General features: G+C 58.2%; 7 protein-coding genes across 19 annotated transcripts; 2 read left to right on the top strand and 5 right to left on the bottom strand.

The window, feature by feature from the left end:
- Window positions 1-1,246: 1,246 nt before the first annotated feature.
- Window positions 1,247-28,051, top strand: BAIAP2 (BAR/IMD domain containing adaptor protein 2). Of its 8 annotated transcripts, none has more exons than XM_042893104.1 (14): window positions 1,252-1,387; window positions 2,847-2,933; window positions 8,978-9,039; window positions 9,357-9,428; window positions 9,582-9,719; window positions 16,688-16,840; window positions 18,646-18,873; window positions 19,600-19,795; window positions 20,354-20,555; window positions 20,654-20,722; window positions 21,199-21,361; window positions 22,539-22,573; window positions 24,694-24,742; window positions 26,342-28,051. In XM_042893104.1, the coding sequence occupies exons 1-13, from the start codon at window positions 1,318-1,320 to the stop codon at window positions 24,719-24,721; spliced, it is 1,503 nt and encodes a 500-aa protein (XP_042749038.1). In that variant the 5' UTR covers window positions 1,252-1,317; the 3' UTR covers window positions 24,722-24,742; window positions 26,342-28,051. The 8 variants fall into 8 exon arrangements, with proteins under 8 accessions (XP_042749040.1, XP_042749036.1, XP_042749039.1 ...); XM_042893110.1 differs by lacking the exon at window positions 24,694-24,742 and adding an exon at window positions 21,594-21,692 and having other exon boundaries at window positions 1,267-1,387; XM_042893106.1 differs by lacking the exon at window positions 24,694-24,742 and having other exon boundaries at window positions 1,247-1,387; window positions 19,714-19,795.
- A 126-nt stretch (window positions 28,052-28,177) lies between these two features.
- Window positions 28,178-46,824, bottom strand: AATK (apoptosis associated tyrosine kinase). Its single transcript, XM_042893101.1, is given in 15 exon segments — window positions 28,178-29,857; window positions 29,991-30,212; window positions 30,297-30,453; window positions 30,545-32,380; window positions 32,382-33,567; window positions 33,661-33,810; window positions 33,912-34,033; window positions 34,396-34,480; window positions 35,145-35,278; window positions 35,422-35,509; window positions 35,873-35,991; window positions 36,184-36,263; window positions 37,183-37,324; window positions 38,037-38,170; window positions 46,734-46,824. Coding segments are annotated over 15 exon segments (4,566 nt in total). The 5' UTR covers window positions 46,816-46,824; the 3' UTR covers window positions 28,178-29,828.
- Window positions 46,825-47,628: 804 nt separating this feature from the next.
- On the bottom strand, window positions 47,629-51,821 carry LOC122192543 (alpha-N-acetylgalactosaminide alpha-2,6-sialyltransferase 2-like). Its single transcript, XM_042893100.1, has 9 exons — window positions 51,392-51,821; window positions 50,893-51,028; window positions 50,617-50,782; window positions 50,316-50,481; window positions 50,104-50,242; window positions 49,914-50,017; window positions 49,749-49,832; window positions 49,568-49,667; window positions 47,629-49,371 (listed from the first exon to the last, which is right to left on the bottom strand). Exons 1-9 carry the CDS (start codon window positions 51,547-51,549, stop codon window positions 49,192-49,194), a joined length of 1,233 nt encoding a protein of 410 aa, XP_042749034.1. The 5' UTR covers window positions 51,550-51,821; the 3' UTR covers window positions 47,629-49,191.
- A 1,380-nt stretch (window positions 51,822-53,201) lies between these two features.
- Window positions 53,202-65,092, bottom strand: CEP131 (centrosomal protein 131). Of its 3 annotated transcripts, none has more exons than XM_042893111.1 (25): window positions 64,896-65,092; window positions 64,114-64,199; window positions 63,376-63,490; window positions 62,913-63,031; window positions 62,374-62,487; window positions 62,122-62,271; window positions 61,694-61,811; window positions 60,976-61,089; window positions 59,873-60,041; window positions 59,643-59,743; window positions 59,330-59,512; window positions 58,841-59,032; window positions 58,592-58,729; window positions 57,949-58,074; window positions 57,736-57,852; window positions 56,375-56,477; window positions 56,028-56,229; window positions 55,702-55,809; window positions 55,500-55,617; window positions 55,212-55,286; window positions 54,986-55,128; window positions 54,675-54,852; window positions 54,398-54,594; window positions 53,527-53,587; window positions 53,202-53,451 (listed from the first exon to the last, which is right to left on the bottom strand). In XM_042893111.1, the coding sequence occupies exons 1-25, from the start codon at window positions 65,061-65,063 to the stop codon at window positions 53,377-53,379; spliced, it is 3,270 nt and encodes a 1,089-aa protein (XP_042749045.1). In that variant the 5' UTR covers window positions 65,064-65,092; the 3' UTR covers window positions 53,202-53,376. The 3 variants fall into 3 exon arrangements, with proteins under 3 accessions (XP_042749045.1, XP_042749046.1, XP_042749047.1); XM_042893112.1 differs by having other exon boundaries at window positions 59,643-59,722; XM_042893113.1 differs by lacking the exons at window positions 64,114-64,199; window positions 64,896-65,092 and adding an exon at window positions 63,740-63,872.
- Window positions 65,093-65,484: 392 nt separating this feature from the next.
- On the bottom strand, window positions 65,485-69,658 carry TEPSIN (TEPSIN adaptor related protein complex 4 accessory protein). 3 transcript variants are annotated; one of them, XM_042893096.1, is made up of 13 exons: window positions 69,585-69,658; window positions 69,213-69,285; window positions 69,048-69,139; window positions 68,868-68,961; window positions 68,659-68,726; window positions 68,463-68,541; window positions 68,076-68,147; window positions 67,764-67,970; window positions 67,490-67,664; window positions 67,127-67,240; window positions 66,897-66,975; window positions 66,625-66,759; window positions 65,485-66,327 (listed from the first exon to the last, which is right to left on the bottom strand). In XM_042893096.1, the coding sequence occupies exons 1-13, from the start codon at window positions 69,624-69,626 to the stop codon at window positions 65,836-65,838; spliced, it is 1,722 nt and encodes a 573-aa protein (XP_042749030.1). In that variant the 5' UTR covers window positions 69,627-69,658; the 3' UTR covers window positions 65,485-65,835. The 3 variants fall into 3 exon arrangements, with proteins under 3 accessions (XP_042749030.1, XP_042749031.1, XP_042749033.1); XM_042893097.1 differs by lacking the exon at window positions 67,127-67,240; XM_042893099.1 differs by lacking the exon at window positions 69,585-69,658 and having other exon boundaries at window positions 68,868-69,137; window positions 69,213-69,538.
- A 352-nt stretch (window positions 69,659-70,010) lies between these two features.
- Window positions 70,011-70,603, top strand: NDUFAF8 (NADH:ubiquinone oxidoreductase complex assembly factor 8). Its single transcript, XM_042893095.1, has 3 exons — window positions 70,011-70,144; window positions 70,230-70,340; window positions 70,424-70,603. The coding sequence occupies exons 1-3, from the start codon at window positions 70,064-70,066 to the stop codon at window positions 70,439-70,441; spliced, it is 210 nt and encodes a 69-aa protein (XP_042749029.1). The 5' UTR covers window positions 70,011-70,063; the 3' UTR covers window positions 70,442-70,603.
- A 1,798-nt stretch (window positions 70,604-72,401) lies between these two features.
- Window positions 72,402-101,440, bottom strand: SLC38A10 (solute carrier family 38 member 10). Of its 2 annotated transcripts, none has more exons than XM_042893093.1 (16): window positions 101,322-101,440; window positions 100,302-100,419; window positions 96,864-96,909; window positions 95,221-95,314; window positions 94,240-94,383; window positions 92,490-92,614; window positions 89,880-89,982; window positions 89,369-89,551; window positions 87,373-87,484; window positions 87,105-87,211; window positions 82,443-82,596; window positions 77,277-77,447; window positions 76,578-77,036; window positions 75,898-76,020; window positions 74,148-74,327; window positions 72,402-73,815 (listed from the first exon to the last, which is right to left on the bottom strand). In XM_042893093.1, the coding sequence occupies exons 1-16, from the start codon at window positions 101,418-101,420 to the stop codon at window positions 72,647-72,649; spliced, it is 3,387 nt and encodes a 1,128-aa protein (XP_042749027.1). In that variant the 5' UTR covers window positions 101,421-101,440; the 3' UTR covers window positions 72,402-72,646. The 2 variants fall into 2 exon arrangements, with proteins under 2 accessions (XP_042749027.1, XP_042749028.1); XM_042893094.1 differs by having other exon boundaries at window positions 72,402-73,812.
- Between the last annotated feature and the right edge of the window lie 7,075 nt (window positions 101,441-108,515).

Here is a 108,515-nt window from a genome sequence, read left to right as displayed (position 1 = left end):
CTTTGGGTGAGGTGACAGAGCAGCAAACCAAGAGCCTTTCTGCAACGCTTCTGCTCTTGGTTTGCTGCTGCCAAACAGCTGTGCCATACCCCGAGGTGCTGCTGTACCTCTCAGCTGCCCCAGGTTTGGGGAAGGAGCAGCAGGGATATGTCAGTGTGAAGTGGGAAGGGCAGAGCAGCCCTCCCCAGTGCCAATTAACCCCCATGCAGTCTTCTCCCACAATTACAGAGAACACCTCACTGCACGGCTTGCTGCTGCAGGTCCTTTTCTCCTTCCAAGCTGAGCATGTTCCCAGTGCTGCCCCGGCCTCAATTAGCCCTGCAGCTCTCATTAGCTGGGTGCTCACTGTGCTGTCTCCGGGCTGGAGCATCCCAAGGCAGGATGGAACCCAGCTGTCTTGAGCTCAGCTATGCACAGCCTGCCCTGCACCCACAGAAGGAAATGAAACCATCGCAGCCTGCAAAGGGCGAGCAGCAGAGCTGGGGCCGAGGATGCCTGGGGCGGAAAATGAGCTCTGTGTGTTTGGCCAGCTTTGGGTGAGGTGACAGATGCTTAATCAGCTTATTGGACAGAAGTGTCTGTCTGTCTCCCTCTCAGTGTGGGATGCTGCCAGCAGTGGGGTGGGTGCTGAGCCCCTTCCCCGTGGTGCTGTGGCTGGCTGTCCACATCCCCTGCTTTGGGTGCAGGCTGCTCTGGGGGTGCAGTGGGCACAGAGCTGCTGTTCCCTCCCCAGCTCAGCTGGGGTTGGTGTCTGGTTTGAGAGATGCTATCAGTGCTGGGGATTGAGCAGCTTTGGCAACTCCTGACAAACACACAGAGAGCCGTTCTTGGGCACGGTCTGATTAGTCCTCCTCTCCCCTTGTTTGGAAATAAGAACCTCGGGGAGGAGGAGGGGCTGTGCTGGTGAGCTGTGGTGTGCTGCTGCTCCAACACTGGTGGCTGCATTGCTGGGGATGCGGGTGCAGTTCCCCGTGTGCAGCTCCAGTATGACACTGGTTGCAGGCCATGGTGGGACTGGATGATGCCCACGCTGCTGCACTGAGCTGTTCCTGGCTGTGTCCAATCATTTGTGCCATGCTTGGCTTAGTGTCCTGCTCTCACCCTTAGAGCTGCCCAAAAGGAGCAGAACCTTTGCCCGGTGGGAGTGCTGCCATTGAGCAGCATGGGTTGAAATGTGGCCACATCACTGCATAACCACCCTTGTGATGCTGGAGGTGTGGGTGAGTCCTTCACCCCATTCCTGCCTTTAAAGACACACTGAGCTGCCCTGCTGCCACCTCCACTAACACCCGCTGTCCTCCTTTCTTCCAGACGATCATGGAGCAGTTCAACCCCAGCCTCAGGAACTTCATTTCTATGGGGAAGACCTATGAAAAAGCCTTAGCAAGTAAGTGATGCTGTGCTGCTGGCACATTGCTAGAGGACTGTGAGCCCGTGTGGGGCTGCACGGTGCTCTTAAATAATTAAAATTAAGTTGAAGCTCTATTTAAAAGTATTGTTTACATGTTCAAGTTGCAGAGGAAAATAAATCCCCCCCCCCCTTCACACACAGTTGTTGGCGGCAGCTCCTTGCTGAGCCTATCGGTTCCCACTGGGGGCTGTTAGAGGAGCATGGAATTAATTGGGCGAACCGTGGATTGATGGAAACCAAAACCAAACAGTTGTGACGTGGTGACTCTGTGCTGCCCAGGTCCTGTCCAGCCCTGTTCTGTCAGAGCTTCGTGCAGAGGACATTTGCTTCACTTCAGAAGCTGCGCTGCACGTCGCCTGGATTTTATTTTTTTAATTGGATTGCTGGAGATGCCTTTAAGGGTGGAGGCTGTCATGATCTTAAGTCAGTAGAAAGAAAAAGATTTCAGTCTCATAGTCTTAAATGGTGGTGTTTGAAGTGCGACCTCTGGGAAGGATCTGCACATTCCTGCTCTGTGCATTCCTGCTCTGCGTGTGCCTGGAGCACTCCTTATCTCCCCCAGGCAGGGCTGCTGCATGCCTGTGAGGGGTCCACATCCCTCCCCGCTGCTTCCCAGAGGGTGTTAATGGTATGGGAGGTGCCCATGGCACAGGGTGAGGACCTGGGGTGCTCACAGACCCTCACGTGCAGCACCATTGAGGATGAGAGGTGATGTCCTCCATGTACCAGAGAGTCAGGCTGGGTTTTAGGAACAATTTCTTCTCCAAAGTAGCCCTCAGTGGCACAGGCTGCCCAGGGAATGAGGGAGTAACCATCCCAGGAGGTGTTCCAGAGATGTAGCACTTGAGGACTTCCATTTTTCTCACACCTCTGCTCCAAGATCTTCCTGCAAGCTTGACAGCTGTCTTCAGTCATTGTTTGGGATCCCAGAGCTGGTGGGGCACCCGAAGGCAAAACGTCGCTCAGTGGATGCTCTTTGTAAGAGGCTTCGTTGCTGAGCGCAGTGGTGCTGAGCTGTACAGCGTGTTCCGTGATGAGAGGAAACCCCCTGCTTATCTGATTAAAGCCGAGCGGGGAGCTGGAATGTCAACAAACAGCACTGAGCTATAATGAAAGTCTGTGATATTCAATTATTCTGCAGCGCTTTTGCTGAGCTCCGGTGGTTACGCTGGAATGAAAACCACCGAGGTGCTGCACGTACCTTGCTTTCCCCTCCTGAGCAGCTCTGTAATCTTGCTGCTCCAGCTTTCTTCTTTCCCGGTGTGTTCCTTGCTCCTCTTGCTTGTTTGTTGTCTCGTCCCTCCCTGTGGGGCTGAGCTCTTTGAAGTCAGAGCTGTTTTTCTGTTAGCGTCTAGCGCCTGTTCGGTGCTGCAGGATTTATAATAGCTGCCAGCCAAGTCTATAACCTGCTTTTTTTTTTTATTAATGCTTTTAGGTATGACATATGCAGCAAAAGGATACTTCGATGCTCTGGTGAAGATGGGGGAGTTGGCCAGTGAGAGCCAAGGATCCAAGGAGCTGGGTAAGTCACTGATTCATGGCTCAATGGAGACCCGGCCCAGAGCAGAGATGAGACCAAATCTGTGCTGTTGCTGGGGATGAGGAGCTGGGCATGGAGCTGACCCTGCCTGATGTGAATAGCCCATGTGCCTCTCTATTTGCTGCTAATGTAGCTTCTAAAAGAAAAGAGAAATCCTGCTAATCTCAGTTTGAGGATTTGAGGATGTTGTCAGCAGGTGGTGTTTGCTAAGAGGAAGTGTTTGCACAGAGCTGCTCTCATGGCACTTTTCTTGCTTTAGAAATGAGGAAGGCATCGCTGCCCTGGGAGCTGGGGCAGTGCTGCTAGGCTGCAGCCCTTGGCAAGATGGGGGGGTGTGCAAGGCTCAGTGCAAGTCAGTGCCCTGCCTGTGTCCCACTGTGATGCTGTTGTCTGGGCTCAGGTCAGAGCTACACTGTGAGTCCTGATGTTCTGCACCTGCATTCCCTCTTCCAGTTACTCTTCAGGGAGCTGCTTTCCCCGTGCTCGTGCTTCCCCTCCCTGCATGAGCTCTGTGCTCCCAGCTCGATCTGCAGCTCTGTGGTCACACTGGAAGTGGAAATGTGGGGGGGGACTGTGGGCTGTGCAGGTGGGAGCTGGGCCACAAACCCTCTGCCCATAGGAGGGCTGTGCAGGACTGTTCCCTGCGTGCAGCGCTGGGGTTTGGCACGGGGCAGCTCCTGTTTGCCCTGCAGCAGCTCTCAGCCATCCTGCTGTGCTGATCTTTGCTGGTGTTTATGGTGGCAGCTGCTCCACGAGGAAGAAAATGGAGATAACATTTGTGGAGTTGATAACAGGACACCACCCTGTCCCAATGGGCTGCAAAATGCCTCAGATGGGGCTGTGCTGCCTGCAGCAGCAGAGGTACTGCTCTTTCTGGGCACACCTTGAGCTAATCAGTGAAGGCTGATAGTGCTGGAAAGGAGCTGGGTCTGGGTTGTGTCCCACAGCTGCAGCAGGTGGGGGTGCTGCTGGGGCTGCAGCTTCTGGCCTCCAAGGACAAGGATCTGAGGCTTATTCCCCTTTTCTCTCCTGTGCTTATTTTTTGGTGCTATTTCTGAGCCAAGTCATCAATTGAACATAAAAACAGTGCAGATCCTGTGCCTAAAAATGGTGGGAAAAGTCCACCTATGTCCCAAACCCACCCCGGCTCCGCACTCAGTTCCATGCCTCAATAGCACATGCAGCTCAGAGGAGCTTAGCTCCTAATCTGGGTGCTGGGAAACCACTCGGTGATCCCTGTCTGCAGACATGCTGAGTGTCTGGTGCAGGGTCCTGCTGCCTCGTGCTGCATGGTGCTGGCTGTATTTGCACGTTCCTTGGGCTGCAGCGATGCTGCACGCTCACCTTGCTGCAAGCATTCAGCCTCTGCCCACCAGACTGCTGCCCCCAGCTTAGCTCTGCGCTCCCCGCCTGCTTAGTGCTTCACATAGCTCACAAATTCTCCACCAGATTTTAGCAGCTGTGCTGAGACAGGATAATCTGGTGCAGCAACGGGAAACCCAGCAGTAATGAAGCACCTGAGCTGTAATCGGCTCTGTGCTGGGTGCAGGCGTCGGGTGGGGTGGGCACAGCCCTGCCAGCCCCACCACTGAGGTTTGGGGTGTTCAGAGTCTGATTTTCCTGTTTGCACCCAAGGTGGTGGTGCAAGTTGCAGCTCCCGGCGTGCCGTGCCTCGCTCTGCCCTGGATTTTGCACCTCGAGGAGCTGAGCCTGTTGGATGGTCAGGGCCAGACTGTTCTTGGCATTGCCATCAGCTGAGTCGCTGGGATGGATGTGACCCACCTGTCTGGCTCTGGTCCCATCCAGCTCTGGGACTTGGAGGGTTAGATCCAAGCCTGCAGTTCCTCTTGGGTGTGCACAGCTTGGCTGAGAGGTGGTTTTTGGGAGGGTGAGAAGATGGAGTGAGTTAATGCTGTGCCTGATCAGGCAAGATTTGCTCTGGGCTCAATCTGGGATCTTTCCAGGAGCTGGGTACTGCTCCAAATGCAGCTTCTGTGGGTGGTGCTGAGTTGTGCTGGGGGCTGAATGTACCTGCAGCAAGCTCCTCCAGAGCCAGGGAAGGACTGTTTTGGGGGCTGGTTTTTACCAAGGTCCCCTCAGCTGGTGCCCAAGGCAGCTTGGTGTCAATGGGGCACAGCTGCAAAGGAGCTCTATGTGGCTTTCAAAGTGTGTGTTGGTGCTGGTCCACTGTCTTCTGGGTATGCCCTGCCTGAGGAGGGACTCTGAGCTCAGGGCAGAGCCCAGCTCTGTCCCAAAGGCCCGAGCACTTTTGGGACTCAGTGCTGCGGTCCCACCTGACTCCTGGTGGCCTTGGCGTGGTTAGGAGGCTTTGTGCTGCGCTGAATCCTCAGGGGAGATGCATTAATCCACTAATTGGATTTGCAGCCGTTTTGGGTAGGAGTTTCCTGCAGCAGCAGAGATGCAGATAGAGATCCTGCAAACGCCAAAGGTCACCATCATGCCAGCAGAGGTCCTGTTGGTGGGCACTGTACCCCCATGCTGCACGCGGCTGGAAACGTGCCTGTGCTCAGTGCCCTGTGCTCAGCCAGGCGAGCTGGGGAAGCAATGGCTTTTTTTTTTTTCCTCTCCTTACTTTGTCTCAATAAAAAAAAAAAAAGTGGAAAGCTTTGCCAAGCTGGGCTGGAACAGAGGCTGGGAACAGAACTGATCATTGTAATGCTGATGAGCTGCTGATATAACATCAACAAATCCTGCATGATCCTTTCGGCTGTGATAAATAAATGGAACCTTTTTGAAGAGGAAATGCAGAGCTGATTGTTTCCCTGTACCCGTGTTGTTTCCCCCCCTCCCCCCCTCCCAAGTGCTTGCGTGAATCTCCTCCCTCCATGTTGCTTTGCAGTTTCACATCTGAGCTGATAGGAAGTTGCATCCAGGACCCTTTGTGTCTGAATGAGGGCTCAGCCATGAAGTGCTTTTCTCAGGAACTCGAGGGCTCGTTTGGGATTGTGCCACGTGAGCTTGAATCCCGATCTGTTGGTTTCAGGGGGGAAATAGGATTGCAGAAGTCCTCAGCGGTGCGCTTCTGTCCTAAATGTGGCTGAGCCAAACCCTGAGCGGTGCCATCTGATCGCAGCCAGGCTGTGCTGGGCTGTGCATCGCAGGGCAGGTCAGGACGCAGCGCGTGGGGAGCAGATGGGACTTCACCCTGCGCACAAATTGGTGCTTTTCCCCCCAGAAAATAACTGTTGGAGCTTTCCTGTCCACTGCACAGCTTAGGAGGCAGCTGCCCAAACAACCTGCCTTGTGCTGCCTGCTGCTTTTTCTCGTTATGAGCTAATGCTCTTCCTCACCTGCTTGGTTGCTTCGCTTCTCGATCCTGTTGCTTCTGTTCCCCTCCGCAAAGCAGAGGGTGAAGCTGGGTGCAGTGGGGAAGAACAGCAAAGCTTGGCACTGTGCTCTTTGGCTTTGAGCTCTTTGTGCTCGGTGCTGGTGTGGAGCGGGGCCGTGTGCTTTGTGGAGCAAGGAAGTGATGCCCGGCACCGGTGCTCCTATGCAACTTTGCATTATTTGATATTTCCTTAAAGCTGGCCCTTCTCTAGCTCGAGGGTTCAGAGCCGCGGGCTCAGGAGCAGCCGGTTCCTGCAGCTCTGCCTTCTGCCGGGCAGCTGGCTCTGCGCATGGTGCCCAATTGCAATCTCAGTGATGTGGAACAACCTGTTTCGCCGTTGCTCGCTGGGTGCGGTTGGGGAAGGGCCCACAATGGTCCCTATATTCTCCCAGCATGATACTGTGAGTCACACCGACGCAAATAGCAGCTCCCAGCCTGTGTGTGTGCCTCCCTGCAGAGCAGGCACGGCCCTGGCGCTGCCCTCCTGCCCACCCCGTGGGTCTTTGTTTCTGACCTCAGCTTTCGCGCTTTGCTTTGCTTTCTTGGCTTAGAGCATGTGTGTTCTGGCACAGGGCAAAGATGGTGCTCGCCCTCTATCTAATTCCCAATGTGACCCGCACTGTTTGCAGCAGGGATCGTTGAGTGTGTTGGTTCCAAGCAGCCCCAGCACAGTGCCAGCAGTGTGGGAGGGAGCTGGGGGGAGCCCCCCGTGAGTGCTGTGCACCTCCCCGTGCTGCTGATCCTACCATCAGCCAGGGCGTGCAATATTTTGGCTTCACAAGGGCTGTGATATCTCTGAGTCACATTTTAACTTCTCCCCTTGCTGCTGAGCTGTGTCAGTCCAGGTGGTTTCAGGGTGAGATGTTAATGCCTAACGAGGTCTGCAGCCTTTTCACAGTACGTAGTGTGGGGCTGTCGGGGTGTTGGAGGTGTGTGACATTATAGCTGCAATTTGGAGACTTCAGCTTCAATCCACCACCCTGTGTGGGCTCCCAGCTCTGGAGGCTGCAATGGGAAACCCAGAGTGAAATTTCTTAAGGCTCCCAGTGCGGGAGGAACCTCAGAGGAAGTCAGTGTGACCTGATGCTGGGCGGGCAGCCTGCAGCCTTCCTGTGCTCTGTGCTCCCCACGCAGACATTCCAGGGCTGCTCCTCGGTGTCCCTGCAGTGTCACGCTCAGCACTGTGATGGAGGAGCTGCGCGGGCTCAGGATGCTCCCACCCGCTCACCCAGCACCCAAGCTGGAAAAGCAGCAACACTGACCCCATTGGAGCACGTGCACGTAGGGCAGTCAGACATGCAGCGCAAGGGATGGCTCTGCCCTGCCCATTTGATGTGGAATGGCATCCAGCTGGGGCTGAAACTCCCCACATTCAGCTGTGATAACAGCCAGAGGGGATGGTGGAGGAGAAAGTATCAGCAGAGATGGCTATCGGTGTCCTGGGAGGTGCTCCTCCACCTCGCTGCTGCTGGGAGCTGGGTGGGGAGCACAGGGGTAGAGCTGCATGGTGCTGATGTGGGGCTGTGTGTATTATTTCTGAGCATCTCATCCCTTCCCTGCATGTGTTCCATGCACAGCATTGCTGGCAGAGCCCTGGCCTGGCTGCTTCTGCTGCTGGATTTGGTCTGATGGGATTGAGAGAGAGCACAGTGTGAGCTTTGGGAATATAGGGAAGCCACCTTTGTGCCCATATACTCTTGGAGAAAAAGGAATCTCAGCCGAGCTACAGCATTACGTCACTTTTCTTGCCCTCCTGGTAGTGGGAATTTGTGCATTTCCTAGGATTGAGCAGTCGCAGCCCAACCGGAGAGCAATTTCCTGTACTCTTGTCGGGGTAACCTTTGGCCCAGGCCTTCCCATTCATGCGTGGAGCTTTTCAGTGCCGATGTGTGGAGCTACTGCGGCCGCTGCGCCTCGGCACTGCTTTGCTTTGCTTTGCTCAGCATCTTGCAAAGCAGCCATAAAAGTTAACGGCGTGTCTCCAGCTGCAGAGAGCTGGGCTGGTGTGGGAGCAGAGCTGCTGGCCAACCTCACTTTGTGCACCGCTGCTCTGCTCCCTGCCCTGTGCCACCCTGTGCCTGTCCCAGTGCCCTCAGCCCTTTGAGATTTTCCCCCTTTCAAAGCACAGGGGCTGGCAATTGCCCAGAACAAAGGGGTCAGATTTTAATGTTTGCAGAGTTTTGAGACGTGCTGTGCGGGTGCAAAGTACAAATTGCTTCAGCCGTGGGCTAAAGCACGTTGGACCAGAGTGTTCCTAATTGCTCACTATTGGAGCGCAGGCCATTTGCGTGGTCCCATGGGGATGGGAGCAGGGTGACATGGTGTGGGCTGGGGCTGATGGTGCCGTGGGTCTGAGGCTGGCACAGCTCCTGCAGAGCGGCTCTGTGGGGCTGCCTGGCTCCGTCTATGGCGGGGCTTTGGGGCAGGATGTGGCTCTTCCTGTCTGGGGAAAGCTGAGTGGGAACAAGACTTGAAGGCCTTGTATTGGAAAAGAAGAATTGAAGGAAGAGTGGAAGCAGAGCTGGGATCCCTCTGCTGGGACAGCCCTTCCCCTGCAGCATGGCTGCCCCGTTCCATGGTGTGCTCACGGCCACCAAAGCTGGACGGATCCCTCCCTGCTGTCTGAGAGCCCCCAGCTCCATGCCTGAAGCCCTCTCCTCTTGCCTTGTCTTTCCAGGAGACGTGCTCTTCCAGATGGCTGAAGTCCACAGGCAGATCCAGAACCAGCTGGAGGAAATGGTGAGCTCATGTTGGTGTTGTCGTGCTCAGCCTGGGCAGAAAGAACCCCTCTGAGCCCTCAGATCAGATCTCTGGAGTTGGTGAGGGCTCGGCCAGGGCACCCAGCCCCTCACAAGCTGCTGGTGTTGCGACCAGGTCTGTCTCTGAGCACCTGTCCATCCTGTGCTGCTGGCAGCATCCCCTTTACCTGCTCAGCCCCACTGCCCTCCTGGCGTCAGCTCTGTGCAGCCCTGGTTCCCATCACAGGGATTCTGGGCAGTGCTCGGTGATGCTCTGGGTGACAGATGTCAGAAACTGTGTTTGCTCTCTTCTTGCAGCTGAAGTCCTTCCACAACGAGCTTCTGACACAGCTGGAGCAGAAGGTGGAGCTGGACTCGCGCTACCTGAGCGTAAGTGTCCCAATTCAGCCCCTGGCCATGTCCCTGGGCCATCAGATGTGTCACCATTTGGAATGTGGTCTCCCAACCCCTGTTTGCTCCCAGGGCTGGGGGTTCCACATCACCCCCCTCGGGCTGCTCTGAGCCTCCCCCTCTCACCCCCAGGCTGCGCTGAAGAAATACCAAACAGAGCAAAGGAACAAGGGCGACTCGCTCGACAAGTGCCAGGCTGAGCTGAAGAAGCTGCGGAAGAAGAGCCAAGGAAGCAAAAACCCCCAGAAGTACTCAGACAAGGAGCTGCAGGTAGGAGCAGGGCTGGGGGAGGGCAGTGCCCATCACCCTTCCAGCTGTGTGCTGGGGCTGTAGGAGCAGCCAGGGAGGCACTGGGATGACATGGGGATGTGGCCGTGCCCAAGCTCAGCTTCTGCTGGTGACTAACGCTGCTGGATCCACCACAGCTGGTGGTTCGTTGGGTTATTGGTTTTTTTGTTGCTTTTTTTTTTTTTCTTCCCCTCCTCCTTAATGAATGAACCCGAAAAGATCATTAGTTTCTGTTGTGCCAGATCCATCTCCCTCTGGATGGTGTTTTGCTTAAATATTTTCAGTGCCTTCTGACGGGCAGCCCTTCCCCCAGCCCGCCCGGTGGCGAGCGCGTGCGGGAGGAGGCTGGCAAGTGAATCATGGCTGCGTGACTGCGGCGTGGGCTGCTGTGTGCTGATGGGGCTGTGCCTGTGCTGCTCAGGGCTGGGGACTCAGAGCCCTTTGCACAGCTTTGGCTGCTGGCAGGCTGAAGAGCGGGGCAGCTGAGCATCCATGGATGCATCCCGTGGCATGGTGAGGGGCTGCGGTGCGGTGTTGTGATGCACCCCTGGCACGGATCAGTCTGTGGGCTTTGATTTGAGTTGGTCTTCGGAGCTGTCTCAGCGTGGCAGGCTTTAACAAGAGGTTGGTGCATCTCTCTGCAGAGCTGCTCTGGCTGCAAGCGCTGCAGCACAGCACTGTCATCGTTGAGGAAAAGAGGAAGTTTAACCCCAAAGCTGGAAATCGCGTGCTGCTGTCTAAGAGAATAGTTGTTATGTTGGGGACCAGATTTTGTTGCAACTGGTAGCTGATGGGCTGATAGCACAGCCCTGCCAAAGGGAATCTAAGCACCGCTGGGGCTATGCACAGGAATGCAGTAAATAACACAGATAGCTCGGAAAGTGATGCTGTTAATTGCACTAAAATCTGGGAGATTGGTTGTTCCCTCAGTAGCATGAATCAGGATAATCACAGAAGGAGAAAAAAGCAGTTCAGCCATCCAGGCTGAGCGCAGCCCCTGTGCTGAGCTGAAGTGCTCTGAGCTGAGCTCATTTCATTTGCAGCCTCCCAGCTCCTGTGTCTGTACTGAGCTGCTTGTGCACAGTTAATTGGAGCATCTTCAGGAGGTGTTGCTGCAGTGTGACTGAGGTGTCCCGCGTGCAGGCTGGCACTTCCCTGAAAGCTGAGCAGCTGAAACCACTTTGGAGTACTGGTGTCTCTGCAATCTGTTGCTCCTGATCTCTGCTGAGAGCAGACCTGTGGAGCAGCAAGGCGGCTCTGTGGGAGGAAATGCATGGCATCAGCACCTGGAGAGGGGTCCCCTCCCCTACAAGAGCTACTGGTAGGGATGGGCAGTGCTGCTGGGGCCTCCTGACTCCTGCAGGGTCCCCAGGGCTGCTGGGTTGCTGGCATTCCTACCACCTATTGGAGAAAGGAAGGAACCCACTGCAGCTAGGAGGAGCAGCGATGGTTTGGTGCTCCCACCACGAAGCAGCATCATTAGGGGTAGTTCTGATAGCACATCATCTGTGGGCAAAGAGGAAAACAGGATCAGGCTTTCATTCCTTTAATCTTTCAGCAGTAAGTATTTAGGAAGTGCTTATCTCGGCAAAAAAGCCTTATGATGGCTTTTAAGCTTAAAGAGCAATGAAACTGCTCAACTGCTGGCTTTGTTCCCCAGTCTCAGATCAGAGTCCTCCCTCGATGCTGGAGGAGCAGCTCGTGTCTCAGTGGGATTCTTGCTCCGTAAAACCTTTCTCTGGGCAGTGAGGGTGGGTTGGAGGCAGGGTGATGGTTTGGTTCTGTCATGGGAAAGCTGCTGTTGGCAGATGCATCCCAGTGCCGACATAACTCATCCCATTCAATAAAGCAATAAAATCATACTCTTTCTTTGAAGACTCATCCACTTAAAGCACTGTAGCACTCAGCAGCCAGGAATCTGATGCTCTGTCATCATCTCTGTGCTTAATGCTGTGGGAAGCAAATTGCTCCTATCTGCCTCCTCCATGCTCACAGGGTGACCACAGTTCATACCACAGCATGGGATTGGTCTGAGCCTGCTGGGACAGCCTGGGTTGTCTTCCCTGTGTCTGTTCAGTGCAGGTTTCCCCACGTGTAAGGCAGAAGTAAGGGTGGGTGTTGCACACCTGTTGTTTTGGGGTAGCAGAGCTGGGGGTTGCTTGGTGCTGCTGCATGCACAGCAGTGCACAGTGAGAGCTTGGATGCTGTGGGGTCTGGTGGGTGAGGAGGGGCTTTGCAGGATGAAAGCACAGTGTGGCTTTCCATAAAGACTGATTACTTATAGCAGCTCAGAGCACGGTTTGGCTGCTGCGGGGTTTGTCAGCAGAGGTGCAGTGGTTAAGAGCTGTGCTGCTGAAGGTGGCAATAACGCCAGTGTTTGATTTCTGATGAATTAGTCCAGAGCTGTTGCACAGGGGAAGGGAAATTTGGGCTGCGGTGCTGCCTCAATCTGCCTTCTCTGTTCAGTGGTTGCTGAGGTTTTAGGGTTTCAGACCTCGACTGAATGAGGCAGCAGCAGTGTGGGCTCAAGCTGTCCATCCATTGGTGCCGTGGGCAGTGGGACTTTCCTGTGGGGCTGAGTTGGAGGTGGCTGTGGTCAGTGCAGGAACAGTCCCTGCTGCTGTCCCCGTGTGCTCCCGTGGGAGCGGTGTAAGCATTAAACACTGCTGTGCCAAATAGCCCGGGGGTTTTTTAGAAACTTTGGTAATTGAAACCTCATTTTCTCTTCCCACTGGGGAGAAGTAATTTTAGCGATGGGTCAAGAAGCACGGGCTGATGGGGAATGTGCACAAACCAGGTTACGAGGGCTGATGTGAAAGTCAAACGGGGAGGAATTATGTAAAAGCATACAAAAGGCTGCAGATGCCTTACCCCTTTTCCTTGTGCTTTGAGCCCTGGTGGTGCTGTGTCCAAATGCGGTGTCACAGCCATGGGCTGGGGCTGTGCTCCATGCTGGGCTGTCACATCCATCCCTGCTGCCTGAGTGCTGCTTCCTGGGGCTGTTCTTGTAACTCCCACAGCAGCTGCTGCAAATAAGCTCAACCGAGTGGATTGATTTTGATAAAGAAATGAAGCCTAAAGCCTCTCTTTCTGTGGCCAGGGTGCCTCGTGGCCCTTTTGGAAGGCAGGACTCAGCCCATGTAATGCACATCTCCGCACCAGATCCCAGTATGGAGTGGCTGCCCTGAGCTGTCCCCGGGTTGAGGGGACATTTGCGTGGCTGAGGGCTGGCTGCAGGAAGCACTGTGCTGCAGGAGCGAGTTCCTGCGTGGAGCTGTGTACGTGGTGTTACATAAAGCATGCAGGAATAGGATGAAGCACTGCCCTGCAGAGCAGATGTGAGATGGCGGAGTAAGGGGGGAAGGCAGCGTGTTTCAGTGATGGGGAGCGGGCAGCTGTTGGGCTCTGGTGGCAGGACCTGCTGGGTACAGCTCACCTGGGGTGACCACGATGGGATGGAGATGGGGAGGAGATACACCAGGTGCCTGCGTGCTTGGGGGGGCTGTTTCTTGCAGGGCTCTGTGGAGGAGATGTGGGGGCTTTGGGATGTGGCTCAGGCACTGGCTCTTCTAGAGTTGGATGCAGGATGTATCCCTTGGCAAGGCTTGTTCTCAAAACCTGCTAAAGGGGTAAAAAATTCAGCATAAAACCCGAGGCAAGGAGTGTAACCTCCATGCAAGGAGCAGCTTCTGGAGATGAGAAGACCTTTTCCTGAGAGCCAGGGAGCTGCTGGTCTCACCTCTGACCCTGTGCTGTAGGCTTGGAGCTGCTCTTCCTTGAGACTATTTGACAGCTTAGAAGCTCTTTCCTGGTTAATCAGCCTAGCTTCTGTCTTATTTTATCCCATTACTTTCTAATTATTGTCCCTTGTGGTTCCTTAAATAGATCCCCTCTCCTCACAGCGGTCACTCCTTCCATGCAGTGCCTCCTGCCCCGTCAGCCCAGCACGCCAGCTTCCTCACCCCCATCTCCCACTGCTGAGTGCTGCCAGTTCCATCTCACCTCATCCCAGACAGGAGCTCTGTTTTGGGAGCAGCACAGGGTCACAGTCCCCTCCCTGCTCTGCATCTGACTCAAGTTTGTGGCTGTGCCTCCGGTGGTCTTCTGGTGACGTGCAGAGTGCTCCTCGTGTTTGCTCCCCTCTTGTCTGCACAGGTCCCCCTCTCAGCCCATTCTGCTGTGCTGGCAGATGCACCCGATTGCTGACAAGGACCTGTCACGGTGATTTCTGCAGCAGAGCTCAGTGCCGTGGTGATTAGCATTGTCCTTGGCTTACATCCCTAACTAGTTCTTGTGTTCTTGGGTAGAACGGTTTGAACTGATTTCTTTTTTTTTTTCAGTGCACCTGTGTTGTTATTAAGGACTTGGGTGAAGTTCAGTAATGATAGCGCTGCTCCACCTGTGCTAGCTGGCTGCTCTGGAGTGATTCAGAGAGGCTTTCTGAACGGATCATCCCCAGCTATGCTGAATGGTGCCGTGCCCTGCTGTGCATCCCTGAGCTGTGCCACCACGGGGCTCCTTGTGCCCCCAAGCAGCAGCCGTGCCCCCACCCCGCAGTGCTGCTCCCCTTGGGGAGCACCCTGAGATGGGCTCCAGCCCCACCATGTGCCGCTGTGCTAATTGGGTCAGCAGCTCCGGTGACAGCGAGGTGATGCACTCAGGAGCGGGGGAAGGGGGGGTTATCTGAGGTTTCTCCAACCTAGAAACCCAGAAAAGCTTCTTGGAGCTGCCAGAGGCGCCTGCACTGAGCTCCATACCGCCAGCACCGCCTGGTTGGGTGCCCCCATGGAGTGGGGGGGGGGGGCTTTCCCCTGTGAGGTGAGATTTCTGTTCAGATGATGCTTAAAATGAGAATTCGAAGCTCTGTCCGTGAGGTGATGGCACCCAGTGGTGCCCGTGTGCAGCACAGGTGTCACCCCCATTGGGACACAGCACTGCCATTGGAGTGAATCCCGAAATGAGAGCTGGCCGGTGTGTGAGGCAGTGCTCACCATTTTGTGGGGTAATCCCTTGTACAAAGCGCTGCTCAGAACAAACCCATGGCACGCTGTGCTCATCTCCACGCAGTGCACAAAGCACTAAATTTAGTGCACAGACTGCTTGCAAATGGACGTGTTCTAACTGGTCGCAGCCATTAAGGCAAGCCCTTCGTTAGCGAAGTAATTAAGAGTATAGCTGCAAAGCAAGATTGGAATCGGGGATGTAAATAAGGCTTTGCATGTTGTAGTCATTAAAACTGGAAGTCTCCCATTGCTGGGAGAAGCTTACCTGGCTGGCTGGCAGCACACTGCATGGCCCTCCTGTGTTCCTTCCTAAGCCCATGTATTAAACTGCTGAGCTGAAGGTGCCAAGCTCTGTCCTGCTGCTGCACCCCTGGGCTGGAGCATCCCTGCTGCCATGTGCACACCTCTGGGCTCTGCACCCCAGGCTGGCACTGGTGGGGGTGGAGGGCACAGTGCTCAGCACACCTCTGCCCACACGGGAGCTGCTGTTCCTGCTCTGCCTGTGCTACCCCCAGGCTGTGCCCGCCTCCACGTCCCCAGTCCAGCTCTCCCTGAAGCTTCACTTGGGGGATGCGCAAGCACCTGTGGTACTGCAATTCTTATGTCTAGATATTCTGAGCTGGGAGGAAGAAATTTGTCCTAGGAGTGATGCTTGTGGCTAGAGGTGGGATCTTTACCCATCCTTCAGCCCTGTTGGTGCTGCGGGGCTGCCCCACAGCAGCCAGGTGCCAGCCTCCTCCTGCAGGATCCCCCCTTGTTGGGGTGCTGCGTGGGGCGGTGGGGACTCCAGTTCTGCCCTGAGCCCTCTTTGATGTCTGGGACATCGCTTAATCTCGCTGCTTTGTTGAGGTTTGCTCCATTTTGTGTGTCTGCTAATAAATACTGTAGCACGCTAAAAATAACCAATAAACATGAAGAAAGCAGCGAAGCTGCTTTGGGCCCTGAATTTCCAGTTCAGTTCCTGTCTCAGGGAGGATCCTGGAGCAGGTTCAGCAGTGCCCAGGCTGCTTAGAGCTTTCTGGTGTTGGTGTCCTGGGAAGAGGCAACGGCAGCAATGTGTCCCCACTTGGTGCAGGACGTGTCCTGATGCTGGGGCTGTGCAATGCTCCTCATGGGGTTTGGTGCTGGCTGCTTCTTGCAGAGGAGCTGGGGGCAGAGCGAGGGGAGGGGAGGAGGAAGGGGCTGTTTAGGAGATGGGAGCTTCTCATGTGCACTGGTGGATGCGGTCGCTGTGCTGTTCTGAAGCTCTGTGCCACACTTGCACCGCATGGGTCTGCTCCATGTGCTGTTTTCTGCTCCACACCAAACATGCCCCACTCCTGCTGGCAGAGTGTGTGCGGGCACAGCCAAGCAGTCAAGCTGGCAGAAGCCATGTAGGTGGAGCAGGAGCTGTGCCAGCAGCAGAGCCTCCTTTTGCTGCGTCTGCAGCATCCCAGCCTGGTGCTGGCAGGGGCCCTGCTGGGGCCGGCATCGAGGAATGGCTGCTTGCAGCAAAAAGCTCAGTGCTGGGCGTGGGGGGGGGATGCTGTGTGCACACTCCTATGGGCTATGGCACCCAGCAGCACTGCCCCAGCCCCACATGTTCTATGTGCATTGCTGTCCCGGGGGTGCAGGAGAGGAGATGAGCGGGGGCTGCTGCCAGCATTGTGGTGGGGGAGGGCCCGGACAGCCTCCAGTGCCCGTTTGGTGAGAGGGCGGCTGCACAGTACGGCTCAGCCCGCGCGCTGAGTCAGCAGCTCTGCGTGGGGTTCTGATGAATGCAGGTGGGTTGGAGGGGACGTGCAGGCACATGTGTATGTGTCCTGTGCTGAGGAGCCCCCGTGGGCATCCCCCAAGCTGGCTCTGCTGCTACTCCCACCCACAAGCATCTCCCCTGCTAACGGTTGCGGGTGCTTGTGGGGCACAGCGGGCATCACGGTCACCTGTCTGCTCCTTCTTCCCCTCCAGTACATCGAGGCCATCAGCAACAAGCAAGGTGAGCTGGAGAATTACGTCTCCGATGGCTATAAGACAGCTCTGACCGAGGAGAGGCGGCGGTTCTGTTTTCTGGTGGAGAAGCAATGTGCTGTGGCCAAGAGTGCAATCACCTACCATGCTAAGGTGAGAAGGGGCTGCTGGGTGCCTGGAGAGCTTGCAGCAGCAGGGAGCAGACTGAGTGCAAGCTGTGGGTTGTGCAGAGCCCAGCAGTTGGGAGCTGCAGGTGCTGGGAGGGCAGTGATGCAGTGGTGCTGCAGGAAGGCGTGCTGGAGGCTGCCATGGGCAGCTCTTGGCCAGGAGGGTTTTGGGGCACAATCACCCTAATGGATGTGCTGTTGCTGTCTGCCTTCTCCTGATGCAGTTTCACTTGCGCAGGTGAGAGGTAGTGGTGAGTGTGCAGAGCTGTATTCACCTGCATGCATTATGTTCACTATGTGCCTGGTCATTGTGGTTTGGGGGCTCCTCCAGATGTTCATTCATCAGCTCCTCCTGGTTTGTAAAGGTAGAAGAAATGCAAAGCAGGTGATGTTCTTGCTCTGATCAAAGTTCCTGCAGAGCTGCCAGAGGGCCCCTTCCCACCCGAATCAGCCCTTGTCCATAGCAAAGGAAGGAATCAAACCTAATAGCATCTGCTCCAGCCTACTGTCCACTTCCGAGCCTGGTTACAGGGGCTGGGGGCCACCCCCTGGGCTGCACAGGGCTGGAGCAGAGCCCATAGGCAGGCTATGTGCACACAGCTCCCAGCAGCCTCGTGCTCCCCTCCTGCGTGTTCCCTGCCACCCCCCAGCACTTGTGGCATCCATCTGTCACTGCCGCGCTTGGCACCGGGGTGCAACGGGAGAAATTGGGCTTAGTCAGCACCATCCTCGTGCTGTGCTGTGGGGCTGAATCAGTCACCAGCATATGCTTACTTCAAAGGAGAAAAATCCCCCCCCCCAAGACGGGTGGTGTCACCTGCAGTGCAGCTGTGGCCATGGCATGGTGCTACTCCTGCTCTTGCTGCAGTTTGCAGAGAGAGGGGCTGAGCGGGTGGGTGGTGGTGCAATGTCAGCACTGAGTGCTGTGCATGGGCTGCAAACACTGTGCATGGGCACAGTGGCTGGTGGTGGGTGATGAGGTGTGTGGTAGGTGGGCAATAGAAACCTTTGGGGCATCTGTGCAGGGTGTGGGAGGGTTGGTTTTTTTTGGGTTGTGTTCCCATGAGAGCACCTGCAGGAGTGCAGTGCCACTGCACCTCAGCTCTGCTCCGAGTGTGCTGTATGTGGGGCTGAACACTGTGTTTGGCTGAGGAGTGACCTGGAGGGGTGGGATTGGGACATCTGCTCCTGTGGGGCTGTGTGATGGGATGCTCTCAGTTGCCATGGCTGCATTAGCTGGCTGAGTTCAGCTCTGTCCTCTTGCCGCAGCCAGGAGCAGCGTGCTGGCTGTGGGTGGTGGAGGCTGCTGGGGTCAAGCAGCCCCAAACAGAAGCTCATCCCTGAGCCTGTGTCACAGTGCACAGCACGAGTGTGATCCTCCTGTCTCTGTGTGCAGTGAAGGTGTCGCAGGCATCTGTCACATGAACGTGCCTCCGCTGCGGTCACTGCAGCTTGTGACGTTGGAGTGTCACTGGGAATCCTGACCTGCAGTTTTATGGTGATTTTACTGGGAGGGGGAGAGTGGTGCATCTCTGCAGCCTGCGTGAGCCATGTGTCAGGAGTGGGGCTGTGAGAGATGTTCCCTTTCTCTTCCCTCTTTTGTCGCTCTTCCTGGCTTTGCTGCTAGCAGAGCCTGGAAGCAGTGGGTCCCCAGGTCTTCCTTTGCTCGTGCCGTATGTAAAGGAGCCCATCCAGTGTGCTGTGCCCACATATGGTCCTTTGTTGCTGAAACTCCTGCAGGCTTGTGTGCTGCCCATCCCTGTGCCCTCATGCTGCATTCCCTCCTTGCAGGGGAAGGAGATGCTGACACAGAAGCTCCCACTGTGGCAGCAGTCATGCTCTGATCCCAACAAGATCCCGGACCGTGCCATCCAGCTGATGCAGCAGATGGCTGCTAGCAGCAATGGCACCATCATGCCTAGCCCTCTGTCTACATCCAAGTCCAACCTCATCATCTCTGACCCCATTCCTGGTGCCAAACCTCTCCCTGTTCCCCCGGAGCTGGCACCTTTTGTTGGAGTAAGTATCTTGGTGGTGGAAGTTGTCCTGCCCTTCTGAGCAAAGCTGGAGGGATGAGCCCAGGCCAGCGTCACCGTTGTCCTCAGCAAGTTGCCTTTGTCACATGTGGGCGCATGGGGTTGGACACCCCAGGGTTGTGGCTCTGGGGGGCTTGGGTGGGGTGGTGGGCAGCTGGGGCTTGCACTCACCTGGCCTTGGGGCTGGCATTGGTAAGGTGGGACCAAGGCACCCCATGAAAGTGCATGGAGGAACCTTGCGTGATGGAAGTGCCCTTAGGGAAGAATCTCTTGCCTGGCGCTGAAGGCAGATGCACCCTGCAGAAGTGCACAGAGCAATCTTGCATGGTGGAATTGCTCTTAAATGTGGGTGTCCTGGCCAGTGCTGGGGGCTGAGGCGCCCTGCAGAAGTGCACAGAGCAATTGTGTGATGGAATTGCTCTCAGGAAAGGGTCTCCTGCCCAATGCCGGAGGCCAAGGTGTGTTGCAAAGGTGCATGGAGCAACCTTGCATGGTAGAAGTACCTATAGTAAAGGATCTCCTGTCCGATGCCGGGGGTGACAACTGAGCAGTAGAGCTCAGGAGGGGTTTGGTGGGTGTAAGGCAGCTTGCAGCAGTGTGTCAGGAGGAAGCTGAACCCCGCAGGCGCTGCGTGCCCATCCCCAGAGCTCGCTAGGTGCCCTAATGGAGCCGTCCCCATCTTCCCCTCCCTCCCCTCCTCTCTCCATAGCGCATGCAGGAGGCCATGCCGGCGGTGAATGGAGTCTCGGGCCCAGACAGTGACGATTACAACCACTGGTCTGAGGTGAAGCCAGCACAGCCCAAATCTTTATCTCCTCCCCAGCCTCAGAAGCAGCTGAGCGACTCTTACTCGAACACGCTTCCCGTTCGCAAAAACGTGACCCCGAAAAACAGCTACGCCTCAGGTGAGGTTTCCTGGTGCCTGGTGGCAGAGTGGTGCCATCCACACTGCCAGAGATGGTGTTAGGGAATGAGTAGAACCAATTTCTGGGCCCACAGATAGGATTTCCAGGAGGAAAATGTTGAGGAATAGGAAGGAGGATGCGCAGCGTGGCTGCTCCTTTGTGGCTGTTGGGTGATGCCAAGAACAGGGGCTGCATTCTGCCTGGGCTTCCGTGTGTCTGCACAGTGCTGAAGGATGAGGGTGCTGCTGCCTCATGCAGTGGGATTGGGGCAAAACCTTCCAGAGTGGGAGAAGAAGAGGGGATATTTGGGAAAGAGTCAACACGTGAGACTGCAAGATAGTGTAGGACACTTGGATGCCAAAGGTGAAGGTGGGCACAGGGGATGCTGCAGGGTGGTGAGTGATGTGCATAGTTCCTGGGGAGTGAACGGCTGCTGTGCAGAGGCATCAGGGGGGTGAACCAGACACAAGGGCTTTAGGGGGGCAGAATAAAGGAGCTGGAGTTCTGGGTTCTGAAGAGGTGAAGGACTGAGCCATTGCTGTCATTGTCTCCTGCCAGCTGAAAACAAGACACTGCCACGCTCCAGCTCCATGGCTGCAGGGCTCGAGAGGAACGGCAGGACGAGGGTGCAGGCCATTTTCTCTCATGCTGCCGGGGATAACAGCACCCTCCTGAGCTTCAAGGAGGGAGACCTCATCACACTGCTGGTGCCGGAGGCCAGGGATGGGTGGCACTACGGAGAGAGCGAGAAAACAAAACTGTGAGTGCTGCTGCCCTCGGGGCTGGCTCCAGGGAGCTCGGTTCAGCCTTCTCCTTCATCAGTACCCCATCAGCTGATGCCCTGCCTTTGTCTTGCAGGAGGGGCTGGTTTCCTTTCTCCTACACACGTGTCCTTGACAATGATGGCAGTGAGCGGGTCCATGCGAGGTAGGAGCACCGAGTGTTGGCACATCTTGGGGCTTTGCAGGGTGGGGACCCTGTGTTTCTCCCAAGAGTAGGGTTGCTGCCTTGGGATGGGAGCTTTCTGCTTTCCGCTAGACAAGAGACATGGAAAAGAATGGAGTTGGTAGCAACCCTTTGTGAAGTCCCTGTGGGACAGTGTGCATAAATGCCAAGGAACGTCCTCTTTGGTTGGGACACCAAAGAATGTCCTTTGGTGCGGCGGGGAGCAGCATTTGGTGCTAGTGACACCTGTGCTGCAGCTCCATGCTCCCTGGGGCGTTGTAGAGCTCAACTGCTTCCAGTGCCTTGTTTGGGGTGGTGGGGATGGAGATGTTGGATACGGATGGGGACAGAAGACACCACAGGAGGGACGCTCTGGGGAGGGCTCTATGCATCTTGCCCCTCTTCCTGGTGCTGTGCGGTGCTGGCTACTGCTGACAGCCCTGCTATCCCCTCCCCAGCCTGCAACAGGGGAAGAGCAGCAGCACGGGCAACCTGCTCGACAAAGATGACATTGCCATCCCACCGCCCGACTACGGCATGTCCTCACAAGCCTTCCCATCTCAGAACATCAACACCTTCAAGCAGAGGCCGTACAGCGTGGCTGTGCCTGCCTTCTCCCAGGTGAGCCGTGCTGCCATGATCACTGATGGGGCTTTGCTGAACTAGGGGATGTTTTAAAATGGGAGGTCCTTGAATGAGTCTCAGAGCTTTGGTCTCTCCTGGAGCAGTGTCCCATCTGTGTTTTTAAAGCAGAAAGAAACGTGTTGAAGTGTGCTCTTGGTGTGAGCGTGGTGCAAACCACGTGCCAGTGGCCGGGAGCTCCTCTCCAACAGGGTGTGTTCATTGTTTATAGGACTACCTTATGCCCTATGGTTGTGCAATTAAAGACTATTCCAGTGGCCTCTGCCAACCACCACCCGCCCACTACAAGCCTTACGCTAGGTCGACAGCTGTAAGTCCGAGCGCACGCAATGTTGCCATTGGGACCTGCAGTTGCCTGGTTTTGTCTGGCTGCCCTCATGCCTGGCCCAGTCTCAGCCCCTTCCGAGCATCTCTCCTGACAGAGAAAGGGTCAGGGAAGAGGGGAAAAGCAGTGGGAGAGAAGGGGATGAAGGGGGGAAGGTCAGCTTGGCTTTCCTGGGTGCAGTGGGCAAGGCACGAGGGGCCATGGCACAAAGCGGCACTGTGAGCCCCCAATGGGCAACACTTGCTGACTCCATGGCAGTCTCCCACCAGAAATGAGCTGCTCACAGGGAACGTTTTCTCTTGGCTGTGTGGTTCCAGGGACACAGGTGCTGCTGGACACCAGTGGCTGTCCCTAGAATGCTGGGGGCTGTGAGGGACTCTGGGACATTGACCAGTTCCAGTGCTGCCCTGCAAGCCACCACTGAGCGCTGAAGGAGAAAATGGTCCCACAGAAACCACATGGTTTCTGGTGGGAGTTGATGCAGCACAAACCCCTTCCACAGAGCATTTCACTGATGTACCTCAGACTTCTGACCCCTTTCCAAGTGTCTCGCATCTCAAAAGTCTGGAGCTGGGCAGAGCAAGCCAGGTTCAGCTCTTGCTTCCCCTTATCCAGACCAAGTTCTGTTCCAAAGAGAATGTGCAACTCTACCCCTGCTGTCTGAATCCTGTTGAAACCATCTCCATCCCCTCCCTTCCATCTCCAAATGCATCGGTTCTTGCCCAAGCATTCCCTGGTGCCGATGCTCTTTGGTCAGTCCTTGTGATGCTCCAGAGCCCTCGGAAGGGGCGCAGCCCATGTCTCACTGTGCTTCCTCTCCTCCTCCTGTAGGGTCTCGATGACTATGGGACGAGGTCTGTGAGCAGGTAAGCCTTCACCTTCCCGTCGCCTAACACAAAAGCGAGTTGTCGGTGCGCGCTCTGGGTGAAGCTGTGGTGTGGGGTCCCTGGGGAGGGGAGCTGTGCCTGTTGGCCTGGGATTTGGCCACGTGGAGATCTTGGAGCAGAATGGGACCCAGTGTGTCTCACAGAAGGCAGGTCCCAGGGCCAGCCCCAGCTGCACCCAGCCTCACACCCCATGGGGTCAGTGCCTCTCCAAGGAGCCCCATGTCTCTGCAGCCACCTCTTGGGCTGAGCTCTTGGGGTTCCCCTGCTCCCTTCTCCCCCCGCAGAAGCCCCATCCCCAGGTGCTGGGGACCCCTGTCCCTGGTCAGGGCCGTGCACGGGATAAACACGCGGGCAATGAGTGAAGCAGCACTGGGGCAGCCTCCTCTGCTTTGTTCCACAGCGGCAGCAGCAGTCTGGTATCAACGGTGTGAGGACACCAGGCTCACGGCGGCACTGTGCTGCTCAGAAGAGCGCTCTGCTTCTCTCTCCTCCTCCTTTTTTTTTTTCTTTTCTTTTTTTTTTTCCCCTTCCCTTTTTCTCTTTCTCCACTTTCGGATTTTAAATTCTCTCGTGATCTTCAAGGAAACCATGGTGCTTCTCCACCCCTCCCCGGTGTTCACAGTGCCCTTGTTTCTGACGCCTTTTCAGAGCAGAAACTGCCGATCGGTCCGTGCTCGCTTTGAAGCAGCCTTGGATGCAGTTTACACTTTTAGTGGGACCCAGTTTTTTGTACTACTTTGTGAATGTTAGAGATGCACTATCCCTCCTCTGGGGCTTTACACGAGCCGCGGACGCGGGCAGGATGCCCCAGGATGGACCCAATATGCATGGCCTGGTGTACGTACTGTTACCGAGCGCCCGCTGGGCTGCGGGGCGGCGGGGGTCCCGCACCCCAAATCCACTTCCACCCAGCTATAGCGTGAAGTGGATGGGGCTGAGCTCCTGGCACCGGAGCGGCTGCTGCTCCGCTGGGCTCAAGGGCGGCCCCGCAGGTCCCTCCTCGTTGTTTTATAAATATATATATATTTTTTGTAGCAAGGTATCGTTACCTCACCTTCGTGCTGGGGGCCGAGGGGCTGGGCACGGTCCGTCCCGGCACCACGGAGCTGGCCACGCTTCCTTTCTTTTTTTCGGATGTGATTTTTAAGGCCTCTCACGTGCCCGTTTGTTAGGAGATGGCTGGCAGAGCGCGCAGCCACGCGGACCAGGTTTTGTTTTATACACTATGAGCAGACAGTGATGAGACCCTCCTGCAACGATAGCACGATTTTGCTAAAGGTTTTTAACCCAGGGTATGTCGCACTGAATGACTGGAGGTAGAGGGGAGACGACCACCCTAGCAGAACTTGGATGGAGACTGTAAAGTGCTGAAACCTTTTTTCTTTAAAAAAACAAAAAACAAACAAAAAAAAAACCAACCACAAAAGCCAGAGAGAACCGTGCCCTGTATCGAGTTATTGTTTGAATAAAAGTTTTATTTATTGCATTGAGCTGGGCCTCGGTGTCTTTTTCGGCTGCCGTGCTGTGCGCTGCCATCACCGCCCGCATTGCCATGCCCTTTTGTTTTTTGTTGTTGCCATTCTCCATCCCTCCATGCCAAGGGCCATTCCCATCCCATCAGTGCCCAGTGCCTGCGCTCAGCTTGGACCGGTTTGTGTTGAAGCAGCTTTGCTAAGGGGTTAAAGCTGTTTAACCCTGTTCTCTGCTCTGTGCTGCATCTCTGCTCCCTTCGGTGCTGCATGCCAGTGGGGGTGCCCCGTGCCCACTGCCTGGCTCCCAGCGAGGCTGTGGGGGCTGCATTGGTCTGGGGGCATTGGGAAGGAAGCAGGCCCCCCTTCCCCTCCTCTCCTGCCCTCTCCTCCCCGCAGGTCTCCCACTCGCAGCCACGTGCCTCCTTCTCCTCCTCGCAGGGTGTGCTGCTGGACTCACCACTCAATCAGTCCCACTTTTCCTCCTCTCTCTTTTATTTTTACTTTATTTTTCCCTCCTGCTTCCTCTACCCGCAGCTGCCTCCACCCGGTTCCTCTCGTTAACCACCACCATTTGTTCCCATCAAGGCATGCCGGTGTCCTCCAACCTGCCTTCTCTTTCCCTTGCAGCCCCGATGTTGAAGTGGCCAGGTTTTGAGATGCCCCCTGCCCATAGTTAGTAAGTTGACGGTCTCTCCGCGTGCCCCTCTCTGTGCTGGGCGCTGACGCTGGGCAGACGGTGCCTCCGCTCTCCTTCCTGCACCCGTGCTGTGTGAGCCCTCGGTCACTGCTTGTCCCCATCCCGGTGGTGGGACCCTGCACACCCAGCCCTGCTGCTCAGCTCTGCACATCGCTGCTGTGCTGTGGACGCTGCTGCTGTTGAGCTTCTGCAGAGGGGTCCCAGCTTCTCGCCCGCTGCTGCTGCTGCTGCCCACCCTGCTCTGACCCCATAACCAACCTTTGGTTGTAGGCCACCAGTGGCACCTGGAACCCTGCAGAGCTGTCCCTGGGGCAGAGCCAACATGTGGTCGCTAATGACATTTTTTGAGCAGCTTCTCTTGCTTGTAGACACGGGTGCCAACCCCCACCTGGCTCCGGGGCTGTGTCTTGGAGCTGCCCCCCCCCATCTCGGGATGGAGCTCTGTGTGCCCCGTGCTGTTTCTGCTGTGGTGCAGAGCTGTGGGTTCCCATCCCAATGGCTCTTCCCTGCCAGAACTAAAACAGTTAAAGAATAGCCCCTGGTGAATCATCAAAGCCTCCTTTTCTACTCTTTCAGTCTCAAGAACCTATTTTGGCATCCTAAGGGGAAAACTGATCTAAGCATCTGCATTAATTAGGTGGGAAATTAATTACCCTATTTTTAAGCATAAAGCCATTTATCTTTTGAGGGAAGGAAAAACAAGCATCCAAAGGTGAGGGATGGTGAGGGGCAGCACCTGGTGGACTGCAGCCCCACCCCCTGGCCCCACTACTGATGGATGCAGTGGGTGCTGCTGTGGGTGGAGACAGCTGATAGCACAGCTGATAGCGTGGCTGCTCCTAACGCCTATTACCCCATGTCTGTGCTCATGGTTTGCTCCTGGGCAGTACCAGCCATAGGAACGGGCAGAGGACCCCAGGAGGGTGCCACAACTACATGCAGGTGCCATAGCACAAAGGTGAGGGGTTGTGCAGCTGCTGGGGAGGGCTGGGGGCTGCCAGCAGAGCCAGGCTGTTTGCATTCAGGAGGTGGTTTGACGTGGTGGCAGATGCTGTGTGCAGCAATCCGCCTGCCAGGGAAAATGCTCTGCGAGTGTGGGCGGCTGCAGGATGGTGCTGGGCACGTAGTAGGAGCCCGTCCTCTCCCTGTTTTCTGCCTCTTGGACGTTTTGCTGCTTCCATGCAGCTTGGCACGGAGCTGTGCTCTCTGCTCTTGTCCCAGCACGTCCCATGGCAGCGGGTGCAGGGAGCGATGCCTTGTGCACAGCGCAGCCGCCCCTGCAGCACCGGCTGACCTCGGGACTCTCCCCGTGGGAGGTGCCAGAGCAGCTTTTGCACCCCGCACCCACCCCTAATTTTTTTCCCTTTGGAAGAGCTCAGCTTTAGGCCTGCTGAAAAGCGAGGTAGGAGAAAGCTCCACGTGGACCGCAGCTTGTACTCAGGGGTGTGCTGGGCCGCCTGCAGCCATCGGAGCATCCCTGCAGCCAGAGCTGGCGGGGTCTCGCCGTGTCGTCGTCCCATCGCCCCACACCTGCACTCCCGAGCCTCTGCTAAACTCTGCCCTCCTCTCTCCCTGCAGAAACCCCTTTGCCAACGTCCAGCTGAAACCGACCGTGACGAACGACCGCTCGGCGCCGCTCATCAGCTGATGCCGGGAGCGCTGCCGCCGCGTGGCACTGCCGCCTCCTCGTCGCCCGGCGCATGGCTGCCTCCCAGAGCCGCCTTTTTAGGCAGAGTTTATTTAATCCTGCTGCTTTGAAAAGCCAAAGGCTAAAGCTTTAGTGCCCCGATTTCCTCTCTTCTCTAGATCCAGCTCGCTGATTGCAGTGGTGGGGGTCAGATGGCTGCCAAACAGCCTGATGCCCCCCCCGGGTCAGACACCCCATGCTCCTAGCTCGTGCCCCATAGCCAGGTTTGCTTCTCAGAGTGGCAGCAGCTTGCAGGGGAGGGAGGAAGGCACGGGGGACACCCTGCTCATGGGATGCAGCGACAACGGGCGGGCAGGGGAGCCCCAGTCTCCCCTTAAGCAAAGGAGTTGCTGGTGCCAGTGCTGCAGCCCTGGGTCAGGGCTGGACTCTGCTCCCTGGGGCTGCTGCAGTGCCTCGGCCGTGTACATAGGGGGGGTGTTACGGTACTACTGTAGGATATAAGCTAAGAAATACACAAGGAGCAGAGGGCTCCGAGGATATGTGCCACGGGATAGCCAGCACTGCTGTGCTCCTTCCCAGGCTCAGCCCCAGAGCCCTCCTGCTTTGCTGCTTCTCTTCCATTATTCCTAGGGCTGCATGAGACTGAAATATATACACCTATATACTCGCACCCCCAGCCCTGCCAAAGGGGAAGGGGTTTTTGAAGCAGGAGCTGCATCTTTGCTGCATGATGCAGCTGGCACCAGTGAGGCACAGCTGGGAGCAGTGCTCAGAAGTTCTGCCTTTCCCATTGTGTTGCACTTTTTAAATTGTTTGAGCACAGAGGACCGCTCGGGTTGCTGTGACTGTAGGTTTAGCCCAGGTGGCAGAGAGCTGACTGCGTTGGTCACCGCTGGTGGGGTTCTGCTGTGGAGTGGCTTTCCAGTTAGAGCCAGCTGCTGGCACTGCTGTGCCCCCTTGCATGGCTCGTGAAAGTGCCCTGCAGGAGAGCATCCCCACCCAGGGCCAAAGTGATGCTGGCTGCACCTGGGGTGCATTTTGCTCCCGGACACATTGCTGCTGTTTCTGTGGGGCTGGAGCAGCACTGTGACCCCCAGCATTCTGCCCACCACAGCCCACCTCCAGGTGCTGTCCTCCGGCACCCTTGCATCACGCATGGGAAGCCACCACCTTGTCCCTAACTCTGCCCATCCCAACAGCACCCCAAAATGCAGTGCAGGGCTTGCACCCTGCCCAATGTGCCCCAAGGATGGTTGCAGCTGTGCCAACCCCAGGTCTCACCGTGTGGTGCCAACTCTTCTGCCACGCTCTGAGAGCCACTGTGTTGTGCCTCAGGGCAACAAGGGGCAGGGGAAGGCTCCGCTGCATCTCGGGGCCTTCAGGAGGGCTGGGGGGCTCACAGCCGGGGTAGGGGGTGTGAGGATGGGGTGTGCCTTGTCACCAGCCCCGTGTCGTCCTCTTCCAGCCCCGTAGGAGAGGCTGCTGAGCCTGAGGTTTCACTGCACCTCCTGCCTTGATGGGCACCTGCAAGATGTAACCTGAAATTGTTTTGTTTTGTTTTTTAATGAGAGGACAAAAAAAAAAAGAAGTAATTTATGAGCAATAAAATTTACCTCCCCACCACTGGGCACCCCGCGTTTTCCTTTGGGTTGGTGGAGCCCCCGCAGCGGCGATGGAGCACAGCTCTCCCATGCAACTCTGGTCCCAAATCAGAGCAGCCCCACAGCCACGGCTGTGCCAGGGAATGATGCGGGCAGGAAACGGAGTACGATATTTTAAAAACTTTATTATCGGCCCGATGATGTCTGACACACATGCTGGGAGCTGTATGGAAATCAGCACTGATAAAAAATACAGCAGTAATGACCCGTATCGAGAAAATATACAATGTCAGAGGAGCTCTCCTATTTAAATAAAAAAAAAAAATCATCATCATATCTGGGGGACGCAGCTGTGCTCTCGTGCTGCCCTCCAGAGGCGGCTGCCTCTGCCATAGACCAAACCCTGGGCTGGGGGGCTCCGGCAGCCCCTGCAGGGGTAGGGGTCAGGGGGCCCCCGCTGCAATGCAAAGCGCCTGTGCTGGGGGTGGAGCTGAAATCATACACTTGGATCAAGCAGGAATTGGGCTCGCTATGTCGGGAAGGGTGTGGGGTGCGCAGTGGGGAGGCACAGCCCCCCCCCCCCCCCCCCCCCTCCTGCCCTGGTTTGTGGGGCTGAGGCTGGGGGAACCTCTTGTTCCCTTTAAGGGGGTGGTACCCCTCCTGCAGCCTTCTCCTAAAACGCCACGGCCCAGCTGCAGGCTGGATGGATGCAGTGGGAGCCAGAGAACACCCTCGCATCCTCCAGCAGCAGCCCCATCCCATGGGCACGCAGCCCCAAGGCTGTACACATGTGTGTGTGTGTGTGTGTGTGTGTGTGTGTGTGTGCCCCGGCCCCCCCGGGAGCCAGCCCGGGCTGCAGGACACGGGGCTGTGGTGGTGGGTGGGGGGCATTCCTCACCTCAGGGTTTGGTCTATCAGCCCCCAAGGACACAGCCCTGATCTCAAGGTTCCCATAGGCTCCGCTTAGTCCCACAGCCTCCTGGGAGCTGGAATTGCACAATTATCCTAAGCCTTAAATGAATTTAAAAAAACAAAAACAAAAACAACAAAACAACAACAACAGAAAAAATAACAAACCAACCACGACCCCCCAACCCCCCCCGAATGCCTCCACAAACTCTTTACATCTCTTTGGCAACAATAACTTAAAACCGCGGCAACGTGAGTTCTGTCAACAGCGAGTTTTGGTTTTGTGGGTTTTTTTTTTTTGTGTGTGTGTGTGTGTTTTTTTTTCTTTAAATACAAAAATAGTCAGGTCAGCCCCCCTCTCCCCCCCAAAAAGCCTCAGGGAGGTGGGGAACCCCCCAAGCTTCGGGGTTCCCTGCAGGGCTGGGACTGGTCCCCGAAGGGCCTGGCTAAAAGCAGGGGGCAGCCCCCCAACCGAGCCCCCCCCAGCGGCTGAAAGGCTTTGCCAGCCCTGGATGGGGGGGGAGATACAGGGGGGCATCAAGGTGCAGGTGGGGACAAAGAACCGGCTTGGGGAGCACACGTGGGGAGAAAGCCAATGTGGGGTGGGGGGGCCCCCATCAATGAGGGGGGACTGAGCAAATGTTAGCAAGGTCAGGGCACTACCCTTTAAATGCTATAATTTTATATATATATATATGTCTATATATATATATATATGTCTATTTACACACACGCAGCCATCCACGCACACACGCACCGCTGGCACACACCGCCTCACCCTGGGCTGTGCCCGGCTCCAGCCAGCAGCACCCAAACTCCTTCTAACCCCATCTGTCTAAAAAACAGAGCACGGTGCCCGGAGCCAGTGCCGGTGCTGAGGGCGCAGGCAGGCGAGGCGCACGCTGGCTTATTCCCGATCACCATCTTCGCTGCTGCCTGGAAGGGAGCAGAGAGGTGGTGTGAGCAGGGGACCAAGAGGGACAAAATCACCTGGGGGTGGTGGTGCCTGTGGGGGGCACTGGGGCAGAGCTGTGCGGGGGGGGGCAGGGGGGTCCGCTTGAGGTCTCACCTCCTACGGAGTCCATGTCTGAGTCGGAGACGTGGGTGATGGAGAACCGGGACACCGGGGCAGGAGAGACTGTGAAGCGGGAGAACTGGAGGGGCAGCACCTGTTTCGGGGTTGGCACCAGCGTGGGCACGGCTGGGTCAGGCTCTGCCGGCGTCAGCGAGGACATCAGGGATGGCTTCACCGGCATGAGCGGAAAGTCATCGTCCCACTCAAAGCCTCCACCTGCAACACAGAGCGAAGGGCTGGGGGCTGAGCCCGTCATTAGGGTCAGCCCACTGCCACCCCCTGACCACACAGCCCCCTTACTCTCTTCTGAGGCGTTGCCATCCGAGGAGTCATCCGATGTGCTCAGCCTCTCCGTGGGGCTGGCAGGGCTGGTGGGGCTGCTGCTGGCTGGGGGCTGAGCTGAGGGCTCGGGGACATCTGGGAAGCTCTGCTCGCCCAGCTCCCGTGTGGGGCTTTCCTACACAAAGGAGACACCATGGGAGATAATGCCATTATTGGATACTATGCCCACCGCTGCGTGCCCACCTCGCCTTGCTGGGGCCGCTCACCTGGTCAAAGAGGTAGATGGTGACATCGTCATAGAAGGACACGGCCTTCTTCTTGCGCTCCAGGTCCTCACAGAAGGCCTCAGAGAGCAGGCTGGGCATCTTGAGCAGGCTGCGCAGGTTCCTGCCACTGTGGCTCTCAGCCACCACAATGGGGACGGCGGCCGGCTCCTCCTCACTCTCCTCGCTCTGCTCCTGGATGTTGTAGCAGCGCAGCTCCTCATCCGACTCATCACTGTCCTCTGTGTCCTCCTCCTCCTCCTCGGGCTCCTCTCGGCGCTCAGGGGTGGATGGGAGCAGGGAGATACCCATCGATGTCTCATCCCCTGATGGCAGCGTGCTGGGACCCCCGGGCGCATCCCCTCCAGGCGTGATGCCCACCCTGGTGCCCTCTGGGGGCAGCCCCGCTGTCCCAAGCCCTGGCACAGGGGGCATAGTCTGTTCACCCCCAGCCACATGTTCTCCCAGTCCAGGGATGCTCTCAGCCTCATGGGTCTCTTCGCCCAGCACTGGCTCCTCACCGTCTGGTACCGGAGACAAGGAGAAAGTCTTGGTTGGCACAGAGCCCCCCAGCACATCACCATCAGGGCATGGGGAGCTGCTTGGTGCTGGGAGCTCAGTGCCATGCTCCTGCACCGTGGGACAACCAGTCTCTGCTCCCCGCCAGTCCCCCACAGAGACCCCCATGTCCAGTGCTTCGGCTGCCAGCACTGTGCTGGGGGCTGCCGGGGGGCTGCCAGGTGCTCCTGGGGGGTGCAGTGTGTCCTCCCCCAGCTCGGGGGCTTGCACCATGTCCTGCATGTAGGGCTGGGGTCCCTCCTTCTCTGCCTCCGGGGTCTCGGAGCCATCGCTGTCCTCCTCATCCTTGGGGCCACGCTCAGCCTCGGTGTCGTAGTCGGAGAAGTAGGCAGAGTCACGGTAGGGGTTCTTCTCGGAGAGGCTGTGCAGCTCAGTACCGAAGGATGCTGAGGGCCGCGTTTCGGGGGCTGGGCTGTCCCCGTCCCCTCCTGGCAGCCCCGGGGGTGGCTTCCCCATCTGGCCAAAGGCCTCGGGCTCACGGGGCTCATGGGGCTCCTTGAGGACAAACTCAGGAGACTCGTTATTCTCTGTGTCGTAGCCACTGTCCACAGCCTTGGGCTGCCCGGCAGACGTGAAGGCGGTGGGGCTGAACACCTCGCAGGAGCTGGCAGTAGAGGGGATGTCCAGCGACTCCAGGGAGTCCGGTGTCCCCACCTGCTTCTGCAAGGACTTGAATGCCGGTGCCACGTCTGCCCGCTCCATGTAGTCCCCGGAGAAGTCGGTGAAGACTCCCGAAGTCAGCTCTGCCGTGTCCTCATCGCTGCCATCGTCGCCACCAGGGAAGCTGCTGCTGGAGAAGGTTTTGTCTGGGGTGCGTTCTGCGTCGCTGGTGAGGCACGCGCTGCTCTCGGCAGCCGCCTCTGCAGACACCAATGTCTCAGGGCCCTCCAGCGCAGACTGGCCACCGTCTATGCCAGGCTCCCTGGTAGGAGCAGGGCTTGGCACTGTGATGCTGGCCATAAGGGTGGCGTCCCCAGGGCCCGTCCCAGCTGTGCCGTGGGGCGCGGGGCTGCAAGGAGGGCTGCTCCGCTCCATGCCCTCAGCCAGGTGGGCATCCTGTGGGCAAGGCTGCGCTCTGGCTTCCAGGGTCGCGTCGGGGCTGCCAGCCAGCGCTGCTGCCTGCGAGCGGCCGGAGGCTGATGAGTCACGGCTCTGCCAGGCCTGGCTCTGCGGGGAGGGCGAGCGGCACTGGGAGGAGCCGGGGGGCTGGGGCTGCTCCTGCCGTGGGCGGCGGAAATCGATGCCCGGCGGGGACCCCCCCGAGCTGGGGCTGGGTGCGCGGTGGCACAGTGCCCAGAGGCTTGGCCATCAGCCCGCGGAAGGTGATCATGCGGCGGTAGCACCAGCTGTCGGCGGGCTCGCGGGTGGCCGGGCTGCCACTGCCAATGTTGTTGTTGGAGGAGCTGTTGGAGGCCCAGGGTTGCTGCTGGGGGGCTGCTGGGATGGGAGCCCCAAGGGGGCTGTCATCCCCCAGCTCCAGCGTCACGCAGTCCGGATGGGTTTCACCCCGTGCTGGAGGCTGCCTGTAGCGCTGGGGGCTGTAGGCACAGTTCAGTGAGGGCGAGACGCCCAGTGGGTCAGCAAAGACACTGTGCTGGAAGCTGGGAACGGACCAGTCCTTGTCACTGGGCTCAGCATGCTCCTCGTCCAGCAGGAACCGCTCAGGGCCAGGGGATGGCACATAGCCATGCTGCTCCTGCCCCGCATAGGGGTAGTACTCGGCGCACTCCCACGAGCCCTCACCTGCCGGTGCACGGCCCAGCAGCGGCTCCATGCTCAGCGATGCAGTGGGGCTGCTGTCCGAGTCATCCCGCGCGCCCTGGGTTCTCCAGCAGGACGTGGAGCCACGCTCACCCTCAGGGCTGTAGGAGCACATGGCGTAGTCCATCTCAGCACTGCCCTCAGCCGGGCCCTCGATGCGGATGTAGTATTCACTGCCGAGCGAGGGGCTGTGTGCGCCCAGGATGGGCACCATGCTGGGTGGCGGCAGGCTGGGGCAGCCCTGCTGCTTGCACTCATAGCAGGACGGTGAGACCCCCAGGCTCAGGTGCCCCGCAGATGCTGCTGGGTAATAGAGTTCATGGTAACGTGCGGCGCTGCTGGGGCTGAGGGAGCCCAGGGGTGCTTGGAAGTGCTCGGTCTTGGTGTGCTCCCACTTGTACTCAAAGTTGAGGCCGTGGCTGGTCTCCATCACGGTGAGGATGTCGTCCCCATCCGAGGGGAAGCCGTCGGCCGAGAAGTGCTCCAGCAGAGGGAAGGAGGAGAGCTCGGTGCCGTGGTGGCTGCCGCTGGCGCTGCCGTTGGGCTTCATGGAGTTCCAGCGCTTCTCGAACTCCTCCTCTGCCTCCGTCGCACCCTTGGCGCAGAGGTAGGAGAGCAGCAGATGCACCTCTTCAGCTGTTGGGCGTTGCTCAGGCTGCAGCCAGCAGAACTGCATCACTTCATACCTGCAGCAACAAGGAGCAGGGCTCAGCGCCGTGCCCACTCCCATGCCAGAGCCATGGCTGCGCACCCACATGGGGACAGGGAGAGCTCCTCACCAGCGCTCCGCCAGCGACAGCTTCAGCTGGGGCTTGGGCAGCTTCAGCTGCTGCTCCTTGATGGCGTAGGCAAGCACCTGCCGGTCAGAGTAGTGGTCGTAGGGCTGGCTGCCCAGCTCAAACAGCTCCCAGATGGTGACACCCAGTGACCTGCAGGAACGGCACGATGCTGGGGGCATAGGGAGACCCCCAGCCTGCCACCGGCCGGCATGCAGACACCACACACCTGCCGTGCCCCCCGCCCTGCTCACCAGACGTTGCTGGCCTTGGTCTGGTCCACAACAAGCAGGTTGCCGTGCACCTCATCGATGAGCTCAGGCGCAATCCAGCGCAGCGGCACCCACAGCTGGTCGGCCGTCACAAAGTAGTCGTCCTGCCAAGTATGCAGGGTCAGTACGAGAAGAGAACGTCAAAACGACACGTAAAGGACAGGGCACAGCACCGCCCGCTGCCAGCACTCTCCCCAGCCTCACTGCACCACCACCCCACATCCGCAGCCCCATCGTGCTGTTCCTCCAGGCTCACACCTCCCAGTACCCACTCAATGCCCCAGCAAAGCCTGTGAGGGAAGGGAAGGGAAGGGAAGGGAAGGGTACAGCGCGGTCTTCAGGGATGTGTGTGCACAGAGAGTTACAGGCAGAGCCATACGTGTGCGCAGCACATCCCTGAGCTCCCTCAGATTCGATACTGTGGGGGTCCCAAGCGCAACCCCCTCCTCACTCTAACCAGCCTTACTTTGTACTTGCAGTGTGAGAGTCCGTAGTCCCCAATCTTGACGGTCAGGTCGGCTGTGAGTAAGCAGTTCCGCAGGGCCAGGTCACTGCCAAGCAAACCCCAGTGCTGTCACCACCCCCACAGGGGGCACAGGGCACCCAGGGCCCGAGGACCGCACTTGGGCACCCCCAGCAGCACTGCTGCCAGTGCTGGGAGCAGGAGGGTTGTGCTGCAGCAGAATGCTGGGCGTGCCAATCACCAACCACCCAATGCACAGCAGGAATTCTTGCACAGCGTTCCAGCTGTGCCTCTGTCCGTCCATCCATCCGTCAAGCGCTGAGCCAAGCGGAAAGCAGGTTTCCCCAGCAACGTGAGCCCTGGCACTTCCTACCCGTGCAGCCAGGCATGGCTGGGCTCCCATAGCCCCGGAGGGGTGCACACAGATGGGATGCACATTAGGACAGTGTAGATGCATGTGGGGAGACCCTGGGTGCACCAAGGGCGGGATGCCCATGGGAAACCCCTCTCCTGCACTGCCAGACCCCACTTCCCCCCACTGCAACGCTCCCAAGCAGCCCAGCTTGGGCTGGGAAGGTCCGGTGGCCCCGATGCAGCACTCCCCTTCCTCAACAAAATCACTGATGCTGGAGTCTCTGTGTGCAACTCACTCAGCACCAGGATATTGTTGGGCAGGAGGAGCAAGGTGGGGTGGGCACAGCCTGGGGGTTGCTCGGCCCACTCCCCCCCCCCCCCCGCACTCCCAGCCTTACCTGTGGATGTAGTTGTTCCTGTGCAGGTGCAGCACGCCGCAGGCCACCTCGCATGCCATCCTCTGCAGAGTGAGAGGGTCTGGGGCCATGGAGTCAGCCCCCCGGCAGCTCCGCAGGTATCCCTTCAGGTCACCCTGCAGGATGGTGCCACTGTCACCACAGACCCCTCCCGCACCCAGCGGGTCCCAGGTCCAAAATGTGCTAGGCATGGCACAGCGGTGCCATGTGCCACCCCACAGCACCCTACAGCCCCAGCTTATAGGGCTATGGCACTCACCAGCGGGCAGAACTCCATCACCAGCAGGTAGGGGGTGACCTCGGCGCACTGGGCCAGGCACTGCAGCAGGTTGGTGTGCTGGAGGGCCCTGCGGGGCAGAGCAAGGGGCACGCTGGCACCACAGGGGGAGCATCCCTGGTGCCTCCTCCACAACGCGGGGGCAGCCGGGAGCAGCTGTGAGCGGGTACCAGCGCGTCCCAGCACCCCAGTGCACACCACAAAGGGGCATTTGTTCGGCTCTCATGGGGCATGGAGCAGTTCTGTGCCCCCCCCCTCATACTCATGACCTCACTGCAGGCAGGGCCAGACACCAGCAGCATCCTGCAGCCAGTGAGCCCCAGGACAGAGCTGAGCTGTGGCCCAGAGAACTCAGCCAGAGGGGACAGCCTCCATCCACAAGCACCCCCCATACCAGCAGCTTGTCCCAATTCAGGAGCACCCCTGGCCCTACCTGTAGGGCTGTGCTTCCTCCAGGAACTGCATCTGGTCCTGCACGCTGGCACTGGCCTTCAGCTCCTTCACCACCACCTGCGTGCTGCTGATGCCTGAGTTCACCTCCCCCAGGAATACCTGGGGGCAAGAGACAGGCACGTCCCCATCTATCCATCCTCACCGCACCTTGCTCCCAGTGGGGGACACAGTGACCCCTGCAACCCACATCCCAATGGGGCACAAGAGCTGGAGCAGCCCCAGGGGGACCAGATCCTGCATGCACCCTGCCCCAGTATCCCAACACCCAACACCCCGATGCCCCGTGCTCACCTTGCCAAACCATCCATGCCCAATCTCCTTCAGGTACAGCAGGCTCTGCCTCCCAAGGTCTGCAGACTTGAGGAGCTGCACTGTAACAGAACACATCCAGCTGCCTGTGTGCTCATGTGCTCACCCGCACCCCCAACCCACCCGAGTTACCCGCCGATTCCAGCCGAGCCCTGGGGTCCTTCCTGCTGTGCCACCCCACACTGTCCTGGGATGCTCTGTCAGCAGTGGGGGGGCCATCCCCAGGCACCCCACATCCTTCCCACCGAGCATCCTGGTGTGGCCGTGCTGGTGTGGGGACATGGGGTGTCCCCAAGCAAGGCAGAGGGGAGCTGCTCTCTGCCCCTTCTCCTCCCCAGAGATGGGGAGAGCAGAATGGAGCCGAACTGGAGCTCTGGCATTTAGCCACAGTCCCGGCCCCCTCCCAGCACAAGTCCTGCCCCTCATGCACCCATGCCAAGGGGTGCAGCAATGGAGCCATTGTTGGGCTGCGTCACGCCGCCCCAGCCCTGTCACACTGCTGCTATTCTCTGAGCTGGGGAGAGCAACAATGGGAGCAAGGGGGCTGTGGCACAGTGCCCCCCCCCCCCCTCCCCCCCAGATTCCTCTCCCACTCGCTGCCTTGTTTACGCAGGGCTGGGGCTGGTGGGTGCCATGGGAAAGAAAACCCTACAGGACGGTTCAGTGGGCACGGTGGGGATGGGCTGATGGTTGATCTTAGTGCTCTCTTCCAACCTCAATGATTCTATGTCCCAGCACATGCCAGAGGGATGCACACTGCTCCCCTTGGTGCCACGCAGGGGGACAAACCATCCTTTTGCAGAGGGACGGCGCTGCTCAAGGGACCTCAGCCTCCTGTTGCCCCTTCGGAAGTTGCTTCAGCTAAGCCTGGCACAGGGCTGTGATCACCCCTCCTGGCCCCACTCCACCTCTGCCCCGGGGTGCACGGGGGTCCCACAGTGCCCAGTGCCTCCCACGCCCCCCTCCCCCCAGGCAGCTTACCTGAGCGCCCCGGCTGCTTGGCCATGGGCAGCGAGACCTCGGTGAGGGGCAGGACGTACACCTCGGGGCCATGCTGCGGGGCGGGCGAGCCCTGGGCCGAGAACTCCGTCACGTAGTCGTCCCCCTCGGCGTTCTCAAACTCCTGGGCCGGGGCGGAAGGAAGCGCACGGCAGGGGGACACACGCGGAGCAGAGACAACTGACCCTGCGGGCTCCCTGCAGCCTGCCCCGCGCCCCCCCAGCGCAGCCACCCGCACCCCATAGCGCATCACCGAGCCCCCCGGGCCGTGCCCACAGCCCCATACCTGGCAGTGATGCCCCACCAGCCCCCGGCTCCTGAAAGCCGCCTGGGCGAGCAGGTAGGTAATGGTGAGCATGGTGCTGCCCCGGCGCAGCCGCCGCTCATGGTGCTGCGCGCCGCGACCCCGCGGGCACTGCCAGAGCCAGGCTGCAGCTCCACGGCCCTATATAGCTGCCGCGGGGGCTCGAGGGGGCTCATTGTTCCCCTGCTCGAGGTGCTCCGGTGTGGGACGGTTATACAACGACCCGGCGTGTCCCCTCTGCCTGACCCCTCCCCGCCGCGGGCGCCGCGAGCCTCCACAAAAATCCCAGCAATTAGGGAAAACTGTTTCTCGGCACATTCTGTGCCTGTGAGGTCAGGGTGCCTCCCACCCCGGGGGCGTGCGGGTGGGACCGCCGCGGCCCTTAACCATGCCGTGGCCCGACACGGGGCGATGGGTAAAGCTGAGCCCCCCACCACTGAGCAACAGGCACGTCCCACAGGCAGTGACACGACACCGGGAGACCCCAGTGGGAGCTGCAGCCCCCTGCCCACGCTGGGTGCTCGGCCCTCACCTTGAAGCCGATATCTCCCTTCTTGCAGCACAGGCAGGCCAACATGAGGAAGATGAAGGTGAAGAGCCCGGAGAAGGAAACAGCCACGACAGCCAGCGAGGAGGACCAGGAGAGCTCGCTAAGGGGGGTGCCGTCTGTGGGGACATAGGGGTGCAGGGTAAGGGGAGCAGATAGGGCTGCACTGCAGGGAGCTGCCAGGGGGTTGCACGCAGGGATTTTGCTCACGTGCCCCCCCCCCACTGCTATGCCCCCACTGTGCTGTCACCACCGGGCAAACCGTATCCCCAAACCACACCCCACTGGGCTCAGGGCCAGGGATGCTGCCAGCAAGGTAACGTGCATCTCCATCCCATATCCCCTCGCCCACCGCCCCACGGGGCCATCCTGCACCACAGCCCCTCGCTGCGAGCCCCCACCACAGGCAGCAGCTGCCGCATTACTATTCTGCCCAGAGCCTCCCCAAACAACCGGCACGTGGTGGTGCAAGGAAGCAGGAAGGCCACTGTGCTGCCACGACAGGGGGTGGCGGCACAGAGACCCCTGCCCCACTGTGAGCCCCCACGCACCCATCCACAGCACGGAGCTGCACCCAGAACCGCCGCACCGCGCCTTCCCTGTTGCACCGAGGGATTGGGGCACAGTGCCATCACCCGTGCATCTCTTTCCCAAAGCCCAGCCCAGCACCACTGCCACGCACCACGCGTGCAGACACACGATGGGGGCTGCGCCATCACCAAGCCTCTCCCACCCCAGGTGCCGGTATGCAAAGCCACGCTGGGCATCTCGCTGCCAGCTCTGCCCCCGCGCTGGCGTGTCCTTGAGGAGGGCACCTGAAGGACAGGAGGGCTGGGGATCCCCGCTCGGGGGCACGGAGCACCTCGGGCCCCGCACCGCACAGAACGCGGCCGCTGCTGGCGCAGCAGCTCCAGAGCCATCTTCTGAGGCTCAGCGATGCGCAGCCGAACCGGGGAGGAGCCGGGGGTGGCATTCTTGCTGCTTGCAGCCGGTTTCCATGGTGAACACACTTTGTACAGCGAATGTCACCATTTTCCTTGGATAGTGGGACAGCAAGAGAGAAAATGACTCACTGAAAAGAGCCTTTTGAATGCCGACGGGAGCAGAGCGCGGCGACAGAAGCCGTTCCAGCAGGGACTGTCAGCTGAGCTGCCCAAGGCCGCGGTGCAGGAAATGGAGCTTTTCGGATGAACCCATTTCCAAAACAACGTGTTCTGCCTCAGTTTCCCCACCTGCACCACCGCTGGTGCAAGGAGGGGTGTCACCACCATTTGAGGGCTGGGAGCTCCATGCAGCTCTTTTGGCATCACCGTGAACCCACTGCAGCCCCCACCGTTGGATCCCCCCCCCCAGCAGCTCCGCAGTGCTTCCCCCACAACAAACTGCTCTCACCACGGGGTCACACTGAGCACGGCCAGCTCGGTGCATCCCTCAGCAGGAGCTGCTGCACCAGCCCCGGAGCCGGGGGAGCAATGATGCTCCAACACTGCCTGCAAGCCAGGAGACACCATGCTCCATTCCCATGCTGGGGGGCAGGGGTGGGATTCAGAAGAGCCCCAGGGTGGCACCTGACCCTGCAAACGAGATCAGAACGGTAAAGCAGAGAGCGCAGAGATGCTGAGCACAGCAGGGTCCACCTGCCCACACCCCATATCCTGTTGCATTGCTCACCCAGCTCAGGCACGCACCCCCTAAAATCCTTTTCCTAAAAGGCACCCGGGAAAGGCTACAACCCCACAGCCCCGCAGCGAGGATGGACTCAGCCCTTCCCGGCTCCTTTGCTGACTCACGTTTGCTGAGTGCCTGCAGCCGCTCCTCCAGCCATCCCCCGCCGCTGGGATGTGCCACGGCCGCCGCTAGCTCTGCCCGGCGGCAACGGGCAAGGAGTGGGGCTGACGTGTGCGGAAGGGGAGAGCCCGGGGCTCCCCGCAGGGCTCCGCATGGCCAAATGGATCGGCAGGAGCAGGTCCTGCCCACTTGCTCGGTCACACACCCGAGACCACCCCCGAGCCCTTTGCTGCAGGTCCTGCTGCAACCTGCCCAACTGTGCCTCAGTTTCCCCACCTTACACCCATGAATCTGGTGGGTGCAGAATCACAGACCTTCTCCCTGCAGGATGGAGGGAGTCTCACTGTGTCCAGACCCCCAATTGACCTGGGGTCCCTATGCAGCTATGTGCAGAGGAGTGGGACAAAGCGGGGAGCGCTCCCATTCTCCTGCATTGCCCCCAGTGAGGACGGCGATGGGAGGCCAGCCGGGAGAGGACGGGCTCAGGGAGGGCATGGGGCTGGGTTTGGGTATGATACAAAGCTGGGTTTGGGCACAGTGTAGGGCTGAGTCTGGACATGATGCAAAGCTGGGTCTGGGCACGGTGTGGGGCTGGGTGTGGGTTCGGGCAGGGCGCAGGGCTGGGTTTGGGAAGGGTGCCCGGTGCAGGGTTCAGAGCTGGGTGTGAGTTTGGGCAGGGTGCAGGGCCATGTTTGGGTAGAAAGAAGGTCTGGGACAGGATTGGGGCAGGATGCACACACACAGGACCCAGCACAGCATCCCACCGCAGGCTCAGCACTCTCAGCCGCTCTCCCAGCGCAAGCACAGTCCTAGTAACATTATAAATCCCCGGCGAGATGAAGGGCCTGGATCCATGGGCAGCTTCCAGGAAAGCAATTTTACACCTCAAAGGATGAGCGCGCTGCTCACCCATACGCAGCCAAGCAGCAAGAAACCATCCGCTGCCATTTAACACGAAAACACGAGGCTGCTCCACACAACTCCAGAGGGAAACTGAGGCACGGCCAGCATCACCCAGCAGCACTGCACAGAGCCCATCAGGTGCCATGGAGGGGCTCATTTCCAACGCAGTGCATGCCACGTTCATCTGCTCTCCCTGTTCACACAGGCTAATTTAACCGACACAGAAGTGTTCTGAAAGGATCGATTCTCGCCTCTTAGTTCGGGTTTTATCACCTCGGGATGAATTAGCAGTAAAAAATAATAACAATAATTTGATGGAAAATTAAAATAAATAAAAAGAAGAAGAAGAAGGAAAAAAAAAAAGAAAGATCACCCATCATTTTGTAACGTGGTGGAATGAAAACGTGGGCTGTAATAAGTGCAGCACTGTGCACACACCGAGCATCAGCCTGGTGAGAGACAAAAAGCCAAGTTCCTCCAGCACAGCCCTCCTGCTGCAGGCAGCGTGGTGGGTAGGGAGCAGCCAGACATGGACAATTTTCCCTTTGCTTTCCTGAGAAAATAATATATTAAAAAAAAAAAAAAAAAAAGCATGCAAAGCAAGGTTAAATTCATTATTTCAATTGCATTCTCTTGGTTGGAGCTTAAATTGGGTCTGAAGCCTCCCTCCATCCCACACCAGCAGGGACACGCAGTGCCATCGCAGCAAACCACAGCCACGGCTGGAGCCAAATCCCAGCAACAGAACACAGCATGGGCTCTTCGTGCCACGGGGAGGTGAATTGGTGCCTGTGTGGCTCCCAAGGAGGAGAGCATGGACTGGTGCCCTGTGCTGGGAGGGAGGGATGCTGCGGCCTTCAGGGCATGGCACTATGGCCAGTGCTATGGGCACGGCACCATGGAAACGATGGGCACGGCACCATGAACACAGCACCATGGGCACCTTGAGCATGGCACCCTGGGCACTGCGAGCACAACACCATGGAAACTATGGGCACAGCAGCTTGGACACAGCCCCACGGGCACCATGGACACAGCACCTTGAACGTGGCACCACGGGCACGGAACCCTGGGCACTACAGGCACTGCACCACGTACACAGCACCACGGGCGCTATGGGCACAGCACCGTGGCCATGGCACCGCAGAACCAGAAAACACCACTAAGATCACCAAATCCAACCATCAGCTCATCACCACCGTGTACACCAACCCACGGCACTCAGCGCCGTGAGCGCGGCACCGCCGGCACAGAGCTGTGAGCACAGCACCACGGGCACGGCCAGAACAAGGCTCCCAGCAGCCGGTGAAGCAGCATTTACGTAACGGCGGGAGAGAAGCCGCGTGGAGGGGGGCAGCCTATTTTTATCAGAAACGTTCAGCGACGTTATGAAACAAGAAGCCTCGGCTCCGAAAACAAGCGGTGAGAGAGGCGAGCACCGAGAGCAGCCACACACGCCTCAAACCGGCGCCGCACCGGGCAGCCCCGATGTCCCAGGATGCTGACAGCTGTGGCAAACAGGAGGGTCCCTGCCCACCCCCTTCCTGCCGCTCTCTGCAACTGCCTTAAAGCTCCATCGCTGCGCTGCGCCCGGCCTTGGGAGCTGCCCTTTGCCTGCCCCAATTTCAGAGAGCTGGACGGCGTGGCACCCACCACAGTCCCTTTGCACAGCCTCTGAACAGCCCCATGCCAGGCTGGACAAGGCAAGCAGAGGGGAAGAGACCCTGAGAATCGGTGGGGAGAGGATTTTAGGAAGCTGTTATGGTGCCGGCCCTGGGGCTGTCCATCCATCCCCAAGTGTGCAACACCCCCATCTCGCACCCACGCTTTGAGACCTCGGGGACTTTCTGAAGCTGCTGCCCTGAAAGCATCACCACAGCCCTCCCGAGGGACGTCACCCCCCAGGCGGCAGCTCTGTGCCTCGCGCTGCCCTGCACCGCAGCGTGGTGCCATCAGGGGTGCTCTGAGCAGGAGGATTGCCTGGCACTGACCAGGGGTGCACAGCCCACCCTTGGCAAGCACTCACCCCTGCACCCCAGAGTCCCAGGTGCCCCCCCAACAGCCCAGCCATGCTGCACCCTGCAGAGAGCTGCCCCACTTACAGCACGTGCCACGCCGGAGCTTCCCTTCGCTCCAGCATTAAAACAACAGTGGTGGCATTGGAGTCAGCAGCAATGGCCCTGCTAGAGGGGAAGGGACGGGAAGCAGGGCCTCCAGCCACCGCCGCTCGCTCCCCTCGTCCCAGGGACAGTCGCTTGCAGGAAATCCTGAACCTGCTGCTGCTTCCTCCAGTGGCCAACCCCTCCCTGCACTGCCCAGCACGGCCCCATCGTCTCAGCCAGCCCCAGCACCCCATGCCCCCAGCCCACCCCCTCCTTGGGGCTGCCCTTCAGGACAAAGCCCTCGCGGTCCCAACTTGCAGTGGGTAAGGGGCTTCACAGGGGCTGCTCAAGCCTTTAAGGCAATCATTTATACCAATCACAGGCCCAAGAAGTGGGAACAACATCGTCTGACCATGGGCAGGATCCCAGGACCAACCCCCTGGCTCCCAATGGGGTTTCTCACCCACAGGGGACCCCAGCCTGATCCAGGCTCCAGCTCCTGTCCTTCACTGGTGCTCAGCCCCCATGCTCTCCCCGGAGTGCAGAGATGGGATGGCGCATGGCTGGGACCCCCACCTAATGGCCATGGCTCCTGGGCTTGTGGCATGCTGCTGGAGCTGCATGGAGTAACACCATCATGGGATGAGCATCATCCAGTGCCCACTGTGACCCAATGCAGGAGGAACCCAACTAAGTGGGGATTTCCAACTGAGAAACACTGGAAGATGACAGCCTGTGCTCCAACAGCCCATGGGACAGGGAGGAACCCAGCACTGGGCAGCTCCTGGCCGGGCGCAGTACTGTGCCCATGGGACGGCCATGGCACTGCTCTCCAGACAGTACAGTGCAGATACCAGCACTGCCCCACGGCCCAGTGCCAGGACAGGAGCTGTGGGGCACCCCGCGTCCCACGGGCGGGCGGGCAGAACTGGGCAGGGAGCCCGTGAGTCACCACCCCACCCCTCCCGAGAGATCTGAGCCCTTTCAACCCTGGCATATTAATTTCTCCTAATTGGCTTTGACAGGGATCAGTATCGCCATCCAAAACGCAATCACCCGTGTGCACGGAGAGGGGGGGAGCAAAGAGAAGGAAGGAGGGGAGAAGGGGGGGGAGCAGGCAGGCACCCCCGGGGGAGCGATGCTGGTGCCGATCCCATCCTCCTGCAGCGGGGCCCAGCTGCCCTGCAGCACTGCAGAGCTGCGCCAACGCCATTGCCAGCAGCAGCCCAGCTGGGAGCCCCCCCACCCCCCTAGCACCACTGTGGGACCCCCACCTCCATGCCTGGACAGACAGACAGGCCCCGTGCTGACACCTTCCACGCGCCGGCAGCTCCTTGTAGGATCTGGGCGGTGAGGTGTGAGCGAGGCAGCTTCCCACACACTGCCAGGTGTTACGCTTCCCCCACTGCAGCCACCTCCATTCCACGTTCCCCACTCCCTGCCCCAAATCTGACCTTTGCGCCCACCCTGCTGCCCTTCACCCCTTGTGAGCTCTGGGGTTCCGGTCCCTGTGCCGCTGTTCCCCACGTTAACCCCTGCCAGCACTGCCCAGCAATGCAAGGCACTTGTGGCACAGGGATTGGGGCAGGGGGAAGCAGCATGTGCCAGCTGGACCCACAACCACGGTGCGGTGGAGAGGTCCCATCACTGCCCCATGGCCAGCTTCCAGGAAGGGCCACGCAGGTGGCACCGGGACACGGCCAAGGGACAGCAATGGCATGGGCAGCACCAGCAGGCATGGAGCACTGTGAGCTCAGTCCCACTGCTGCCCAAAGCTGCAGCCCCACAGCAGCACCCTGCTGCCCCCAACACGCCAAGCAAAGCCCTGCTGCCTGCAGCATCTCCATCGTCCAAAAACCATCACTGTGCTGCTCGAAAAGAAAAAGGGAAGGAGAAATATGGGTAAGGGAAGAGAGGACGTTTCTCACAAATTCAAAATGTGCTCCGCAGGCTGAGATGGGGAAATCCAGGCTGGGAGCCAGGGCAGCACTGACCCCAACCCCGGCCGGAGGAGACACAGCCTCACATCATCGTGAGCACCGCTGGCCCTAAAGCCAACAACTGTGCAGTGGGACACAGCGAGGCCTTGGAGGCAGAGGGGCTGCAGAGATGTCCTTCCTCACAGCGCAGCCTGGCTCCAGCCATGATCACCCCCAGGCCTGGAAACCCAGAGAAGAGAGGAGCGGGATCCCCCCACCCCCAGCCACCTCCGCAGGGACACGATGGCAGCAGCTCTCCACCCAGCACAGCCCGGCATGAGCACATCTCACACAAGGGCCACCAACCTCACCGAAAACACAAGCTGTGCGTGGAGCAGGGGACAGTTCCTCCACCCCCAGAGTCACCGCTGTCCCCACGCCGTCCCTGCGGTTCCTCCTGCTCCGTGTCTCCTGCAAACAGCAGGGAAATGGGGCTGGCGCGGGAGGTGCCGCGCAGACGGTGCCGCCAACCGTACGGGATCAACAAGCCCGTGAAACAGAGAATACATTTTCCCCCCTCTAATTTCTTTCCCTGACAGTAACCGTGGGTGTCAGCGGCAGCAGAGCCCGGATTGGGGAGCACGGCAGCATGGCGATCGGCAGCGACGGAAAACCTTCCTGCAGAAGGATGCTGAAAGCAACCGTGCCCTGCAAATCCCCAGGTTGACGGGATTAGCATGGCAAATTGGGCGCTCGGCGAAAACCCGGAGAGAAATTATACCGAAGGCTGAGAGTGGTAAACACGTCTCCATTCCCAGCGCTGCCGCATTTAAGATGCAAATAAAGAGGTTTCCTTCCTAACGCGGATCAATACCGAGCAGGCTGCGAACCAACAGAGCTCCGTGTGGGTAAATCCCGGCCGGTCCGCATTTACAGCCCCTCCAGAGCCGGCTCCAGCAAACGGAGCGATGTCACCGCACAGAGGAGAAGGGACACGCGATGTGACGGTGACATCCAGAGCCACGCAGCGACCGCGTCCCGCCAGGGCAGCGCTGGGTCGGCTTCCCCCGCTTCAGTGACAAAGGGACCGTGCCAACGCGCTGCCATCCCGCAAGGATGCTCTGCCGTGGGTCACCGCACCGACCCCACCATCAGCTCCCGGGGACGCGCGTGCCATCCACACACACACACACACACACAGACACACACACGCTGCCATCCCCGTGGCACACGCAGCCCACGCCGAGGCCAGACCTGCCGGTCTTCCCCCCTCCCCATCCAGCTGGAACGCGCTGCGAACGGCCCCAAAAACCCACACAAAAGCCAACGCCGCTCCGCGCCCGTGCGCGGCCGTTTCCTGCAGATGCGGCGCAACCGAAACCGTGCCGCCGCGCTTACATAACGGCAGCCCCGCACGCAGCCCCGCACGCCTCCGGTACCCCCCGGCCCCGCTCCTCCGCGGCGGCCCCGGGCAGCGTCCCCCCCCCCGCCCCCGCCCCCCCCCCCCCCCCCCCCTTTCCGCTCCGTTCTCACCGCTTCTGCCGACATTATTTTTCAATCAGACAAACAAATGCCCCCGGAGGCGGCGCGGTTCCGCGATTCCTCAGCGGGGGACAAAACGGCGCCCGATGCGGAGCGGCTCCCGCAGCGCACGGTGACATTTGGAGGCGCGGAGCCGCTCTCGAGCTCCGTTCCCCGCACCGGAACGGCTCCGAACCCGCGGAGAGGCGGTGCGGGGCTGCGAGGACGGAGCTGCAGAGAGAACGGGGAACCGGGGGCGAAGGGGGAGGGAGCTGGGGGGCTGGCCGTGGAGCGATGCGGGGACCGCTACGAGGGGTCGGGGGAGTGGGAAGGGAAAAGCGGGGCCGCTCGCCGGGGGATGCGGAGGGGCTGCGGCGGTACGGGGAGGTGCGGAGCGGAGCGAAGCGCGGCTCCCGGTGCCTTCGGGCCCGAGGGGCTGCGGCACTCACCGGGATCGAAGTGGGAGCTGAAGGCGAGGCTGGGGCTGAGGAAGGCGGCCGACATGGCAGCGGCGGCGGCGAGGCGGCCCATGGTGCGGCGGGAGCCTCACGGCCGCCGGCTGCCGCTGGCCCCGCGCTGGGCACGGCGGCGGCGGCGGCTCCTCCTCCATGGCGGCCGCCGCGGCCCCGCGCCCCGTGCCCCGGGGAGGGGCCGCGCCGCCGCCGAGCGGGATGGGGAGGGGAGGAGAGAGGAGGGGGCGGCAGGTGGCGGCCCCCGGTCCGCAGCGCTGGGATCGCGCCTCCGCCGCCCCCGCGCGGCCCCGACGGGAGATACCCCAGCCCGTCCTCGGAGACGGGACCCCACGGGGCAGCCCTCACCCCACGGTCGGTGAAGGCAACGTCGGCCCCGCGGAGCTACGATAGTGCTGTACCGTCTGCCGGGATGGGATGGGATGGGATGGGATGGGATGGGATGGGATGGGATGGGATGGGATGGGATGGGATGGGATGGGATGGGATGGGATGGGGGCTGATGTGATAACGTGGGTCTGGACAAGGGACGCTCTGCCCCTGTATCCTCCATCTCCACCTGTCCCAGCATCACCCCCAGGACCCAAGGCCCCAATCCCTGGCAGGGGAGCAGCACCCCACATATCCCCACTCAGTGGGGGACCCTTTGGGCTGGCATTATAAACACAGCACAGCTCAGCCTCGTGAGCTCAACGCTGCCGCATCCGCACGTGGGGCTGCACCCCCAAAATGTGGGTGCACCACACCATCCCTGCAACCCTGCAGGGACACCCAGTCAGCAGGAAGCAGCTGGGTGCAGGGACCCGCAACAGATGTCCCTTTGGGTCTGCACTCCTTGGGGAGCAGCACACACAGCTTTCAGTACGGGGCTGACTGTTGCTTTTAAAATTTAAAGCCAAATTTTGCATACAACAATTAATTTTTTACAAGACTTCAAGCTTGCAAAGAACACCACGCCGCACATGTCACGTTGCCGCAAATAGATACAGGGCTGGAAAAACTGCAGACTTCACAGGGAATAAACATTCCTCCATCATTGGGAACCAGCTCGCTCCTTCGTGCTACTGCTGCCCCCCAGTACGAGCACACCCATGGCCCCCCTCCACTGCCCCCAGCCATGTGCAGGCCATGTGCCAGTGCTCTGGCTCAGCGCAGCCCGGGGACACCCACATGTCCCCTGTGCATCCTGCTGGGATGGAGCTTTGGGCTCCAGGGATGGGGATGTTGTGGGGTGGGGAGGTGACAGGGGGCAGCGGGTGCCATGGGGAGGCGGTGGCCTTGCGGGGCTGTTCCCATGGCCCTGCTCCGTGCACTGCTGAGCTGGCACAGCTGAGTCACCACAAGGCAGAACGTACCCATGGGTGGGCGGGCAGCTTGCAGCAGGCACCCACAGCACATCCTGATGGAGCCTTCTGGCTGTGGGGTGGCTGTGGTGAGTGGATGGGGTTGAAATAACCCAGGCATCGTGTTGGATGCCCAGCGTGGGATGGGAATTGGGATCGTCCCCTCCAGCCACCCAGCCACTTTGTCTGGGGCTGCAGCTAATCCCTGCTGGGCAGACACCAGCTTGAGCCACAATCTCTGCACAGCGGCTGCCAAAAGCACCCGGCCCTCCTGACCTCCTTCCCACCAAGCAGCTCGACCCGCTCTCGGGCTCCACTGATCCTGGCTAATCCATGGCGGGAGGAAGGCTCCTTAATTGGGGAGCTTGGCACAGCCGGCGAGCGACTGCTGCGCTGCTCCGCTCCGTCTGCCTGCAGGGATGGGGCAGGGCTGTGGCAGGCAGGCAGTTGCCCTGGGCCTGGGGACCCTGGGTGCCATGCAGCAGCAGGGCTCGGGCAGCCATCCGGCGTAAATCTGCAGCCCCAGTTATGCAACGCCACTGGTTTATTCATGCCTGAACTGGGCACTGGCCTAGAAAAAGCTCTGTGATGCTGGGGAGAGACGGGGATGGGGGCAGAGCCCCCTGGGAGGGCAGCAGGAGTGATGGGCATGAAGGGCACCAGGGGCCCTCCCAGCCACAGAATGGGGGATGTGGACAGGGGCTGCCACCTCAGGGCTATGGCAACAAACAGAGGATGCTACAAATCCCTCCCCAGGGTAGAGGCAATGCAGAGCCCCCCAGATGGGCAGGAGGCAGCCCCAGCAGGAGATGCCACTATACAACCACATTAGGGACTCACCCATGAGCCCCTTGCACACACAGCAGCCCCCCATGGAGTCACAGCACCAGATTCTCCCTGAGTGCTTCACCACTCCCATTCTCCAGGCAGGGACAGGTTCAATTCCTATTTCTCCCGCACTCAGATTCATGTGATTCATTAATTTTACCCCACAGCAGAGCTGTGCAGGGCCTGGCAAAACTCATCACAAACTCTGCTCGAGTCCCAGCTCCTCACTCACAGGTCCCAGCAGCACACCCAGCCCCCTGACAGCATCACGTCCCCTCTGAGCCGGTGTAGAGCCACAGGATCCCGCTGCGCTGCAGTCGCTGCCACAGCTGCATCTCCATCCTCAGGTCATGGTTGATGAAGAACTGCACCTCCTTGTGCCCACGGTCGAAGTAGTGATCTGAGTACGCCCGGTAGCCCGGTGTCATGAACCCAAAGGCACTAACCTGCAAGACACAGGGCTGAGCTCACCACCCTGGCACAGGGGATGGGGCAGTGCTGTGGGAGCAGATCTACGAGCAGTGACCGTGGCAGAGGGAGTGTGTGGATGCCAAGTGGGAGGCAGCAGCGCTGCTGGGCGGGGTGGAGGGCTGCAGGAGCTGTGCTGCACCCAGGGCAGAGCTGTGGACACGGGGTGCCCACCTGGTCACAGGTGTGGATGGCGGTCAGCAGCATCACGGCGCCGGTGGAGGGCCGGTACAGCTGCCAGAGTGGGGTGGCCAGGATGTGGGAACGGAGGAATCTGCGGGGAGTGAACGGGAGCCTGAGAGACCTCCAGCAGTGGGATGGGAAAGGGGAATCCCCCCACCTGGGGGCTTCATACCGGTTCCTGAGGTAGCGGATGAAATCCGGGTGCAGCATCCTAAATTTCCCCACCTGCAGGTCCTCCCCGAAGAATTCCTGGGGGCTGTGGAGAGGTGTGGGCAGCTGCTGGGAGCTGTGGGGCGCAGGGATGTGCTGGTGTTCCCCCCCCCACACGACCACTTACCGGACCCCCTCATCCCGACCGCTGTCCACACGCTGCTGGCTCAGGGCCGCCCGCAGCAGCAGGTAGTCACGGTCGTGGTCTGGGAGGAAGACATAGCAAGTTTCCTGCAGCAGAGGACGCACCAACAATCAGAGATGACAACGGTGCTGTGCCCACAGCTCCCCTGTCCCCCTGCCCCACTATCCCCCACCGGTGTTTGGGGTGGATGCCGGAAGCCATCGGCGGCGTAGCTGTGCAGCGCGTTCACCATGGTGTTGGTGGAGAAGACGTAGAAGGACGTCCTGCTGCCAACATCGTGCTCAAAGCCCTCCGTGATGGCCCCGTTCACCCTGCAAAGGGACGTACAGGGAGGTGGCGGTGGTTCCCCCTCAGCTGCACCCCAGCCGTGCCCTACGCCCTCACCTGAACACGTAGTCATGAGCATCAATGGTGGGGCCCATGCCGGAGCCGTGGAGGATGCCCCCATTGCCCACCACGGCACAGCGGATGCAACTTGCGGCCAGAGGGCGGGTGTCAAAGAGCAGAGCGCTGCTCGAGGCGTTGAGGAGGGACAGGGATGACTTCAGCACTGCGGGCGGCAGGAGGCGGGGGTCTCCTATTCAGCACTCTCTCCTCCCTCTCCACGGGATGGTGCTGTTCTCCACCATCCCCCCTTTCCTGTGCCACGGTCACAGGGACCCGCCGTGCCCCCACCCGCACACACCATCCCAACGGATGTCCTTCCAGCCGTGAGCCCCCCCGTATCGGCGCAGCCGCTGGTACTCATCCTCCTGTGCGTGCCGTGCCCACTGCAGCACCGGGATGGTGGGCAGGAAAGTGTCCCCAAACTCGGTGGCCCCAATTCTCTTCCTGATGCTCTTGGGACAGCCCTGGAAGCACAGGGGACGAGTGACCGCACGGCACAGCGCCTTCATGATGTCCTGCAGCTGGGGACATGATACCTCTGTGTCCCTGCCCCAGCCCCGTGGCACTGCTATACCGAGCTGCTGTAGGTCTCATCCTGCCCATATGTGTCCCCGAGGTCTGGTGGCATGCTGGGGACAGGGGATGGCTGTGCTGCCTGTGTCACCTGCTGCGGGGCTGCTGTGATTGTGGCTCTATGGTGGACAGGAATCCTGCAGGAAGAGAGAGGAGGCCAGGAGAGATGCAGGGGGGGCCTATCCCCATCCCCAGCCCTGCGACAGAAGGTGCAGAGGAGGCTCAGGAGAGGTTCAGGTGTGTTGCTGTGGCTCTGCCCGCACCCATCTGAGCAGTGCTGTGCCACCCCAACCCCACAAAACAGAAAGCAGGAGCTGGGCTCGGAGCCACCTCTTTGGGCCCCAGGCCCGGGCCAGGAGCTGCACTGAGCACAGAACCCAGAGAGGGGGCAGGCACAGGCAGGTTCGGGGTTAATCATTCCCCAGGGCAATGCGGCTCTGGAGCAAAACAACCCCACGGCCAGGGGGCCACACCGCTCCCACCCCACTGCCCCACCATACCTGGAGAGCTGGAGCCACAGGCTGCGCTGTGCGGGCAGCGGCAGGAGCAGCAGCAGCACGGCGAGCAGGGTGAGGAGCAGCCCGGTGCTGCGGGCACAGCGTCCCGAGCACAGCGTCAGGGCTGGGGGGCAGCAGTGGGCTCCTGGGGGTCTTCTCATTGTGGATGCTTGCAGGGAGGGATGGGAGCCTCAGCATTGGTGCAGGGCTCAAGGTGGAAAGCGCTCCTGTCTTCTCTCCTGCCTTCCTCCCGTCGGCCTTGGGACTCCGTGGCCGCTGTGCCCGTGTGACAAAGTACAGCTGGAGTGGGGACAGCCAGCATCCAGCCCCAGGCAGCACAGTGTGGATGGGACAGAGCACAGCTCAGGGCACGGTGTGGAGCGCTGTGGGCGGAAGCTGCATGAAAGGGGGGAAATGGAACTCAGGAAGCAGTTGTTAGAGAAGCAAGAACAGTAAAAGCAGAACAGTAAAAGCAGAGCTCACAGCAAGTCATCGCCCCAGATGGGTGCGTGTTTCCTGGAGGGCTGTCACCCAGCACTGCAGGATGGACACAGGGACCCTCAGGGCCGGGCTGCAGGGCCGTGCTTACAGCCACGCTATGGTCACACGCAGAGCTTGGCAGCTCAGCTCACTGCTGCCTACACTTCTTACAGCGACAGAATTGCCAGCTATTGGCACAGCTCAGTGACACAGAACCAACCATGAGCACAGCTTTAGAACCCCGTTATCTGGGCTTTCCAGCACCTTCTGCCAATCAGGCTGAACTCCGACTGTCAGCACACGGCACAGTAATTGCACACTCAATGCAGATTTCTGGTTATGGATCACTCAATCTTTGGGGCAAGCAGGCAACAGAGGCGTCCCTTGTCATCACTGTGGGTTTTGCCATCCAGCAGCCATCGCAGTGCAGGTGCCACTTGGGGTTTTCTGCTGGGCTGTATGGGCAGCATCACCCCACGCTCCACCATGGTATCACTGCACCACAGACTGCGGGCTAACATGGAAGGTGGCTGTTCTTACCACAGTGCCAAAAAGGGGAGAGAGAAAGAAAGGGGGAACTGGTGCACAATCAGCTGCTTGGGTGGTTTGGCCTGTTTGCAGCATGACATGGAGTTTTATGGGAAACGACCATCAGGGAGATGGCTTTTATGGGAGGTGACACAGGAGGTGACCCAGAGAGAACACTGTGCCTGCTGTGCCCTCTGTCCTGTGGGCTCCAGGTAGCACAGAGCCTGGCTGAAGGCACGTGTCAGCCCTGGGACTCCAATGAGAAAAAGCTGCTATCCTCGAGCAGCAGCCCTGGTCTTCTTGGAGAGAAAAGCCTGCACAAGAAGGGTCACACTATGCCTGACAAGAGGAAACGGATGCTGTGAGCTCAGCGCAGGCGTTTCCCAATGTTGTTGGGTGGTGTTGAGGGATTTGCAGGGCTGTGAGATCGCATCCTGCCCTGGTCCAGTCTCCTCCCAGCAGCCTGGTTTCTCCCGTTGCACTTCCCAGCTATTTCATTTGAAAGGCAGAACAGGGCTGCAGAACAGACAGCAAGCTGCTGGGCCACGGCTCTCCTCTCCCCCCACACCCTGAGGTGGCAGGGAACAGGCTGTGCTCAGCCCACTGCCAGCACACGGCACTGACCTCCCCTCTGCACAGAGCTCTCGGCCCCTCACTGCCCACAGGGCTCAGCCCCCGGCTCCCAGCACAGCTCAGGGCCACGCAGGGAGGGGATGCACGCATCAGCGAAGAAAAGAAACAAAAAAAGCCCTGGATGCCAACAGCACAGAGGCTCCCCTCTCCCCAAGGACATATAGATCAAAGCTGTAGAAACCAGAGCAGCTTTTATTGTTAAAACACAACCACCAGAAATCCAAACGCTGCCACGTGGCCCCACTGGGACCCCCGACTGAGGCACCAATTAAAAAAAAAAAAGGGAGGGAAGAAGGAGGCCACCCCCAGCCCCACAGTAGGGGCCCATGCACCCAGGTGCCACAGGGCTATTCAGCAGCCAGCAGCTGCCGGCGCTGCTGCTCCAGGAGGGCTTCCAGGTGGTCAGCTCTCTGCACTGCAGCCTGTGAATACAGCGAGCCAGGGTGAGCTGTGCCCGGGCAGTGCCACAGGAAGGGCAGGGGCAGCAACCTGCTCACCTCGTACTGCTTCCGAAGGCTGCTCACATTCTCCTCCTTTCTCGCCACGGCTGTCTTCACCCTGAGCAGGGAGATGGGGAGAGGCTGAGCCCAGCGCCCAGCTCTCATCGCTCCCAGATCTGGGCACAGCAAAAAGCTGCCCCTCTCCTCCACACCCCAAGCAAGCTGCAGCACCATCAGAGCAGCTGCTCTGGACCTCAGGTGCCCCTTCATGCTAGGAGCACTGTTATTCACTTTGGTAGCACTACGCGTTTGAATCAAGCCATCTGCAGGAAGAATGGGACGTGAGTTTCACACGCCTTCATTAACTAAAGAAATTTCTTCCCAGTTCTTCCTAGCAAACCCCCACTTGCTCATGGCTTAGTGTGCATGGTGGTGATACGTTGGCCCACGCTCAGAGCATGACCCTGCCTCTCCAAGTAAAGCACTGGGCTGGCTCTGGAAAAGCCTCTGAGCTCTGCCTGCTCACTGCAGCTAGTGGTGAACAGCCCTGCAAAGGTACAGGAGGGATCAGCCTGTACATAGACAGCAACCAGCACAGCCCCTGCCCCACACTGAAAGTGCTCCTGCAGAAGACGATGTGCTTCCCCATCACATTCCTGTTCTGCTTGCAGAATCCCTCCCCCGCAGGCAGGAAAAGCTAAGGACCAGCTGCTTGACGCCCATCCAGCACCAGCAGTGCCAGAACCCATGCTCTCTACAGCCCTGAAGCACTCCTGGAGCTATGGCAACTACTTCCCACCTCCATGTCCATGCAGGAGCTTAATGTGGGCCCGCAGCAGGCTGCAGAACATGTGCTGGACCAGCAGGAACCCCCCAGGCCAGCCGTGTGCCTCTGCCCCAGCTGCAAGCCCAGCACAAAGCCCCTCACCTCCTGTGGACCTCCTCCAGCTCTCGCTCCTTCTCCCGTACCACCCGGTCCAGCTCCAGGCGTTGCCGGGCACGCAGCTCCGCCATCTCTGCCTTCAGCCTCTTGTTCTCCTCCTCAGTGCCCACCAGCCTGTCTGCAAACTCCTGCCGGATCACTTCTGCCAGGCTGCTCCTCTCCTGTGACAGCTGGTCCCGTACCTGCAGGGTGACACCGGTGTGACCCCGTGCTGTGATGCAGCGTGCTGGAGGCAGACCCCCCAACCCTGCTCTCTGCTCACCTTCCGGATCTCCTCCACCTCCTGCTCCTTGTGCTTCAGCAGGCCCTGCAGACGGATGCTCTCTCCTTCCAGTTCCACCAGCCGCCCCTTCAACTCATTGCAGCGCTCCTGCAGCTTCCTCTCAGACCTCTCCAGTTCCTGCAGCTCCATCTCATACTTATCCCGGATCCTCTTGATCCTAAGGGAGAAGAGGACAGAGCCCAGTGCTGCAGCCACACGGGAGATCCCCAGCCCCAGCACATGTCCAGAGCTCCCTGCACAGGCTTAGAAGACAGGGAAGGGAATCGGGAGCACCCTCTCTCCCTCCCCACCTGTTCTCAGCTGCCCGCTCGCACTCCTCCTTGGCGGAGGACATGTCAGCCTCCAGGCGCTGGATGACCAACTCAATCTCTTTGTCCCTCTCCTTCCTCACCTCCTCCCTAAGCTCCCGCTCCCGGGAGAGTAGCCAGGCTTCCTGGAAACAGCAACAGAGGGGGAAACATCAGCTCTGAGCCTGAGGGCAGCACCTCCCAAGCAGGGGGCAGCCCCGGCCATTACCTCCTTCTTCACATAGCTGGCCTCCCAGGCCTGTTTCTCGAGCTCCAGTCGGTCCTTCAGCACCTTCACTTCTGTCTACAGATGGACATGGAAGAGAATCTCAGCTCCAGTGGGTACAGCTGGGCATAGCCCTCCCTCACCCCATGTGCGCATGCTGCCCACAGGGTGCCAGCACGCAGCTCCACACACGCAGCTCCTGGTTGTGTCAGGACACAGGGAACGGACTGTACGCACCCAGAAAAGCCCTGCTCGTGTTGCTAGGCCCCAAGGGACAGAGGAGCAACACACCTGATGCCGCCTCTCCTGCTCCTCCTTCTCTCTGGCATACTCCTCCTTCAGTGCAGCGGTGACAGCCGAGCTGCTCGCCTCCAGCTGCCGCCTCAGCTCCTCCACCTCTGCTCTCTGCCTGCCCACACACAGCCCACAGCTCACAACGTGCCAGGGGGACACGGCACATGGCACAGAGCCACCCCCCAGCCCCAGCCCTCACCTGGCTGCCTGCTGGCTGAGCCGCTCCTTCTCCTCGGCCACCTCTGCATAGAGCCGGCGCCGCTGCTGCTGCAGTGCTTGTTCCTCCTGCTCCAGCTGCTTCTCACACCTGGGGGCAGAGCAGTCTCAGCAAAGTGCAAGGCTCAGGGCATTTGGGCCCCCAGCACAGAGCTGCAGGGCTTTCCCTCTACCCTGCCCTGTATGCCATCCAACACATCTCTGGAGGATGCCCAGATACCACCTCCTGGGGCTGCCCCACGTGCCCCACTGCTGACAGCACCAGGAACCCACTGTGGCTGGGTGCTGGATGCCACGAGCCCCACATACCGCTGCCGGGCCAGCTCCCTCTCCCGCTGGCTCTGCTCCTCCTTCTGCTGCTCCAGCAGTCCCCTCAGCTCCTCCGCCTGCCTGCAGTACCGCTGTGCTGCCCGCTCGTCTGATTGCAGCAGCTCGGCCTCATGCAGCATCTTCAGCTTCTGAATGTCCTGACGGTGCTTGGTGATCAGCTTCTGGATCTCTGGCTCCAGTCCTGGGGCAGCAGGGAGGATGCTCAGCACAACCCAGAGCTCTGCGGGTGTCTCAGCCCTGGCCACAGTGGCACGGATGGGTTGGGAAGGGGTGAGCAGACATGCACAGGTTTTCTTGTGTTCCATCTCTATCCAACGGGTCCGTACCTTTCACAGTGATCTCTTTGATCTTTTTGGTTTTCTCATCAATCCACTTTTCCCTCCTGATCTTCTCCGTTGCACTCATGAGTTCCTTGAGCTTTTTGATCTCCTGTTTGGAAGCCAATAGGAAAACTTCAGAGAGAAACTAGGGAAGAAAACCCTTATTAATTCAGCTGTAGAAAAGGGCATCGCAGGCAGGAGCTGACGTCCTCAGCTGCGTGCAGCCCACACATTTGCTGGCCGTGGCTGGGAGCACCTATCAGAGAGCAGAGGGGAACCTGAGGCTGGGCAATGGCTGCAGATCAGGGTGTGCGTGCACTTCTTCCTCCAGCCTCCCCTTCCCTGGGGATATGGGGCTGAGGCTCTGCTGCATGGGAGTCTCCCACCCCACAGCTGTGGGGAAGGGGTGTCCACACACCCAGCCCTGCTGCAGGGCGGATGGGTTGGTGCATGCAGGCAGAAGGGCAAAGACACAAGAAGAGTGAAGGATGCATTTACCTCACAAAAGGGGCCCAAAGCACGCCAGACCTGGGAAGAAAGAAAGGAGGAGAGGGAGAGAGAAAGGGAATCACAGAACGACGGGGGGGGAGAGGAGAAAGCAGGGAAGAAGTAAAACCAAATGGTCACAAGCATGGGAGAGCAGGGACAACCACAGGGGCTCAGGGGAAGAAGAGAAGCTCCTGGGCTGTTTCTGCTGGGAGCAGGGAGAGGGAACTGCAGCAGCAAATCCAGGCACAGCAATACCATGCTGGCTTTATCCTCAAAGCACAGCAGCATGAAAACATGAGCCCAGCAAGTCTTTGCTGTTTTTGTGTGAGGGCTGAACAGGCTCAGACGTGTGTGAATGCTGCAGGAGTTCTGGACAAGGATAACAGGGAGCAGGTCAGCAGGATGAGCCCCACAGCGGGGCCACAAAGCAGCAGAGATGAGGCAAGCTGTTCCCTCCTGCAGGGCAGCAGGGCAAGGACCAGCAGTAGCACCGCAGCAGGACCACACAGCCCCACCTCCAGGGACAGGTGACATAAAGAGCATCGTGACACCCACAGAACTCTGCTGTGTGACCCAAACGCCCCGTGCTACTTTATTATCTTCTCCTCACTTAGTTCTGCAAAGGGGGGGTGGATGTAACCCAGCACAGGAGACAGTCACAGGTACACATCCTTCTGTGGCACTGGGTTTGTGCCACCACTCAGTCGGTCCCATGCACCCAGCTTCAGACAGCACAGACTCTTAGTCAGGGCAAAGCCCTGTGCCTCACTACCTACAGCCAGCAACTGGGCTTCCCTGAGGTGCAAAACCACACTGCTTGGGAGCCCCTGCCACATCCCATCCCCTCTCCCTGCAGCCCACCTGCCCTCTCCCCTCACCAGCTCGTGCTGCTCCTGCATCTGAGTGAGCTTCTTGCTGTACTTCTGGTCCACTTGTTTCAGCTCAGCCACCACAGTCTCACACTTCTCGCTCAGCACCTTCTTGTCATCTATGAGCTGAGAAGGGTGAAAAAAGAATCAGGCAACCAGGCAGGGCACAGCCAGTCCCACATCTGGCTGCAGAAACAGCAGGCTGAGGTGGGATGGTATTACCTGGTCGATGAAGGCCAGATGTCTCTGGATAGCTGCCTCGTACTGCTCCCTCTGCAGCTGGAGCTGGTGGCCAAGCTCCTTCTCAGTCTGCTTGACATGCCGGACAGTAAGCTCCCTCTGCTGAGCCTTTTATGTAGGGAAGAAAGAACCACAGGACATGAGAGGGAGTAGCTGCAACAGCACACGCACAGAGATAATAGATAACTATTAAACCTGCAGGGCACGCTGGGCCAGAACCACCAGGAGCAGCTACACCAAAGCCCTCGGGTGCTCAAGCCACCTGCCCTGCTCAGCAAGGAGCCCGAAGCCCCAATGACAAAGGGAAGGAGTTCAGCCCAGGACCGAGGGCTTCTGGACTGCCCAAGGCAAACTTCGAACAGCAGGCAGCCAAGAGAAGGCCAAGAGAAGCCCACAGCAGACCAGGGAGGATCTTGCAGACCTTTTGCCATGTTAACAAGGACCAAGATCGCTGCACGGCCCAGCAGCCTCTGGCTGCCCACATGAGCTCTCTGCAGCGCTATGCACTGCTGGGCACAGGCAGGAAAACTGTGATCTTGTGCTTCAAAGACGCTGCTCCAAAAGAACGTCTGCTGAGGGCTCTTTGTCCTCCTTCCCAGCAAGCAAGAGCATCTGGCTCACACACCAAGGCTGTCTGCAGCAGGCTGATGGCTCGCTTCTTCTCCTCCACTTCCAGCTTCAGCCTCATGATGGAGCTCGTGACCTCCGTGGCAACAGCCGACGCCTGCTCCAAGTGAGCCAGCTCCTCTTCAGACAGGAGCCCCTGGGATAGGGAAAAAAAAGAATAAGGGAACGTAGAGACCACGTGGAACCTTGGCAAGGGCAGAGGCCTGCCCCTGTGGGGTCCACCACCCCAGCACAACCCAGCGCTCACCTCCCGCTGCGTGGCTGAGGTGGCAGATCTGGGCCTCTCCTGCTCAGACTTCTCCATCTCATCCAAGAAGCTGATGATACTCTGGAGTTTGGCCTCTGAGAGCAGGGCCCCATCCTCAGGGACACCGGGAGAGTGGTTCAGCTTCCCAAATTTCTCCAAGTTGTCAGCAGTCAGGGAGTTGGAGCCGGGCTCCTGCAGGGTGGATGCAGCTGTTTTATGGGACACTGCAGCTCCAGCAGCGTGGGAGGCTTGGAGGGGCTGCACTGCAACTCAGCCCTCCATCTGCTCTAGGGAGCAGCCCCATTCAGCCCTCACAGGTTTTGCTCATCCTTGGGGACACCCCAGCTGCACCAAACTCCTCCACTACCTTCTCCAGCACACCCAGTGGCAGGGAACCAGCCATGTTTCCCAGCCTTCCTGCCCTCCACAACTCACAAGCGAGGAGGCTCTGCCTGGGACCGATGCAACTCTCCCCAGCCCTCTCCTTACCCCATCTACCCAGGTGTATTTGTCTTTCTTGAAGAGCTTTGGAGGAGGCAGCAGCTCTGGTTCTTCCTCCAGCAGCCTCAGCGTGTCCAGCAGCTCACTGAGCGTCACCTTGGACGGAGCCCTGCTGACAGCAGTCACCACCGTCTCCAGATCCTCGCCTCCTGTCTCTCTGGAGCTCACATCCTGGAGGAGATGATGGCGTAGCTTAGAGTCAAACAGTTTGCTGGATCTCCACAGAAGCGAACCCAGGCTCCAAAGCCACCCCAGCAGAACAGTTTGTGCCAGGAACACCTCGAGGCGAAGCCAGACCCACCTGCAGCTTGTCCTCCACACCATGATCCTGTGAAGGCATGGAGCTGAGCTCTGCGAGGCCGCTTGCTTCTGGCTCTGCAGCTACAGAATGGAAATTGGCATCTGCAGGAAGCAGACTGTTCTCATGTGCTTGCAACAAGCAGCTCCCCAGAGTGAGAACCGCCCCTCCAACACCCTCCTTCCCCCGTCACACACTGCTCCAAAGCATGGACACCTGCAGCAGGGACTCACCGGCATTGTTGGCTTTGATGATGCTGCTGGCTGGACTGCCGTTCCGTGCAGAAGCAGGCTTGGCAGGTTTTTTCTTTGCTATCCTTCTGCTCTCCTTCACCTGTGCCAGCTCTTCTTCTGCCAAGCGCTTTGTGTCAGAAGCCTTTTGAGCCCTTTTCTGATGCAGCTCCTGTAGGGACAGAGACGTCATCAGGTCCTGCCCAGCACAGGGTGGTGCTGACACACTGGAGCAAGGGCTAAGAGACAGCAGCACACTGCACAGCCAGCTCTGCATGGTTAACAAGGCCAACTCTGCTCAGAGAAAGTGCAAGCTCAGGAAGAGCAGCTCTGCTCCTGGCTACTGGGAGCAGAGGGGTGGTGGTGGACGAGGTCCTGCATGCCCCTGTGCAGCGTTCTTTGCTGCCCTGAGAAGGACCTCTGAATGGACCACACTGCATCAGCAGCTCAAGGGCCAAGCAAAGCAGTGCCTGGGGGCTGCTTCAGCTGTGTTCTGGGAAGTCAGTGAAGGCACGAGCACGTGTCTGCAGGGCTGCTGCAGCATTTCACAGCTGCTCACTGCTGTGCCTCCCGCAGCACTCCCCTGAAACATGACTCCATATAGGCCAAAGAGAAACTGGGGCTTTTAAAACTCTTCCCAGCTCTATTGCAATCCAAATGAGCAACTCCCTGAGGTCTGTAACAGGCCCAGCCCCTCATCTGTGCTCCAGGAGCACCCATCCCCTCCTGCCATCAAGGGCTGCCAAGAACACGGCGAGGACAGCGAGGTGCTTCCTGCATCAGTGCCAGGAGCACAGAGCAGAGCTCAGCACAACACAGAGTGACCCGAGCCCAAGGACAGACCCTCAGGGGACCTCTCTCGTCCTTGGCCGCCCCGAGGAGCTGCGGTTATTGCCCTCAGTTTGAGTGCAGTCTCCCTTTCCTTGAGAACTTAATGGAAACCAGCACTGGGTGAGCTGCCAAGCTTGGCAGGAGCGCAAAGGAAACTGCTCTGTGGCACCTCAGCCTCCACAGGGAGCGCTCACTAGAACTCAGCTTCATGGAAAGCCCCTCGAGATGCAGAGGAGAGGCTGAGGTCCTGCTGCAGCACAGGGCCTCGTCCCTACCTGGATGGCAGCACGCCGTGCCAGCCGTGCCTTCTCCTCTCGGATCTTCCGGCGTTCCTCATCCTTCCTGTCACGCAAATCCAGGACGTTCCTCTCCTCCTGCTGCTGCCTTTCCTTCCAGAGAGAAAGGTCAATGCTGTGACTGGGAGCTCGTCCACGTCCAAAGCAGTGGGGAGGGATGCACCCCCCCAAAGTCACCCCATCCCACAGCCCACCCCTCCTCGCAGGGAAAGACCCCTCCAAAAAGCTCCACTTTACAGCAGCTTCTTTTCTCTAGACACCAAATGCAATTATTAGTCATCCGAGGCTGAAACCACCAAGGAGACAAGGCTTAAAAATAGCATCTCACAAACAAGAGCCACAGTGCTCTTTGTTATTTGGATAAATAATTAAACACAGCGAAACACAAATAGCTGCAGATGACACGTCACTCCCTAACGAGCCAAACGTTACTGGTTCACTGCAACGAGCTGCGAGAGGACTTTCCTCCTCTGACCGTGAGAGCAACCAAGACAGCAACAGCACGAACTCTGCCCCATTCTCCCTGCCTGCTGCTAGAGAGGCTCCTGGCTGCATCCCACGGCACCCTGACAGGGCCAGGAGCCGCTGCAATGCAAGAGCAAAGCCCCCCCGTGCCCCGCAGCTCAGCTTTGCGCTGGTAGATGTGACAGTAAGGGAAAGCCAGGGGACAGAGCAGGGGACAGAGCAGGGGACAGACCTCCCTCTTGGCAGCCAGCAAGCGCCCCAGAGCTGCTGCTCCCGCCCTGCGCCGCTGCGAGTGCCGTCGGTACCAGCGCTGGATGGTCACGGCGGCGAGGTTCACCTGCTGGATGAACCTGCAAGGGAAGCAGCATCAGCCCCACGGCCCCCCACCATCACCTCCTGCCACAGCAAAGCAGGGACTGCTCAGCCCAGTCCTGCACCCCAGCCCAGCGAGGTAGGAGAAACCGGTTCAGCTCAAGAGCGCAGAGGAGCACGTTCTTTTGATTGGGATGATGCAAAGGGCACTGAGCTGAGCGGCAGGCAGGGAGAAGCCGCTCAACCCTGTGTGCCAAGAGAAGCAATTCCCAGGCCCAAACTCCCACAAGACAACAACAAACCCGGTCCCCATGCCATCCTGCTGCCTCTCCCATCCACCCAGCTCACCTCTCTGCCTCCTCTTCCGTCACCTCCTTCCTCCGGGGCAGGCTGCTGTTGTTGTTGCGGGTCAGGATATTGTTGCTGGAGAAATTCTTCTGAGATTTCATGAAGCTGCTGCTCTCGCTGTCCTCGTTCGCAGTCGCTTTGATGACGTTGCTAAGGCAGAAGATGAAGCCACTGGAACCATCCCAGCCGGCTCTGCCTCACACAGATGTGGGGTCGGTGCAGCCCCCAGACCAGCAGCTGGCCCACACTTACTTGAGGGAGCTCGGAGCCTGGTTGGAGCTTTTGGGTGCAGGGCCCTTGTCAGTGGTGGAATAGTTATTGTGCACCATGGTGGTGACACAGTTCCCCATCGCGCCCTTGTTGCTCCTTGCATGTATGGAAAAGAACACATGATGACTGGATCTGAAGGAAACAGCACGTCCTGCAGTGACCTTCACCACTGCCTCGAGCGTTCCTTGCAGCAAGCAGGGGAGGATGCAGGAGCTGTTACCCCACGGACAATGCACACAACCCAGCAGACACAACAGCCTGCTGCTCACGCTGTGCTGAACACTCACACTTAAAACTTTCCCAGCCCCAGGGGTTTCACATCTTACTCCTTTCCCTTCCCAGGACTCCAGTGGCCTCAACCCAAATGAACCACGCTCCTTCGTACCCCCAGGCACGTCCCCCATCAGGGCTCAGCACAGCACAAGCACAGCACTGGCACCGCCTCCTCTGCCCAAGCATTTTCTGTTTGGTTCCTCCAGCACCAGGCCTGCACGTTGCTGGCTCAGGGCCACCCCTCCTACCTATTGTTGGCTGTGAAATTGGCTGCTAGGAGCACGGTGGCTTCCTTTTTCCTCATGCCTGCTGGAGGCTCGGCAGTACGGGAGCCAGAAGGGGCAGGGAAGATTCGTGGCTGATCATCCTGCCATGGGGGGAACACGAATAAGAGTGAGCAAGCACCAAACCAGCCCCTTGTTCTTCCTCCAGAAACCCACTTCCCCCCCAACCAAGGGAATATCCCAGCTCTGCAGCACTGCAGTCCTCCTGCACTGTTACCTGCCTCCCTCAGAGCCAGGTGCACGGAGCTGCAGCCACAACCCTGGACTTAAGATACTGCGCCAACTGCAGGTGGAGCAGGGATCAGCCCAGCTGCCACGGACACCCTGTATTCCCACTGTGCTCAGACCTTGGGGAATCCCTCCCACCAGACCCCCACCCCACGCTCTGCTCCTTGTGCCAGCAGCCAGCTCAGCCTACAACCCTCACCAGGATGTTCCACGTGGTTTTCTTTTCCAGAGAGGTTTTGCTCACACTCGCCACCTTTTTTCTTCCACCAGAACTGCTCTCAAAGAAGGGCAGGAAGTCTCCTGTCTGCTCTGAGCTTCAGCCCGAAGGCAAAGAGAAGGAAAGGGTACAGTGTCCTGGGGTTAATATTGAATGCATGCACATGGCAACGAGGCAGTCACAGCAGGATTCCCATCGCTCAGGCTGCTCCAGCAAGAAGCCTACTCTGATCTGGGCTCAGCAGCATGGCTGCAGCACAGCAGTGGCTGACAAAGGCACAGCACGCAGAGGCATGGGGAAAAATGGACAGAGAACCATCACACAGCCACAAATCTAGGAATTATACCTTTTTTACACAGAATGTTATGCTTCTGCAGGGCGTGTGGAGAGAAAATAAATTGAAGGGCAAGAAGAACTGAAAATTTCCATTCAAAGACGGGCTCTGGGAGGTCAGTGGAGTCAAGAGAACTGCCCTCTTCTATCACAGCCCAACTACGCTCAGGTAAGTCCAGGAGTTGCTGCAAATGAAAAGCTCCATCCTTATTTCCCCAGTTCTCAATCACGCACCCTTCCCTGAATACAGGGGACCTTAGCTTTGCAAAACCAGGTTAGGACCTGCAATGTGTGTGACTGAACATCTCAGTGCCTGGCTGTGCACGGCTTTGGTTTCCTGGTGGGACAGGAGAGCAGGCAGAGCGGTGCTACACACTGCAGCCATACCTGTGCGTGCTGTTCGCCCGCTGGTTGACCTGGGTGGTGCTGTTGGACCTCCGGAGGTTGTTGATGGCCCTGGATCCTGCATCCTCCTGGGGAGGAGAAAGCAAAACTCAGGGGGGATCGCCAATAACAGCTCGGGTGGGTGCTGCCCTGCCAGCCCTGCTGTGGTGCTCAGACACCCCACTAACAACATGGGTACCCCCAGCTCCCTGCCAGGCTCCCGCTGAGCAGGTGGGGCTGTGCTTGTTTGCTGAGCTGCCCAGCACACAGCAGGGCTGTGCTCGTTACCTGCCCGGCAAACAAACACTGAGGCAGAACGCCAAGGCAGCAGCAACCACTCAGCCACCGAGGTTCTCAGCTGGAAGAGAACCCCTCCTCCAGCAGGATCCTCAGAGTAGGAGAGCATGCAGTGGGTTTGGGTATCTCCCAGCGCTCCAGATGTGCCCTCCCCAGGGCAGAGCGCAGGGGAGCACCTCCGTGCAACGCACCCCAGGGAACCAACGGCCTTCTCGGCCCCAGGACACGCTGCTGGCACACGGTCAATCAATGCCAACTCAACCACCGGTCTCCAGGACCCGCAGGTCCTTCCCAGCAGCTCAGCCCCGTACCCACACCGATGCACTCAGTTATTCCTCCCCGACCGCAGGACTCCGCCCCTGTCCTCGCACAACCCCACTGCGCTCCTCCCTGCCCAGCCCCATCTCCCATCCCCCTGGCTGCTCTCTGACGCAGCCCCCAAAGCCCCCCATCCCAACCCACCTCTTCCCCAGCACAGCATCACCCACCAGCGCGTTCCTTTTGGTTTTTCCATCGCCGACGACCGACACGGAGCGCACCACGTGCTTGGCGGGCGAGGCGCTGCCGGGCCGTCGCGTCACGGGCACGGGCATCCCGGTAAGGCTCAGCTCCACGGCGCCGCCCGGGCACGAGCAGCTGCTCCGGGCGCTCCTCATCCTGCGGCGGGGGGAGGAACGGCCCCACGCGGAGGCCCCGACCGCGCGACCCCGCAGCCCGCCGGACCCCCGGCCCGAGTGCAGCCGCCCCGCCGGCCCCAGGCCTCGCCCCGCCCCCCACCTGCCCGCGCCGTCCGCCCGCCCTCATTGGTCAGCGCGAAGGGCGCGGGGGCCGCGCCATTGGATGAGGCGGCTGTCGGTCAGAGGGGGGACGGGCGGAGCTACGCGGGGCGGAGCAGAGAGCCGGATTGGCTGAGGCGAAAAAGGGGGCGGGAGGTGGAAACGATGGGGGCGGGGCTGGAAGGGCTGCGGGGTCCGGAGGCGCGGGCTGTGCGGCGGAAGGGGCTCTGGCTCCAAAGGGGCTCTGGGACGGGGACTGTGAGGGCCGAGGCCCCAGCAAGCACTCGGAGGCAGCCGCAGGTCCCATCCGGGCTCAGGTTTATTGGTGCTTTCCGGCTGCGGCCCCACCAGCATCACCGCAGCGCGACCCCTACAGCTCTGACCCTGCGTCCAACTCAGGGCTTCCCCGGCCCTGCAGGGTCTGCAGCACGGACCCCCACGGGTCAGGCCGGGCCACCTACCTTCCCAGAACGGGAAGACAGTGACAGACTCCTTAAAGCTCTGCCACCGGCCCCATTTCATATCCTATAGCTCCCTGGCAGCGCCCAGGCGCAGCCCCATTGCCCTTGTCTCCATAGGGCTGCTTGTTGGTGAGAAGCCCACGCTGAGCCCCACAGCCATCGCCCGCAGCCCTGCAGGATCCCGGAGGCAGCTATGCGTAGAGGAAGGAGAAGGCTGAGGGCTCTGCATCGCTCCGATCAGGCATGGTGTCACCTTGGGGCTGTGGCAACGTCCGCGGCTCCGCAGGCGGTGAGCGCAGGGTGAGCGCCGTGCCCGGCGGTGCCACCAGCTCCATGCCAGCAAACAGGGACAGGCTGCGGGTGGGCACTGCCGTCGTGCCCACATCCCCCACCAACCTGCTCGCTGCCTCCTGTCTGTGTGCGACAGGCACTGCTGTGGGGCTGGGCTGCTCCCAGGGCTCCTCTTCCAATGCCGGCTCTGTCTCCACAGCTGGTGCAGTGCCGGGGAGTGTGGGTGCAGTCAGGGGCTGGAGGATGCTTTCATCGAGCAGAGGTGGGATGTCCGTCAGCAGGTCCCCTGTGCATGGGGCTGAGCCCTCAGCGAGGGTAAATGGAGCTGAGCACGGGCGTGAGGTTTTGGGGGACGGGCGGCCTCTGCATAGAGCCTCAAACTGCCGCAGGATCTGGGAGGAGAGGTGAAACAGGGCACAGTGAGCATCAGCGGTATGAGGGGCTTGGCCCCAGCATCTTCTCCCAGGGACCCATGACCTGGGCATCAGTGCCTGCAGTCACCCTCAGGGCAGAAGGGTCTGCGGGCTCTGGGAGCAGCAGTACAATCGTGGGACATGATTACTGCCCATCCATTCTGCACAGAACCAACTCCAAGGGTTGGCAGCAAGGGGTGCCCCCAGGGACAGGGTAACAAGAGCCAGAGTGCACCACCATCTGGGGAGGAGTCGTGGGGATGTCCCAGGAGTCACCTTGGTTGCTCGGTTGGCCACAGGGCCGGGGCTGCCTTGGCTGAGCTGCTGCAGTTGCTGTCGTGTTCCTGCAAAGATCTGGTCCAGAGCCAACAGGTCGGAGCACATGAGGGATGAGATGGCGCTCATGGACCGCTGTAGGGGGACAAGAGCTGAGCAGGGCAGCAGGCACCAAAATCTCCAAGCTTGGCAGAGCTGCTTCCCCTGTCCCTCCTGAGCCTGCAGCCCCCCAGTGGCAGATGCAAACCAGCAGCAGCCCCGTGGGCACTCACCATGCGGACATTGTCACTGGGGTCCTCCAGGGCCCGACTGAGCAGCTCCAGCACCACCTCGCAGTTCAGCAGCCCACACCTGGCACAGGGACAGCGGTTATGGACACATGCAGCACCCCACAAGCACTTTGGCCCTGTAGTCAGGGCCAGCAGGCAGGGCTCACGCTGCCCCACCAAGCTCACACCACAGACACCCACACTCCTGGGGAGCATCCACCTTGGGCACTTACTCCTTGAGGAAGTGCTGTGCCTCCTCCCTAGTCAGGAAGACCCTGGCACCCTGGGTCAGCGCTGACACCAGGCTCACCTCCCTCAGGCAATCACCCAGGCTGTCAGCATCCACCCTGCACAGGGAAAGCACAGTGATGGGGACAGCCCCGCTCCCTCCTATGCATGCAGTGTCCCTGCAGTCAGCTCTGTCTGGCTGAGGGCTGTCCAGACCAGGAGGACAAAAGCCCCCAGAAGAACAGAGCCTGTCAGCTCCACGAGATGGAAAATACAGTATGGAAAAAAAAAGGCACCATGCAGATGGAGAAACCAGCTCAAAAGAACTCAGAGCACACAGAGAAGTGTGCCTAGATCCCCATTCTTACCTCTCAGCCCCGCTCACCAGCTCCCGGCTGGCCCCAGAGTGACTGTCGCTGCCCGATTTGCTGTAGGTGTCTGAGGTGCGGCTCAGGTCACCATTCTCCTGCGAGGAGTTCTGGGAGCTGTGCCCGCTGTCTGCCTCCTCCCAGCCGCCCCCCGCCAGCCCCGGCTGGTGGCTCACTGAAAGGACAGCAACAGCAAAGCAGGAAGTGACCCAGAAGGAGACCAAACCACCCCAAAACACAGTGGGGTGGACAGCACAGGCCGGGGGTGACGCACCTCGGGCAATGTGAGCTGTAGTGGCTGCAGGTGGATTGGTTGAGCTGGCCAGGCTCCTTGCAGGAGAAGGAGCTGTCACAGGTTGGTAGGCATCCTCATGGAGCTCCCCACAGTGAGACCGGGGTCCCTCCGGTGAGGGAAGCACAGCATTGGCCACCGCTTCAGCTGCTCGCTGGATGGTGCTGAGCAGGGCTTCACCTGCTGAGGCTGGGAAAGAGCCTTGGGAAGCTGAGAGTCTGGCCCAAAGTCTCCGGGGGGCAGCACCCATGCAGGGTGAGGGCAATGCCCAGCAAGAGTTTCAGAGGCACTTACTGGAGCCGCCTCTCTCGCTGCTGAAGCCAAATCCTTGCATGGAGCTGCAGGGACTGGATTTGGAACCCATGCCTAGGGGAGGTACGAGGCACAATCAGAAAGAGCAGAGGCATTTTACATCTCCCCTCACTGCCGTTCCTCCCCAAGAAAGCACAGCAGAGCCTTTGTATCTGCATGGGGGAGATGGGAGCCAGAGCACTTGAAGAGAACACTTATGGCAGCCTGTATCTCTGTTTACCTGGGTACAATTCTCTGTCCAACACAATACTCTCAACCTGTAACAGGCAGAGCTGTGGGACATCAGCCCCAATGCACCAGCAAGCAGTAAGAGGGGGCCAGACCACAGCAAAGCACTGGAGCTGGGGGTACAGCACAGCCTGCACTTACCTGCAGGAGGCAGGGGACGGGCAGGCAGTGTGGTAACGGCTGGGAGCAGAGCATCCGAGAAGAGAAAGCTGGCCAAGTCCTGCCAGGAGATAGAGATGCTTGAGAGACAACTGAGGAGCACCAGGCACAGGGAGTGGGAGCTGCTCCAGCCTCCACTGCAGTGCCCAGGCACAGAGGTAACAGGGCCAGCACTCACCTGCGCAGCAGCCCGGACCTTCTGGTTTAAGCTGTTGCCGTGGAGGGGGTCTGGGGGCCCAGTGAATGCTGCAAGGCACGAGGATGGGCAGGCTGGGGCTGAACCCGGCCTTGTCCAGGGCAGAAGCTGCACCAGGCTGTTCCATAGAGCCATAGGAGCACCGACACAGAGCCCCTCCCTGCTCCCCGCCCTACTCCTCACCCCATTACCTGCAGCCTCCCGAATGAAAGCAGCGTTCCTCCTCAGCTGCAGGAGGAACTGGGGTGAACCCTGGGCACACGTGTGCTGCAGGATCTTCAGCACCTGACAGGATGTTGGGGGTCCAACATTGGGGTGAAGAGTCCACTCCACAGCTCCGCCACTGCCCCCAGCCCGCAGCAATGCCATACCTTCAGCTTGACGTGGCAGGAGCCGCTGCGCAGCCGGCCCAGCAGGAACTCCAGCAGGCACTGGCTGCTGCCTGCCGACTCACGAGAGATCTCTGGGCCGCTCGTTAGGGATGGATCTCACACCATCACCAGCCCCCCCCCGGCCCCAGCTCCCCCAAAGGATACTGCTGATCTCCTCCAGCACGAACCCGGGGCACGGCCCCTCCTCGTCCGCAGTGCCACGCAGCAGCACCGGCAGCTAAGAGTAGGAATGGTGAGGGCTGCCTACGGAACCCTCCCCACCACCACCCCCCAGGGATAACTGGTGACGTCACGTCCCCACGGTGACGTCAGGCCCCTCTTGGTGACATCACGTCACTGCCGGTGAAGGCCTCACGGTGCCAAGAGCGGGCGGCTCGGCGGCGGTTGGGCAGAGGAGACCCGGCGCTGGGATGGGTGAGGGGTGCGGCGATGACATCGCGACGGGCGAAGTGACGTCACACCCCCCGGCGGCCCCCCCTCCCCTCCGGCCGCCCCCCGCCCCAGCACGGCCCGTACCCGGCTCAGGAAGCACAACCGGTCCCGCAACGGCACCGCCATGACAGTCCGACTCAGATCCTGCCCGGCCCCAATGCGGCTTCAAACTTCCGCCTTCCGGAAAACGCAGCGCACCAATGAGAGTGCAAGGTTCTCCGAATCCGCCAATCAGCAGTCAGGAAGGGCGGAGCTCCGGGCGGAAGCGGCCTCCGAGACTGACGCCAGCAGCAAAGGGGCGGGAGACGGGAAGTAAACAGCAGGCCTCTTCGCCAATCAGAGCTACATCTGGCGAGCGACCAATCTGAAGCCGGTCAGGAGGCGGGTGTTGTGCGCAACCAATCCACGCCGTCAGCCGCCCACTCTAGCCAATCCGAGCAAGCAGAGCACTGACAGACGCAGCGTTCCTCCTATCAAAACGACAAGGGGGCGGGCACATGGGTGAGCAGGCCTGGTGGCCAACAGCTCTTCCGCTATCATGGCGGTGCCCATAGTATGAGGCGATGTCGGGTCGAGGCGTTTGGCTCCGGGCTCGAGCGCGGCTGCGGCGCTTCCCCGCACTGCTGGCGGGCTGCGGGGACCAGGTGGGGCCGGGCCGAGAGCATTCTCGGTGACCCAGACACCTCGGTAGGCCTCGGTGACCCCGCTTCTTTCCTCTTCCCGCTTTAGGCATCGGCTTACGGGCGCTGCGTGGCCGCGGCCTCCGCTGGAAGTGTGGAGCTACGTCGGGACGTCTGCCTGCGGGAGTTCCAGGCCTTGCGGGAGTGCTTCGCCCGCGCGGTAGGCCCGGGGTGCTGCCTCAGGGGTTCCGGGTGGGGAGAGTACCGGTACCGGCAGCAGCGCTCACTCGGTTTCCTCCGCAGGCGGCGGCGGCCAAGTGATTGAGGTGCTGGAGGTGACAGCGGCGACTGCAGCTGCGGCGCGGGGGGGTGGAGCTCGGGGTTGGCCGGCGTTATGGGCCCGGCCCCGGGTTCCTTCGCCCCCACGCAGAAGCTTTTCCCCGCTCAGCACTGCGGCCCGTTTATTAAAAAATTAAAATCGGATACAGATGCTTCAGCTTATTTTATTGATCTGCACAGCTGAGTCTCCCACCAGCCCCTCCAGACCCGGTACAAACGGTCCCCGGCAAGGAGAGGCCATGCAGGAACTGTGCTGTCCCTCCTGGCTCGCTGGGGAATGTCAGAGCATCTTTGGTCCTCTGTGTTCACGGAGACGACGCCAACAAATCCATAACGCCACAGAGACGTTCAGCAATAAATCCACATCACCAAATCCACAGCACCACCGCAGGGCAGGAGCACGTCCTCATCCTGCGGGATGGGAGAGCCTGGGGTGGACCCAGCACACAGCAAGGTGTGAGAAGGGAAGGCTCCTCCTCCTGTAAAAAGGCAGCTGAGTGCTGCAGGGGATGACAATGTGCTCGGGAGCCCCTGCCTTGCCCAATCCCTGCTGTGCGGGGCTCCTGGGTTTGTGCTTTAAGACAGCGCGATGGAGAAGCTCACTTGTATAATGAAGTCCTGAGGGTTAAGGCTCCGGCAGTCACAAGGAGACACACGGGGAAGCGGCATGGGAGGTCCTGGTGAAGAAGTGGGGCTGAGTCGCAGCTGTTGCTCTGTGTCTCTTTAGCTCAAGGACGTCCTTCAAGCAACAGGCGCACATCCAGGCACACAGCAGTCTTTGGCTGCTGGAGCAGACATGAGCGATGCAGCCAAGGCCGGGTTACAGAACAGCGTGGCTGTCCTGCAGGCCTGGTGACGCCTTGTCTCTGGCTCCAGGGGGTCCCACTAGACACAAACTCAACGAGGTTAGTTTATCAAAGACACTTTTGAGATACTGATATAAAAACCACCACAGTGATGAGGTCTGTAGACTCCAGGCTGGGAAACGTCAGCCGTTCTAATGTGAGCTTTGGGATTTGATTTCTTACATTCGCAAGTCAGGATGTGAAAATAAAAAACAATGGGATGAACCACTGTCTAGGAGCCTGCAACAAACCAGAGCTCTTCCCTTCCTTGCTCATAAAATACATTTTTAGGGGCAGAGTACTGACATCTATGGATGTAAAACACAGTATAGAACGAGGCTGGGAAGAACACAAAAAAACAAACAGCTCCATCGAGTTACAGAGAAGAGGTAGGTATGCTTGAGCCAAGCCCCTCAAGTCCGCCTTTTTAAGCCACGTGTTTTGTCCCTTAATTAGTTGCCTCTTGCAGAAAAATCGAGCTGGAGAGGGGGCGGTCTGCAGCCCCCGGGTTGAGCTTTGAAATGCACTTTGGACTGAAGAAGTCAAGCTTGAAAGCAGAGATGAGAGTGCGAGCATCCAGAGAGGGTGAAGAGAGAGCAGAGCTCATCATTATTGCTAGTGTGTGGCCAACCAATTAAATCCCTGGGAGTAGAGGCAGCACAACAGCAGCAGTTGTGCCCGTTTAAGGCAGCATTTCTACTAAACTAGGTCCCTAAACCACAACTAACTCCTAAACATGCAAGACTAACAGCTCCCATTTCAAGAGAAACACCAAAGCAATTAGCTAAGCCTGTCCTCAACTCAGTCTGCCTCGGTGCTGCTCCAGAGTGAAACCCTTCACGAGTCAGGCATCTCTCCCCAGTTCTGCTCCTGCAGACCCAGACCCCTGCCCCAAAGCCCTGGGTGGAGGAACCCAGAGAAGCCTCTTCAAGCAGGCAGGGGAACCTCACGGACAGACACCTTGGCTCTGAAGGGGGAGCTGAGAGCTGGAGGGAGAAGGCAATCTGATATGAAGGAGATGTTGAAAACAGCCCCTGGAAGCTGCCAGGGAACCAAGTTCAATGGCAACCTCTGAAAGCCGCAGGAGAGCAGGCACGGTTGTCACTTCCTCAGCTCTCTGCAGGCACACGGGGGAGGTGCGACCCCGCAGGGACTCCAGGAGCCCGCAGAGCACTCACAGCTCCAGGAGGCCCGGCGGATCGCACGCTGCATCCAGCAACGCACAGCTGGCTCAGCTGCCTGAGCAGCAAACAGCCGGAGAACTGCAGCCTCCCCTGCGCAGCCTGCCAGCCTCCCCCCCGTGGCCAACACCCCGAGCCACCCACGGCGCACGGCCCCCCTCTCACATGCTCCCATCCGCCTCTGTCATCTGCTTGATCTGCCGGCTGTGCACCACCTGCTGCGCTCCCTCTGCCACTTGGTTCAGGCGCGTCTCCAGAGCGCTGCGCAGGTCGTTCACTTTCACATCCGGAAGGGGGTTGAGGCCAATGAAGACCCCCGCCCCCTGTGCGGCTTCCTCCTCCTCCTCCTCCTCCCGGTGAGGCAGCAGGTCCCGCCTCCTTCGCCGCAGGTCGAGGTCCGCCTGCAGTTTCAGGTCCCGGTTTGGTTTGATGTCACCATCCTGCTTTTGGTCCCCAGGGATCGCCACTCCTTTCTCCAGTTTTCGGGCAGCAGCATTCTCAGGGCTCGGTTTCTTCTCAGCACCATTTGCCAGCCCTCCGACCACACGCCTCTGCTTGCCCTGGAGCTCTTCCTGAAGGTCCTGGGCTGCGTCCACCCTCCTCTGCTGAGGATCCTCTTCCTTCACCTGCCCTTTGATGGCCAGTTCCCCCCGTGAGGCTGGCTGCTGTTCATCAGCCCCTTCAGCATCTGCAGCTCTCGGATGCTCCCGTAGGTGCTGCTCACTCCCTGCCACGTTCCGTTTATTCAAGGAGTCCAGTGCAACTGCCAGGTCTTTGGGCTCCACCTGACTCACTGCTTTGGCTTTAAGGTCTATTCCCGAGTCTCTTTCCAGAGTCTTTCCTGCTACTCCCTGAACCTTGGCAGCCCTCAGCTGTTCTCTTTGGATAGGAACTGTAGCTGCTTCCACAGCTTTCAGGGAATTCTCGTGGACGTCTCTTCCAGCTTTGGCTTCATGACCTCCTCCTGCATCTTCAGCCAAGGGCTTCTTTTCTAGGTGGTTTCTGGCTGCTGGAACACGTTGGGCATCTCTGTGAAGGGGATCCGAGTTCTCTGCAGCATTCCTAACAGCTCTGTCAATCTCCTGCTGTGCCACCTTCCGCTCCTTGGGAGGAACCCCAGGAATCTCACGCCCGTGCCCAGCCTCCTCCAGCCTTCCTGCTGTCACCCTGCGCTGCTCAGCTGACTCAGCAGCCTGCCTGCCTGCGCCCGGCACAGGGTGCTCCGGTGGCTCTTTACCCGGTAGATTTGCAGCAGCTTCTTGCTTAGCTCCTAGGTTCTCTTCCTCCTTACTCTTGGAGAGAGGCACAGCAGGCTCCTGTTGCATTTCTGCTGCGGAAGAAAAACTGACATGTACAAGCTTTTTTTTTTTTTCACAGAGAGCAATAGGTTCCCTGCTCCCACCATGTTGTGCACAACATGAGATTGAAGAATGAGATCACCACCAAGGGGCAGGTGGGGAAACAGGGTGAGACATGAGCAGCAGCATTATCTCTGCACAGGGGATCCCCACCTTGGAGCTCAAACACAGTTAGGAATGGCTTGCTGCAGACCGAATTTTGCCATGTGTTGGAGGGACCTGGATCTCTCCCAGCCTGATTTTGAAGCTGCTCTGAGCAGTGACCAGCTCACAGAGGGCTCACGCTCCCCGGTGGTTTCCTTACCTTGTTTTGGCTTCTCCTCTCCTCCCTCTTCCTGTCTTTGCTGGTGAATCTCCTTGTGTTGCTCTTCAATCACAGCCAGCAGCTTTGCCTGCTGGTCAAGTAGCTGCTTTTGCTGCACCTGCTGTTCTTTGATCACCTGCAGCAGCATGGCATGATCAAGCATTTTTGCCTGCTCTGCTTCTAGAAACAGAAAAAAGAAAAAAAATCCATGACTCCAAATCCTCACTTCTCACCTCTGAGTGTCGGAGAGACCGCAGTGGCTTTCTGCAGCAGGAAAGTCCCGGTCTGAAATGCTGCTGGACAGGCCAGCCCCCAGCCCTCCAGAGCAGGAAACGCCGTGGCACGACCCTGCACAGCTCTGACTGCGGGCACTGCAGGAGCACCACGTCCCACGTGGCAGCAGGGGGCCGGCAGCCTGCATGCAGCTCCAGGGCAGGCTGCAAGCACAGCGCCAGCCAGCAGCTCCGGGCACTGGGACTGGGAATGCTGCCCACCAGCGAGACCCCACGGAGTGAGTTACACAGAGCAGAGCACGGCTCAGGCCGAGCGGCAGTGACTCAGGTTGATTCACTCGCCGTCAGCTCCACGACACGCACAAAATGGTCCCAGTGCTGCACTGCTGCTACTCTCCTCTCAGGAGCCACTGGGTGAACCCCATCTGCAGAGCACGAGCGTGTGGCACTCGCCTCCTGCACCAGCCAACAGCTTTTTCCCCAAACTCGAGGTGTTTCTCCACCGTTACGCCCCAAAGGAAATAATGTCAAAATTAATAGCCTGTAAAACGCCATCTAAATTAAAACGGGATGCTGCTCACGTTAATCCCTTCCCAGCACAGCCGCCTAGCCCTGTCCTGCTAATCACCCACAGAGTGATTACGGAGAAGGATTTCCAGTTCACGTTACGGTGCTGTTAGCAGAGGGCCTCCGGAATTCCCCTCTCAGTGCGCTGCAGAATGTGGGGCTGCGGGGGGAGCGCGGCCTTTTGGAGCACAATTGACTCCTCACGATCTGTTTATTTTTCGCACTTGGTTCAAAATAAACAATGAAAGCATTTCTGCCATCTCTCCTTCCGAGCCTGCCGGTCCCAGCGCAGCATGGGAACGGTTGGGGTTGAGAGCAGGCAAAGGTTTAATGCCAAATCAAAGCGTTTCTGGCTGAGAGCTTTGCAAACACGCGGAGCTCCGTGTTTGTGTGGCACACCTCTTCCCCGCAAACAAAGGCTGCGCTGCCTCCCAGCTCCCCTTTGATGTCGGGAAGCAGAGCTCAGCCAGCGCTCGGGCTGGGCTCTAACAGGCACCCTTCATCAAAACATCAACAGCCATAAAAGCCAAGCACTGGGGCTCACCGAGGGCAGCGCAGCGCCGGGGTCACAGCGCGGTGCCAGGTGGCCCCGCACAGGGGGCACCCAGGGCTCCCCACCCTGCAGGGCACCCGGCTCTGCCCGTGTTTTGCAGAATCCAAACGGCCTTAGGCTGGCCGTGCTCGGATCGAGTCAGGGCTGCTGGCACAGGAGCAGGAAGCCAGAGAGCAGCCGTGACTCACGGCCTCGCGCCGGCCTCACCGTGCCAGGGACTCCAGCAGCAATGTGCCAACCTCCGCCGGAGGCGTCAGCTGCAGACAGGCACTAATTGCTGCCGTCGCCGAGGTGACTCTGGCCCAAAGCTATGTGCTCAGCAGAGCCAGGCCTGGCAGGGCTGGCACGTTCCTCCTGCAGAGGAATCTTGCACTGGCAGCCCACGTCCTGCACTTACCCTCCAGCTTGTTCTCTGCGTTCTCCGCTTGCCTGTCCTCCCCGTTCCGGCTCTCCCTCTGCTCCAGCTGCTGGGGCTGAGCTGGCTCCACGCGCTCCGGGAGGGGCAGCTCTGGCTTTTCACCTGCAGATGAACAAACCGACAGGTGCTGGCATCGGGGAGGAGCTCAAGGTTCTACACAGCGACTCTGCATCGCGTTGTCCCTGCCCGTGCCAGCACAGTTTATATTCAACCTGATGACTGCGAGGGAAGTCATAAAAAAAAAAAATATTTAACAATCTTATAGACTCATGGCAGCGAGCCAGTGCTAACTACCTCAGCCAATTAAAATGCACAAATGGCTCTAAGTCACTTTCAGATGGGCACTTAGCAATGTGTTACCTGTCAAGATCTCCCAGCTCCGCATCCCCAGTGAGCTGGGAGACGCACGGGAACAGCACAGCACCTGACATTTAGCAGGCTGGCAAACAACTGTTTGACAGATATTACAGTAGCTGTCAAAGCCACCAGATTCCTCCTTTCTGCCAGCAGCTGCTGAAGGGGCTGTGCACGCTCACGTGCTCATCTTGTGAAATGAGAAGGAAACACGGGCTGGAGGATGGAGCAAGGACACTGCCCGGTCACTGGGGGCACATTACGGGACCGGAGGATTTGTTCAGAGCCACGCAGAGGGAGCTTACCAGGATCTGCTTCTTTCTCCAGGGACCTCACCACCTCCTCCGCCTTCCTGGGGAACTGCAGCTTCGTTTTCTCCCCATCACCTGCAGCCTCAGCATTCTTCTCACCGGCCAGCACGGCAGCTCGAGCCTTAGCATCCTGTGCTGCTCTGCCCAGCTCCTGCTCTTTGTATGGCCGGCCATCCTTCGGCACGCTCACCTCCGGGGCGTTCTTCAGATTCTTCACAGGTTTCTCAGTCCCTCCCCGCGCTCGGTTCTCAGCTTCTTTCCCTTGTGCCTCTTTCTGGGGATGCAGCTCGGCTGGCTCACGCGGCGCCGCCTTCGGTGCGTTTCCTTCTTCTCCTCCGAGCGCCTGCTTGTTCTCAACAGAGTCCTCGCGCTCCCTCCCCATGTCCACCACCACTTCGTCGTGCGGGACGGGCGGCTCGTGGCGATGTGCTTCCCCCATGGGCAGGGCGATGCCTAGAGCGTACAGCAGCAGGGTCAGGGCTCGGCTGCCCCGTGCCAGTGGGCTTACGGTGTGCATGGCCATGCCTGGGTACCCGCTGCCCCCCGCATCTGCTCCCTCATCAACAGGCTGCATTCATAACCAGCCCCAAGAGCATCCTACAACGCACCAGCCCACGAGGCGACCAGCAGAGATCAGAACCTTTACCCAAAGCAGTCCCAGAGCTGACGGCCCTTCCCCACATCCCTCCTTACCTTGGTCGGGCCGGTCCAGCTGCACTTTCTCCTCTGGCTTTCCTCTCTCCTCGTCTCTCTCGGGTACCTCCATGGGCACTTTGATTTGTGGCTGCTCCATCTCCTCCTTCTCATCCAGCAGCTTTGGTTTATGGCGGTCATCCTCCGCCTCCTCCACCGCCGGGTTCTGCTCTGGAAACGCAGCACCGTTAGTGGAAGGGGTTACGCACAGCCGCACCGACAGCCCCCCGCCAGCACCCAGGTGGTTGCTGTGCCCACAGCAGCCCTGCTCCACGTGGCTGCTCTACTTCCACCAGCGCCAGCGAAGCGGGGCCGGGGCTTTGTTCTGCTCGCTGCTCCTTTCCCCAGTGCAGCAGCGCAGAGCAAGAGCTGCTGCGAGCCCGAGCCGCCAGATGGTAGCATCCGCCCGGGCTGCCCGCTGCAGGGCTGTGAGCATGGGGACCCGGGGGCCCAGCACAGCCCCCAGCACCCGCCCATGCTGGGAGAACACTGCAGAGCAGCTCCACGCCTGTTTTGTTATGTATTCCTTTCAATTTTCATAGCAGTGCAAGAGCATTTTCCCAACCTCTGCCGTTCCCCTGGAAGAAGAGGGAAGGGAGCAGCAGGTTTTGGGGAGCAGAAAGGAAAGACCGTGAGGACAAAGCCCCAGGAGATGTGGGGACCTGGGGGAAGGACCCTGGAGCACACTGCTCCCCAGGACAGAAGCAGAGGAGGAAACAGAATTGTTTCCCAGCACCGAAGTTGAACTGCAGATTTTTTTTCCATCCAACAAACTGAAGAAAAAAAAAATCATCTTCTGTAACAAAAAAAATTCCCAAGTCTCCCACCCTCCCCCCCCCCCTTTGCCCGCCCCCATGCAATTTCCTTTGGGGAATTAATTCTATAAACATCTTTCAATTTTCTCCTCCCCCTCCACAGGGCTGGTGCGATTTATTACAAGATGAACTCATGGGAAAGAAGTGATTGCCACAACTTCAGCTGCGTGGGCCTTACCCAAGCCGGGGAAGAAAAAGGCCAAATCCTGGCCCAGAAGGAGCCGTGCCAAAAGCACGCAGGGCTCAGCCAGAAACCTGGAGTCCTTGGCCCTGAGTTCTGCCCCGGCCACGTTCTGCAGCGAGAGTGGGAGGAAAGGATGCGGGCGTTCTGAGAAACCGCGGCCGATCCCAAGGGGCTGCCTGCACGGAGGGGCTCCCCAGGGCTCCGCGGTCAGGGCAGGATGCTCCGTGCAGGACGGCGCAGAGAGCAGGGGCTGGTGCCCACTGCTGGACGTGCGCCCTGGGAAGCAGCAGGATGCAGGGCCGTGCAGGGAGGCGCTCGGCGCGGCTCCCGCCGATGTTCCCAGCGAAAAGCCTGGCCCAGCAGCAAAACGTTATTGAGTGTCTCGGAGGAAAGGCGTCGTTCATTGGTCGGCGGAGCGCGGAGATTGCTGCGTACGGGGGAAACTGTTGGTGGATGAAATCAGAGCTGCAGAACGCTGCAAATGCAGGAGGAAATCATGGCCAGAGGTGGCCGTAACGCAATAGGATGTTGGAGAGGAAAAAAGAAAAGAAAAGAAAAGAAAAACAAACAGGAAAATCTGGGGAGAGAAGGAAGCTGTGCGCGCTAAGGGGAAGCAGGGGAGTTAAGGCAGAGCGGGCGCAGTGCCCGCAGCCTGTAGTGCCATGCCCAGTGTGCTACAGCAGGTGGAAGCAGCCCCGTGGCTGCAGCAGCTCCGTCGTAAATCAGGAGAGGGCTCCCACGGTCCGTGCTCTGAAAACAATGCGGGGAAAGGCAGAAAGAAAAACAAAACACAAACAAAACCCAAAGTCTCCATGCCATAATAAGACAAAGTTGCCTCTAAGCCGTCATTTGCTCAGCAGGAAACAAAATTAAGTTCATCATCAGGGCGTGAATTAACGACCTCTCACGCTGCATGGAAATCTACGAGGGGCTGTATGTGGTTTGCAGAGAACAATTTTGCTCAGGATGTGTAATAATCACTCTAACTGTCTAGTCGCCCTTCAGGTCCCTTTGGAGAGCGTTACAGTAATGCTGTGCCTCTTAATGTTTTATGAGCGGCGTTGGACTTTACAGGCAAAGGCTGAGAGGCTATAAAAGCTCCTCGGCTTACAGCAACACGCCCGGCCCCGCGCAGGGCTCACCCGCAGCACAGCTCCGCTCACACTCACGGACGTGGGGGGGCTGCTGGGGCTTTCTGCAGCTGATTTGTGAGCGCGTGTGCGCGCCGATGTGTTGTGGTTTGCCAGCAGCCTCTCCAGGCTGCAATAAAATTTCATGATTAGCAGCCTAAAAGCTTCCCTTCCCCCTGCTCCTGCTTCGGATGGGAGCAGCGGTCCCAGAAAGGCATTAAATCCCTCCTCACGTGGTTTTCACAGCTCTCTCGTCCACCGAAGCAGTGACCGTGTTGGGCTGTGCACCCATGCATCCCATACACATCCTGCTTGGGGATGGCGCGAGGAGACGGGGAGCAGCACTTCTTGGGGACAGCAGCACTGGGACACGGCCTGCTTGAACTTCAGCCCAGCAAAAAGGAGCTATTATCCATTTTGAAAGTGGATAATAGGAGAAAAGTGGGGATGGGAGCAAGCCGGCCCCCCACAACCCACTGAGCCCCGGGGGAGGGAATGGAGCGGGGCCGCCCCGCACAGCCTGGAGCACACAGGAGCCCCCAGGCACGCAGGCACTGAGCCCCGGCCAAGCGGCGCCCAGGAGAGCTCCCCCCTGATGGCTGAAACGGTGACAGATTTCACAAGGTTATCAAATGGCATCCCTGAAATTAGTTCACAGTTGTCTCCTGACGCACCAGCAGTAAAAACGAACCCAAATTACAGGAGGCTGATAGTTGCCTTTTCTGTGTCACAGGCGCTATTAAAAGCTCGCTCGCACAAAGCACCGGGGAGAGCTGCAGCAGCATCAAGCTGTTCCTACAGCGATTAGGGGCTGTGCATAATCCATGGCTCGCACATGTTCAGGGCCACTCCAGCACACAGCGCAGCCATTGCTGGTGGAGCTGCACCGGGATGGGCTCTTTTTGAGGTCAACGCAAAGCATCCAAGAGGGCAACCCGGTGGCACCCGCACCCACGGGGTATGGGATGTGTGGGGCTCGTGGTGCAGTGGGGAAAGGGGGCATTGCATCACGGCGTGAATCGGGGCTTTGTTACCAACGTTGCACAAGGCGAGAGGCACAGAGCGAAGCAGCAGCAGTGGAGTAAGGAGCTGAAAAATATTACAAAATCTTAATCCGCCCCATGAGACCCTCTAGGGTGCTTTCAAATACAGAGAGAAATTGCCTAATTAGCTTTTTTTTTTCTTTTTTTTTTTTTTTTTTCCCTCCTAATGGATAATTGCCTTCATGAGCTTCCACAGGCAGCTTAGCAACCTTTTACCATCCGTGCACACGCTGCATGGTGCAGCTGAACGCTTCTGAAAGGGGTTTTATACCTTTCCCGAAGAGCTGCTGACAGTAAACCTCAAGCAATACAGGCTGGGGCTGTAATGGGCACTTGGGTGTCGTTAGTAAAAACACTATTCAGAGCTCGCCGGTCAATACGTGTTCACATAAAAGGGCAATGTTCTAATATTCATAATCCCAGGGCCCACAGGGCAGGGCTTTAATGAAAGTCTGCACAGTTCTGGGCTGCTCAACATCAAAGGAGCCCATAAAGCTCCCCCTGCACTCTGACAGCAGCAGGCAGACGGCGCACGGCCGCGGCTCCCGTATGGGGGCAGGCAGAGCTGCGCATCCCCAGCGCTGGGGCACCGTGCTGCCAGGTCCCAGGAGGGAATTCTTTACCCAGGTGAAGCCCTGGCACTGCTGCCCTGAGAAGTGCTGGTGCCCCATCCCTGGAGGCCGTAGATGGGCCCTGGGCAGCTTGAGCAGGTGGGGGACAGCCCACGGCCTGGCTTTTGGGACTCAGTGATCTTTAGGGTCCTTTCCAAGCCATGGTTCTGATTGTCTGACACAACCCAGCAGCCAGTCCCAGGCGGTGCAGACACTGCGTGGGTACGGCACACAGCCATGGAGTGCAGCTCCCCACAGTGCTTCACGTGGGGAAGAAGTGGCAAAGAGATGGAGCAGCTCCAGCGGACACCGTCCTTTATGGGACTTCTTTTATCCTCCCAGCCACAAGCACGCGTGTCATTAGCGACTCCTCCTGAAACGAGCAGCTGTTCTTTGGCCATTACTGCTCCAAAATTAACCGAGACGGAAGAATTCAATCGCATCCCTCCTCCCAGCCCTGCTGAGTGAGCACGATTAAGGGATTGAGAGCATCTTTTGCTCAGAGTTCACGGGCAGCACAGCGCCTGGGAAGGCGCATGCATCTCGGGTGAGCTGTGAGAGCAGAGGCAGAAAACCCCTCAGCTGCCAGGGACGCAGCGACCCAGGAGTGAATGTTATCGCGGCAGCACCGCTGTCAGAGACGCTCAGAGCTGCTCAGCAGGAACCCAGCCAACAACAGGGAGGGAGGATAAGCTCCAGAAGAGACGGCCCTTCTCTCGCTTCCGTTCTCAATCTCGGCGAGGATATTTCAAGGCCCCCAAAGAACAAAAAGCTTGAGCAGAATGGAGCAAAAAATAAAATAAAGAAACAGGACGCAGGCACAGAGGAGGGGCAGCACGGGGTCAGGAGACACCTGCTCGTGGTGGCCTTGCGAGGCCAGCCTGCAGCTGGGGAAGGGAGGTTCGGCTGTAATTCCATCAACGGCCACGGTAAACAAATAATAAATAACGTGGACCCGTAAACAGAGCTGAGGCATAATCAAGGGCTTTGTCAGAGCTAAATCTGAATCCAAATTTACAACCTCACAACCAAAAAAAGTCAGCGCCCGTAAATTTACATACCTTTGAGCGCAGTGAACGGCTTGTTACAGGGAGCAGGATGGGCTGGCAGCATGCTGGGAGCAGCAACGGTCAGCCAGCACCAGGCTGTCCTTGGGCAGCGCTGGTCACCTCGTGGGGACATCCACGCTCTGCTCCCACTAAAGGATCCCAGCCCTGCACCCTGCCTGTCCTTCCCAAAGGGACCACGGGAGCTCCCAGCTGCACTCCAGGAAGCACAGCTTTCCTGGGCAAAACCTGCAGGGAGCTGCCTGGGCATCACCCAGTGCTCACAGCAGGCGGAGCTGGGACCAGAGCTGGAAGCACGACTCAAGCAGCCTCATACCTGGGAGTTTGACAGCATCCTGGTCGAACCTGTCCTCCTCTCCCTCCAGGTGCTCCATGCCCACTGCTTCGGTCTTCACCGGCGTGTCTTCAGTGGCAGACAAGGTGGTGTAGGTGCTGATGATCAGCATTCCCAGGCCAATCCACAGGATGATCTGCAATGGGCAGCAGCTCTGGTTAGCATGGCAAAGCAAATGACACTGCACAGTGTTCTGCATGCAAACAGTGTTTCTGAACAACTCAAAGCAGTAAGGGAGAGTTGAGGAGAAATGGAAGAGGTGAAAAAGGAAACAGTTGCTCTCGGCAGAGGTTTGTTTGTATTTGGATGGAGAGGCACAAAACAACAGTTTCAGATGCTGGAAGCTGTTGTAAAAGACTGCCTCTGTATCAGAAGGGCTCAAGAGGAGGTGGACAGGGCATCAGAATAGAAAAATGCACATGGTGGACAGGAGTCCAGCTGCACAGGAACACTGCCTGGCACTTTGAGCAGCTACACTGCAACACTGCACAGTCAGCTCTGGCTGAGAGCAGAGGTGCCTGACCTGTTCACAGGCCAGGTTTACCTGGGAACCATTTAAAAATTCTTCTCTGTGAAAGCAAGATGTCCGTGCGCAGTCCTGTGGCTAATGGTCCACGGATGGGGTAGAAGCTAGGAAGAAGCTGCTGAGAAGTAACTCAGAAAGCTGAGATCAAAGAGAAGGAACACAGCGAGACAGAACCTGGATCCTGTGAGGGGAAGGACTCTGCAAAGAATTTACCTAACTCAGAAAGGGCTCATCCCTGCCTTACTGCCCAGAATCCTCATCCTGCAGCATGCACACCACACTTAACAAGGGGTACAACAAGAGGATGCAGCTCAGCGTGAGAAAAAGCAGAAACAGCCACTGGGGAACGTGAACACAACAGGAGCTGCCACGGGCTACCGGAGGAGGGAGAAGTTGGGAAATGAAAGGGGGAGCCCACAATAGAAAGGTGAAGTCCAAAGGGAGAGGTGGGGCCGGCGCTGGGCTCCCCATTGCTGCAGAAGTGGGGTCAGTGTGGTCAGCGCCCAGGAGACGCCTTCGGAAGGAAAAGGGATCAGCAGCACAGCCAGGGAGCAGAGGGCACATCTTAGAGGGGCTGCAAAGGAAACAGAAGCAAGGTCTGCTGCCGGCCCTGTGCACAAAGAGCAGACATCCTGCAGGCCGGGAGCAGCAGGCAGGTCCCTGCCCTCCACTTCCCCCCCCCTTGCACGACCCACAGCCCTGGCAGCAACGCGGCTGTGCCGGCGTCCTCCAGAAACAACAGCAGAGAGGAAGAGCATTTCCACAAAGAGGATGTATTCTGGTGCCACAGGAACCGGGAGCCATGTGGGAGAAAAGGGAAACCGTAGGAAACGGCTGAAATCACTGCTGGTTTTAAAAGGGTTTTTGTTGTTTCTTATCTTAATAGGGAACCACGGGCTTGAATGTTGTGGATTTAAACCCCTCTGATTGTTCAACATTTAGAGTTCATCTGGGAGCTTCCCAGGGGCCAGGCTGCCCCACACCTCCATCCTCACCCAGCCCAAGAATGCTGCAGACCTGAGTGGAGGTCTGTAATTCGGCTCCATTCCACAGAGATACCTACGGTGTGCAAAAAAAATAACAGGGAGGGAGTTGGTGCTCAAGGGACCATCGGGGCCAACCTCTGGCAGGAGGTTGACAACCTTCTGACAAGAGCAGCAGCATGGGCTGCAGGGACTCAGTGGTGCCCTGAGGAAGAGCAGGGGCAGAAACCACCCAACGCATTTGGGGTGGAGAAAGGGGAAGAAGCAGAGCGTGCAGAGCAGCTCTGAGCCAGCAGCTGTTCCCACAGGGGGAATCTCCTCCACCCCTCTGAGGGGAACCTGGGAGCCACCGAAGGGCTCCTGGACATGCACTCTGTAGGAGGAACATCCCTCCGGCCACAGCCTCCTCCTGCCTGCAGCTCAGCACACCAAGCACCCATCTCCCGAGAGCAGCACTGGGGCCCGGCCAGGAACTTGGAAGAGGAAGTTTACGCATCCGTTTCCTCTGCTGCTTGCTTTCTCTTGGCTGTGCTTCCTCCCAGAAGAAAGCTTGAACTTTGAACAGAGGTGTCATTAGCTCAAAGCATCTCCTCTGACCACGCCTGAGCCAGCAGCACAAAGCAAGAGCCGCGTTTGCCTCAAGTGACGACATCTCCTGAGCAGTGTTGTTTTGGACACTGTGCACTGAGGGACGCTGTAAGCACAAAGGAATGCAGAGCTGTGTCCCTCCCCGGCTCCTCCACCATGACAGCAATGCACAGCACTGACCCAAAGCAGAGAGGGGAACGTCCCACCATGCAGCAATGAGCACTGCCTGACCCAAGCAACAACCCCTGCAGCTCCTCTTCCCTGAGCGGGACAGCAGCAGCACGGCCTCCCAGGGAGGGGCCTCTCAGACACACGTTTGTGTCAACACTGAGAAACCAACACCTTCCTGCTGGAAGTTCAAAGCTGTGTTTACAGACCTGAGCACGACCTTCAGCAGTGTTCTGCCAATCCTCCCCAGGGCAGCGGGACACGGAGCTGTGCCGTCACAGGAACGTGCTGCAAGGAAGGGGATGCTCCTCCCCAGCTCACCCACAGCCCCACAGGGCTCACTCCGAGCTTTTCACTCCCCTGCCCTGCTGTCACTGCTCTCTCCAGCAGCCCGCCGTCCCCACGTTGATCCCAGCTCCTAACCTGCACGTTGGCTGTGACAATTCACAGCTGGGTGGCAGAAGCCAATGTCTGGGACTGCCTGCTTGCCCTGCAGCCCTCGTGGTTGCTTTCAGTGCTGTATCATACCCTAAGTTGGCATCACCTTCCCAGCTCTACAAAACCCAACTCCAGAGCTGCCAGCTGCTCCATGCTGGACCTCACTGGAAGCCAGAGGTGGCCCAACACATGTGGAAGAAATACTGCAAGAGTTCAGATAACCCGGCAAGTCAAAGAGCTGGATGAGAGAGCTGCTGCTTTGGAAACATGTTCAGAAGGGTGCAGGTGGGGAGGCAGAACATGTACGTGTGTTGTTCAGGCAGGGGAAAGTGAGGAGGGACAGCTCTGCCCAGGGCAGCTCCTTCTCCCCCCGTACTGCCACTTTTCACAGGAGCACATTTTGATGGAGTGCAGCGCCTGGATCAAAGGAAGAAGGAATGAAGGAGGAGACCAAAGAAAGAGCTACGGGGAATGAATAAATGAGTCTCTGCAGAAGGCCTGGAGGGACAAGGAGAGGGTTGGGCCCCGGTCTCAGCTCTCAGAGCTGAGGCACGGAGTGCTATGCAGCTGGAGGCGCTCCTGAGGACAGGTGTGCCCTTGCTGCAGCACTTCAGAGCATCGGTCAAAGCAAGTATGCAAACTTGACAGGCCATGGATCATTCAAGAGAAGACTGGACAGCTTGCTAGCAGCCCCTTCAAATGCCAGGGTAACCCGGGGGCTGATGCTTCAGATAATCCTCTGTGGGATTTTTGCAGGACAAATATCTCCAGTCCTGTGAGCAGCATTTTAGGTCACGCACTGTGAGCACCCCAGCGTTCAACTGCAGGCAGCTGAGAGTCGCCTTGGGCAGCCAGTGAGCTCAGCACACCCTGAGTGCAGTTTCAAGGCACTGCAGAGAAACGTTCTGGCTCGGCCGGAACAGAAAGCAAGACTTGAAAGTGCTCTTTGTTTCCCTGAAAAATCCAGGCTGGCATTCAGACTCCTGCTTGGGGTTTCAGTCAAAGAAGTTAGGACCAAAGTGTCAGAATTCAGAGGGAAAGCTGGAAAGTTGGACTATTTCCTTGTGTCAGAGAAAGCGTGGGGAAAGAAAAAAAAGCACCCTGCTTAAAAGCTTCACATACGTTTGCAAACCCACAAGTCATTAAACTCAGAAAAAGCCATTAGTTCTGTAGGACCCACAGAAATTCTTGCTCTCCCTCTGCTGACTCCGCAGTTTGCCGAAAACCTTATTCCCAGATCAGTGCTGTCGTGACTGGTGATGCTGGAGCACAGGCCTGCTAAAAGGCCATGGATTCAGTCATTGTTAGAAAAAAAACAAAGCATGTTAATTTTGACCCCATAAAAGCGCAGTACTTGCAGAACCAGAGAGATCAAGCCCAGCAAAGAGCCACTTTGTTTCAGTCCCCGAGGAGGCCAATTCAAACTGGAGCAAAAGGAAAAGCTCAACTTTTAATAGCCTCTGAACGACCCCAATCTTTTAAAGATCAATTCCTGAAGCAACACCTCTACGTGTGTGTTCCCTTTTATTATTATTTTGGTTGAGACCAGAGAGCTGTAGGTCAGCAGCAAGAACCACATCGCTGGGAAGCCCTGTTTATTTTACCCAGCCCAGGTAGGCTGAGATGTAAGGTTTTATAGGCTGCCTGGATTCCCCAGTCTGTGGATACAGAACCTAAAGCCCGTCAGAAGGCGGACTGGAGGCAGCATTTCACGCAGCAAATGAAAGCTTTGCTCGCAGCTTAGAGGGATATAAAGAGCCTCTGTGCAAAATGGGGCAACCATGCACTGAGCCAGCCTGTGAGCTCCGAGCAGGACGGTCCCACCTGCGATAAGTGGCTACAGCAGGGAGCACCGAGCAGCTGCCCTCCTGCAGCCACATGAATGCTGTTCCCAGGCTCTGCAGAGGGCTTAGGGGAATGCCAAGCAGCAGCATCACTGACCTGTGAACAAAGTGCATTCTTGTGGATCTTCTTGTAAATAAGAGCTGGGCAGATGAAACAAATCAGACTTCCCATCGTAGCACCTGTCAGGCCCAGGACCGTTTCCACTGGCAAAGAAGAACAAGAGGAGTCAGCAGAGCTGTTCTCTTCCAGAATCACGAGCACAGCAGCCCTTGGCAGCTGCCTGCAGTACGAGCCAGGCCATCCTACCCAGCAGAGCCAGGAAGAATGAGCACTGAGCAGCCCTTTCCCCAAATTCCTCACTCACCATTAGGGATCATGATGCCTCCTATCATGGTTCCAAACACGACAGCCAGCGTCAGGGCTTTAAAGCGAAGTGGGGGCATGTAACCCCCAGCAGCAAAGGTGCCATCTTTTTGCTGGAAGAGAAAAGAATGAACTGAGCCCCTGTTGCACACCTGCACAGTTCTGAGGCAAACACCCCTCGGGCTCTGCCAGTGGGGTAAAAGGAGCCAGGCAGACCGAACAGGGGCAGTTTCAACACCTCAGCACTGTGATCTCTGCAGTGATGGGGCAGGGGGCAGCTAGATGTAGTTGGATAGTTTTAATACGCGACTGCATCTGAACCTTCAAAACAAGACTGACAGGAGGCACGCAGCCAAAGCTGCTGTTTTCATCCTGCCCCAAATGTGAACTGCACAGCTGTATCCAACTCCTTCTGCCAGTGATGCTGCCGCAAGTGGCCCCAAGGCCGAGGGCATGAGAAACAGGCGCAGCTGAGAAGGCTGGAGGGAGAGCGGGCGCTGGGAAGAGCTCTGGTTTTGCTGCACTGAGGCATCCCCAGCACCTCCGGGAGCAGGGCTGTTCCCACCGCGTTGCAGTGTGTGGGCCGGCTCCTCCGACGTGACGGAAGACACCCCAGCTGGGCTGCAGAGGATGAGCAGAGCTGCGGGGGAGCTGCTGATGCTGGAGGGTTTCCAGATGCCCTCCATTTCCCGTCCCAGCCCACGTTCCCCGAGCAGGAGGTGTGGAAAGCACAGGATGCCACGGACCCACGTGCCCTTGAAAGCCAGCGGGTCCCCACGCTCCTGGGCACAAAGATGGGACACAAAAGCAAAGTGACACATTTGGAGCCCAGGGGAGAAGTGAGGCTTCCCCAGCACTTCCAGCCCTCCACGTCCGCTGCCTCGCTCCAACAGCCTTCCCCCATCCCCAGATTCTCCCAACGTGAGAAAAGAGCCGGGGGCTTCTCACAGGCAGAAGTGGCAGGATTTAGAGCTATAAATTGCTCGAGTTTTATTTCCTGCCCTAAGAGGTTTCTATTTATGCAGATACACAAAGGCCTCAGAACATTCCCACAATCTCTTACTGTTATTTACTGAATACCATCGGCATGCTTAGTGCCGTACAATACACAGAGGAGAACACGCTACTGCCACAAGGGACTCACAGTCTAAATCAGACAGACCAACTATAGTCACAGCGGCTGTCTGAAGATCTGACCCTGGGAAAGGTGAACGTGTGGGAGAGGGCTGTGCTGCACTGCAGCTCCACGCTGTGTCGGCACCACGCGGCCGGGGAGACACTGAGAAGGGGAGATCTGAACCCCAAAAGGAGAAGGCTGTGCTCAGGGAGCTGCTGACAAGGTGGGAAGATGGGAATTATAAGAGCAGGAATGAGCACAGGCACACAGAAGAAATGAGGCTAGGCTCTGAGGCCAGGAACAGAAGCTTGAGCTAAATGCAAAGCGAGATTGAGTTGGCCAGCAAAAGAATGCCAGCTGGAGCAGCAGGAAATAAGGAGGCTCCTCTGTTTCCAAAAGCACATTTCTCCTTCTTTTTGAGGGAGAAAACCACCTCAGCTCTGAACTGTGCAGCACTTCCATGCGAGAGCCAAGCAGGGAAGCAGCAGCCACGTGAGCTGGGGGGCAGCAGAGCAGGGCAGGCCCCCGGCTCACAGCCCTGGCACTGCTGCCCACGGGATTCCACCACAGAGGACAGGAAACTCAAAGCACCACGGATTAACCGCTCAGTAGAGCAGAATGTACAGGCTGCCATCAGCCTCCTGCTGTGCACGGCAGGCACTTAACCTGCAGTGGGAGCTGAGCATTTGTCCCTCCAGGCAGCAGCACCCACCCACGAGTCAGAAACGTGCCACCGTCATGCAGTCCCACAGAACCGAGGCACAACTGCAGCCCAGGTCAGCAGCCAACAGCAGAAGCCAAACAGTCACAGGAGCCCTTCAACAAGCAAGTTTCCAAAGCGCACACCAAGGCAGCTCCTGGCCACACGAGAGGGTCTTACCTGCTGCTCAAAGAGAAGGGTGTTCAGCGCCTGCCTGCATGGGAGAATCATCATCGGGAAGCCCACAGCTACCGACATCATGAATCCCACTCGGATCATCTCCGTCACAAGGTTGGAAGGGAAGTTCATGAGGACATTCCCAGCAATGGCTTCGGTGTAGCTCACGTAGCCAAAGAAGCCCACCTGTCCGGCGGGAGGGGAGGTGAGCAGGGGGGGTCGGACTCCAAAGCACGTGCACAGCAAAAGGGTGGGGGGCAATGAGTGCCCAAGGGTGAGGATGAGCCAAGGAGGGAGTGTGGGGCCACCTCCATAGGGAACCTTCTGGGAGCCCTGGCTGCAACACCCCCCAGAGCTGAGGCATCATTCCCCATTTCGTTTTGCTTTCAGCAAAGTGTCTTTGAGAATAAATACAGATAAGGAGAACCCAGCCCCATCTGGAAACAAATCATCGCCCCCACTGCCCCTCCAGAGCGTGACTTCTGGCAAGGAAAGAGAAGGGGAGGTTTCTTACCGTAATGTAAAAGGTGGTGACCACGTTTAGGGAAGAAGCAAAGATGGAGCTCATGATTTTAACGGACGGCTCATCCAAGCTATCATAGGTAGGCAAGACCTGACTGTTGAAAAGGGTAAATTATTTGAGGAAAGTTTCTAGAAAGAGGGAAAAAAAAAAACAAACTCGAGTGCCTCAGCCCAGCAGCGAAGCCTCCCTGACACCTTCCCCCTATGGAGCATAAACACTCGCCTCTATTCCACAATTTATACTGCTAATGCCAAGAGATTGCAGAACACTCATAACTCTAAGTGTTGCAAAAATATTCCTGCTCTCCCCACCCCACCACGTGGAGCTGAACGTGTGATGTAAACATTTTGGTTCAAAAGTGTTGCAAAATTAATGGCCGTTTGCTCCACTGAGCACCAGTGGCACCAGGCCAGGCAGAGCACGGAGATTATTGTTCTTGGAGCCCTCAGCACTGATAATTAAAGTAACGCAGTGTTTACAGAGTAAAAGCAGGAAGAAGGTTAGAGCATCACACTGTCTAAACGAAAAGTTAAACAAACAGAACTAAATGCAGTGCCTGTCATATTTCGGTGCTGCTGTTGGAGCTCAGTTTATAGGAAGCTGGGAGTGCTGACTGCATGGGATTTGGGGTACTTAGAGATTTGGAAAGCTTGTGGAATGCACTTTTTGACATCAGATGCATATTTTAGCAACTCATTAATGTCTGGTTATTTGAATTCAAGTGGCTGCATCCGGGCCTCATGTTACTGAAGTAATCGAGAGGAGGGGGAGCACCCTGTGAGATGGAAGGGGGCATCCCCAGCTCCAGTGGGCAAAAAGCCACAGACAGAAAGTGTGTCAGGCAGAGGAGCAAAATCCTTAACCCTTAATCCCTGAACTTCAAGGGGCTCCGCACGAACTGAGCTGAGCATCCGCACGAGGAGCCAAGCAAGGCCCTCTGCTGCAGGACTGCCTCACACAGCTCCTCCGCACACAGCGCCAGCTGCCTGCAGGGACTGATGCTCACAGGGGCACTGAGCACCCATTTGTCCTGTCCTCACTTTCAGCAGAACAACCACCGGCAGAAATCAGGGGTTTCCTCCTGCAGAGCTCCTCCTGACCCCCCCCAGGGCTCGGTGTCACAAGGAGGCTGCAGCCCAGGCAGCCCTGCGTCCTCCTGCTCCATCCTCAGCCCCGAAGCACATTTCCATGTCGCACACCTGTGGAGCAGTGACCCACTTTGTGAGCTCTGCAGCAACAGGCCAGCTTCTAAAGAGCCAACGGGTTCAGACTTCCAAGTAAATTAAGGTCAGCTTTTCAAGGTACAATAATAGTGCCTTTATTTTTCCTTACTGCACACATGCTGCATTTACATGCTGAAGGAGCTTTGTTTCAAGTCACAATTACGTATTTTTTATAAGGTGATTCAGAGGTTCAGCAAAATCAAACCTATCCAGCTGAGAACACTCTCATAAGGACTGCCTGGGCTGGGGCAGCACATTGCCCCAACCCTTGGAAAAAACACACTGCTTTTGGTTTAGCTTGCCACGTAAGTGCAGTGATGGAGTCTATATTTAGGTACATGCACACTGCTCCAGACCAAATGATTTCCCTGCATTTCCAGCTCCCCGCAGCACTGTGCTGGGTGCTGTGTGGGCACTACCACATAAAAAAAAGAAACTACAAAAATGCCACAATACAAACTAGGTAAAGCTGTACAAGAATACAGCTCCCCTCGCCAGTTGTAATGGAGACATTACCAGCAAGGCTGGAACGTGCTCGGGTGGGGACCGAGCTGCCAAGAGAGCCCATAAGTGGAAAAAGATGATTTGGATGGTGTGTGTGGGTGTAAACACAGCAGTCTGAACAAATTTTATCTGTCACATTCATTTGCTGTTGGCATGCTACCCGCTTGCTAGAACTACAGGGGGGAAAGCCCAGCTCTGCCAGCCTTCCAAATGAGGATGGTCTTTTCCGTGTCCACATTTGGATATACGTTTCTATTTCAAGCCTGTTACTATTCTGGCCGGGCACGTATTGCTCACTTGCCATTTTGGTGCAGAAGGTAATGCAGCTAGAAACGTGAAAATAGCCTGTTGTCATCCTGCCCTCCTGCATGCCAAAGGAAAGCCTTGTGAAAAGCAGGTAACTGGAAACATGCAAACAGCTACCCAAAGTCAGTGACTCTGCGGTCCTCTTCTGTGTATTTGCAAAGTGATTTAGGGTAGCAGAGGGCATGCATTGCCCTGCAGGAGCCCTTGGGAGCACACAGCCCCACTGCCCTCCCTGGTACTGATTCATTCTCTACAAGAAACAGGGGAAATCCATTGCTTATGCAGCTGTCCCGAAGCAACGTGCATTACACTGAGGAGCCGTTTGGCCCAAAAGATGTCATGTTGCCTAAATACAATAACTCCCAAGTGAAACACAGCTCCCTCCCTAGGTAACAAGAAGGGTCACAACTGAGAGAGATGCTGTACTTCTGCAGGCTGTAAAATACTTGGATTAAAACAAAATAGGAAACCAGATGGTGCGTATCCCATGCGGATCCTTACGACCCTCCTCCCTCACAAAAAGGCACTGCACACCACAACAGCCAGGAGTGGGAAGGTGGGTACTTACGACTGACAGGCAAAAGACATGCCAAAGATGGGGATGCAGCGAAAAATGCCCTCCCAGCGTGTGTAACTAACTTGCTGCAGCCACTGCCCGCTGAAGAGGCCGTGCTTGAAGGACGACAGCACGATCTGCAGCCAAGAGAAGGAAAAGGGGGTAAGATCCAGCAGGAATGCCAGCAGCGGGACGCAAGGCAGCGTGTGGCAGCTCGGTGAGAGCAGTGCCTGCTGTACCACGGCCTGCTCTCAACCCCCCGCTCCCTTACCCCACCCCACGTACTCTGATAGTGCTCCAAGCATCCTCACCGGGCCGCTTGCCACTGTGGGCCCTGGGTCTATTTTGTGGCAGTCCCCCCCCCCCCCGGTTTGATGCCATCAGCAGCACACAGCAGGGTGGAACCATTTCCACCGACACGTTTCACCACGAGACTTATTGCTCCCAGACATTTCTTTTGCACTTTTCTTTTCTAAAACAGGAAGCCAACGTTTGCCTCGGAGAATCCTCTTCAACAGAGACAGACAAAAGCTCCTTAAAAAGGAGCCCACCAGCACACTGCTGCTCCAGGAGCACTCAGCACCGCCAGCTCAGTGGGGACAGGGAAAAACTTCAGGAAAACAAGGGGAGCAAGGCACCCAGCTCAGGCACAGGGGCTCTTTTGCCACTGACAAGGAAGCTGGCAGACATTGGGTTGCACAGGAAACAGAAGGTAAATACGTCTGAATGCCTGTTTATAATATCCCCTGAATAGGGGTTTTCTAATCCCCAGAGATTACTTTTAGTGCAGCCAACTCTCATGAAATGTTGTGGTTTTCTTAAAGGCACAGCTTCTGGAACACACTAGTTTTGTGAAACACTCATTTACAGTTTCCAGCTTCATTACAGCTCAGAATTGTAACGCAGCCCAATCTACTAAAAAAAAAAAAAAAAAGTTAAATACGTGGAATTTCCACTCCTCCCTTTTCTTTCTTTTGCTTCAGCTCTTCCAGGCCTGAAGTTTGGTGGAGACAGGGCTGGGGCTCCATGATCAAGCAGCCTGAGCATCAGTCTCCACCTCTCAGTACATGGTGCTATATGATGAAGCTTGGCCAAGCCAAACAGAACGAGCTTTGGACAACCCTCAGCTTACCCTACTTGATCTAAATGGTCAATAATCCATTTATCTCAGTAAAGGAAAATGTTTCTAGAAAAATCTCTGAAGAAATACACTCCATGTGTCAGAGCTGAGAGCTTATGAAGTCTCCAGAGCACAAGAAGCAGAAACGCAATCACACTTGTTGCCTGAGAGACATTCACCACTGGCTGCAAAGAAAGCACGCAAAGCCTGTGCTCTCAACAAGAAGAGCCTTCCCTCTGCACATTACAAACACTGAGGTTTCAAGGCAAAGCACCAACGCATGACAAAAGCCCTCGTGTTTCCAGGCACTTTCTCCCCACGTCTTCTATCCTCTGATTTCTACGTCGGAGCTCTAAATTACATGACATCGATGAGCAGAATAAACCACAATTCAATCTGCTCGCCACCGCAATCCGTTGCTTTGTAGTGGCACGCAGATCTGCCATCAGCTCCTGCTCTGTGCTCCTTCCCCACAAGCCCAGCACACGGGCAGCAGCTCAGCCCCCGTGCCAGGCCCTATCAGTGCTATGTATCAGGAAGGACACGTTACGCTCGAGCCCTGCGCCTGCAGGCTGCCCCCACGGGGCGCACAGTGAGCACCTGTGTGAGCCAAGCGGGAAACCTCCCATCATCAGTACTCACCACGAACATGAAAACGGTGTAGAAGATGAGAGCCATGGCACTGAATGACTGTATGGAGGCCATCATGTTCCTCTGGAGGCTCAGGGGAAGCACGATGCACAAGGAGACGGCGAAGAGCAGCACGATGCGGAAGCTGCCGGACACCTGGAGAGGGAGCAGCACACAGAGCACGCTCTGAATGCCTCACCACATTAGTAAAGCAACTCCCTGATGCAACTCTATAGGTATTTAAAGACTCAATGCTGAAAGCTTGCCATTTCTAGAGCTGGGTCTGTGATTAGCTCAGACAGTCACTGGGTGCCACTGTTGCTCTGCACAGTACGTGACCGGTCCACCCTGAAGTGGAAGTATTGGGCTGGGGGCAGAGAGGGGAGGGGGCTTTAAACACTAATCCAACACAAGCGATTTGAGTATTTTCCATGCAATTAAATAAAAACTGAACTTACTTGGGGAATGGGAGATTGAAGTCTTGAAAATTCTGATCCAGAAAATTAATCAAAAAACTCACATTGGTATTTATTATAGCAGAACACTCTGGAATGCTTGGAAATATTTAATACCTAATTTGGCTGCAGCCACAACGCATCTTTTTAACTTCACAGTCCCTTAATCAGAGCTTAGCAGCATCAGGAGGAGCAGATAACAGCCCCGCCAGGAGCACAGGGGTGCGAGGGGTACCGGCTCAGACAGAGGAACTGTCTGTCACCACCTGGCAGGGGGAGGCATTAGGGCAGAAACATCGGATCTCCTTCGTTAATCTGCTCCAGAATTAATAGCGACCAGTATTAAAGGGGTGTTTTGCTGGCAGTGCCTTAAGGGAGGTTTTGCACATCTGATTGTTTCCTCTACTTCTGAGCCACTAAAGCTTCCCTGGAGGTGCCCCCACAGCAGCTCGTGGCCCTCTGAGCACACGCTGCTCCATTTAAGGGAACTGGGAGCACTGCCTGCACAGCAGCTGCAATGCAGCGAGGATTGATTTACCTGAAATCCAAGCAGCCGGGCAAAGAAGTTGGACCCCAAGTCACCAATGACAACATAGAAAGCAATGCAAGTTCCCAGCATCAGCCCAATCATGCTGCAAAACAACAAAGTACGGAGAGATTAGGAGGCTGAAGCAGGAAGCCTGGAAGGCAGCCGCAGCACAGGTTTAGCACAGACGCTGCGCCCAGCCACAACAGCTGCAGATTGCTCACAATCCTCCTGCACTCTCCCGTTGACCAAGAGGCTTCCAGAGGATACAAAGAGTACATTTAAAGGGACTTAAGAGAAAATCCACGCAGGCAGTTGCTCGCTCATCTGCAGAGGTGAAGCAGGCTCAGCACGCCTTGCTTCAGCGTACATCCATCCCTAACTGCAGACAACTTCCCAGCACGACACAAAGGAGACGAGGCCCAGATTTTACCAATCTCACACTGGAAATGTTTGGCAAGAAATAAAGTCAGTCCTCCATCTACAGGGATACAGTGGGGCTGTGCATCAGAACGAGCCCTGCTGGAGCCAGAGCTCTTAACATGGCTCTTAGCAGCTTGGCTAAGGCCATCAGCTCTACATTCAGCCCCAGCAACCTAAACTCGAGGAAACTCTATCCACCTCTCCCCCACAAGCAGCATCTCAGCCAGAGACGTGGCTCTGCTAACACGTGCATCAGTTTAACTGCTGTTTGGAGCCACAGAAGAAACAGACCTTAGGGATGGCAAGAACTCCTTTATTTCTTGGAAAAACATTTAACAGAACCAGCAAGAGGTCCTCCCAGCCGCACCCCCTGCAGCAGGGCCCTACCATGAAAGCCTCGGTAATAGCTCAGCTCTCAAACTTCCTTCCACAAAATGGACCACACTTTAATGAAAAGATTGTAGTACGAACTGCTTCTCCTCCCATTCACGATTGCATGGACCACTTTCCCTCCCGTTTCCAATTATAGCATCCCTGTGGCAATTACAGCGACTGCTCGCATGGACAAGTCACTTTGGAGAAATATTTGGTGTATTTTTAGCGTTCTGTAGCAATCTGCAGATGGGAACAGAAAATGAGCCGGCACCACTGCCCGGCCAGAGCTCAAGATGCCTCCAACAGAGAACCTCCTCTAGAAAAAACAGCACGGTGACACCATCCCACTGCCCATCAGGGCTTCTGAACGCGACCTGCCAGGGATTTGCTGCTGGGGTTGGGGTCACATGAGGCGCAGGAGCCCAGCAGCTACCAGGCTGGAGAGCTCTTGTGCTGCCCCAGGGACAGGGCTGTGCCACCAGGCGTTCCCCAGCAGCCGGGAGCAGGTGGCACAGGGCAGCTCCAGGGCACAGCCATGGCATGGGCTGCTCTCCTGTGAACTCCCAGCAACCCTGGCAGGGATCCCACCCCTGGAAACCAGCCACCAGCAACATGCCCGTGAGTTCACAGCAGAGCAGGAGATGAGTTTGCTCTCCAGCTCCTGCATCCCATGCCCCAGAGCTCCTGCCTGCATAGAAGATGAAGCACACGGGCATCTTGCTCAAGTTCTGTAGGTGGCAGGGAAAGCTTTTGGGACCAGGGAGGGCAGGGGAGTAATAAATGAGCACAGCAATGCCACAGAGCATTGTCTTCATTAAAGGGAGACAAACTATTCCAGCTTTAAAGCAATAGATTACCTTGTTTCCACCAACATTTTCCCTGCTTTTCCATAGGCGTGAAATGCTGGCATAAGAGAGGGAAAAAGAAGAAGAAAAAAAAAATGCAGTTAATTAAAGAAAGGTCCAGAACGGTGCACACATCAGTTAGAAATTAATCAATGCTAGTGACAAAGGGCACTTGAGCAGGAAGCCACCAGCACTGCATTTGGGGGCTGCTTTCCCTTCCCACCGTCCCATTTTCTTTTTCAGACGTGCCCTCCACAAATTGAAAACCACATAAGACAGGAGAAAAAAAGAGACGAAGGAAAGGCAGAAAGCAGGTTATTTTTCCTCCTTTTTTTTTTTCCTCCCCCCCTTTTTCATGTTAAAAAAAAGGCAGTGTGAAGTAGCAGTCACACATGGCAACCATTAAAAGAAAGTCAGCGCGGAAGAGAAAATATGCATGTATGAGATGCTGTGTGGCAAAAAGTTACTGCAGTGCACAATTTCAATCACAGTCGCATTTTTATTTTTATCTTCCCACTCGAACTGAACCGCCTGACGTTGCTGGATGGGAGAGCTGAGCCGGTGCCCAGAACGCTCAATCCCATCCCCAGAATACCCAGCACTCACAGCCCACACCAAAGGGCTGCTGCCAAGAGGCTTCTTCTCCCTCCCATCCTTGGGTTGTAGCTCGTAGCAGAAAGCCATCAGTAGTCTTTAAATCATCGGGTTTTTTTTTCTTAAAAAGAAAAAGCCAAGAAAACCGGGCGTATTTTTAGCTCCATCTCACTGGGTAGAATGTGAATTGAGACCTCGAGTTCCAAAACCAGACCACAGTGCCCGCTTGTCAGCGTCCTGCAGAGCTCCAACACCCACCCACCGCCCCCTGGGCTGCCTTTGTCTGCTCCTGAGGCACCGCACAGAGCCCCGGAGCCCACCAGAAAAACCAACTTTCCTCACTTCTGGAAGCTCCTTCTGTTATTTTTAAATATTAACTTACAAACGATGATTTTCTTTGGGCTTGGCTTGAGTTAAAAATTAAGGAAACAACATGTTCTCCCACAGAATGAAGGGAGGAGGGGGGGAAAAAAAAAGCACAGCAGGAGACCCACAGCAGAAAAATAAACTGGCTTTGTTATGTGGGGCAGTGCTGAAAATAGCCCAGGGCTCGACGACAGACAGGGCGGAAGCGGAGCGCAGCCGGGCGCAGGAGCGGCAGCAGCACAGCGCAGTGCAGCTCCAGGCCTCCAGCTCTCACCCACTCTGGAAGGAGAGGTGTGAGAGAAGAGGCAGTGAGAGGACTGGGGATCCTCCTGGAGCCCAGAGCACCGACCTCCAGAACCTCTGCTGCTACGGCACCGATCCCACCAGCTCCTTTTCCCAGCACACAGAAGCGCAACTCCGGATAACATCGCAGCTGCTGCTGATTTTGAAGCTTGAGGTGCTGAGAGCCAGTCTGTTTCCTTGGCTGTTCTGAAATTATGCTCTAATGAAAGCAAGCCTTCAAACGTTATGTCAGATGTCCCCATTTGGGGACATGGGAAAAATTGGATCCTTTATCTTCCGGAGGAGGAAGGAGACGGCGGCTCTAAAATACATTGTACAGCAAAACGTCTCCAGAACGGGATCTCTAGGTGCCTAACAAAGCTGGGCAGAGCTGAACCTGCTCCGAACTACAGAAGCCCTTTCAAGCCAAGTGTGGCTGCCACGAGCAGGTCACGTCCCAGCACTTGTGGCTGCAGAGAGTTGACCCAGGCTGCTGGGCCCTGCACACCCCCTTTGGCAGCTGCAAGAGGAGGCATTACCCCATTTCTGGTTGCAGTTTCCCTGGGAACTGCCTCCTTTCTTGCCCCACATCTTCCAAGCTGCTTCCCTTCCACGCAGAGCAGTGTTGAAGAGCACAGGATTTCAAACAGCCAAGCCCTTCACACAGGCAGCGATGCAGGGAGACAACATCTGAGCCGGATCTCAGCCTGTGATGAGCCTGGCTCTTCTATAGCTGGAAGCTCTGTGCTCCTCCGGAAGGGGCCGGCTGCCTGAAGTTACACTGCAAAACTTTCTTCCATCTTTAAACCCTGCCAAAGCCTCCCATAGAATCAGCTGCGGGGACTGCCAGGATCTCTCACAGATGTACCGGGGCCCAAGCACACGGTGACAAAGGCTGTCTGTGTGGAACTGCTCAACCTTGATGCATTAGGATGCATTATAGGAGCGTTGCCTTTCCTCCCAGCGTCTTCCTCTCCTGGTTGCTCGAGGTGGCACCTCTCCCAGAGCGCGGGCAGGGAGCAGAGGCACTTCTTTGTGCCAGTGCCCGCCTGCCAGGGGGTGCCAGGAAGCTGGGAAGCATTACTGGCCTCTGTGTATTCGAGCCCCTTGGCTGCGGGAAGCACGGAGGACCCCTTCTTCCTGGGAGATGCTCCAAGGTGGAGGGGACTCTCTGTACTCGGGTGAGAGGGAAGCAGCAACAAAGGCTCCTTGTCAGAGCAGGCAGCTGGGAGAGGAGGGGCTGGGCCAAGGCGGCACCACCTGAGGGCTCTGCACTAATCCAGCCTTGCTTCCAGGGCAGGGGCACGGCTGCTAAAACCACAACAATCTTTTAATTATTATTATTTTTTTTTTTTTAAGCTTGTAGCAAAGGCTAAAGATGCAAAGCGTGGTAACAGGACCTCGGGTATCCTGAGCATGGTGGAAATCCATCTGTCAACAATGCAGTGACCAAGCGAGCCATGCAGTTCTTTAACTCTTTTACCAAAAGCGATGCCAGCCAACTCTCCACTTACCCAAACAAGAGAAACCAAGCAAACAACCACGTTGTTTCACATGCCAGCTGAGAGCACGGGAACCCGACCACCTCCTCCTGCTCCCCAACTCAGTCAGAAGAGCAGAGAGGTCACAGCAGAGGCCAGCACTGGCACCGCGCAGAGGCTGGCAGACGCTGCCAAACCCTCACACATGAATCTTGCAGATGTTTTTATTTTCTTGGCCACTTGGAACTTTCAATGCTGTTTCCTCTCTGCTCCCCCTGCTCTGCCATAAATGCACACACGGCTCAGACCCAGGCAGCCCGAGCTCCATGCCAGGCTCTGCTGGCAGAACCCAATGTCCTCGGCAGCATGCTGGGTGGGGAAGCTCGTGGCTTTCATGCTGAGACCAATAATTTACACCAGACACCCACCAGGCCAGCTCCCGAAAACTTGGGTTTTGATCAGTCAGCACTGCATCTCCTCCCCTGCCCTGCAGAGTCAAAACAATTCTGTGCCTATTAACTTCCCTGTCAAGAACAGAATTAAGCCCTCGTATCCCCCCGGGGACATGGCACGGGGGAAGAGCCTGACAGAAGAACAAAACACAAATTGAAAACTACATCAAGAAATCATTTGGTTTTCCAACAATATCAGTGAAAAAGTTGTAAATTAAGAGGTCAAAGTAAAACCACAGTTAAAAAAAGCAAGCCCTGGAGCTGGAAATTCTCACCCAGGCCAGGGTAGGTCCTGCGCTTGCTGAGATTGGCCGATTTCACCAGGAACATGCAGGATTGATGAGTCATCCAAGAACAGAAAATCAAGAGCAGAGCTCCCAGGACAATGCCACACTGCAAAGGAAGAGGGGAGGGAAAGAAGACAAGCGCAAGATGGAAAGTCAGGCACTTTGGGCAGTCTCACTCCCACGCCTTGCTGCCTCCAGCCTCCCCCGTGCATCTTCAGCCACATTTTCACCTGTTCAGGGAGTTCTCCAGCTCCCCTGCAGTCAGGACAAACGTGATGTATGAGCTCAATTTAACTCTTCCTGCAGCCTGAGGACCACACAGCTGTGCTAGCACAGAGGGGTGAACTGGAGGCATTTGTGAAGCACAGTTGGATTTGATGATCTCAGAGATCTCTACCAACCTGAATGATTCTATGACTCACGCCATGAGACCAGTGCATCCCCAGGGCTCTGCAGCCCTCATTACGTTCATGTAAACAACAGAGCCACACCTAAGCACGAGATCCAAACCCTTACCCACACACTTATTAAATAAGCACTACCTAACAGCACACAGACATTACTGAGCTGCCCTGCACTGCAGGACAGGTGTGCAGGGGTAGATGTCACACGCAGGCTGCTTTTCAAGCAGGTGACTTTAAAGGAGCAAAAGCAGCAGCAGCAGCCCCTAACACCAGACACTCGTTGTGCTGGGGCTGAACCTGGTGCGGCCGCAAGGCCAAGGCAGGTGGCTCGGCACCCGCAGGACCCACACACGGGCACGGTGCCCAGCGCTTCTCTTCAGCTCTAGTAACGGTGAGAACGACTGCGGGAAGGCCGCACAGCACAGAGCTGGGGGCCCCGTGGCACAGAATAAGGCTCTGGACGCAGCCAGCTCCTGCCCTCACACCGCCACCCCGCCGCTCTCGGCCCCTTCCCGGGGCTCCGGGACCCCCCAGCGGCTGCCCCCGGGCTGCCCCCACCCTACCGAGGATGGCCGTGAGCCAGGCACGGCGTGGCACGGCTCACCTGGCGGAAGCAGAAGGGCACTGTGAGCACGCTGACGCCCACGATGCTGTTCACCACGTTCATGATCAGGCCCCAGTTGGAGCCCGCGGCCGCCGCCATTGCCCGCGGCGGGGCCGCCCCGCAGGGCCCGGCCCGGAGCCGCCCCTCCACCCCGCCCCGCCCCGCGGGCCCCTTCAGCCACCCGCCATGGCGGCACCGGCACCGGCCACAGCGGCACTTCCGCCTTCCGTTGCTCCGCTGGCGCTTCCGGGAAGTGGGGCGGCGGGCAGCGAGACGGGAGGGATGGAGCGGCCTGCGGCGGCGCTCTTACCGTCTTGGAGGACCGCGCACACTGCTCCGGGAGGACTGAGGGGAGGGAGAGGGCGGGGAAATTTTGTTTCAGGGCTGCTGGCAGAGGCGGAAACGGGATGAGCTCTTCGGGCCCAGCATCCAAGAGTCAGGAAAATGTGTTTATAGTCATGTACGTGCATGCACGCACATGTATATCGATGCACATACACACTCACGCGTACAAAGGCACATATATGCAATCAATTCATGCATATGCATGAGCGTTTAAGTACATGCGTGTGCACCCAGGCACACGTGTGACACACACATAAGTATACGTGCATGCGCACATGCGTGCACATTCAATCGAAGCAATCTCTCTGGGCTCAGCTCCTGCTCTGCTCATGGGTTCATGCGTGCACATGTGGGCGTGCATCTGGCTGTTGTGTGCATGTGTGTGCGGTGCAGATGGTGCTCAGGCATGGGTGGATCAAAGCCCATGTGCAGTGCTTCCCAATGAGGGTGCGGAGGGTTTGCAAGGGATCAACCCTTAAAAAAGGGGAAGGAATAAAGGGATGCCCACCACCCACAGGCTGACTCGCTTTGCAGGCATGGTGGCGGGTCGGAGCGGTGCAAGCCAACTGCATGTTCCCATTGGAACAAAATCCACAGCGCTTGTATAATTTGCAGCAATTGCAATGGGTAACCACAAGAATTTGCTCTACAAAAGGTTTGCAGGGAGGTGGAGCATGCCTGCCTAATTCCCTCCAGGTGCTGCCGGGGTTGAGGAGGCAGCACTGACTGCTTTGTGGTGCTCTGACATCAAAAACCCCATGAGAGACGTGGCCCCAGCAGCAATGGGGGCTGCCCCTCTTTTCATCCCAACCCCCCCCCCGTTCTGGCTTAAGGTTGCCTGGCTGGAATGGACCTGTGTGGACAGAGCACACAGATGGGAATGATGGTACTGGCCACGGAGGGAGGATGGTGTGGGGCAGCCAGCAGTGCCCAGGTGTGAGAATTGGCATCAGTAGCACAGGGCAAGAGCTGGAGGGGCTGCAGCACCTGGGAATGGGATATGGTACCCAGATATGGGACATGGAACACTGGTACAGGACGTCATACCCAGATATGGAACGTTGTACTCAGACATGGGACAGGGTACCATATAGGATGTCATTCCCAGATACTGGATGCAGCACCTGGACATAGGACGTAGCACCAGGACATAGGATGCACTACCCAGGCCTGGTACATGGCACCCAGATACGGAATGCTGTATCTGGACATGGGACATTTTCCACTGTGACCTCCTCTCAGCCCCCCACACTCTCTGCAGCAGCAGAAGCACTGCCACAACTCCAGGGCTGGGGGTTCCCCTCCCCACTTGTCCCCAGCTGTGGGGCTGGATGTCTCCTACCCAAGCAGGCACAGAACCTGGGACACAGCCGCCCATCTGGCTGGGAAGGGAGAGCACCTCACTGCTGCACCAGGACATCTGCACTGAGTTAGAGGGGAAATCATGTTTATCCAATTAGTTTTACATGGCCCCTAACTCAACACTGGCAGAAAAAAGGGCTCAGGTGGCTTCCCCACATGCTGAAAGGCCACCAGGAGCCCAGCGAGCACTGTAACACTGCACTGTGGGACGTGCAGCCTGAGGATGGGTAGTGCAGCACCCTGCCAGAGCTCAACTTCTGGAGGCCCCAACCCCTCTGGTGATGCCTTGACCGTGTTACCAACTTCCCTACCACTGTCTCCAGCCCAGGGGGGATTTGGCATCCATCTGCTTTCACCACTGCTGCCCATTTCCCTGTTTCTCTTTTCTTCCCACTATCGATTTTTTTACTTTCAAAAGCAAACCCTCCTCAGGCAATTTTTAAAGCCCAAGTGATGAATTAAACTCCATTTTTTCTCCCCATTAAAAAGAGGAAATCAGGTAGGTATTGCTGCTGCAGCCAGTCTGACACAAGACTGCACAATTCATCCCTGGCTGCCTGCATGCAGGGCAGTCCCACAGGGCAATGTGTTTCCAATTGCTGTGTCCCCAACCTCTCTGCAATGCAAACCATGTGCAGATGCTCACCTGCAACCCATCAGCACCCCGCTACCGAACAACACGGCCCCAGCACTGCGAGGAAAGCAGGGGGAGCCAAAAGCAGCCTCCAGCACAGAGACAGTAGGGTGGTGCACCACCTCCAGCCCTGTGCTGCACAGCTCGGGCTCCTCCAAGCAGCCCTACAGTACACCCTCAGCTGCATCCCCACATGGGGTCTGCTGGGACCCCCAGCTCAGAGCTGCCCCCAGCCCCAATCCCTTCTGCTCCGGTGTGGGGAGCCCAGGAGAATAAGCAAGGTCCTGAGGGGCTGCAGGCAGCTGCAATTAATCGTAATTAGAAAAGGTGGCTGAAGGGCAGCTCAAGATCTCTGTTTTATGAAAATGCATCCAATCCCCATGAGGGTCTCACGCTGCTGCGCTGGGGCTGAGCTTTTGTCCTGTGCTGCTCAGTGGGGGAAGCACGCTCACACATGCGTGTGTGCTCACGTGTGTCTGCACCTCGCTGAGCAGAGCAGCAGGAGAGAGCAAGCAGCGGGTTTGCAATTGGCAGAGCTGGTGCACTGAGGCTGTTCAAGGCTGCAGCCCGGAGGGGGGGGACACACAGGGACACCCTAACCCTAATCCTGTCCCAACAAAGCAACCCGCTCCACTCCTCCCACCACAAAGGTCAAAGCCTGGCAGAGCCTGGGAAGAACCCGGTAAGTATTTTAAAACATAAATTAAAACAAATTGCTTTTTTATATTGCAAATAAGGGCAGTTTTATCGTTTTTATTGCATAACAAGCATTAATGAAGTGCAGTTTCAGGTCACCTTAATTGCTCGGAGACTAAAGTTCAATCCATCGCTGCGTCGCGGGCTGGAGGACACCGTGTGTCATGTGGGGACCTGGCAGGTTGGAAGCAAGAATAAATTTATGGTTGCTATTAGGAAATGGAGAAGAGGGTTCTGTCTGTGCAGGCATTCAGCCAAGAGGAGCAGAGTAGGTACAAAGCACAAACCTTCCCAGGGGGAAACAGGGAGGATGGGAGATGTCCTTGGTGGACCCTCTGGTCCCCCTCCATCAGAGGAAACGAGGGACACCATGGACGGGGAGCTCCGTGCTGCAGATATCGCAGATTTGGGCCGGGAAGGGACAGACCCACACAGGTGCCAGCACCGGGCCTGGCGCAGGGCACGCGCGGGGGTGATCGAGAGCCAGCGGGACAACACGGGTTTGCGCCAGACACAGAGCAGCGTCCTACCCGCACCCCCGGGGCAACTGCGAGCACGGACACGCGCGGGACACGCACGACGCGCGCCTCGCTCGTCCGTCCCGCGCGAGCACAGACCCTCCGGTGTCACCTCACACGCACGAGGATGCGGCCCCGCCGCCCCGCACCACACGCGTGGTCGCCCCGCGCAGCCCGCACCCACCTGCCTGCGGCGCGCCAGCGGGAACGGCTCGAGCAGGCCGCGCCCCCGGCCGGCCTGCATGAATGGGCGCGCTCCGCCCCGCCCCCTTTAAGGCAACTGGCGCGGCGCGGAGGGCGGGGCCCGCCGGATCTTCGCCCCGCCCACCACCACCGCCAACCCGCCAATGAGGGCGGCGCGCGGAGCCCCCGCGGGCGCCGGCCTTTGTTTGTGGAGGGCGCCGGGGCCAATGGGAGCGCGGCGGGGGGAAGGGCGGGCCAATGGGCGCGCGGGGGGAGGGGCGGCGCGGCGCGGCCGGGGATGCCCCGGCCCGGCCACGTGCGCGCGGCGCCGCCACCCCGGGGCAGCGCCCGGGGCTCTCCCCGGTTCCCCCCCCTTTTCACCCCTCCTCACCCGGTGCCTCCGCAGCCGTTCGTTCCCGCGCCGTGCTGGGGCCGTGGGTGGGCCGAGTGCCCACCGGGAGGGAGGCGGCGGGGGGCTCTCGAGGGGCTGCTCGCAGACACCCGCCCCAGAGGGGTCTGCTGGGGGCTGCTCAGCCCGTAGGGAGCGTCGTGCCCCCCCCCCCTTCACCCCCGCTGGGCTCACGCTGACCGGGAACGGCGCGGGGCCGCCCGCGGGGCTGCAGGCAGTCGGGAGTCGCGCTGCCGGAAATGAGTATTTTGCTCGGAAGACGAAGGGCGCTGCCATTTTTTTCCGTTTTTGCCAAACTGCGTCCCTCTCCCGTCCCCTGGGGCGGCGCTGGCGACCGCGGGGCTGGGCCTCGTGCCCCCACGGAGGTGCGGTGCTGTGCAATGGCAATGCCGGGGGCCGGTAGCACCGGCACCGTGCTCAGGCTGCGAGCCTCTTCGTGCTGCACGTGATCCACGCATCCATCCATGTGTCCATCTGTCCATCTAGGCCTTCCTGCAGCGCTGCCCATCCTCCATCCGCAGAACCTCGGGGCGGCCCCGATACCGGCAGTGCAGTGGAGGGAGCCCCGCACAACCCCCACCCCGGAGAGAACAAAGGAGGGCAACTGCAGCACCGGGTGTAGCACCGGCCCACACCACACCCCGGGTTGCACAGAGCTGGGCACAGCCCTGAGTGTGATCCCATCCCCAGAGCAACGTGGTGGCCGCACTCACCCTGCTGATGCTGCACTATAAAGAAAAAAATCTTCCACGGACGACTTTTGTCACCAAAGTCATTAACATAATAGGACTTGCACATCAAAATTGAATATTAATGCTACACCCGGCTGCGGAGTGAGACGGATAATTGCTCTAATACATTTTCCAGTAGGATTTTCGCATCGTAGCAGCGATTGCATTTGCAAACCCGATTATTACCGCGTCCGATACAATGGGACAGCGAATAGGAGTTCAGCCAGCTGCCTTTTTTTTCCTGGGAGCACAGCACAGAGCTGCCCTTCTCCCATTAGCAGAACGCAGAGCTGCGCCGGGCCCTGGAAGGGACACCGGAGGGGACAGGGACATGAAGACACTGCAGCTCTGTCCCCGTCTCGGTGCCCCAAACCCAGTGCTGTGCTACCGCTGTGTGTCCCCCAGCCCTGCCACCAGCAGTGCTATCGACCAGTGCTGAGCCAGAGGAGTCTGCAGAGCCACAGGGAGCCCGCACGGGGGCTCGGCACAAGGTCCCTTTAGAGGTGATGTCCCCAGGCCGGTGACACAGCGGCAGCCATGTGCACGGAGCACGGCACTGCAGGGCACCCGGCGCGCAGCCGGAGCCAGGCAAGGTGAGGTGGGCAGAGCTGTGGCTACTTCACAGCTCACACATCTTATGCACACACAAGGTCCCAGTGCAGCGACGCCAGTCCCGTGCGCAGCCCCGTGCGCAGCCCTCGGGGGGAATGCCAGAGCATGGGGAAAAATGGCAAAAGCCCCGAAGCAGGCTCCTCCTGCTGGGAACGGCTCGAGCAGAGCTGGACACAGCAGGGATGCTGCGTTGGAATTAAGCTCTGGGAAGGGGGCAGGTGCCAGTAGAGCTGGGTGCCAACGCGGCCGCCTCGCCGCACCCCAACACCGGCCCCATTTTTGGGGCTGCCGACGCGCACAGCCCCACACGGCAGCACCCAGCCTCTGCTGCCCGTGGGTGCCCGCGGTGCGGTGCAGCGGAGCCCCGCATGGCTCCGGGGCCGAGCAGCGCCGGGCGGAGCCGCGGACAAAGGAGAGCGTGCGCTCCGATCCGGGCCGGGCGCTCTGCTCCGGGCTCTCCTTTGTTCCCCGCGGGCGCAGAGCAGAGCTCGAGGCCGGCCCGGTTCGGCTCCAACAAAGCGCGGCCCCGCGCCCCCCCCACCGCCCTTTGTCTCCGGGGCCGCCCCGGGTGCGGACAAAGGCGCGGGTCGGGATGCGCTGGGTATTAAAATCTCCTTAATTAACCCACGCTGGTTTGCACCATTGATTGTCCCGGCGGAATCTGCACGCGAGCACCGTGCCGGCACCGCACCGGGACGGAGCAGTGCGGGGCTCAGAGCCATCGCTGTGCTCAGAGCACCAGAGGCTCGGAGCCCGGAAAATATTTTTTTCTTATCTTTAATATATATATATATATATATATATTCAATGGTTATTATTATGTATAGATATATTTTTTAGCCGAAACAATTCTCTCCCGTTTTCCACCCCCGCGGCTGTGCACGCACCGCTACTGACCGCCGTGTGCTGCTCCCGCGCCGCTCCGTCCCGGTTTCTCCCGGCCTCGGTGCGCTCCGCTGCGGGGAAAGAAACGGAAAGAAACATTAAGGAATGAAAAAGGGCTTTTTGCGGGGTTGGTGCTGCGCTCCCCCGCACATTCCCGTTCCCGTCGGGGCTCTGGCGGCCGTTCCCCGCTCGTTATCGCTCGCTCCCGGTGCCCTGTGCGGTAACGGAGCGCTCCCGGCTGCCCCAGCGCCTTGCACGCAGCGGTCGGTGCGATTTATCCGCGCGTTTCAACGCTTTTATTTCCCGGATAAAGGCAGAACGCGGGGAGCGGTGCCTCCGCACGGCGCCTCCCGAACGATTCGGTGCGCTCTGAGGACCGACTGCGCCGCGACGGCCCCGGAACGGCCCCGGAACGGCTCGTCCGCGTGACCACGTTAACCCGCACGGACAGCCCCGGTCACCCCGCACGGCTCTCCCGTTACCGCGCACCGTTCCCACCGCTGCCGCGCACGGTCCTCCCCGGTTAGGACTCACAGTCCTCCCATAACGGCGCACGGTTCCCCCATTACCGTGCTTAACCCTCCATAACCGCGCACCGTTCCCTTCCGTTACCGTTCTTAGCTCTCCCGTTACCGCGCACGGTTTCATCCGTTGCCGTACGCAGCCCTCCGTTACCGCGCACCGCTCCCGCTCCCGCGCACAGCTCTCCGCTCGCTGCCCGCCGCCTTCCATCTCCCGCCGCCGGGGCCGCGGTGGCGATGTCCGCCTGGGGAGGGTTTGGGGATGGGGATGGGGGGGAGGATTGGGGGGGGGAGGGGG

Source organism: Lagopus leucura, unplaced genomic scaffold (genome assembly GCF_019238085.1).
Source record: "Lagopus leucura isolate 7727_CA_CO unplaced genomic scaffold, USGS_WTPT01 111-9_obj-0_obj, whole genome shotgun sequence".
NCBI classification, from domain to species: domain Eukaryota; kingdom Metazoa; phylum Chordata; class Aves; order Galliformes; family Phasianidae; genus Lagopus; species Lagopus leucura.
This window is presented reverse-complemented; position numbering and strand designations above follow the sequence as displayed.

Bases quoted from the DNA above. Each gene is read 5' to 3' on its own strand.
- TEPSIN (XM_042893096.1), bottom strand. From the start codon at position 69,626: ATGGCGGTGCCGTTGCGGGACCGGTTGTGCTTCCTGAGCCGG. The intron at 67,971-68,075 runs GTAAGTGCCTCT...GCTCTTTCCCAG, and splicing joins CAGCGAGAGAGGCGGCTCCA to CCTCAGCAGGTGAAGCCCTG. The intron at 67,665-67,763 runs GTGCGTCACCCC...CTGTCCTTTCAG, and splicing joins TACAGCTCACATTGCCCGAG to TGAGCCACCAGCCGGGGCTG.
- NDUFAF8 (XM_042893095.1), top strand. From the start codon at position 70,064: ATGTCGGGTCGAGGCGTTTGGCTCCGGGCTCGAGCGCGGCTGCGGCGC. The intron at 70,145-70,229 runs GTGGGGCCGGGC...TTCCCGCTTTAG, and splicing joins TGGCGGGCTGCGGGGACCAG to GCATCGGCTTACGGGCGCTG.
- CEP131 (XM_042893111.1), bottom strand. From the start codon at position 65,063: ATGAGGAGCGCCCGGAGCAGCTGCTCGTGCCCGGGCGGCGCCGTGGAG. The intron at 55,810-56,027 runs GTATGTGGGGCT...CTCTGCCCCCAG, and splicing joins AGGGAGCTGGCCCGGCAGCG to GTGTGAGAAGCAGCTGGAGC. The intron at 54,853-54,985 runs GTGGGGAGGGAG...CTTCTCCCTTAG, and splicing joins GAGCGGGCAGCTGAGAACAG to GATCAAGAGGATCCGGGATA.
- BAIAP2 (XM_042893110.1), top strand. From the start codon at position 1,318: ATGGAGCAGTTCAACCCCAGCCTCAGGAACTTCATTTCTATGGGGAAG. The intron at 9,429-9,581 runs GTAAGTGTCCCA...TCTCACCCCCAG, and splicing joins TGGACTCGCGCTACCTGAGC to GCTGCGCTGAAGAAATACCA. The intron at 18,874-19,599 runs GTAAGTATCTTG...CTCTCTCCATAG, and splicing joins AGCTGGCACCTTTTGTTGGA to CGCATGCAGGAGGCCATGCC.
- SLC38A10 (XM_042893093.1), bottom strand. From the start codon at position 101,420: ATGGCGGCGGCCGCGGGCTCCAACTGGGGCCTGATCATGAACGTGGTG. The intron at 87,485-89,368 runs GTAAGACCCTCT...TTTCTCTTCCAG, and splicing joins CCCTTCTCTTTGAGCAGCAG to CAAAAAGATGGCACCTTTGC. The intron at 82,597-87,104 runs GTCAGTGATGCT...TGCCCATTGCAG, and splicing joins AGAATGCACTTTGTTCACAG to ATCATCCTGTGGATTGGCCT.
- LOC122192543 (XM_042893100.1), bottom strand. From the start codon at position 51,549: ATGAGAAGACCCCCAGGAGCCCACTGCTGCCCCCCAGCCCTGACGCTG. The intron at 50,783-50,892 runs GTATAGCAGTGC...CTGTGCTTCCAG, and splicing joins ATGAGACCTACAGCAGCTCG to GGCTGTCCCAAGAGCATCAG. The intron at 49,372-49,567 runs GTGGGCACCCCG...TGTGTCTTGCAG, and splicing joins CCATCCACACCTGTGACCAG to GTTAGTGCCTTTGGGTTCAT.